Source organism: Dicentrarchus labrax, unplaced genomic scaffold (genome assembly GCF_905237075.1).
Source record: "Dicentrarchus labrax unplaced genomic scaffold, dlabrax2021, whole genome shotgun sequence".
NCBI classification, from domain to species: Eukaryota; Metazoa; Chordata; class Actinopteri; family Moronidae; genus Dicentrarchus; species Dicentrarchus labrax.
Window position 1 is genome coordinate 16582322 of NW_026136720.1, and position 144179 is coordinate 16726500.

The window sequence follows — 144179 nt, forward strand, 5'->3', positions numbered from 1 at the left end:
GGCAGAGATGCTTTATATTCTCAATTTAAGAGGCAAAAATGTTGCCTTAAAAGTCTCTGTTTAGGGTATCAGTCGTGTAGGTGTTTCCCATAAAATGTTATTGATAGGGGAGGGAATAGGAGTTGAGAGTGAGAGTTTGTAAATGGAGGCCTGCTTCCTCTTGAGGGACCACACACTTTATGGATCACTTCCTCCTCTTCGCTGGTCCAAGAACGGCCTGACGTGTGTCGGCGCCATGCTCTGTGATGGCAACCAGGATAAACGGTACAAACAGCGGGGGATACATGGCAGCTTAAAAGCCTCTGTCCCAAATAAAAGTTACAAAAAAACAGAAACAGGCAGAGGGGCTGTCAGAATCTAGAGATGAAGACCAGCCATGTGAGATGCGAGACGATTGGACAGAGCCGAGATGAGGCCTAGTCTGCTGCCGCTGCTTCTTGGGGACAGGAAGTCTGCTGAGGTGTCCTGTCTTCTCTCTCCGTCTCTCCTCTGTTTAGGTGCCAGTTTGCCTGTCTGCTGTCTTTGTCTGTGTGCTTTTTTGAGCGCCAACCCTTCATAGGTCAGCCAACATCAGGCTGAAAATCTCATTCTCTCCTTTTCATCACAGAGCTAAATCGTGTTTTACAGTAAATCACCTGACAAGTGATTCAGAAAAACTGACTTTTATGAAGGTTTGCTGAAGTTTGTAGCATTTGGCCTCAGGAGAGGAAAGTTGACTTGCATGCTTCGCTGAAAGCCCACAGCTGTTGGCTGATTCTGAGTGGTACCCTAAATTGTTCCGTAGCATTTCATCCTTGATGATTGTTTGTGTCTGGCATTTGAAAGACCAATAGCTTCAGATTCCTCTGTGTATGAAGTCCTCCCTAAGCAGCCAGACACATTCTCCAATAGCATATTTACACCCCAGGAGAATAAAGTGGTCTGCCAGCCTGCAGTGTCACTAAATTATTACATACAGCTTGGAATCTGACTTTTTCTCTACTGATACTGATTCTGATACTTAAACTCTGATACAGATACATAGTTCAGATACTAAGATATGGTACCGATACCAGTGCTTACTTTTTCCCTAATTTTGAAATCTGTAAACCTCATTGGCTGGAATTCTTTGGGATCATTTTTATGTAAGATAACATGAGACTTTAACGTTAAAAGACACACAATGTTCACCAACTAGTTGTTAACTGTCTCTGCTTGCTTTAACAATATTGCACTCAACAGTTTATGAGATTGTGTTGTTATAATGCATCAGCCTCAGTCATGTCTCTTTTCTTTTTATACCCTATCCTGATCTTAGGGAAGAAAATGTGTCTATTTTTCTTCATGTTCTTCACCATCAACCAACATATAAAACAATGTAGTTCCTCTGTAGTGTTTTTTTCTCAGGCTGCTACAATTTTGTTGCTTATAAGATAAAACAACGTTATCGCCTCAGGAGGTAGAGCGGGTCGATCCCCAGCTCCTGAGATTAGTTATTTTCTGATGAGCCGTTGGCACCTTGCATGGCAGCCTCTGCTATCTCTGTATGAATATGTGTGAATTTTACATGCAGTGCAAAAGCGCTTTGAGTCCATCCCAAGTGTTTTGAGAACATTGCTAGAAACAAAGATGACAAACTATGAACTGGGAAAAAATTGTCTGATAATTTACATTTGTTTGTTCAACTGGTCTCAGATAATCACATTTTGTTTCTATAAAGTGTGGGAAATTAACATTTTTAGATTTAGTAATCGATGTATTAAAAGTACAAAAGTGAAAACTTGGGCCTCTAAAATGTCAACAGCTTTAAGCCTGAAAAAACAAATGTGTTTTTAGACAGTCGTGCATTTTTTACTTCATCCAGTTGGCTCGGAAAGAGTTTCATCAGTGCGAGTGTCATGGGATTTTGTCATCCCATAAAGGTCCTTGTGATCTTTCAGAACTAGAGTTGCACAGTTTCTCCCAACAGTGGTGATTCCTTTTGAGTGTTGTTCCAGGTAATTCGTTATTTAAACATACAGAACAAGAATTGTTGCAGTCAATAAGAATCTGTTTGATTGTTGTTTGTGATTATGCTTTTGGAAAAGGTTGTCCATTACCCTCATCCTTTTTCCCGACTGGAAAGTTGCCGTGAAGCACTTTACCCATGACCCCCTGTTTCCCTGTCAAGTGAATAGAGCTAAGGATCTGTTTCTGGGCCTGAGCTCCCAACAGCATTCCTCATGTTTAGGAAAACATGTAAACTGACGTCGAAAAAATAAAAGTGAGCAGTCAGCTCCCTTGGCCTTTCTCGCCTGGCCCAGATGCCCATATGAAAGCTGACTTTTGTGTGCTGGACAACTCTCATACAAGGTGGACGGCCGGTGTTTTTCCTGGCGTGTCTTAAACAAACACAGACCAATTACACTAGGCTGCCTGGTGTGTCAAGCCATGATCTACAGTTTTATTTTGCATTATTTGAGAAGGGTTAGGAAGTAAATCTGTACTCTGCAGAACAAGAGAGAGAGAATAGAAGTTCCTGCAGTTTCCCTGGGTTAGCATAAATCCCAGGTTCAAGTGGATAGTGTCTAGTGTCTAAGACAAGCAGCACGTCCCGTGCCAGCTAACTGCCACTTGGTCTGAGCGAGCTGTTGTGGCAGAACAGCTTTGAAAAACTCTGATCTGAAATATTCAAAACTCATACATGCAACTTTCCTGACTCCCCTGAATATATATGCAGTAAAATGTGTGCCTCCATTCCCACTCAAACCTTGGAATTGCATTATTCATCTGAGGCAGTGTTTCAACTTTCTGACTTTCTCTGACTGCAGTGCTCCCACCCCCACTAGTGAATTAAATACCCATCTTCTAAGTACTACTAGTGCTCACATATTCTGTCTGTATGTGCTAATGTACAAGCAACAATTGACTGTTGGTCAAGGTGGAGCTAGTTTAGCTACATCTGCATCATGTATTATGAGCTCATCATGTTTTTTTTAATTTTTTTTTATGTAAAGTCTACTTTGGTCTACAATATTTTCCTCTGCAATGTAATGGCGTAGATGTCAAAAATAGCATGAAATGGAAATTCTCAACTAAACTTCAAATTCCTTAAAATTGTACACAAGTACATTAGATGATTAAATGCACTTACATTCCACCACTGATGATTTGCATGTATTATGATTCGACTGATATGCATCCAATTTGACCGTTTTTATCAAATATCTGTCTTCAATATGATTTTTTTTACGAATACATTTGTAATTTGAAGTCTGTTAAAGATCTAACAGTTTGCTCTTTCTGTTAAACAGATCTAAAGCTGCCAAAGTATTTAATTAGACATTTTTTTCTGCAATAAAAATGTGTAACAATTAAATAAAATATGAAAACAAAAATGCAATTGCAACTGCAATGACAAACTTAGTTGTATGCAACTCAGAAATCCTTCTGCTAAAGCCCTGTGTGTGTGTTTGTCCGTGTTGCATGTACTGTACTGTATATAGACTCTTGTTTTGGTGTGACATTTTATAACCCTTCTTCTATTAACAGTATGTTACAGTCTACCATGTCTGGAGAGTGAGCAGTGTTATTTACCAACAAGCACAGAGGGAAGGTGGCAAACAGAGCTTTTTCCCTTCAACAACAGACTGTAGTGAACTGTAAGCTGTCGATTATCTTCATCGCCGATTCATCTGCAGATTATTTTCTCTATTAATCAAGTCATCATTTGATCTTTTTTAAACATTAGAGAACTGTGAAAATTGCCTGTTTAATACAGCCCAAAAGTCAAAGATATTTAGTTTACCATAATGTAAGACAAGTAAAAGCAAGCTGGTATCATTAAATGTTTGGCAAGTTTGCTTGAAAATTGACAAATCGTCTAACACAATTGTTGCCATAATCTTCTTGATTGAGTAATCACTTAATGGTTGCAGCTATAGACCACATATTTTTATATTTCTCAATAAATCAGAGGGGAACTTCAGTTTGCGTTGATTGTACTGACTTTGTTTCATCATCTTTGTCTTGAGCCTTTGATGTAAGTAGATATATGATTCATAAAATTGTATCTAGACATGTAAATCCTGTGGCCCATGAATCTCTGGATTGTACATGATTTAAATTGGAATATTGATGGGAACAGTTTGGCAGATGTTGAAATCATTGACCCCCACTCATACATAATGCAGTTGGCTCTGCTGTAGGCTCCTGCTCCATTTTTGTCCTGATTGTGTAATACAAAATAGCACGGACTAATTACAGTTTGGGTAATGACATCGGGTCAAATCCATGTTTCAAAAGAGAAATTAAGCTTGTTTGTTTCTCGGGTGCCATCCTAGAAGGCCCCTGTTCTGTGAGTACTTGTGTGCACGTGCATGTCTGTGTATATGATAGTGGTGGCATTTGACTGTATGTGTGTGTGTGTGTGTGTGTGTGTGTATGTGTGAGTGGAGATGGGTGTTCACAGCACCTCAGTGGAAACTTGGCCATTAGCCGACTGTTGCCCATGAGGGCTGGTAAACACGCTGTGATAGATCTCACTCTGCACACAAGTGCCAAACACAATGTAAACTTGTTTTCATCACTCCATTCAGCCTCGCGCACTTCTTTTTTCCTTCTGTTCCTCAGTCTCTCAACTGTGAATCACGCTGTATTGCATGTATAAGGTTAAGAATGATGCATATTATGTATGAATAATCTAACATTTAAAGGTCCAGTGTGTAACATTTAGGAGAACCTGCTGGTAGAAATGGAATATAAGGTTTTCATTAGTGTATAATCACCTGAAGATTAGCATATTTTTTATCTGTTGGTTATCTGCTGGTCACCTGGAGGCTGCCATGTTTCTACAGTAGCCTAGAAAAGAAAACTTTTTTTGTGAGTTTTGCATCCGCTGTAGTTTGGTTGGTCATTGTTGGAAAGAGAGGGTGAAACAAGCGAGCTGCAAGCTGCAACTACATCGCTAGATGTCGCTAAATCCCACACACTGGACTTTTAATAGCTCAATCTGCCTTTTGTTTCTCAATACAATTCCTGCCAAGTGTGATCAAAAAGGCAGCTGGTCTTGATGTATAGTTATATTTAAGATTATCGAAAGCTATTTACAGCTGTATTTGCCTGAAGGTGTAAATCAAGTGTGAAGTATGATATGAGGAGGGCATATCGGGTCTGCAGGGTGGAGTGGCTTAATGGTAAACAACTCTGTATGAAACCAGCCTTTGACATTCACACTTCCTGAGTATACATCAGATCTGTCAGCCGCAGCCCCAGAGGCCAGCGCAGGTCTGAGCGAGGTCACATCAGATGACTGCCCCCCCCCCCATGCAACATCCAAACCAGATGTCTGATGAATTGCTCCTCATAAAAGGATTCTTCTTTTACAATGGACCGTGGCATTGCCAAATAGGGTAAGACGGTTACGTGTGCATTCCCCTAGTCGTTAAAATTCTTACGGGTAATTCAGAATGGCCTCTAGACATGTTTGTAGAGACAACTGAAAGAAAGTTTCACAATGATCTTGTCCTGAGATGATGGGTGTAGTGGCGAGGGCTGAGGACTGTAGTAATTCATCTTCATTTGCTGCAAACTACATCAGCGCCAGAAGGGATGCTTTTAATAGAAGAAAGATGCAGGTTATGATGGCTTTTTATGCTTGTATATCCCTGCTTTCTGGCTGACTTCAACTCCTCTCTCCTTTGTCTTGCTCTTATCTTCTGTTTGTAAAGAGGGAATGTTTCTGTTCCTGTCTCCCATGAAATAAACCAGTCAGATGAAGCAATCAACTCTTCCACAGAAAAGTTACCCATGGGCTCTGATAAGGTGAAAATAACATGTTGTCACAAAAACCCACTCACACTTGAAGCCGGCAGCTGTCCTGTGTGTTACACTGCATTGAAAGGGCTATTTGGCACTCAGCAAGCATGTGCTGAGAGGCGATGGACAAGACCTGGCCTCCTCCTGCTCCTATCGCTCCCTGTTAGCGCTTCGTCTCCTCCCATGCTTCCCACTAATCACAACTGACAAGGGATACACAGGACTATGTCTGCACCAATGGACAGAAAGAGTTCTGCTGCTGATGTGGGGGTATGAACACAGGTAGGAAGAAGACTGAGGGGTGGGGAAAGCCTAAGATTTTAAGAACTTTAGCATCACACGAGTCCTGCTAAATGTGCTGTTTCTCTGATTTGAAAGCTGCAAAACAAGACCATGGCATGCCAGAACATTGTCTATAAGAATACTCCATCTTCATTTAGATGCTGTGAGAAGACCAGATGGGAGGAAGGAGAGTTACAGAGTCGAAAAGGAGCATGCACAGTGTATACGCCAGCTTCTTTGTGTGTGCATCAGCAAACATGAGTGAGATAACATGTGCTTACTTGACTGTAGATGTCTATATATGAGAGGGTGTGATCCCATGAGAGCACAACATGGACATCAGAGGGAACACACGTGTGCCTCCTGAACTGTGGTGCACAAGAGAAGATCTGCATGCTGAAACATTGATGGAAACCTGTGACGCAACACATCATCAGTGACACTTAAAGTGTGATGAATATTTCAATGACCTGGTGGAGTGGGGACATAAGGAGTCAAGCTGGAGGGCAACCACGGGACTATTCTGGGAATTTTACTGCAAAACAGTTGCATGCACAGCTTCCATTTGTCAGCATCTAGACTCTTCTCCCCTGTTAAAAACAATGAATTCATGTCATGGCAGTTCAAAGCCCTCAAGTTGGCTTGGTAACCTTGCAAAAATATTACACCAAAACCGCAAGTCAAGATGCATCCACTGAGATAAAACATGGCCTGAAATGTTTGTTCCTAAATACACCATATTTATTCCATTCAGAGAGGAGCTCTCTTGGAAAATATAGGTCAACCCCATTTCATACAAAAACAGGTTCTGCTACAGTTTATATTTTAAAATAAACCACAAGAATCAATATTATATATATATTAGAAGAAGAACAATCTGGGCCTTTCAGTCTTTATTATCATATTCTCAGTAATTTTACATACATTGAATTATAATGTCTCTTCTGCATTTGACCCATCCTATACACTAGGAGTGGTAGCAGCTTGGAGTTCATTGTCTTGCTCAAGGACACTTTGACACATGGACAGGGGGATCAAACCGTCAGCGACCCGCTATATGTACTGAGCCACTAAACACATTTTCAAGAGACAAAAAAAAAACCAAAAAACATCTAAACATAAGTCAGATCTAGTGAGAACAACGCCTGCTGGGCTGGCTGAGGGAAGATTTGGGGGTTTCACTGCTGCTGCAATATCTTGCTCCCTGTGGAAGTCGGGGGTGTGAATGAGCTGAGACTCGCGGCTGGTTGGAGAGCTGGTGACAAATACTCCGAAATTGCCCCTCAAAACACCGAGCAATAACCTGACGGACGCTCACTCAAACAGCTTAAATTCCTCAGCAGCGTTTATCCTCGATAGTATTAGGGGACACTACCGTTTCAGAAGAGACCGGGAAGTGGCCGAACAACTGACACAGAGAGCTCGTTTTTATCGCTGAATGTTCACGGAACGGGACCCATGTTTTGCAAAGACTGCAGCTGCTGCACGGGCCGGGCCGTGGGGCCACAAAGCGACGAGAAAGACAACAGAAGTCGAGGAGACGGCGCTGAACAAAGGAGGGCAATGCAGGACGTGTGTGTGTGTGTGTGTGTGTGTGTGTGTGTGCAGAGAAGCGATGCCCTAGATCTGTATAACGTCTGAGTTACTCTGTCATTCAGACTCCTTTCATGCTGTCGGGCAGCCGTTTCTCAAACCGCACCTGGAAAACCAAAGAGAATGTGTTCAGTGGCAGCACATCTCCATGCGTAAATGGAGACGCATCGGTGCGTATTTGCTGTACTTTTTCATTATGCGTACAATAAATTATGTTTGTTTTGTCACTAACTCAAGCCCTGTCCCATGACCACACTGATATATATGCATAATAGACTTCCTCATACTTCGTATCTACCATGAGTGATGGCGATGCCCGCAGAATCTGACAGTACCGGTGCGCAAAGCAGCACTCGTGAAAAAAGCTTCAGCGCACCGGATCGCAATGGTTATGTGAAAACATGTGTCATCCCACTGTGCCGTGACCGAGATTACGAGTCGTGGGTGAGGCTAATGTTCACAAAAATATGGAGTTCCCAGAGACTCCGGAGTGCCGTGTGTGCGGGGTCGCTTTCGGTTTTTCTCGCTCTGTTGGTCAAATGTGCAGACTGGAAAGCTGAAGCCAGCAGCAGCGCTGACAACACACTCTTGCATTCATCGTCCCCCCTTCACTTCGTTTCAGGCTGCGCAGCGGAGCTGTTGCAAACTTGCTGGAGTGTGGTTTCGACATTGTTCACCCTCGTATGTGCCTTCTTTTGGGTCGGTGTCTACTTAATCCGCTGCGGGGTTCTAATCCAGACCGCTCTCTCCCTCCTAACCTTGTGCCACCTGGGCGAAGCAGCGGCGTGGTCTCTTCTGGACGGGACAGATGAGCAGCTGTTTTCATTCACGACAGCAGCCGTGGTCGTGCTCATCTGCGTGGCCACCGGCGCACTCATGGTAGCACGGCTGAACCAGGGCATATCTGTGATCCTTTTCATCAGCATAGTCAGGACTATCTCACTCTTCTCGCTACACAAAGTACGGGCCACTTGGAGACCGTACGTAGCGTACCTGGTTGGAGTGCTGGGCATCCTGCTGGCGAGGTATGCTGACAAGCTCCTTCCCAACCAAGGGAGACACAAGGAGGGCTGCACCCCCGTGACTGGAGCCAGGGAAGAGATCCCTGTATTTAAAAGGCGCAGGAGGTCCAGTTCTGTGATAGCCTCAGACATGGCACACAGTCAGTCCAACAGTAAGTCACATCGCCGGACCTCTCTGCCATGCATCCAGAGGGACCAGGTAAGAAGTTTATGTGCCATTCAACTTTTTTATTTCTGGCTTGTTTTCTTCTTCCAATGACGAGTTTTGTGTTTGAGGCAAAGGGAAGAAAGGAGGAAGCAGTAAAATTGCAGTAAAATAAGGGATGTTGGCCTTTTATGAATATCAATATTTTATTTTCATATTTTTAATCAATATTATTTAACTATTATTTTGGCTGTTAACCAATGCATTTAATACCAAGGGTTACAGAAAAAAATATATGTATGTCAAATGTATAGTGTAACACAATAATTAACCATTACAACAATAACAATACACTGTTATTAGCATTATTGTTATTATTATTATTATTATTATTATTATTATTGTTGTTGTTGTTGTTGTTGTTTTTGTTGTTGTTGTTGTTGTTCAGTCCTGTTTGCAGTGTGGATTACAGTTTGTCTGGGTGTGCTTGGATCTTTGATCAGTACTGATTTCTCTCTTCTGACTGATATCTTGTCACAGTGCAGCCATTGGTAGGCAAACATGGAAATATAACAAATAAATTTTTTTCCCTCATTTATCTTAACAGTTACATTATTATATAATGCCTCATACAATCATCTCTTTAAAATATAAATGATCTTCTGCTGTTATCTTCTGCTTAAATCTTTCACACATTTTTCTTCTGAAAACATTGCACCTGTCAGACCAAGGTGCTGATTTAATTCATGTAGACACATACAGTGTAGGTGCAAGTGTAGCTCTCGTCTGCTATTTGGACATAAAGTACCAAATTTGGTATTTTGTTGCTAAAGGGATGCTATTTTAGAAGCAGCTTTCAAGTGCTGATGTGAAAGGGAAGCTGAGGATACGTCGTCAGTGAATCATCTCATCCCTAATTATTTATGTCAAACATTTTCCTCAAGATGATCTCTGAACCACTGCCTCAAAACTGACAAATGCATTTTTGTCTTTCTGTCCTGGACCTTAATAACACTTGCTCCTCATCCCTTATTGGGGCTTGCTGTCCTTAACCCGAGGAATTTATCAGCTCAGGCTTTTAAACCTCTTCTGATACTGATACCCATGCGTAAAATAAAAGGGGGGTGTGGGGGCTCATATCAGCTCCTCAACCATCCTTATGGAAAATCAATGAGCATGCTGAGTATGTGAATGGGAAACAGACTTTTGGAGTGATCAAAGCTCTCGTTGTGACCTGTGAGTGCGGTTAGGTTGGGAGATGAGAGACTTCACTGTCGGTCGTCCACTTGAAAGATGCCCTCAGCTCTCAGGGCTGGTTAGCGTTGTAGTGTGCTTGTTTGTTTTTCTTTGTGGTCACACACATACACACACACATACACATACACAAATCAGATATGAAAAGACTCTTAGATATTTTAGAGTTTTCATTTAATTTTGATTGAGGTTTGATGTCTCAGCTGAAGCTTATTCAAGTGTCAGTCATTATTCATTTGATATGCAGTAGTTGTTTTTTTCCCACAGTAATGGGGAGAGGATGTATCTTTGTTTTCCAATGAGTGATGATCTGGAAAATGGCTGGCTGTATAATTTACATTGAATAGTTACTGTATGGCTATAAAGACACAGATGGCAGATTATTTTACACTCTGCTGTGTTTTAAAGCACAATGCTGCTAATTATGGAAATAGATTTTTTTCAGTCTTAATATTAATTCATTAATTAATTACATATACAAACAAAACAATACATTTAGTATGCATAGTTGTTTTTATATTTATTTGGTGTTGTTGCACTGAATAATGAAGTTGAAATATTGGGAATTTTTTTAAAATAATTTAAATTAAATATTTTATTTCACATCACTATAGTGTTTTCATTATGGTAAGATTGAACATAGGCATTAGTCAACCAAGCTGTAATAAATTCAGTTGCAGTGGACACCAATTGTGTAAAAATAAAAGAGGATGGATACCATTACGTTTGGATTCAGACTCGATTACTTTAAGAGATTCAAGATGCAGTTACTGGGAGAACAATAAAAACAGCCCCCAAATCAAGACATTAGTTGTAAACAGCTCTCATTGATCCAACTGCGACAATTAACACAATTTAGTCCACTTTAGATTTTTTTTTCTTACAGCAATGTCCCAATAAAAGCTGAGCAGGATAAAACTACCAGACAACCAAAGCAGGCAATAACATGCCACGATGTAAACATTTACCACATCTCTGACTCTCCTCTGCTCTGTCACTTCAGTCAGGCTGGAGCCCTCTGCTGAGAGATGTTCTTTATTACATGTTTTTTGTCTTGGAACCCAAAAAGACAACAGTACCCAGACTTTTCTTGATAGTAGGTAAAAGTTAAGCTAAGAATATAATAGATTTTCTGTAATTTCCTGAGTGTTCTTCCATTCACTGTCATCTCTGGCGGCGGTACTAAGCAGCTGACCAGTCATGGCCTGCCTGTAATTGAGACACACATGGCGTACATATGCTGTCTTAACCATGCCTTGTCTGTGTGGTCTGTAATGTGTCAACAAGCCCGTGCTGACCCACGCTAGTCATCACCTTGCTCACACAGGGCTCTGGCCTCCCTAAGGGGGGTCAGAGGCACGTCTGGGGGCCACAATGCAACCACCATATGGTGACGGAAACAGCGGAGATGCCAGACGACAAAAAAGTATCTAACTGACTCTGCCTAGAGGAAAAAATATAAGCAAACTGCATGGCAGCAACGTGGCCATACTTTTCCAGGTACTGCTTCTCAGTTAGATGACCTGAAGGGGCTAAATTATGTTTTAACAGTTCTGCCCTTTTGCTGTGTGCAATAGAGTTATGATGTTTTAAATAAGCAGTAAGAGCTCCATGACAAGGAGTAGATCTGCACTTTGTTGACGTGACGATGTTTGCATTAGTGGTTTGCGTCTGAAGTGTTTGAAGAATAGTGTGAGGTAGGATGAAGGATAACAGTTGATACATAGCTTTGTTTTTCTCAGGAAGGTTCTCCCACAGACGTTAGAGTCTTATATAAAGGCCCTTTAGATTGATAGTCACTGTGTAAAAACTGTTTATTCAGAAAATAAATAGAGCAAATAGGAATCCCTCTGTCTCGTCTTCCTCACAAGCCTTAAATCTGCCATGATGCCCTTCGCCACTCTGCCAAAGCCATGCTCCAAAGCAATGCCCCAGTCTGCACAACTGTAGATTTAATAAACAGCAGTTTTCCCTCTTTTTTGATCACAAATTGGCTGCCAGCATCTATCAGCTCACTAAGTAGGTGCTTTGCGCAACGTTGTCCCATCAGCATGCGTAATAAAAGAAAGTCATTATCAGCTGATCTGATAGTGGTTAGTGGAGGCATCTGCAGGATAGTCATTCTTCTTGGGTTAATAAAAAATGACAGGCTGGTCTTCTTTGTTTCAGCTGGGGATATTGAACTAGAGGAAGAGGTGTGGACTTGGTGTGGATCGCTTTTCACAGTGTGTAAGGAAATTTGAGTCCGAGGCTCTCCTGCTGCAGACATCAGCGCTGTCATAGAACTTTCTTTCCTCTCAAGTGGTACGCCATGTTGCCAGCACACATTGAATGTTTTCACCTAAACCTACCTGAGCTGCAGATCTGGAGCAGAGCTGATTAGGACATTAGCAAGACGCTTCTGCTTTTTAGATGATTCTCTTTATGAGGTGTTGGAAGCCACTCCCTTTTCTGTCAGTAACTCCACCTCTCCTCACAGCGCTTTGCTCTCTGTCCTTTCACTGACACCAGCAAAAATATTATCTCAACCAGAGGAGGAAATTCTTTCTTAACTTGGATGATAAAGATATTCTTGAAATCTATGGTAATGACTTCCTGTGGAATGGGATCCAAACATAATTACTGTTGCTGTTGTAAATGTTTCCTGTTACTCTATTTTTGCTGCACCGTCCATAATTGAATTGTGTTTTGGATGGAGGAGGTTGTTGATAGCCTGTAGGGCAGTGATTTACCACAGGGCCACTGTGCACTCTCATCCCAAACAGCTTGTTTGTATTCTAAACACATTGCCTCGTGGAATATGTTTTTTTACTTCTTTTTTTTTTTTTGACTGGACTGGCCTCTGGGTTCGAAACGGTCTCATTGAATCAGCCTCCCCCCTGCATTTGAAAAGGAAGCTCATACCTGCTTCGGGTTGTGTGTCTTGTGATTTGGCGATCCGCTTCACAGTTTCTTTCCCCATTCAGTCCCAGTGTATTAGCTACACTGTGCATGTGTGAGGAGGCAAAGGGTGGAGGAATTGGGGTAGGAATGAAAGTAGGTCATTCGAGGTTTTGTTTAGTAGCCAGGCAAAACAGCAGGCTTACGCTTACCCCCCTGAATGGTGGAAGAGTCCTGCGTTTGACTGATGCAGTGTTGCAACTTTAAGCGTGCTTTTGCCCCAGATTTGTATGTGTTACCTCTGCCATGTTGGCTACCCAGCGTGAAGCCACATTACACTGGGTTTTGGTCTGTGGTGGCATAAACAAGAGCTTCTTTCTCACATTTTTTTTGTCTCACCAAACAGACCAGTTCTGGACAGAGTTCTGCGATGGTTCCCAGCTGTTTTAAGGATAATTTGTGCTAAAACTTAGGTCTCATTTTCATAGTTTTGGCAATCATTTCAGTTGGTTATGATTACATTGGACTTACCAAAGTAATTGTTAAGATTTGTTAACACAGCGACATCACTTACGCAGTCAAGAAATGAGCAGTTAGACAATTAAAGAGTAAAGAAACCAACAGTTAGCAGATTATCTAAACCCTTGTATTTATTGAGGCCAATTGAATCAGGAGAGACTTCCTTGAGAGTGAACCTTATTTATTGGACAAAAGGATGAGAAATGTAAATCATGACGTGATCATATTCTAAGGGGGTAGTGAAGCGCTGTGTGGTACAGGAAACCCCCCTCTCACGGAGTCTAGTCACTGGCAATGGTGGTAATGAGATGAGGAGAATGGTTGAAAAACCTGGATGTGATGAAGAGTGGATGAGTTCAACCTGGGCACTGGAAGTGATGAAACTTGAGGTTGAGGAGGGTTACGAGGATTCACACTGAAATGATGGCTCACAGCAACGGAGAGGAGAAAATATTTCAAGTTTGACAACAACAATATGATTGGCTGATGGCGATTGTGGCAAAATCTGTTTGGTTAAGAGTAACGCCCATAGTCAGCTGATTACAAAGAAAGGGGGAGGGACAGAGAGAGAAATATGAATGGATGAGTAACATAGTCATCCTGATTGAACTTAGGTTAAGATTCGTAAGTGAACACACCTGAAATTCTGGTAATAATCCCTCATTGCACAGGAAAACCAAGTAGCCGCCTGTAAACTTTACGCTGGACAGTTTGGGTAATAAACTTACCATTAACCTTACTTCTGGACAAGCTTGTTGTTTTTTCCCTGGTTTCAGTCTTTTTGCTAAGCTTATCAGTTGCTCTCGATAAGAAATGGAATAAATGTATTTCCTAAAATGTAGAACTATTCCTTTAAAACCCGTATTATTGTCTGACTGTGTGCATATTGCCCCGTCTGATCTCTCTTTGTACTGATGTTGTCGTGTTCCTGGGAGAGAACAGTGTTATTATTATAGATAGCAAAGATGGCCACAACTACAAAAATAAGACCCAAGTTGTAATAAAGCGGAATTATCCTTTAAACTCCACATTACATGGTTCACCCATCTGTGTCCAATTCTTTCATTACCTTCATTTACAGCAACAAGAGTAGCTCATATCCTGAATCTTGCCCTGGGTCTCTGATCACCTAAGCCAACCAAACTAGAGGTCCAGGACTAAGCTGAGTACCCCTCTTCCCTCCACCCCTGGCACGACCACGATCTTGCTCCCTACTGATTGCCATGGAAATTATGGAAGGACGTCTGTGTGAGCATGTGTGTGCATGTAAGTGTGTGTGTGTGTGTGTGTGTGTGTGTGTGTCTGTGTCTGTGTGTGTGTGTGTGTGTGTGTGTGTGTGTGTGTGTGTGTGTGTGTGTGTGTGTGTGTGTGTGTGTGTGTGTGTTGCCAGCAGCTTGATGGCTGCCAGCTGCTGCAGGCTGAGAGGTTGAATCCGCTCGGAGAAACACGGAGGGCCTCAAACCACAGACACAACCCAACGCAGCTGGAACTGCTAGACAGGCACAGGCCTCCAGGCTTGACACACAGCACACATATTAACACCTCAGGATCCTAATAACTGCCTCACATTTGAATAGAATAGTAGAATCTGAAGCAAATTATGGATTTTTCAATGTGTGTTGAAGGGTAGATTACATGCTGTACTTTCTTCTTCTGCCGTGTGTTCTAGACTAAGGCAATTATGTCACTCAAGTTTTCTGTGTTACCATAAGAGACCAACTATTTCAGTGATGGAGGTGAACAGAATGTTCCTGGCAGAAATGTGTGTAAGCGTACTGTACGTGTGTGTGTGCGTGTGCTTGTGCATGTGTGTGTTTGTGTGCGTGAAGCAAAGATGAAGAAAGAGGAGAGTGTGTGTTTGTAAAGGACTGAATGCACTTGCGTATATGCATATGTTAGGTGTGTGCGTGAACAGAGCTCGTCTGAAGTTTTTCGATACTATAGCCAATATGATACCTGAGTTTGGGTACTGTTACCATGACGATACTTTTGTTGACAGTTTACTTTGAGAAATATAAACATGTTTTTCTACAGAAAGTCTATGTCAAATATGATATGCCTACTACAAACGTCAGGCAAATGCAGAAATAGACGACAGTCAATTTTAGAAAATATTAAATTCTAAATTAAAGTCAGAATAACACAGAAACTATACCTCTCGACAAATAAGTAATACAGACAGGGACAGCCCTAGAAAATTGCAAAGCATCACTTATATTGCTGCCAGGAAGGGGAAGCACTAGAGGAGGTACTGTACAACTCATTTTTTGGCACATTGCTAGTTTACCAAAGCAAACTGAATAACTGTACAGCTTGACTCCTCCAGGTGATTCCAGTGCATGGAGGATTTCCGAGGCAATAGAGATGTTATTGGACCTGATCAAGTAGAGAATGGGAGAAACAGCCTCCAAATAAAGGGAATCAAATTTTGTTTGTCAAAGATCTGGTAATTTCTTGGTGGGGTTATAGCCATCTCGCTTCGCTAATGCCACCTATAAGCCATACAAGAGGCTTGCTACAATACAGTACAGTTTAAAATTGCTAAAATTATGATTTAAATCAGGAGGTGTCTGATCTGATCAAAGCATTCAACTCCAACTCATCCCAAATACTCAGCTTTGGACATATTTTGGTCCTTAACTAAAAATTATTGAGTGGGCGCACCTGGAAGAGCATGCATCCCATATGCCGACTCCTTACGGCAGTGGCCCGGGTTCGATTTCAACCTGGGGCCCTTTGCTGCATGCCGTCCCCCTCTCTCTCCCCCCCTTTCCTGTCTATCTTCACCTGTTCTATCAAATAACGACGTTAAAAAAATATAGGTGAAACAGGCACGTATAGCGCAGGTGTGTGCAATGCTGAAGCAGTGTTTTTGCTCTTTAAAGGACGAGCAGGGTAATAGGTGCCAGTACGGATCCAGAACGACAGCAGCACTTTTGGGTTCGGCTGCTTTCATCTCTACTTATCCTCCACCTTTAAGGCAGATTTTCTGTACTGATATGGATGCTTTTGTTGTTAAATAATGAAGATTGTTTTCTACCAAACTCTTCTTAACACAAGCAGTCATACAAGAGGTTTCCATAAATACAAAACAGTCTAAAATTGTAAAAATTATAATTTAAATCACAAATACCGCTTTCGATTCCCAGCTTTATGTGCGAAACAAGCGTTTGTGTGTGCAATCTGAAGCAATGTTTTCACTCTTTAAAGGATGGGCTGGTTAATAGGTGCCAGTACATATCCGGCACGACATCACTTTAGGGAATTGAACGCAACACGTTTGGCTTTCATCTCTATTTATTCTCCTGAAGGGCCTTTTCAATCACACGAGGAGCCCACCTTTAAGACAGTGATCCCTTACATGAGGGGACATTCCTGTGCTTGCCCCAGCGCTAAATGAACTGGAATGTGCAGGTTGAGCAGACCCTGAAGGACGGGCCTGTGGGCTTATTCACCCAGCCCTCCCCTTCCCAGCCCTCCTCTCCCTGCACACCCTGACCTGAGCCAACACCACCATCCTGGGCTGTCACCAGGTGTGCAGCTGGCCTCTGCCGAATGAATAGACACTCTCACATCGCCCCGGGAAGTGTGTGCTCGGGTGTGCATGTGTGCATGTTTGTGAGAGGAAGGTAGAAGCAGAGAGAGGGGGCAGAGTAGTCCTAGACATAAATAGCCGCAGTCAGTAGAATGTGTGAAAAACAAATGGAAGAAACAACTGTTAATTTCCCCTCTCACAGTGTGCACGTGCACATTTGGGACAGCGGTGTTCGAAGGATTGATCTCATGGCCTTTGATTGGTGTGCGGGTTCAGAGAGGAAGTGCAGCTAGTCCCTCAGGTCCAGTCTGGCCATTGTGTCTCCACTAGAAACAGACCAGGCCACAGTCGCTGCTGCTGCTGCCATGATTCATTTAACAAGCAGGAACATTTTGAACCCCTCTGACTGGGGCTGGCCAATAAATCCAAACATGGTCAGCTATTAATTGATTATATATTTCAGGAGCATGACATGGCTGCTTTCACTGATGGATGGTTGTATTTAGTAATCCACAGCCTGGCTACAATTGAACAGGCTATTGCATTTTTTATTTTTTTATTTTATTCAAACTGTTCATGCAACATACGTTTTGCTCTAAACATTACAGCTTCTCCATTTCACCACAGGACTGTTGCACATTATTTCCAAAATACTAGTGGTAGAAAAAGTGTTCAGATCCTTTACTTAGGTAAAAGTAGCATTACAGCAATTTAAAAACACTCCATTACAAGTAAGTCATGCATTAAAAAAACAGTGCAAAAGTTTTATCTGCCTTACTGTGCTTACAGTATCAAAACCAACAGTATTTGTTTTGTAGCAGATTTGCCTCTGTCAGAGTTATAAACTGCGTGTTATAGTATAGGATGATTGTTACTAATTTTTAAATATTTAAGAAGCATTTTAAATTGTATATCTTTTTGAGGTCAAGCTCATTTTACAACTCATTACATACACTAATGCAGTTAATCTGTCAATACATTATACTTTATAAACTGATCTTATGTTTTGTAAAATCTTAATCGTCAAAGTAACCAGTGGGTGTCCAGTAAATGTCGCGGATTAAAAAATACAATATTTCCCTTTGTCAGCACGCTGCATGTCTGTCTAGCCCGATGGCGTGGTATAAGGAAATGTGTTATTGTAACCTCTGCCTGGTGAGCCCTCCCCGTCCGTCCAGCCCGCTGCCTCACTGGCTCGCCATGAGCCTGTCTGTCCTTGCAGCCAACAAGGCTTCTGCTGTTCCCTGCTCAATGCTATGTTTTACTCTCTAAATATGTTAGAGAGAAAAAATCTGTCTGTACATCTGTCTGTCAGTCGGGTTATTTCACCCCTTGCAGGGGCGAGAGGGTTGGGGTTAAGGGCTGTTTTCGTGCAGTCATTTTCAATTAGACAGATATTAAAAGGGCAATGTATAGCTGGAGTGCTGTGCTAAAATTTGCATGATGGTATACATGTCTGTCTCTATATGTCTGTATGATTTAGATTTTTATGGACACACTGTAGACGAACAAACATCAGTGTTGGAATGCTGGTTATAATGCTCAATTTAACAGTGTGGAGCCATTTATGTACCACTTTGGTCACATTTCTTAATACACTCTGCAAACAGAAACCACCAATGGTCAGCTCAAAGAAATTAGTTATGTTTATTAATAAAAAATAGATATAAATGGGTAAAGAAGTCAAAATTTAGTTCAAATTTCAGCTGTTTTTTTTTTATCACCATTCCTTGTAGAAAGAGGTGTGTGTGTAAAGTGTGTGGAGGTTTGTGCAATATGACTTATTAATGTGGGACGCTAGAAAAGTTTACAGGAACTTTTTTTTCCTTTCAATGTGCTAAGCGCAATAAATATTTAACTTTATTTTTGAAGTGAATGTCGTCTCAAGTTAACATTCACTTGTTAGGTACATGTTGAGGACAAGACATCCAGAGAGCCCCGAGATATTCCCACACTTGCAAGAGTTCAACTACACTCTGTATTATTCAGTTTGAAAGTGTGAGTCTTTTTCTCAGTTGTTACAGAATTGGTGAGGCAAAGACAGGAGCTATGGCTTGTTCTCAGTCCATTTTTCCCAAATCCTTGCTCAGGCCCTCAGATTTCTGTCCATGAGGCGTATGATTAAGTGGTGACCCTCTTTAGTATGTCTTTTCCATACACGGTAGCCACCTGCTAATACACACACACACACACACACACACACACACACACACACACACACACACACACACACACACACACAGTCCAGCAGACTGGCTAGGCAAGGTCTCCTTAATTTTTTGCTGCTATGCTCTGCATTGCCCATAGACACTAAACAATGTCAGGGCTGACATATTCTTGTGTAGGTGACATCCGTTAATACTAAGCCACAATTGATGGCTATGAACACCAGGCTTTTCTGTGCGTGTGTGTGTGTGGTCAGACAAGTCCTGCGTAGTGCAGATAGTGGGATGAGGGTTCCTAGCACCCCTTCCTGCCCAAGATAGCTAAGCTCAAGAGCTAATTGCTTTATGTAGCAAAAGCCAACCCTGATCCACGGAGGCTGGTTCAGCTCACGTCTTCGTCTAGAAAACAAGAAGTGAGAAAAGACATGCCATGACAACATGTGAGCCTTGTTGATAAGACACATAGCATTGTTTCAGAAAACTTCAAATGAATCCCAATCTGCAGCCCTTCGTCCACCCAGATAACACATAGTGACATGCTCTGCGTGAAGAGAAGGTGAAAATCAAAAATGGGGACTCAACAATGTGATTGAGGTTAGGCGTACTGGGCTTTTGTTTTAATGGTTATGTGCCTTGGGCTGCCTCAGGTTTCTCTCTCCACACACTCTCTCTCTCCATAATGTTTTCCATTAGCTGCTGTTCCATTCATACTCTCGCTGATCCCTGCACTGTCTCCTGTGGGACTGGACAGCTTAAATGAAATCTCTATACCTACTGTAGCAGACACCTTACCTCTTCTCTCAGTTTTTTAGTTTTCTCTGATCTGTCCCTCCGTTGACAGTGGAAAGAGTATAGTGTCAGGTCTTCGGGCTTGAGGCAGTTTAGCAGCCTCAGATCCTGGATCACAATGGTGGCTCTGAGACCACATTGCAGATTTGTTCTTTTATAGAGCAGTGCTGCCACCATTGTCTATACTCCTCGCCTTCTTATACCTCTTTCTTATTAGTTTCCTTTTTTCTTTTTGAGCTAATGTGAGAATGTATGTTGACGTTTTTATCATGTTTTTTTCCCTCTGAATAATTAACCCTTGACCTTGTGTCTCGCTATCATGGTCAGACCCACTTCAGTGTTAAGATTTAAGAATTGTGAAAGGTTTGGCAGGTGATTCATCAAGGCTTTTGAGAGAGCGTTTCCATTATAAGGACGAGGAATGGCATGTGGTGGTTTTGGCAAAGCTCCACAAACTGGAGAGGCAGAAGGACTTTTGACGTCATCGAGAAACGTGACCCACTTCTCAAGAGGCGAGGAGCCTTGGGCTGGTTGAGCAGATGTTGCACAGATGAGCCTGCACGCACACACACACACACACACACACACACACACACACACACACAGACACGCACATATGTGCACCTACCCTGTATGCACACTTTTTCTCTGCCTTTATTTTCCATTAAAATACCCACAGAAAAAGAATCACAGGAACTCTGGCCGGGTGTCATTTGGGTTTGTGGTTGAGCACAGGCGTGAACTGATGTGGTCGTCACATTGTGCACTTGCATAAAAGGTACAGCATGACAAAAGGGAGGGTGTTAGTGGGTCATTCAGGTCATCTCTACTGGGTTTTCTCTAAACAGATCTCAGAAGGGTAGAAAGGAACCTGAAGCAGCTTCTACAGTATGCCTTTCAGCTACATTGCTTCTGTTATGTAAGGATGTAGGGAATACGAGGTGATGTTGGGCCCAAGAGAACCACTAGTTCAGTTCTCTGCTGGCTTCATCCTGCCCATCAGCCAAGGGCAATCTCCTCCTCCTCCTCTCTGCCATCACTCTGGTGCTTTCAGACGTTACATAAAACCTTTCTTTCTGGTCTGTCAGTTAGTTAGATGTGTTACAGTGGAATCGGCTCTCTTTATTTCTCTGCACCATTTATTGAAACTGTAAAGGTGCCTGTTGTAGTGCTTGTTCCAAGAGATTGGGTAGATCGCACAGCTCTAGGCTGATGCATTCCCGCTGGAGTGCCACAAAATGCAAACCAAAGTTTTCTGGGCTGTCTCAATTGCTACTTTTGTATTTTCTTACATTTAAAGTGGCTATAAAGTGTTTTACTAACAAGGGATGACGTGTGTGAAAGTTGTCGGTTGTAGTTTTGAAATCACAGAGAATAATCAGCCAACTCTGCAGTTCCCTTCAGTTTCCTTCTGCCGAGGGTTTTAGCATCATTCACAAGGAGGTGAATGATGCTGTTTTGTTTCACTCTCACAGTGTTGTTTTCAGGCACAGCAGGCAGCTGTTTTCAGAGGAAAAGCCTTCAGAAACTCACTGCTTATGAGTAAAGAATGTAAAGTTAGCGACTAGCTGGTGGAGCAAATTAGCAGCTAAGGAGCGAGATATATTTTCCTCAGGAGATGATTGAGACCAAAACAGAGCTGGAATGTTAATACCTTCATTTCATTTAATTTACCAAGAAAACATTAATCAACATTTCTGCAAATGTACCAGTGTTAGACAGCTGGCTAATTTTCACCTGCAGTCTTTTGTCAAGATGTCCTAAAACAAATGATTGAAGTTTACAGACAGAAGACAACAAGACACCATAAAGACAGCAACAACAAAATACAATAAAGCAGACAATTTCCCATACATAGCCAAGTCATTTAAAGCAGGCCATTTGGCAACGGACAAAGGACATGGAGCAAGTTAACAGCAGTTTTTGGAATTACATTCATTAAGTTGACACAAACATGACTCCAAATAAATGCAAATGTTGCTCTGTATCTCTTCAATGTGTAAATGTGCACCGTTTGCTAACAAGTTTGGCATATCAACTTAAATGGTGATAATATGTCAGTGTTTTATTTACGGTGTGTTTCTGTTGCCCCCAAGTGGCCAAACCATCAGTTAATGCAGGGGGAAATGGCTAGTTCATCGGTTTGCCAGCATGTGAATATGAACTCAGTCCCCTGTGGGAGATGATAATGTTTCAACTAATCTGATTTCACCCCCTAAATCTGATACACACATCACGATTTGTGGTGTAACCAATCCTCTACATAATTTGTGGTAATGAGGGTGGAAAAAAAACTTAGGCATTTCACAAATTTCAGTTGATTAAATCAAATCATGGATAGGCTACAGTATGTTCACAATGCTTGCAGCAATTCTTCGGTGGAGAAAGTATGGGCAGAACAGTCCAGCCTGCAATCTGAGAGTTCATGTGATTTGTATATGAAGATCATAGGTTTGATTTGTCTTCCATGTAAACACCTCATTTCAACTCATTCATTTTAATTTTCCCTGGAATCTTTCTTTGCAATCATTTGGGTCACTTTTTGGTAGGTATTTTTGGATTTCATCTACGTTGCATATAAGCTTCTTCATCCATAATGGGGTCAAAGCATTTCTCCATTTCAAAAAATGGCATTGCTGCACTGCGTGCCAAGCCGCAGCTGGCAGTCACTTCCCAATTTCTGAGAAAAATCTGCAGAATAACCCATATCTATGGAAAAGAAAAACATCAATACCTATTGATCTCACTCAAAGGCTTGGCTGTGTGCTATTTATATGTTGATATTGTTTAGTTATTAATCTTGCTCCGTTTTGGCAGCGGTGTCCTCTTCATTTGTTATTTTTCCCCCAGGGACGAGTCAGAGGCTATACTGTGTCAGGCAGATGTTTGGTTGGGCCCTTTTTTCTGTGTGTTCAGAATTCAGACAAACTCCAGAAAACAAAATGGTGTCTCCTCCAGTGAGAGACTGCTCGCACTGTCTATGATGAGCTCATTATTTCTGAAATGTCAGTGGTAATGAAGATTGGTCATCTTCAAGAAGCAACTCAATTTACTGTGACTGAGGTCTTTACATTTCTCGTCACGCCCAGCTCCTCGCGGATGTATACTCTGTTGCTGAGCGAGCTGAGGGCAGACCCAACAAGATTACGCGCTTATAAAGATTATTCCTGCTTCATTTCACATGGGCCAATATTGTTGTTTGACGGCAGGAATGCACTTGGATGTTGAAGGAAGTACAAACAGACAACATTCATGAAACACACTAGCACATGCCCACATAGCACGCACACACCTGCGCAAAAGGGGGCCGGAGTCTGTGATGTTGCCACAGATATAATAAGCACTCATTCATTTCCATGTTGGCAGAATGTTAAGATTGATTCAGGGGCCGGTAGATGAAAAGGTCAGCGGGCTTGTTTTGAGTGAGTGTAAGATTTCCATCATCACGCCGCATGCTCTACAAGGCTCCGTCCAAACTACACAAACAGTGTCTCTGAGGCCCTTGACAGCCTCGATTCTGCCATTAAGTCAGTAATCTGCCTTGCCCTTGCTCACTCTCCCCTTCTCCTCCTCCCCTCACTACTGACCTGCTGTTAGTTTACGTACTTCCCTTTTTACTTACCCTCAACAACGCTTGTCCAAACAGCAGCATAACTTTCCCCCTTATGTGTTTCCCTTTCTCCCACCGTGCCATTTTCCACAATTCTTCCACTTTTTCTCCACTCCCCACTTCCCACCCAGCACCTTTCATTGTTTCCAGACAGTGGTGAAACATACTGAGGGAAATGTGTGGAACGTTAGAGTCTGTTTGCACGGAGAAAGACAGGGACGCGCGCGCGCGCACACACACACACACACACACACACACAGGAAGAATTGTTCCAGGAAAGTGGCATCTGTGCAGCCCATTACACAGGGATTCAGTGGACCTGCGCGGGCCTTTTACATATGGTGGTCAGCTGCTGGAAAGGAACTGGAACCACGGGTCACATTTAGGAGAATACATTAGGGGAGATGGTGCATGTTGCACACAAACACACACACACTCTTCAAAGTCCTGTACTGCCCATTACCACTGCCTTGGTAGTGTTGCTCTGGCCAAGTTGTTCACAGGGCCCGGCTGCAGGTTGCAGCAGACAGCTGCCCTGTGGCCTGCAAATAAACCCTCACTCACACTCATTTGGAGCCTCAACAAATTCTAACACTCATCTCCTCCTGGGTCACTTCTTCACTCATATGCCTTGAAAAGTTTGACATTTGTTCAAAGGAAGGCTTAAGATCATGAGTAAAAGTGGGAGGGAGAGAGTGAACTCTGAAAGGCCTCTCATCAGTAGCAAGACAGTTATTATTGCAGGGAAAGTCCACCCTACTGTGATGATTGCTCAAATGTCTCTCTAGAGTGTAAGTCTATGTACTTGGCTATAGTGAGAGAAGAGGAGCAAGTGAGGAAGAAAAGAGAGGAGTGAGGGAGTGTTTTGCAAAGGTTTTTGGGAGGTAAAGTAAGGAGGAGGAAGCTGCCAATTTGTGTTGCTAGGTAGTTGACTGGACAACGTATGGACCCAGGCCAGGCTGGGATACTTCAACTACTGGGCCAACTTTTCTGCCTTCATATCTTTGAACTTTTCTCAGTGTGTACAGAGACATTCCTTTTAAAATGTGTAATGGCTAAAACATGATTGTATTGCACTGTATTTATGGGTCATACATTTTGGTTTTCCAAAACTAGAGAAAAAGAAAAACTTTATCAGAATTACTTTTGAATATAAAATAAAAGAGAAAAGCACTGCAAAAGATCCTAGTGAAATCCATTTATAGCACAAATGTTGTAGTTTTTGCTTTTTGAAATGATGATACTTTATGGGGCTCTGGTTTATCTATAGTGTAATCAGCTCTTTTCTTCACCGTGACCTTCACCTCCTGAACCCTCTGCCAAGACGAACTTCTTTACCGTAGACTGCAGTGAACTGTCTTGAATGGACATTTATGATGCATGAAAGAAAATGTATGAAAAATAATCTAATCCAGTCAAGTACTTATACTGACAATTCCTTTATAAACAATTTAGGGCAGCAGGGTGCCCCAATAGCTCACCTGATAGAGTGTGTGTGTTATATACAAAGGCTGAGTCCTTACCACGGCGGCCCAGGTTCGATTCTTATTCGTGGCCCTTTGCTGCATGTCATCCCCCCCCTTGCTCTGAGGGAGCCTTTTGTCACTGTGGCTCTGTTTTGTTTCGGTGATCTGATGTGGTGTTGTCTTTTTGATAAGAGAACGTCATGAGCCAATGAGTTAGTCATGGGGATATTAGAGTTTTAGCTGTTTGGTTCTTTGATTAATCATAGAACTAATATTATCATTATAACATCATTGACGAATGTATTTCAGAAAGTAATTTCTCTTGACCGGTATCATGATCTTGTTTGACCCATTACAGGCCTGTGCAATAATATTAAATTTTTTTATGTAACATTTTTTAACCTTTTATTTTAAGGAGAAAATCATTTTGCTATCACTTTAAATCCAGAAACAAAAAATATTTGACATAACTTCACATGTAGTTTGTAAAGTTAACATGGTAGTAGTAGTACCTTAAGTCACTTCACTGCCATGAAATTGGAGTCCATTTAACTTAATATGCCACATTTATAAATGCAATATGATTATATGCAGTGTGGTTATACTTTTTGGAAGTTAGTCAGTAATAAATAACATCTGGAAGGTTACTCAGTCGCCCTGTTTCTTATCATGTTTGGAGAGCTTTCCATGTTTTAAAAAGTTCCTAATTGTCAGGTTGATGTTATTAGAGCCAAGTTTTAAAGAAAACTGTTCCTTCTGGGTGGTATGTTGTTGGTCACGGTGATATTACGAGAAGGCCCTCTAGGAAGATCCCGCTCACGTTGTTTGAATATATGTTGTATCAGAGCACCTGGTCGGAGCCTCAGGCAGCGGATGTGGCTGCACATGCTGCAGGAATACGAGACTCATTAAGTTCAGTGGCCTGCCAGGTGGACTGCAGCTTGCTTCAGCACACACACATGCACATGGCGCGCACACACGCTTGCGCTGTGATGTATGAATGTATACATTTCTGCACAACTAAGACACATTCACACACTTCGCAGGGACAGACAGAAAAGGGAAGGAGGGAGAGCTATTGGGCTTGCAAGCCTCTAATCAGATCAGCTCAGATATGGTATCATTGTAACCAAATTAGTGATGGTGCAGAGTATAGTGTATCAGGTTTTGGCCAGAGCTCAGTCACATTTGTGGCAGAGAAGTGACATGGAGCACTTGTCCCAAATGTAATAACTGAACTTGCGTCATGCACATTAAGGACAGTTGAAAATACAGATACTGCAGAGGACGATAGACTGACATTGGGTGAAGCTCACACATGTAACTTGATGTACGAACAGAGAGAGAGAGAGAGAGAGAGAGAGAGAGAGAGAGAGATACTTCTGACTGGAGCTGCTGAAGTCAATCAGCTACTGTTACAATGTGTCTTTTGATCATTGCTAATCTGTCTCACTCAGAGAAAACACTTTTTGAAGGAAAAACAATGAAGTGTCATTACAAAGAGAGGCATCAGTTTGCCATGTTTGATGTGTATATTTATGTTGTGAAACTCATAGCTAGAATAGTACTGATGTCCTTGGCAAGACATTTACTCATAGCTCATTTCTTTTGTCTTATAGTTAAATAAACTGGGAACATGTCCCTGTTTATTATAACAACTGTATTTAAAAGACAAGTGAAATTTGGCAAACAGTTAACAGCTTATTTGCAATTTCTCCTCATCACTTCACTTTCAATGACCGGAAAATATTCTGAGATGTGCTCATTGCTGAAAGCCGTCATTTACTGTCAACTGTGGCAATCATTGCCTGTGTGGACTGTGGACAAGAAATATTTTTTTAAACCTGTTAGCTGCTTTTAAAATCTTTAAGTTGTTGAGGATCAGTCCAGGACAAAAGAGTTACAAAAAAGTACAACCACAATAATCAACAGTCTCCCTCTCTAAATTTTAAGTTACGAAAGGGAATTCAGTAGTGAGGCACGCGCCCGAGCATCCCACACCACAATAGTCATTTAAGCAGGCTCAATATAAGTTTTAAAATCAGTGATGCAGGATACAAAAGCAGGCTCTCTTTCCTTCCTATCAGTACTACATCAGTACAGTTCAACTCACTGCTGTTCTCCAGCAGTGGCACCACTCCCTCTCACATACCAAATGTCACACAAGTATTGTTTCTCTTAACTGCCCAGTCATGTCTGAATAAACCCTTCACGGAACATTTTCATGAGGTGTACTTTAACAAAGATATGACTTTACATATTTCATGTCCAAAAACATCCTGAGCGTTCATCAAGATATTGTACATTTGCAGTTGTTTTGTCACCAGAGGTACACAGTAGACCACACAGTAAATATGATTACAAACTACTGGAGCCAGTCTTGGCTTTTTTAGTTCTGGTGACTCTCGCCGTCTGTCTGGACTCACCTAATGGTCTATGTGGTGGGAATGTGTACGCTCCCAGTAATGGAGTCTGTATCACATGTTTGTCTCGACATACTCTTTTCTGATAGGCCCGTGGTTCTTAATTACCAGAGTGACTGTTTATCCACACTGTTTGCCTGGATCCTTATCAGCCCTAACAGTGTTTTAACTCCCAGTAGAGAATGTGTGGGAGATGGCGAGAGGAAGTGTGCGTGCGTGTGTGTGTTGTGACGCACAATAGTGTACATGTCAGCGTGCATGTTTGATGTACTTTGTCAGACATGGGTCAGAGTGTGTGGAATGCAGAACACGCAGATTCTGCCTGTGATATCCTGCTTGTGGTTGTACTGATGAGGTAGTATTTGCGCTCCTTGTCGTTGTAAGGATGAAGAGTCACCGAGGGGACACTTGTGTTGAGGTTTTAGCGCTGAGTGTTCAGGTTATTGCCTTATTCCTTAGCACCAAGGTTATCAAGCGAAATGTTGAAACTGTACGTTTTGCATTCCAAATCAGGAGCCCTTGTAAAATTGGATTGTAAAATCTGGATTGAGTCTGGATTGTAAAAATGTTCATGCAGTGTATCATGAGTCTGCTTTTTGTTTTTTAAGGTGGAGCTGCTAGAATGCTGGTAGAACTTTGTGTGTGTTCACAAGTGTGTTTCCTTTATGTTTGTGAGTCTTGTGAGTGCGTATGCGCGTGCGTAAGCAAGCGTGTGTGTAACACAAGCTCTGGCCATCTCTCTGTGTGTGAGTAATGGTCCCTGTTTTATTGGCCCGCTCCTCAACAGACTCTATGAGTAATCACATAATGCCTGCTCTGACGTCAGAGCTGTTTCCATGGTAACACAGTGCTCCCCACTCTGGGGAGGTGCATTAATTTTTTTTCTTTCCCCCTCATCTCGTCCTATGTGAGCTCAAAGCTCCGGCTCCGGATGGGGACGTAACTCTTCAAGTTAACATCACCTCCCCCTAATCTATAGTTTCACTATGTGCTTATATGATTAGAGACCCACACTTTGCTCTCTTTTTACCTTTTTTTCCATTTCATCCCCATCTCTCTGAGCTTCTCCCTCTCTTACTTGACTGTCCCTATTTTAGTCATCCTCTGTCTCTTCTTGCCTCCCAGCTCTGTCTCTTTCATGATTAGCCCCCATTTTACTCCCTGTCCTCTCCTTTCCCCTCTCCTTTCTTCTCTTCTCCAAACTCTGTAATGCCCGACAAACCACCTCTCCTATTTCCACGCCAGATGTATTCATTTTTCTCCCTGCCTTTCATGCACTGTTGAATTCCACTGAACGGCCGACCCCTATCTTTTCTACAGGCTCTTCCTCTTTATAGTTTTGCCTTTTCCTTTCTCTTTCCTTGCTCTGGTGAGAGGACAGGCTCGGATGAAAAAGAAACATACTCGCTTGTGTATCCGCGCCTACATAAGATTAATGCAGCTCCAGCCATCCCCAGGGTGCCAGAGTACAATAAAGGAAGTTCAGGTTTAGTTTATTACTCAATTGAAAAAGGAGTATCATGAAAAATTATTACCTGTCTAATTTATGGCTGCTAGAGTGTACAGCTACTATTGTTAATTCATTTGTTATGAGTTTCACATTAAATCAGATACACTTGGATGTACTTCTCCAATAACCAGTGCATATGCGTAATTCAAAGTACCGCAAAAGCTTTTAAGGGTATGATAGCCAAAATCTATCAGTCTTCCACAGAGTTTGACTTTTTCCAAGCCTGAAAACCATCAAAATGTCAATAATGAGGCCAGCCTCAATCTCTAGCTAGCAGCGGACGGTCTGTCTGGCTAGCCAAACACTCACACAGTGAAGCCGTTAATGGCTCTGTGTTATGTCTGTTGTCATTGCTCAGAGAGGCCGGGGCTGAAACCATTACACTGCCCATTTCCAACCAATTTCCTTCCCCTATTGTAAGTGTTGTATCTCTGCTGAGGAAAGGGGTATTGCTGTCTCCCAAACCAGTGGTGATCTACCACCGCCTCTGTGTCGTGTGGATGCTCGGCTCAGTCACTCATCCAGTCAGGTGTGTGATTGGTGGCTAAATATGAAGACTGACTGGTTGTCTGGGTGATGTGTTTGGGTCGGGTGCAGGACCACTGTAATAGACTCTGTGTCTCTTGCTAATCAACAGGGCTCGCCTTGCACAGGCGTCCGTCTTCATTTTGCAATCAATTAGACCCCGGTGGAAAACAGGCCGTCTGACACAGATGCATGTGTGTGTGTGTGTGTGTGTGTGTGTGTGTGTGTGTGTGTGTGTGTGTGAAGTTTCTCTGTGGATGTGTGGCAAAAGGAAAAAAAGAGGCAGACAGAGGCAGAGGAAACACGAAGGGTAGTTCGTGAGTGTGTGTCATTCTGTGCGATTTGCCAGAAAGGCAGCTATACCAGATGATGGCCACAAAAAAAGGGTCGCCTTACAGCTCAGCCTCGAGTCACGGCTGGGTTTCTGGCTGACTTGGCCTTGACTTGTTTCTAAAGCCGAGGGGAAAACAGAGCCATACCCATTAGTGCGTTGTTGCATGTGACTGGAGTTTTGACCCAAGCCCCTGGGAGCACTATTGAACCATAACCCAATGAGCCACATTTGAAGGCGTTATTGCCCAAGGCGAGGCCCATTTTGCCAGCACAGGTCCACTGGTTGCCCACAGTTTAGTGGGCACTGCCAGCTAAGCACAGGGATCGAATCCAGTCAAGGACAAGGGCAAGGTGATTGTTAGAGCCAGGCGGGGTGGATTCACACACTGTAAAAATGTTTGGAAAGTGGGAGAATCATTTTGAAAGAAATAGTTATACAGTTATTCGCTTGTGAAAGTGAAAACATGGGAAACAGCTAGTCCGACTGTGTTTACCAGTGTCTGTTAAGCTCACTAATTAACATGTTATATCTCAGTTGTTTAATCCACACAAAAACCCAATTTATCCAGTCATTATGTTAAGCTGAGCAGTCGTCTCCTGGCTGTAGCTTTATATTTAACAGTCAGTTATGAGACTAATATTGATCCTCTAGTATAATAAATAGAAAGTATATCTCCCAAAATACTGAACTATTCCTTTACGTGAACCCCTCTCATCAGCATTGCTGTTGTGTTACAGCACATCAGTGTTAATCTACCAGTTGGTATCACAGTGTATAAGCGACTGGAATGAAATGTGACACATGGAAAATGCACTGTTCTACTAAAACAATCTCCCTTTGACCTGACAGACGTCATTTAGCTGTTGGTTCCAACTTCTGACAGCTCATTACTGTTGCTGTGATTGGTTCTGTAATGTTGTAATCCCTGACAGTGAATGTTTTGGATATGGATGCAGGTTGAGTGAGGCCTGTCTGCAGTTTCCTCCTCCCTTCTTGTCTTCTAGGTTTTACAATGTGACAGTGTCAGTGTTGGCCAGATCTGTGAGCCCCCTCCTCTTCATCTCCGCTGGTTGTCTGCACCAGATCCATTTGGTTCATGCTGGTGCAGCCATACTAATCAGGTTATATGGGGAAAACTAATTTGTTTTTGGTTCTGTTTTCCATTACATTAATGTGCACATGCACATAATAAACATGTAGATTTTTCAGATGGAAAAAAAAGACAATTTGCCCAAATTTCCACAGTTTTTAACTCAAGGGTGGCCATTTTGTATTTACAAGTCCTACACAGTACAACCTTATCAACTATGCAGTTGAAGCTGTTTATGGTCCAGTTTTATGATACCTCTCCTCTAGTCTACCTCGCTAATTAATTGAACTACTTCCCATTATACTGGATTATCCTTTCCAATTGGGCATTTTTGGAGCCAGCATTGTGAAAACAATACTGGCTGATGGTCGTCATTTATCCAGAGTTGTAGCAGACGTTATTTGTTTCTGCTTTTCCATGGTCTACGGAAAGTGCAATTATAGCAATTACAGATGAGAAGTCACACTAGCTTCAGGCTACAGACCCACTTTGTCGGACATATACGGGATGTGAATCTCTGCTGAACACAATCTTAAAACCTGGATTAATCTTTCTTTTCATTGTTTGATTAATTATCCTGCCATCGTTACTGATTGGCCAATTAAACCAATAACAAATGAGGATTTGCACAGTGTAATGACTGAGTGAGGTTAAACACAGCCTCCATCACACTCTCCATCATGTTTTCTTTGCTTCTTCAGATGGTAGCAAGCCTGCTGTTCTGTGGTGTATTTGGACCACGTCGTGGGGAGCAGAATGTGAAAGGCAAAGGTTTCAGCTAATTGTTTCCTCAGCTGTGCTGCAGAGTGGACCGTTTAGGATAGGCTAAGCCCTTTTAGAGTTATGTTGTCTTAAATTTTTTCTGTTGTGAAAGTTTTTGTGGCTTTCAGCAACAGAATGCAAAGTATGAAGCTACCATTTTGTCCAGGAGGAGGAGAAAAGACAAAGTTTTTTCCTAACAACAACTCTGGTGTTTCCTGTTTTCATGTTCATGATCAAATTTATTGCACACATATAACATATTAACAAATCAAAGAAACTACCTATATATTTAGCTAGTTTAGCTTAGAACTAGTAAACCACAGATCATGGTTTCTGTCCTGAGTCTGGGTGTAGTTAGGTTTTTGGCAAAAAAAACACTTAAGGTTAAAGTTAAGGTTAGATGTGGTTTTTGTTAAATGTTAACAAAGTAAACATGTGTTTCAACTCACTATTGACTTTTTCAGTATTAAATGAAGACCCAATCCTTCCCTTAGTACTATGACAGTTTACCCATGCTTCTGGAGCTCAGGCAGATGATGTATTGCATGAGTGGATGAGAGCAAATTAAACACATTATCTGGGAACATTTTGCTAATATGTTCACAATCAGCATTTTGTGAGTTTAATAGGTAAAACCTTTTCCTCATTAGGCTGATAAAAAAAGGTCCTGTCAGCATTACATTTGCTCAAAACATATTTACTTGTGCAGATCAGTTGTATACAAGTGTAATTTCTAGGAGACAGGGTTGTTGTGAGCACATGGTGCTAACATAATGTCACACTGTATTGACTAGTACATACCCTACTGTGACTACTAAATTATTTACATGAGGCCTACACATTGAGCAATTAGTGTTTTTGGCAATAGCAAGAAACTATTGTAGTCCAAAAGCAACCAGGAGACTGCCACTCAGTACTTTCCAGCCCACCACACAATGATTCGTTCACATACATATTGTAGGATCCTCAATGCCACTGTTGTCCTCTATAATAAAAGAGAGAAACAGACCCTGATTTAACAGTAAGGTGCAGACACGACAAGCAAAAGCACCAAACAAAACATACTGTACTTTAAAGCTAAGGATTCATGCATATTTATGTAGTGAGTTGTTTGCTCCCGGTATCCATCTCTTGACAGCAGTTTTGCAATTATTTATGGATTCCATGTTTTAAGTGGAACAGGAAGAATATTTCAGGCAATAGCTGTTCATGAGCACAACTGCTTATGAAAACAGATGGCAAACACAAAGTAGTGCTTATTTATTTTATCAGGAAAAGATAAACATAGCAAACACAGGCCCAGTGAATGATTGCTGCTTTTATAATGTATGATCTCTGCTCCCTCTGTTCCGCAGCATCTGAGACAGTATCAGTGAGAACTGAGACTGATGAATGTGTGGAATGTAAGCTGACGTCACTGGATGTACCGTAGCTTCAGTCACATGGCTAGGTAAACACAAGTAGCCGTTTGGCCTGGTGTGTGTGTGGGTGGCACCAGTGGCTCTGATCAAGACGATTCAGGAACTTCAAGAAGGTTTTGCTGTGTGTTGTTGAGCGTGAAAAAAGAAACAAATTCTTTGTGTATTTTTACTAGGATTCCTTCAATGTTGAACCAGCAGACTAACAAAGTGTTTTAACAATGTTTTTCTAGCTTGTGGTTGGCCTTCATCCAGATCCTGGGCATACATGCATACATGGACACTATTATACATCTGTATGCAACGCACACCCAGACATGAGAACAGAGCACATGAAGAATATATATATAGGGATATACTGTATGTATAGTGTATGCCTATACATGGATAAACTCAAAGACATATGGTGTAAACACACACAAGACCAACTTTCTTATATACAGTCATGTACTGTAACAAACAAGTACCTTTACTTGAACATTTCCATTTTATGTTACTTTATATCTCTTCTCCATCCATTTCATACGGAAATATTGTACTTTTTATTCCACTATTTTCTTATTCATACAGTGATTTGGTACGAAGAAGATTTTTTACATACAAAAACTATATTGAGGTTACAAATTAAGATGCAGTACCTTAAAATTCATATCATCATACCAGCACAATATTAGGAAACATTTTACACATTAATGCATCAGTAACTACAAGAGTGTATTCAGTAGTGTGCAGATGTCCACCAGGCAACAGATGATGAAGCACCTACTACAAAGCTACCACAACTGCTAAATGCATCCAGCAGAGATTTGAAAAGTTTTTACTAGTTTTGTGTTGAATAGTTTTATTTAACTTGCATAGAATATTGTAATGGTATTGTAACGTCCTGGGTTAAACTTAATAAGGAAACAAAAAGTTAAAACTTAATATGAATTAATATGAAATATAAATTTAAACATTGTTATTTATTTAGAATATTACAAACAACCAGGTGGCTTTATAGCAATATAGTGGCATAGAATCCTCGCAGAAGCTGAAAATTCTAAATGATTTACACTCCATGTTGTCTGTTATCAGAGCTTGCATGTTCCAGTGCAAAAGGTTAAAGCTAGGGTAGGTACTGCTGGAGGATGAGTCATGAGAGTGTTGGAGATAGGAGCACAGCGCATGATTGTCATTAATAACCTTATCCAACTACTTCATGTCTCATTCATATATAGTTCTAGATACTACATAGTTCAGGAAAATAACAAGATGTCAGGGACCGAGCTGGCAGGCATGTGGAGTCAAGGGTAAAATTTATTTATTAAAGTAATTTTATTCACAAAATAAATTGAAAATAATCAATTTACAAAATATACAAATATGGGCCCATAAAAGAGGTTAGCTAAACAGAACTTAACTCAGGCTACATTAACTGAACGGACTGAACATACTAAGCCAGCCAACCAAACCAACTTAACTAAACTGAGACATTGGGGAAAGTTAAATAGTGGCTGATCAGGCCACTCTGACACACAGGGAGAATAGACTAAAACATAACATTTAAACAAACCATAATAACCTCAAATAATATCCAGATAATGCAGCCAAATATTAACTAAGGAAAATACTGAAATACTAAACATCAAAAAGCATAATAATCAGAAATAACTAAACTCAAACAAGGAGAAATCACTACCTCTCCCCATGATTCCGGCCAACATGGTGTAGCCCAATTATCGGCCCAACCCCTTTTAAGCCTATCTGATTCTGCTGGCACTTTCTTTGTCAGCCATGAGACATCTTCAGCAGCAGCACCCACGAACTGGTAACTTAAAGAAAACTGAATTAATGCAATGAAAAATAACCTGAATGAACCTAATAATACTACCCAAAATTGACAAAGGAAGTTAACCAATTGTGTGCACCACAAAAAGATAACAGCTGTCAAAAATGGATAATAAAACTGTGTATTATGAATCCAAAATCTGTGTCCAGTTATTTATTGTGAATAAATAAGTTCTAAACCTAAAGATAATCAAACAAATGAAAGAGTTGCCACCATGTGCTTTTGCCTCAGTGTGTGGCTGCTAGGGTGGCCATCACACAAGACTACATGCAAGAAGTTAGCTAGGCAGGCAGGTAGGCCGGCCATGATTAGATGGGCTTCTTACAGACCTGTAACAAACACAGAAAGCAGATTTCTTTCCATTCAATCGATTGCTATTGGGATATAAAGAGAATTTCAACACGACATCCTTCTGAAATACAAACATCCTTCTGAAATACATTACAATTTGGTTTAAACGTGGCCTCAGTGCATTGTTCTGGTCAAATTTGCAGCATTTTAGAGCTGCAGTAGTTCATATTTTTATATTAACAATGGATCAAATTACTACATGTAATATGAAAGGTGTTGCTTGTAGTGAAAAACCAACAGAGAATTATGACCTGACTCTGCAGTTCACCTCTGTTTTGGTTTAATCTTACCACTGTCTTCAACTTTGTTTCTAGACATTGCAGGAAGCTGTTTCCATCAAACAAGTTTTGATAAACCCACTGTATGATACCTGCCCAAACACCAAGTTAAAGACAGTTAAAGTTAGCAACAACCTGGAGCACATTTTGAAGCCTGCATGGTGGCCTAGTGGTTAGCACTGTCACTTCACAACAAGAAGGTGGTGGGGCTTTTCTGTGTGGAGTTTGTATGTTCTCCCTGTGTTTGCATGGGGTAGCTCTGGGTGCTCTGGTTTCCCCCACCAGCAAAACATGTACATTCATGTCTCCACTCAGTGACCTTGACTTAGATCTGAAGTTGATCCCCAGGTGCTCTACAGTGGCTAGCCACAGCTCTTAGTACTTCGGCTGAGTGCAATGCAGAGACGTTTCACTATACATTGTACAGTGTGTGATTGTATATGACATACAGTTGCATTCTATATTTAGCAGCTAAAGAGCCAGAAGTTGGTGAAGAACAAAAATAAGGTAAAAAGAGAGTGAATATTGGGCTTAAGTTTCCCTGGTGGCCAGAAACATGGCTCAAAACATGGCTCCATAGATGGATCCCTATTGCTAATGTCTAAATCTGTTTTGCACTTTTACTCAAGTAAAGGAACTCAATTCTTATTCCACCACTGGCTTACACATATATAAACAGATATAAAGCATGTATCCTTTTACAAATTCACAGTTTGAAATAAATGTGTCTCTGCAGTGGGCCTGTGAACAATCACTCTGGGTGGTCTAGTCACAAAGTTGTTGTCACTTTTCAGTAGTGCTCTACTAAAACCATACATCATAATATACCTTTGCCAAAGGCATAACTGCTGCACAACACAGTGACAACATATTATTACTACAGTATCTTTGGTTATTATCACATCATATATCATTCTGGCGAGCAGGACGGAGAGCTTTAAGATAGAAGTAGCTAGATATAAGCTTTAAGTATATATTGTGTAGTGCTTGCTAAGCCTCAGTGAGGGTGTGATGGAAGACGATGGCTTTCTGTCACTCATGGAGCCTTCAGCCTATTTCCCCATAGGACAAACCAGCATCTCCTATATCTAACCCCCCTGTTTACTTTGTTCTAAGCCAGGTTTCCAGGATGGCTATCAGCATGATGGCCCATTCTTAATGGCTCTGTGCTTTGCCTTGTAGAGAGAAGCCCAGAGTGTGTAAGGGAAGGCCATCTCTTGTTCCCCTGTACCGTCATGGTCCCCACAGAACCCTGCATTTCTTCTACATGGGGAACTAGAGCCCTCTGTGAATTTCATTAACAATGCAAGCATTTTAGAAGCTAATGGCCCATGGGGCTGACCCGAGCCTTTCCTAGGGGAACAGGCTCTGTAATGCAAATCCTTCCACCTGCAAAAAGAGGAAGCAGAGATTTATGCCTCCACGCAGGTACACATGCTGTTTATTAGAGGCTGGCATTCACACAGTTTCATGCATGCACACACAAGCCTTGAGTACATCAGTCAGTACATAGGTGCTGTCCTGACTGTACGTTTATGTTTCTACATCAGTGATTTATAAAGGATGTAGGGATGTGATTTAAAGGCATATGCTTGAGCGGGCAATTGCTGTCTGTTTGTTTACTGAGTCCTGTGGGAATCTTGATGGGATTGTAAATGTTCTATGTGCAGCTGAAATAGTGGGGGAGATGTGTGTGTGTGGTCCGCTCTCTGATGAGCACAGACAAAACACAGAACACAGACCTTGCTGAGTCAGGCCTGTGAATAAAAGATTAAATAATGTATGCACTAGAGGCAGCACGCATGCACAAATTCCCATGCTGCTTTCATAACTTTGCCTTTGACTGATGTTCCTCATTCACTGAATTATCTTATAGCAAAGCTTAAGTTGTTACGCCAAAGCTAGAACAGTGTAATATCAAAGAGTAGATGTCCACATCATTATTCAGCCAAAATTAAACGATTCTGAAGCTCAGTGTGTTTGCTTGAGTTCACATGTCAAGGTCATGTCCAAATTGTTTTGTTATTCAACTGTTCATTAACTTTGAAAACCCCTTTTGACGTAGATCGCCTCCTCCAAAAGAAATATTGCCTCCTGTCCCAGTCAGACTTATGGCTTCATAAAAACATTTTACAGTGGAACCGTAACACCCAGCCCTGTTGTCTGGGACCTGCACTGTGCACTAAACTAGCACAAATCTATCCATTTTTCATTGCCTAAATAAGTCCTGTGGGCAACAAAATAGGGAAAAATGTGGCATAACCCTTTTTATCAGCCTACACTCCGCCTGGCTTTTCATAATTTAATTCATAAACACTACAGAAGGTCTTTAAGAAGACACATAAATCAATATTGCCATTTCCATTTTGTGATGAAAGCTCAGCTAGAAAATACTCAAGTGGCTGAAGCAGGCTGAAGGGCTGAATCACCGAGTTGATGGATGATGGGGAAATGCACTCTTTATCTCAATGCTGTCCATCTTATTTGATGAACATGAAGCCAGGCCAATAACACATGAAAAGCACGTAAGAGAGAATTAGTTGTTCTCTCAATGTGTATTTAATTAGCCAATTAACAAGCAGGTGCAGTCACCTTTGGGGAAATGTATCAACCACAGAATGACTGACAGTGCAAACTTAGCGTCTGTATTTCAGAGGAAGAAAAGTTAGCGTAGATTTATTAAATGAGTGGGATGTCATAACCTATTTGTTCTGACATAACTCTTCGAAACAAGTGTGCTGTGGCCATAGAGTAACCACTATTGTTGTCACACTCTACACCGTTTGAATCAACTGTGAATTAAACCACACAAAGCCCACTGGCACCTTGCAGACGAACAGAGCAGAGGCTTGTAAAACAAACAAACAAGTGAGTGCTGTGTTCCCTTCTCAGCTCTCCAGGCCCCAGCAGTAATCCTGACTGGACCATTATACACTAATGGCGTTGGCATGCTGTTTTGAGGCGGGCTGCCAGGTCTACCAAGCCAGATCCCCTCTTTTTCACCCAGCTGAATGCGCGGAGCTGGGAACCTAACTGCTCACGAAGGAGTCGGCCAGAGCTCATAAGCAAGGAAAAACAGTGCGTACACAAATAATATCACATAAAAAATAAGGGGTTATGCTTTTTAATCATGAAACCACAAGGAGGCTGTACAAATATTTTTACACTATCCATATAAGCTTTCATGAAGAGATTTTTGCTTTGTCTGCCACTCATGCCGCTGTGTTTGATATTTTTTGAGGTCAGAATATGGGGTACTCCCATTGAGGTTTTCTCTGGGTCACGGCATCCTTGTGGCGTGTGCTCTCACCCTGGGAGACTGACAGATCTATCTCTGGTAGAGGCTCAAACACTGGGTTTCTTCTAGGATCAGGCTAATTCTCTCCCAGGAAACCTAAAGACGATAAATCCCATTAGTCACACTTCAGAAATTAGAAGACTCTGAGTAAGAAAGTGTGAAGAGTAGTGGAGGAGTAAACATTAGGCAGAGTGCAGATGTAGTGCTGGTGTGTGAAATATATCATGGGATAATATTTCGGCATGTGAGCATTTTTAAAGCACATGCAAGTGTGATTGTGTTCATTAAGTGTGTGAGTGTTTGTTTTGCAGGCATGAGACAGAGAATGTGAGCGGGTGTGGATGCCAAACAGCTTTGAGGTGTGTGTCTGCTAATCTTCGCATACACACAAGTGTGTTCCTCATTCCCTGCACACGGCCCCCTCCGCTTTGGCAGCCCACCTCAATAGTTCCCTTCCCTCCAGCGATGACGCAAATGACCCACAGTGACTGACCCCCATGGTAAAACCTGTAAAACATTAGCCAGCATGAATAGGAATGACTCTCCATACTCTCTCCACAGCAGGCAGACAGGGAAGGATTTATGAGTGTCCTCCCAGCGGACGGCTGCCGTGCTCGGGGTAGTTGTGGCAGAGGGGAAGGTGCGGCGAGGTTTTTGGAGTCACAAGGACAAAAAGCCAGACAGTTTGGGTCAGAACTTTGTGTCTCCCTGGACCCAAGCCTTTCCACACAACTCCTGCTGCTTTACTGTACACAGTACACACCCCTATTAATTCTCAGCACTTTAATATCTATTTTCCTTTGCCTTCTTGCGTTACTATTGCCTTGTGTCCAATTAAATTCAGGACAGTTTATGAAGCTATTTTCCAAGGGGAATGATGAGTTTATTTAATGAAAATGTAAGAGAGTGGAAAATAAAAAAAGTAAGAAAGTACATACATTATGGATAGAAAGAAGATTAAGACTTACACTAATCAACTTGGGTCCCCCCTGTTTGAGCTTCACTGTGCAGAATGATGTATGTGTAGAGTTTTACACTAGAAGTATGTTTTCATATTCATCTGCTGAAAGAGGAAAGTTTATCTGTGCTCATTGAAATTCAGATTTCTAAGGGGTGGGGCCTACGAGCATGATTTGTGACATCACAAATAGTTTGAAGTCAATCCTAGTCCAGTATGCAACTTACAAGTATGATGTAGAAACTTGGCGCCACCAGTGCACATACAGTGAGAAAGGACTTTACAGTGAAGTAGGAGACATCTTGAGTCCAGCAAGCAGGAAAAGAAAATTTGCATATTCATAGATCCTGAAATTGGTAATGGGGTAGAGGGAGTAGATGCTTTTTTAAGGATTTTACTGTGAAATTAATACTCGTTAGCCTAAATATGTAAGGTTGACTATTTTGTATCCGTCTGCACTCCAGAGAAAGAAATAGCTAAGGAGCACCTGGTAGTATTAGTTTCTCCACTTTAGTACGTTAGTTTCTCGAACTGGTGCAGCAACATTTTCCCATTATCCAAAAAGAGAATCCTGTGAATATACATTGTCATGATTCTTTAAAAATTGCATGAAACAAAAAGGACTCTTTTCCAAAGAGGGTCCCTAGAGAAAACAGCATTATGACTCAATCATGAGAATACCTCCACCTGGGGGTGCAAAACAAGATTACACCTCATTTTCAAAGCCGTGATCAGCAATATAGAGTTTACTGTGGCTCTAACGCCCATGAAAATGAGTACAAAGATCTTTGATTGTTGCCTTGATGGTGTCCTTATGACTAAGCCGTTGTCATTTCTGAAACCTATGGAGAGACTTAGTAGAATCTGACCTACTTTCTTTTTTGTCAGCTGAAATGAAATTGAGTGCAGGGATGTCTGAGTCAAGCACTGCAGATGACAGAATATCTTTGACATAGAGCAGTGATAAAAGAACAAAGGAGGAATAAGTAAGAAAATATTCTGAGACCTCGAGGCAGTGGGTGTGAGTCTGAGTGCATGTGTGTGTACACTTAAGTAAGTAGGCATATGTGTGAATTCATGACTTTGCAGACCTAACTGTAAGGGAGAGCATAGTGAGTTTAATTGGACAGAGAGGTGGTGCATAAAACCCTTGGGTCAAGCTGATTGAAAATCCTGCAGACTGATCTCCTGGCCCTTCAGCATTGCCTTAATTAACCCGGCCATATTGTAAAATCAGCAATCTCTCTTTCTCTCCTTTGCTTCTTCTCCAAACAGATGATCTCTAGTCTGCACTTCCTGGTAACTGTGTCCTCAATGGACGCAGAGTTAGAGTCCTACTAAATTGGGTGCACTAACAAGCTAACGCAGCTTCTGAAGCTCTTAGTCAACACACATCAACTCCACTCATTTAAAGCCAGTAATGAGAACAAAATAGGACGCGAGAGGCAGCGAAAGAAGAATGAAGGCCTGATCATGAATGAATGATTAAGAAACACTGCAAGCAGTTAAATTGCACTGAGCTATATTGGGACGAGGCAGTTTCCGGTTCCCTTTCTAGACAGATTTAGAAAAGTACTCTGTAGTTTGTGGATGACAGTGGGGGACTATTACGACGCTTCAGGTTGATCAGTGTGAAAGTTGAGCTTCACTATGGGTGCTGCTGCTGTAGCTCCCACCACTTCACACCCACAGGGAAGTGGTTCTCAACTGGTTATTGGCGGGAGCAAGTCAAACAACAAGCATATTCCAGTAGTTTGTTTGTGCTTTGACACCATGATGTTTACCCAGCACCTCAGAGGCATGGCTGCTTGCTGTGGGCTGTGGCTCAGAGCCATGGTGGTGGACAGGGCATGGCTACATACTGGCATCCACACTGCTGCCCTCTTAACACTCTGGGTGAGAGGAAGGCTGGGAGTTTACTTGGCTGGCAGTATTTTGAGTTGTGAGATTGCAGCGCATTTGCAGAGGGCAGGAGGCATATCTGGCTGCTTTATTTGTATTTCTGACATTTTGAGATCATCTTCTTATGGGTATCTTCCCCATTATTTATAACAAACTGTCATTGAGCTGTATGGTAAAAGACAGGACCCAGGACTTCTTGTACCAAGACACAGGTTCAAATCTAAATCTGTATACATCACTCACTTGCGGAAGCATTTCCATCCATCACCCCACTGTAAGAAATAAGGGACAAGATCTATGTTCCTTGTGTTGCGGGGAAAAGATGAGCTAAAGTTCAGCCAAAGTTAATGTGAGGTTTTGTCATTCTGAGTCCTGCTACTTGTGTGGAGGTAAAAAAACAACCTATATGCAACAACCAGGAAGTATCCATCTGCCACAATTACACAATTAAACACCATCCAAGGTACCATTAAGTAGGAATTGTGTGCTAAAAAAAGTGTTATATTTGGAAAATTCACTCTATTGGCTAACCTTCAAGTGGTCAGATGTTCCAAATTACTAAAATCACGTATCACTTACTTGTTGTGATATTTAGCCATGCAGAACATTCTGGTTTAATTTGACCAAGTTTTGAGATAACCCTCTCTGAGATTTCTGCCTCCAAATCAACAGCAACATCTCTTTCCAGGAACAATGTCTCTGTGATTCTGAATGTTCCACAGATCTCCCTGCGTAAAGGCTTCATAGGTAGAAAATGCTTCCAAAGAAAACTGTTGACAGTGAGGTTTGTGGGTTATCCACAGCAACCGGGACATTGTTCCTGGAAAGACATGTTGCTGTTGAAGTTCTGAAATGTAATTCTCTAATGGTGTGAGTGCCACAAATGAAATTCCATTCATGTCCACAGTTTTGTGGTGGAAGCAGAAATCAAACAGATGTCTCAAAACCAAACCAAAACAAGCTGCATGAATAGAAACAACCTACCTTAGTCAGTTCACCACCTCGACAGCACGTGCTGTTATTGAGAGTGCGTGAAAACTAGTTAGCAATTAGAAATAATAATGGCCACTCCAAGTAGTAGAAGTATGAAGGCAAACTTACTGAAAAAGAAGAAACAACGATACAAATTGTTTCTTGTATCACTCTGGATCTGGAAGTACAGTAAATCTCCAGAATGCGTTTACAATGGAGCCAGAGTCCCATAAAAATGCCTTAGACCTTATTGAGTGTGTCATGTTACTCTGGTAGCTGTAACACAGTGATTGAAAGACATACTTCCACTGTCAAAGACACATTTACCGAGGACTGGTTTCAGTTTCTTAAAAATCTTGAGTATTGCTATAAGTAATGGAAAGCCACTGCTGAACCTGGCTCATTCTGAGTTATAGGGCAGCATAATGAATCTTGCAGAGGGTGAAACAAAGGGCATAACTTCTACAAAGTTGTTATTTTTCCCAGTAGGTGCACTGGAGCTTTAGGACAAAAACAAATCCATTTGGAAATGTTACTGCTTCGGCTGTGTTATGCTGCCTGGAGGGTGTCCATGAAAAACCAGGACATATCTAAGACATCATTCATGTGTGGTTTTGCTTCTTCAGACATAATATTTGCAGTGAACTGTCATATGTTTTAAAGGACCAGTGTGTAGGATTTAGTGGCATCTTGCAGTGAAGTTGCAGATTGCAACCATTTGAATACAGCTCATCCTTCCTTGTAGGAGAAGCTATGGTGGCCGTGAAGCGGTAGAGCAGGTATTCAGAATCAGTGTTTGGTCTCTCTGTTCTGGGCTACTGTAATAACATGGTGGTTCAACATGGTGGACTTTGTGAAAGAGGACCCACTCCCTTTGTCATTCTAAAGTAAGAAAATCACAACTTTTCAGGAGATTATACATAATGAAAACAACAATTTCAGCCAATTGTATTTCCTGACTTTTTGTTTTTCTTGCTTTTTATTGTTATTGTTTGAGAAGGGTTAACTTGCTTGAACAGAAGATGTATAGCATCCTTTTATTGTTGTATTTATTTTTTTGCAGTGATATATACATATTCTAGCGTCTTTGAGGTTATTGTCTGTTTTTCTTTTATTCTCGTGACTTACATTGTAGCTTTTGGTCTTTGAAAAATAGATGATGTTTCTGTTACAGTAATTTCTTGTTTATTCTAACGCTGGTGGTTTGAAATCTGAAAGCAGTAACACTAACATTTTGTTTACTGACTTCCCAGCACTGGTAAAAAAAATTGAAACATAGTGGCACCAGACTGTATCCACTGTTTGGTTTAGTAAGTGAGTAGCACATGATCCTCATGCATTTGTTGATCAAATTGTTTGAGCCAGTGTCAGAGGAAATTAACTCCACTGTGGCCTGTAAAGTCACTCTGTTCAACAGGCTATCTGCAGCGCTCAAATTTTATGCTCAGCTTTGATTTTGTGTGGGTTTTTTGTTTTGGCACATCAAAGGGCGCATGTAGACTTCTGTGTAGTCTGTGTCTGTCTCTCAGAGCATGGAGATAAAAGGTTGGGTTACATAAGACCGAAAGGCTGTTTATGTGTGCGCGCCTGGAAAGCCTCACTGATACTAGGACCTTCTAATGGAGCAGGACTCCACCGTGACCGTGGCGGAGCTGCTGCCAGCTCCTATACTGTAAAAGCAGAACCCCGTCGTCAGAGCAGTAAAGAATAAGACAAACAGCTCAGTGGCTAGTTGAAACTATCATTTACACTCATTCACAAGCCTTTTACACAACTGATTGCTTGTTGACTTCCTTTCCCATCTAGTATGGTTATTTTAATGCATGAGAAGCTTTGTGCACGCTTGATGGAGCTTTAAAGTGGCTCACAGATATTATCGTGCTCATGATCAGAGAATATAGGCTCCTCAGTCCTCAGGCTAGAAAATGGAGGATGAGAAAATGAAGATGTTTGTTGAGAAAAGGGCAAGCCCCTCATATTGTTTTTTGGTTTTTTTTTGAGCTCCTAAATGTCAAACTGTGGAAAAGCGGTTGCACTTTATGAATGGGTGTGCATCCATAGTGATGTGTGCGATTGTTATGTTGGTGACCTTGTCTGCTTACTGTCAGGGTCACCACGTTCTGTGGAGCAGTGCCCATTGTTGCCAGAGCCTTGACCAAAGGGTGAGGTGTACAATAACTATCCCACATAGTAGACAACTGACTAGACCATGTGTCCTGCCCAGCTAACTGTTCTAAAGATACATTTGACGATTAAAATGTAAACTAAGTCATCACTAACATTCAAAACACAGGATTTAAAACTGCTATGACTCCCAACTTGATTTACAGTGCAGGCTATTAAAGGTCCTGAAAACATATTTTTTCAATCTGCTTCTTACTATGAGCGATGGGATCCAGTGAATGCACAACTTTCTTAAAAAGTTGGAACAGTTCCTGCGATTTCACATGAGAGGTTTCTGTCTGTGCTTTTTTTTTCACTGGGAAAAGGGGATTTTCAAGATTTAGCAATATTTGAATCAAAATGTGATGACAGCTGATGTTTTTCTTAAAATCAAATGTGATCAAACGATGCAAACAGTGTTGATGAAGCTGAGATTTTGTTCAACTGTTCATAAGTAATACCTGAAGTTCCGCCCCAAACTTAGATTCTTGCATAAGATTTGACATTTATATTTTCATTATCATTTAATCTGCCGATTATTTCCTTGATTAACTGATTCATAATTTTTTGTATAAAATAAAAGTATCTATTCAAATTCTGTTTTCTGTCCATAACAGTCCAAAACCCATATATTTTTAGTTTATTATCAAATAAAAGTATAAAATCATAACATCTGAGAATTAGAGAGTTTTACAGGATGAGAAGTTAATAAACATATTTTTATTTATTTATTTATTTTACTCATTTTCAATAGTTTTCACTAGCACTACTTCCTACTAAAGAAATAGTCTCTATGAAGTGCTGGCAGCAAGGTCTGTGGACTTTGTTTCTTAGCTTCTGCTAAGACACATTTTTTAATTTCATTTTTAATGCTTTTAATTTTCCATTTACCTACACAAAATTGTAATGGGTATCAGAGCCAGATGTCATAAAACCTCACACAAAAGTAAAGCATCTGCATTGTTAAACACGAGAGTTACAGAGAGAAAACTGGGTACAGTAAACATAATATACCTGTATTTTTTATAGTCAAAAATATACAAAGTAAACAACTCTGTAATAAGACAGAAACAGTAATATTAGTGAACTATTGTATTTGTTTAGAACCAAGCAGCATTGTGGGAAAACAACCCACAGAACAACACTGCTGACCAGACATAACTGGCTACTGAAATCCAGTGTTTTCCCAGTGTTTTCACTCACAGCATGACACAACTCAATGACCTCCACTGACACAGTAAATTACACCTGAATTATCTGTTTGGCTCTTATACTGAGCCCCTTGCCTCAGTATCAGCAGCAGCAATTTGTCACAGCGACATGCTGGGTTTCTCAGGGCTTCTCAGTTCTGGGCCAGAATGCCCTAACAGAGCCGGGGAGGGAGGGGATTGGGGGAGATGTTGACTTGGCTCTCCTGCAACGTGTTCACCAAAAATCGGTGACAGAGCTGTGCTGATGCATTCGGTGACTCCCAAGAAAGTGGAAAACGGGTTTACGAGGCCTGTGGGAGGACACAGTGGCTGGTAATTAGACAGCGTAAAAATCCTCAGCCTCCACTAGCCCCTTAGGCAGTGAATAGGAGCTAAAGTAAACCAAACCTGACTGTGAAATTGCATTAGACGTCTGTGCTTAATGGAAAGTGAAAAAAATAGACAAAACCCATTTTTGCATTTATGAGCGTTTCCATTCCCCCCGCACTTCCTCGACTCTCTGCATCACCACTCCTGCTCCTCCTCTTTTCTGCTACAGCGCAGTATATCTCCATAACGGTGTGGCCTTTGTAAGGAGGCAAGTTGTAGGACGCTAACAGAAACAGGATGTACAGGACTGTGGTTTGAACATGTCTGTGTCTCTGCTTTCCCACAGATGCTCTCCCGCTCGGATTGGGACCACAAGAGAGGCTCCCGAGGATCACAGGTTAGCACTGTCCACAGAAAAAAGAGACACACTAGTAATGACAATAATGATAAACAGCTGACAGGAAAACACACACACACACCCACACACCCACACACACACACAGGAACTAGCTCCCTGATCTCTGTCACTCGCCTTCACACACCTTATAAATGACGCAAATAGCAGAAATCCTACCACTAACAGGCCTGTTCGCCCACTCATTTTAGCCGTGGTTAAACAGCATGTCCAGAGGTGTCACTTCCCACCAGAGTCCTTGTTGTACTCTGTTAGTCTAGAGGACGCAGGTCTGTGATTTGTCTGTAAGGCGCTGCACAAGCCATTAAAGGCCAGGGAATTGAAACTAGAAGGACTCAGTACAGGGGGCACAGCTTGTGGAGGCCAGACACACAGCCACATCCTTGAGATTACCTTTCCCATCTTTGGGGGGTTGGGGGATTGGATGTTTGGGAATTGATGTATTGAGCTGCAACAGAGCCACAGGCCAGGACGCTGGAGTACATAGTGAACAAACAATGCCCTTGACGTTGGCATGGCCATATACAGTATGTGTGTGTTCTCTACTACATGTTCTCCTATCAGGAGGATATCCTTTAAAAATGAATAGACAATGCATCTGTGCTGACAGTGTACACTTGGGGAGCAAAAAAATTGCAAAAAGTTGTGGTTGCAGGAAAATAAGGGGATTTTTTTCATGAATAGCGATCATAACTGTACAGCACAGGATTGGGCTTGAAATCAAATTACACACTGTATAATTTCCTAGAGATGCTAAGTCTCATATAGTGGTATATCTGTTCCCAATATCAGCCTTACAGTGTTATCCCCTCAGAGCGGAGAAACTTTGAAATAGCATGTTACCCTTTTGAAATATTCTCCAAGGCTCATATCAATTTGTTATGTGGGGTTAGTAGGCAAGCACATATTTTTTGATTGATGCATTCCCTAAGCTGCCATTTAGACTCAGTGGTCAGTTCAGTCTTTTTTTTTGGATTGGTGCTATGCGTTCGTCAGTGAAATTCTGTAATAGTCCAGAGACTGACAAGACGTGTAAGAAGTCAAGGCTTATGTTGGCATCCCTTTCCATCTCGTGGCTATTTTCCCTTGGCTCTGCTCTCTTGGACCAGGTTGTTGGTCAGAGAGGCTGGTAGCACTTCACTATGGTGCACAAGGCACCTCGTAGAGTGTGTAAATCACACACTCTGCTCTTTGGTGACCAGAGTGTTTGATTGAACTCTACTATGTCATATTCGCCAACATGCACACATTAGCAGGCTCATTTTCCAAACCACGTCTTTCTTTTTTTTCCTTTTTTTTCCCCGTCCAAAGCTTGCGGTGGATGTTTTAGCTTAGGATTTGACAGTGAAGTTATGTATGGAAAGAACTATTTAAATATTTGTATTCAACTTGAAAACACATTGGTTTTGGAACATTACCCGGGGAGATTATCGGAGAAAAGAGTGTTTGTAGGCCGGGATCTTGTGACTGTTATTCTAAATTACAGAAAGGCTGGAAGAGTGGTCTGTGAGGCAGACAAGCCATGACATTGCAGTCATGTTGAAGATTTCTCAAAATCACTGTGAGCGCTTCAAACACTTGAGATCAGCATTTCTTAAACTGCGGGTCTGGGAGTTGTGAAAGGTCATTGCCCTCTTTCTGGTTGGTCGCATCATGAAGGTCTAGTAGAGCATTTTCTCATTAAATTGGGTCTTGTGGCAAGACTAAATTCAAGGCTGAAAGAGACTGAAAACACACTCTTTGACTGTCCTCTGCCTGGGAAATAATTGGATCTGCCACAAATGATACCGAGGCATTAGCAATTTTCAAGCTTTTACTTTTTGACGTGCAACAGTGAGACACCTCTGAGCTGGTGCCATTTCTCTGAGAGAAACTGAGGAGTAGAATGGCATTTTAACTTGGTTTTATTTATAGTATCCCTATTCAGTTAGCAAGACTTTTTAAAAACTTGTGACTGTGCCCGCTGCAGTGCTGATGATGGATGTTTAACCACTTGTATCGTGTGGTAAATCTTCACTCACTCATCGCCCAGCATAAGCCATCTGTTTTACCTCATGCATCCCTTTTGTTTGCTCTGTCCTTTCTGCTTCTGCCTCTACCAGTCTGTCTCTGTGTCTGTTTCTCTATCTCTGTTTTTTTTTAATCTTAGTTGGCTCCTTTGCTGGAATCAAACACCCTGAAATATGTGGAAGGATAAACAAGCCTCTTCTTGGAGATGAGATGGCTGCATGTTAGGGGTCAATTGGCTTGACCTTTCCCAGTAAATCTTTAATGAGGCAGTTATTCTTTTTTGTTTTGTTTTGATCCCCCCCCACGTCCCCCAACACACCCCCTTTCAATAAAATATGTAATAGCGTGTAATTGTATCCTGGCCGCAGCTGAGGACCTGGCTCAGCACAGCTTCGGTCTGAGCTGACGGAAGGGTTGTGAGGGGAGTTGGGTCGCGGTGGGGGTGAGGGTTGGTTGGGAAGTGGGAAGTGCAGTGCTGCTGGGCGTTGTTTTGGCTGTAGCAGTTGAGGCAGAGAGCGAGGAGTGTCTCAGTGGAGTTTTGTGTTACCGTTTTACTGTGATTCACACTGTATCACTGCTCTGTTATTTTAAGTAGAGAACATCACCATCTCCCAGGCTCCTCTTCAACTAATCCATCTCGACAGATATAATCAGGGCTATTACACTAACTGCACTGCCACTGAAATAGAAAACTGCATGGTAATGATTTTTTCGAGAGTTATGTTTAAATGAAATCAACCTAAGACAAAAAATGGATGCACTTAAGTATTTTTTAATATATTCCCCAGCTTCCTGCTCAGCACATTCCTGCATTTCTCAGAGTGTGAAGATTTGCGCGAGGGGTTAATTGTAAAATAAGCACTGCAGTGCGTGTATCTGTGAGCCTTATGAAGAGCGAGAGTTGCTTACGTTATTGAAATGTCTTTACTAAGGGAATCAAATACCTTTCTTTCTCCAGTAGGCCCCTGAGGCATTTGTCCAGTCTGTAGCTCTCCTGTGGGATTCATTATATTCTCACTATTGCACAATTTTAAGAAGCCCACATATCACTGGTGTTTTACTGGAGGCTTAGAGGACTGTATGTTTAGAAGAGGGAGCCGAGGGGTTAAAAGTGCAGCTAAGTGGACCGTCTCAGAAATTACAAATATGTGACCTTTCTGTCTGTATATCCCATTAATAATCATCATTAGACAGAAGGATCAGTGTTTTGTTTGTTGCATCAAATGCACTTCATCTGTCTTTTGCAGAGCTATTGGCAAAAAAACATGTGGACACAGCAGGAACACTAACAATCATACTTGCATTGCTCAGTGTTTTTGCAGTAGTCGATGGGGTTGTTTGTAATACATGATTCACATGAGAAATGTTTAAGTTTATATACAAGTTGAAATATAGTAGATGCATGTGCACGCCAGTATTTTCAGCCATATTTATTTTATGTGTGTTTTAATATCCTATCATGAATGGGTGTGGTTTTAAACCAGTGTTTCTAGTCAAATCTTCATCGATCTGGTACAATATCTGGATTAAACCAGCGCTAAGAATGATTTGTAAATATTATTTGGTGCATTCTTGATGCACATTACTGAAACTAAAGCTACACACACAGCTGAATAGGACCTTGAGTGCAGAGACACTGTGTGGACAAACAGCATTTCACTTTTCAGGAGTGATTGCTGGTTTGTTTTGACTGGCCCTTAGTTTGGTTTACATGAACTGCTGCGCGGGTGTTAATCTATGGCATGTCTATTGACGTACTGTTCCAAACTCTGTTCACACAGGCAATTAAGACCATTGATCATGTACAACGTTGTTATTCATAGTAAAATGTCATAACAGAATGTTCATGCATGGTTTAGTATATGACATGGCTTGTTGAGGAGTCATAAAAAAACTGTTTATTGATGCTGGTAGTCAGTTCTATCAAATGTAGGATGTCAACAAAAGCTAGAAGCTTGTGACCAAATATCACAGAGATTTGTGGTAATTTTGTGACCAGAGGTGCTGGCAGAGGATCAGTGGGTGTGTCAAGGGCTGGCATCAGTAAACTCAGGAAATGTCCTGCCTTTTAAAAGCAGCGTGCTGCCTGCCAGTTAAGTGCAAAAGATACGCCAGCCACAAAAATACCAAATGGCTGCAAGCAGGAAAGAATCCACATGCTCCAAGCTTCTTGGATATAACACAAGGTCATACAGTTAATCCGCAATGGCACAAAAAATTGGCTCCAAAGTAAATGGAATAAATATTACCCTAAATGACCAAACTGTTAAGGTGCCCTTGAGCAATGTATTTAACTGCTATACAATTGTAATCATCATATACTTGTCCTTCCCTCAGAGCACTGGTCCACAGGCTACAACATATATTGTTTTGTGACTGCTTCATTTATTTAAATCAATAGTTTAATTAATACATTTTTGAAAAAATACTTAGTTTACTGCAGCTCAACTGATTTTGTCAGCTTTAAACGGATAATCACAGTTATGGAGAGTTAACGGTTGCATCTCCTCTCGTTCAATTCCCGAACTCTGCAGATGCCTCCACGACTACTACTGCAGCTTTCAGTTGTGACATCCCACCCTCTTTTTTGTAGAATCAAACTCAATCAATAAAACCAAACTTATTAGAAATATGAACACATACATCAGCATGAACTGCCAAAAATGACAGAAACAAATTTTGGGAGAAAGATGTTTGTCATGTCGTCCGTCTTTAGGTACAGTGTTAATTAGTAAACTTTTAAGTTGCTCGTAGACAGTTTTTTTTACCTTTGGACAAAGCCAGGCTAGCTGTTATCCACTGTACCAGCAGCTGGTTAGCTTAGCTTTATATTTACCATAGAGACTTGAGAGTGGTATCAGTCTTCTCATCTAACTCTCAGCAAGAAAGCAAATAAATGTATTTCCCCAAAATGTCAAACTATACCTTTAACACTGTTAGTGTTGCTGGGACAAGGAGGAGGAGGCCATAGTTGTTTTTACTATCCAAAAGTTTTATCATTGGGCCCAGCATTATCTCTCAGTCATCCAAAATTGTACATCAAACACCTGTGTAAATTCAATAGATTTGTATTAATCTGACCAGATATGGGGCTGTCAGTTTGTCACTTTCCCAACACGAAGGCCTGCTGCTGCCAAGCTGTTTTCATGGTCACTGGCTGTGTGTATGTTAAAAACAGGCTTTAAAAAGCCTGTAAAAGGAAAAATTGATCCATCTCACTTGGGTACACAGGAATGATGAATCATTTTTAAACCGAGGAAGCTGTTGTTTCGATGATCAAAGAGACAACCTTTTTCTTTTTGCTCTATAATTTAAAGTAGTTTCTGCCATATCTCCTCCACACAACTCTCCGAGGTGCTGGATCCCTGACTAACTCTGAAGGGTGTATTTCTCAGAAAAATCTCTACAGAGAGGAGTGTGAGCCAGTGGCAGACGGTTGTTGACAGTTCCCAGATGTGAATGTGTGTTACTATGAATGTGGTGTAGGGCAGCAGTAAAAAGAGCTTGTATGCTTGGGGAACCATTTAGAAATAAGCCATTAAACGCATACAGTCTGACTGGAAGGTTAAAATACACCGATTTTAATCACTGCATTTAATGGAATTTACAAACACTGCAGATGTGTCCAAGATGCGAACATCCGCCATAGTACTTTCAGAAAAATACTACACATTTTTAAATACTCCATCATAACATCTGTCCAATAGCTTTTTTTCTGTGATACTCAGTGCTTTTTCCCAGGCAGGGGTCACTCTGTGGGGTTCTTGTGAGATCTATCCTCTCAGAAAGTGAAACCTGCGGCTACCGAGGTGGCCATAGCTGATGAATGAAACTGATCATCTAACCTGACAGGAAACGATTATATAACCTTATGATATTATGTAACTTACTATTTGATCCGTTACAGGATGTCCACTGATGATTCTGAAGTTTTAGGTTGCAGATTGTTGGAAGATTAGGGACATCAGGATGTATTTTCCAGCCAAGACACAACTTTTAAGGGATATGTAAAAGCTTGAGCCAGAGATGGTCAGGACTTTACATTCTTTATCTTTCTCTGCAGTCAGCTTTGGTTAATAGCTCAAAGCGCCCCTTCTCACAAACATTCTGTAAAGAGGTTCAGAGAGAGGATTAAGGTAGATATATTTTAACATCACATTCTTTCTAATACAGCAAGATAATGGCTTGTATATTGTAGCAGACAGCCATGTTTTCAGGTCAATAAGAATAGTACAAATTGAGTGGAAGCAAGATCCCCACTGTGTCCCAAAGTTCATGTCTCAAATGCTACCCATGCACCTGGAGCCTTTCACTACGCTTTATTTTTCATGTCAGGTTTTGGGCATTAAGTGGCTTGCTCCCAGTGCAAAATCAAACCCAGCACATTCATCATTCCCTCCCCTTTTATGGCCACTCAGGTCCAATTTAGGAGTTAGTCAAGCTTAGTGATGCAACACTCATCCTCCTTGCAGATGTGTATTTATGTGTGTGCACACGTGTTTGTCTCTGTGCTGCATGTTCAGGATGGTGCCCTTTGTATTTGCTTATGTGTTTATTTGTGTGTCACTATTTCTATATGTTACTTATGTTTTCACTCAACATCTGAGCTGGCTGTGGTGTGAGAACCAGGAGTAATGTTTGTAGAAGTTTAGTTTGTGTGTGTGCATGTGCACGCATGCATGTTTGGAGATGTTGAAACCAGCCAGATGTTATCAGCTATATTCTTCTTAACCCCCCTCTTTAGCAAACTCTTAAATCAGCCTGTAAATGAGCTGAGAGACAGGTGTTTACATCTTATCCTCACAGCATGCAATAGAGCAGAGTATAGGAAAGAGGTGAGGGAGGAGAAGATGAAGAGACAATGTAGAGGAGAGGAGGGATGAGAGGAGTACAATAGTCGTCTGTCCAGAAATGTTCCATCAGCCGTCCCCCTGGACGTCTCCTTGTCTGTAAAAGAGATTAGCTCGTTCCCAGTGCTGGTCATGTGTCAGATTTATCAATAAATGCGTGTCATCATGGAGGAATGCCCTCACACCCGGTGAACACACGCCTTTTGTATTTTTGCAGACCAATAGGAAAATTGTATAAACACAGCGACTTATCTGATATGACTAGGAAAATAAAATGCGAGACCTTCACTGTTCCCACCAGTGGAGACGAATGAAAGGTCCTCACACATGTGTTGTTCAGGTCAACCTCTTGCCACTTAGCCAGTGTAAACAGAATAATTCTGGGTGCCTGGCAGCTGGTGTCAAAGTGAATGGGACATTGGGGGAGAAAAATCTGATAACATTCTTTGGGGGGAAAGGGAACTCATGAGCTTATTAGATAAATTTGCTGGCAGCCAAAACTGACCTGTGTTTAGTTGTGGTTATTCAACTGCTCTAGGCACGGCAATTAAGAGTGGGTTGTGAACTTTACTCTGCAAAAACAAGGCCGGCTCACACTACGCTGGTGCATTCAAAGCTGTGGGGTGTGGGGTGTGTGTGATGGTCAGAAACAGACTATGGCTGTTGACCATGTGAGGGGTCCGGAGTGAGGAAGTCAAAGGTCAGATTCTAGCTGAGACGCTGCAAATGTGTCCATTCATTACAAAGCTGCAAGTATGTCAACTCCTACTACTGTGAAGAACCACTCCCTACTCTGCTCCTTGTTTTTGCTTTCTCTGAGCTAAAAAGAGAGTGCGTTGCTTGGTATGATACCACAACTATAATACACTTAACAAAGCTTGGCAGAATCTCAGTCCGACACTATGATTGAATATGTCCCCTATAATAGTGGTCCAAAATCAATTGTCTATTGTTTTCTTATTTTCATATTGTTGTGTTTGGGTATTGTTCATGGGGATCATTTGTTTTATTTTGTGCCATGTTGGATTTTCCCTGAACAAAGTGCACCTTTGAAATGTGATTTGGTTATGGCTGTGTGTTGTCATTGTTCTCATATAATACCTGCTGTATTAACATGGGACAAAGACGAATATTTACGCTGGGCAATTAGCCTCCCACATTATTTTTGCATGCATACTGTGGTAGTTTTAATATCAATATCAATTGTTGTATCATAGTTGTCACTGGGATATAATATTTTATGAGTAAAGAAAGACTAGTAGTGCAAGAAGTATCCAGATCCTTTTGTAAAAGTAGCAATACAGCAGTATAATAATACTCAAGTAAAAGTCCTGCATTCAAAATTCTATTGAAAGAAAAGTATAAATATATGAAAAATGTAAATACTAACGGTATCAAAAGCGAAATTCCTCCACCATTGTTGTATTATCATATATTTGATTATAATGATACATTATTGTGCAATAAACATTTACAGAGTAACTTAATACCAGCCAGAAAAGCAGTGTTCCACTGTCCTCTCAGCTTATTTTGTGTGTATCCGTGTATCAAATCATAGTCAGCATCACCACTGGAGGTAGTTGTGTTCCTGTTCATCTGTAACCACATCTAACAATGACGTCACAGGGCACTGACACACCTTGGAGTACACTTTGACATCACTGTAGCAAGGTGACTGAAGCAGAAGAACTGCCATCTGCTGGACTGTCCCTCGCCCCATGTATTCTAGCATTGTCATCGCATGCCAACTGAAATCCCTTCTTTTATGAGGCTACTTATGAGAAAATAGTGAAAATCACCAGCGGTGCCTGAAAGGCTATCCAAGTAATTTCCTGGGAACTATGTGTGAAAATGGCTTTAGTTTACGCACCTGCTCTTCACGGCTGCCACCAAGAAGCTGCATACGGCAGCTATCAGACCCAGCCATTAATTAGCATCAACTCACATTAGCCACAGCAGCAATGATGTTTATTTCTTGTGTCTCTGTCTCCCTGTCACCCCATAGTCATCAGGCACCACCGTCATGGTGGACATAGCAGTGATGGGAGAAGCCCATGGACTAATCACAGACCTGCTGGCTGACCCCTCTCTGCCCCCCAACACCTGCACTTCACTGCGGGCCGTCAGCAATCTACTAACCACCCAGCTCACCTTCCAGCCGCTGCACCGGCCACGCCCTACTCCCCTGCTTAACACCAGTGATTCCTACACCCTCTCCGACTCAGAGGATGGACCTGAGAAAGGAGAGAAGATATCCATCCACAAGGTAAGGAAATTAATGATGACCAAGTGAGAGGATTTACACTTTACTGGTGAGATATGCAGAACTAGGAAGTCTAGATGAAAGTGAGGATATTTCACCCAAATATCAAATGTCAGAATTGTTAATCAAAAGTAGTATGGGCCAGACAAATAACATTTTGTTTTAGACACGGCTGAAAATAATCCTTAGATGGAAATGCAGTCCAGTTTATTACGGCCAAATGATTTATATACCACACAGCGCTCCACACACGTTAATCTTTCAGCCATGTTTCAGCTAATGAGTGCTTCCTGCTCCCAGAGCTTTTAGCATCAAATGAAGTAGTGTATTTTCATAGAGTTGAGTGAAGAAAAATAGAGAGTGTCTACTGCTCGGAGCACTGTTCTCCCTTTCATAGCCACAGCTGTGTCAACATGACAGATGTGTAGAGCCAGCCAGTCTGTATGTGTGTATGTGAGTCAAGTAGAAGAGGAGAGGCAACATGAAATTGAACGCAACTCTCAAAAGGTAACAAATAGGGACGAGTAAGTGTCAACAAAACATACCCCCACCACAATTACAGATACAGATATTTATTTGAGGAAGATACTTATCCTGGCTGTCTTGGAAACTTGTGTGTAGTCGATGGCTGCCATGCCATCCAGCCAATCACTTGGCTGACAGGTGTATTTTTACATCATATGAACTAACTAAAAGTAGCTAAGGCAAACTGCGCCTGTTAAAGTGGCCAGTGAGGCTGTACTCATTAAGACTCTGCTCCCCAGAGACCCCGTGCGTGGCTCTAACTGCCTGGGAGGAGAATATCAGGAGGAGTGGAGGTGGTTAGTGCAGGAGTGGAAAGCCCTGCACTTGCTTTTCTGCCTCCTGGCAGAGTTTTATGTCCAACGTGGTGCATACTGATGCCTTTCAAGTACTTTTCCAAAACTCATTTTCTGTCCAACACAGAGCTTGTTCTCTGTGCAGCAAAAAAGCCACTGCATTAGAAACACATACTGTACAAACATCAAAAAACATGAATGACAAAACACACAATCTGATCTCACTTTTGTCACTTAAACAGTTATAGAGATAAGTCCAGTTACAGACTCGAATCAACACTGACAGCAGCAGGGATCAGCTGTATTTTATTTTTTATTTTTTTTGTGAAGATGGCCTGGTTTGCCATGCTGTTGCCGATGGTGATCTGTGTGTCTTTCTGTCGTGTGTGTTTCTACTTTTGGTTTGTGTCTGCAGGGCTTTCATTAAAGAATGGACCCTTGGTGCTACAAACTCATGCCATACCACCACTATTCCACGTTTTAGAATCGGGACATATAGTATTTTCATGCAATGTCAGTATACAAAAAAACCTTTTTCTAATCATAGCACCATCAAACACAGGCTATTTTGGGGAGACCCCTGGCCTGTGGATCTGCATAAATGAAATTTTATGTCTGTTTATGTACATATAGTATGCACTGATTGTGCATAGTCCTTTTGTAGGTGTAACCTGTTTGTTAGTACGCATTTGCATTCACAAATCGGTTCATCTGCAGCTGAATTCAGAACATGCTCAAATCAGAACAGTTTAAATTAAGGTTATGGTAAAGCCTCTAAAGTAAGTGTAAGTCAGTTCCTAAAGTTCCTTAGTGACCTAAACCTGTGTATGAGTGTGCGTGTGTGTGTGTGTGCGTGTGTTTGCACTCAGTATATGACGCCTTGCTGTGAATGGGCTCATTCAGCATTCTAAGGCGATCTCTACTAGGTCACCCTGAGAGAGAGAGAGCCTGCCATGTTTAGTGCTGCTGTGCCAAGCTGCTGCATGGCACTGAACAGATGGAGGCATCACAAGGGCACAGACCACTGGGAATCCCAGAGAAAGAGAAATGAAAAGACAGATAAAGAAAGAGACTGAGAGAATGAGACAAAAGAGACGTTGAGAGAGAACGAGAAGCAGAGAGGCAGAATCTCTATGATGAAATGTATCTGTGCAATGCAAGACTGACATTGTATCTAATAATGAACCATGAGGGGCATCACTGGCACATCTGCCTGCCAATATCTTCTAGTCAGTGTCGATTCTCTTCTCTCCAGTGAAGAAAAAAAATAGTGCCTCCACTCATGAATAATGTTCCAGGTTATATCACCTGCACAATTTGTTTCATCTTAGGCAGATTCAGGAAAAACAACTGTCTCATCTAGATGATCCATTTGACTCCAGACAAAGCAAATAAGCATGAACTTTATCTTACAGGTGGGAGTACTTTTAGAGCTTTTATCTTAATGCAAACACAATTACAGCCATGTTTTTATTTCTGCAGTTAGTTTTGTATGATATATTTTTAAATTCTTCTGAAGGGTTTTTCCTGTAGTCTTAACTGTGTCTATGTATGCATGTTCCTGTGTGTGCAGCGTATAAGGCGGAGTCTCCACCCTGGCCTTCTGAGGAGGATCTCTTCCACGTGGACCACCACCACCTCTGCCACAGGCCTGCCCACCATTGAGCCCGGGCCCGTCCGAAGGGACCGCAGCGCCAGCATCAAACCCTACCATGAAACACTTACCTGCAGGTACCTGAGCTACAGCTGAATGATTGTTGCATTCTTAGTTTGTTGTAATCTCTCTCACACCTCTCCTGTCCTCAAAAATTATTTGACTTTTGCTCCAGTTGTAGATTTAGCAAGTACAGTCCCATTTATCTTTACTATTTTGCTTGACTAATAATTTTTTTTCCCACAAAAGGAGTTACATGGAAAAGAGTTTGCTATATTTGTTGTAGAATTTTGGGTTTAAATATATTAATTAGATCCTGCTGTGTGACATTGTACTATAGGTATAAACAACTGTGGTACAGATACTCCTACAATGGCTACCACAGTATGACACATTGTATGACACACTCTGAAGAGTTTTATTCCCTGCAGTGTGGCTGTCGTTATACCAAAGACATCAGCGTGAGTGAACAGTAATGGCGCAGTAGTTCGGAAAAGGAAGTGTGTGCAATGGGAGCCAGAATGGAAATATGCCCCACAGGCGAAGGCATTAACCTGAATAACTAAGACACACATTAACTGTCAGTGCATTAGGGCTGAAGATAGCACGAGACTCGGGCTACACAGAAGCGTCATGGTTCAGAAGTAGATCTGTATGCATGTGATATAATGGACAAGGTGTCCATTATAATTGTATTTTAGTAGTTTTTGAGAGAAAGGTGTTGTGGGACAGAGAATTCTACAGGTTACGTGTGAGTGCTTGAGTCAGTGTTTGTGTACATTCATTGGTGTTTTGTGTGGTGGGGTTTATGCCTGGATGCGTTTTGTTTTGCAAAGGCTGTTGAGGAGATCTGTCCTCACTGTGTTCAGGCAGAACTAATACAATACAGTGAATGTGTTGTTGTTTTTGTAAATTGACTCGAGATGAGGGTCGCCCCTCAGTGATCTCTCGAGTATAAATAAAGGTTTAATGAATGATTGAATGAATTAGTAGATAGTCCCATATTGTTGAAAACAAAGCAAATGTACGTTTCTGCAATTTTTTTCTAGCTAGTAAATTGCATTGATGCACTAAATCTAGAATAAACACAGGGTCTTAATTTATTAGAGTAGTGAAAGTGAAATATTTCAGCATAATTTACTGTGATTATAGTGCAGAGATTACATTCCTTACAATTACTTTGTGATTACTGTGACGTTATGTTTGGATTACCTTAGAAGGTTTTCAAATGCTGCATAAGAGCATTTGTCTGATCTCTAAACTGATGCTCAATCTTACTTAAATTAATATGCAGTTCAGAAAGACATGTCTGATGTCTGACGACACACTGACAACAGCCTGCATGGATTCAAACAATACAGTTTTAACTAAGGACAACCTTTGTATTCTTCAGTTGCATTTGTTTTATAAGGTTTTTTGCAGACATACAGAATGACCAAGGATGTATCTTGTTTCTCCCTTTCTGTATTTAAGGCTACTATCAAGAAATCTCCAATTCTAATACATGTACATTTGGACACAGCTTGTCAATTTCTTTGAACCTCATAAAGACAGAATACATCTGATGAGCTAAGTTTTCACTGCAAGCTTTATGTCTGGAACTGGATTTTCATCAGTTCGCTCACATACTTACTGGACCCGTCAGTGGACTTTTAGATAAAAACAGAATGCTTTTTCAAACCCCCTGAAACGTGTTAACAATTGTTAAAACTAGGTATTGTAGATGTAAAATGAGGCATGACTCCGCAACTGCATGGCCTATTTCTCACCTCCAATTAATTTAGAAACTAATTTTGGGTGGATAGTTTGGGACAAATTTGATGTTTCCAGAAGAATTGCCATGTTTTTTTTTCAGTTTGAAATGGTACTGGTTTATTGTTGGTATAGCTAGTACATATCTTTACTACATGTACTACATGGTACATAGCTGTGTATTTTTTAAGTATTTTTGTTGTGAGGAGATTTGTTTCATGAAGCTATTAACTGATTATGGCATGTGTAGGACTTCCAAGTCTTCTGTCTTCCAAGGTGACTGTTTGAGCCAAGCTGCCTGAAGAAACATGCTAACTAGTCAATGCCTGCAGCTCAAGGTAGATAGATACATCTACAGTATTTGCTCAGTTTATGACAATTCATTTGATACACATGTGCGACATGTGCTAATGATTCAACCATTAGCTGCAGTAATATTTCCGTGGCTGTATTGGCACATAAAGAAGAGGGGCTTCTTTCTAAATATTTTTTAAAAAGGACAGGTCAGTGTGCTGCTGCAACCATATGGGTGGATCATGTGACACATGGGCTAAAGTAACTGCAATACTGCTACCATCAATACACTGTACAGCCAAAAGTATGTGGACACCACTGTCACTTTTGTGTACTTTTAGTTTGGGATCTGGTGAGTTGTTTTTTTTTAATGGTTTGGCCCCTTTGTTCCAGTTATGGGGAATCATAATTTTACAACATACAGTGATATTTTAGACAGTACTTTGCTTCCAGCTTTTTTTGACAACATCTTCGGAAGGCCATTTCCTGTTTCAGCATGACAGTATCCCCATGCACAAACAAGGCCTGGAAAGGAATTGTTTTCGGAGAAGAGTTCTGGGATTCCCCATGCAGAGACCTTAACCCCATCAAACACTGTTTGGATGAATTTTAAATGCCGACTTATCTCCCAGCACAAAGCCCGACCTCACTAATGCTCTTGTGGCTGAATGGGAGAAAATCCCAGTAGCTAGGTCCCAAAATCTTGTGGAAAAAGTGTTGTCAGATATAGGAGCAGATTGAAGCTCATGGTTTTGAATTAGATGTTTAACAATCACATGTGTCATGTTCAGGTATTTGATCAAGTACTTTGTTTGTGTTCGAGTTAAGTGTCTTAGTATTCAAGTTCCCAGAATGTATCCTTTGAAGGGTAGAAATGCTTTTGAAAGAGCTTCTTCTGACTGATATGGTTTAAGACAAGTTAGCACTTCAAGAAAGACTCACCACCTACTCACTTGTACGGCAAATTCTGAGATAAAAGTGCATTTTTAATTATTTATTAAAATCTGCCTCTGAGCTGTTAGAAAATAAGATTTCATCACAGGCTTACAAACTTTTATGTAGCCTTGGCCAGTGAAGAATCTTCAACACATATTATGTATCTGTGGACAACATAACTCTTATATTGTGTATCTGCTAGTTGATGAAATGTAAATGGTTTGGTTCGGTTTGTTTTTATTCTATTAGAAACAATAAATACATTACTCATTTGTCTGAATATTTATACAACAAAAAAGAAGACAACAAATATACAAAAGACACATTTAATCCCACATTGGACGTGGACAAAAATGTCTTGTCCTGCCCCGTATAATGATAAGAAAACAAAGACTTCTGTTCATCTGCTACATTACATACTTACTTACATTTAAACCTCTTTTAATAAGAGATTCTTACAGTTTATCAATATTGTAAAATTGATATAATAAGAAACTTACAGATACAAAAGCATACAACGGATGACTACAGTATATCCAACCTTCAGTTCTAAATTATATTGTTTACTGTTGAGTTAGCAGCACTGTAAAAAAAAAAAAAAAATGTTTTGTGTCTTGAACCCTCTAAAGAACTGTGTGGGCTGTGTCTGTCAGTGGCTTGTTTGGGTCTGTTTGCACAATGGCAGTGTGATACTTGAACAAGTTCTGTAAATGTAAGCACAGTGAGCAGCTTCTGTACACAAAGCCCTGTCGCCTGGTCTTAAAGCTCAGCCCAGCCCAGCAGCAGGCTCCAGCTATGGCCACTTATGGTGGTGTGAGTATAAACAAACACCTGGGCCTCTCCCCAGTCACCAGAACCCCACAATTAACACACACACACACACACACACACACACACACACACACACACACACACACACACACACACACACACACACACACACAGACACACACACACGCTTAGACACACTGTCACAGCTGCTGCTTCTGGCAGGGGTTATACAGACACAATTGGAGAGTACAGAGAGTCCCTGGGTTTAGTTTACTGCAGCTGAGAGGTCTCTCTTCTGAGTAACACTTTATTTAAATTTTGTTTTAGGCATCTGGCTCTTATCCATATGCCTAGAATGAAACAGAGAGCTGGTAAGGCTTCAGTGTTGAGTTAAAAGACACTCAAACAGAGACCATACCTGCTGAAAACTACTTGCTGCTGCTGCTGGGATCAAACCTGTGATGGTCTGCTCGGCAACCTGCCAACACATCGTCTCTCAAGTGGGCTTTAACACAACAATCACAAGTTCGGGGGAGTGAAAGGGAGTGTTTTTGTAATTTATGTACTGTAACCTGTATTTTTCAGTGTTATCCATTTTGAGATCTGGCCAAGACTACAGTAACGTGTAAATTTATGTACAGATCAAACCAAACACCAATAATCATTCCTGATATTTAATGAGTCCTCTCAGAAAAGAGAGAGTCAGAATTGGTTGGGGAAAGGAGAGAGAACACATGGAGTGGAGGTTGGGAGAAAATGAACACATGGCTTCAATTGCCTTCTCTCTGCTCCATCATCAAATCTGTGCAATCTTAATTAGGACATTAGGCTTCTTTTTTTTCTCCCTCCTTTTTCCATCATGTCAGCTTTCAGTGACGTACAGAAGGAATAACACCAACTTCAAAGCTACAATATCGGCTTTTTATCGGACAGGTCCAGTAAAAAAGAGGGCGATTGAATACCTTCCATTTCCCTTAGCCCCCGCCACTGTGCTGTTATCTTCTTCACGTCATCTGGCTCCAGAGTAGGTAGATTACTGGAAGCAGAAATAATGGTTGCTGTGTTTATCGTGGCTTGGACACTGTCCGTTTGGGCTCTGAACCAGAGGTAATCTGTCAACCTGCTGTGAGTGGTTGAGTATAAAATCTGGGAGCAAACTGCAGCTGAGAGGGGAGCGGGCAGAGGCCAGTCAAAGCTTGTTGCATGGCTCCAAACATTAAAGGTCCAGTATGTAACATTTAGGAGGATCTACTCTCAAAAATTGAATATTATATGCATAACGATGTTTTTATTAGAGTACAATCACTTGAATATAGAAATCGTTATGTTTGTGTTACCTTGGAATGAGGCTTTTGTATGTACATATGCCACGGGTCGCATTCTGTGGAGTCCGCCACGTTGAACCGCCAGAAAGGACAAACCAAACAATGGCTGTAGATACAGGCGTTTCGTGGTCACTGCAGTTTCTTCTTTGGAAAGGGAAGTTGCTCTCTGCAACTACACTGTTAGATGTCACTAAATCCTACACACTGGTTCTTTAAGATAAGCAAGCAATCTTTAAAAGAGGCAGCAGGGCTGTTTTTATACAGTAATTTAAATAGTATTTCCTATTGCAGGATAATTAACTTCATTAAGGTTTGTACTGGAATGCTCTCTGCTTTTTCTTTTGTATGAGTGTGGGAGAACAGGAGTCATTTTCTACTTCAGAGAAAGACTCCCAATTGACTGTTGACAATTCACTTTGGCTGTATTTACATTTGTAGAGATTATGTGTAAAGCCAGAAACTAATTTTGACCTTGACCTTTGTTTGATTGGTCCTGTTTATTTTCTACTGATTTACAACTAATTTTACAACATCTTTACATTTTGAAAAAAAAGTCAGTGCTAATACAGACCTTACCTAGAGCTGTAAAGATTAGTTGATTAATCAATTAATCATCAAAGTTAGTTTTTAAGCGAACATGCTAAAAATTCACAGTTTGATGCTTCTCAAATGTGAATATTTGCTTTTTTGTCTTCTATGAAAATGAATAGATTAAGATGCAGAGATTTTTGGTTCTGTTGGTTGCACAAAACAATCAATGTATTGCACTGAATTTCTTAACTATTTTTGACATTTTGTAGACCAAACCAATAATTGATTAAGAAAATGATTATTAATTATATTAATGTATAATGAAAACAGTAGTTGTAGTTGTAGCCCTAAACGTATCTGTAAAACATTGAGTGACAGCTTATTTAACTTTTTTTCCCTGTAATGTTTGCTCCTAAGAAATACAGTATGCATTTGTAACTACAGTATGATTACATTTTTGATGGTTGTGTTTAGGCACTTGCAGCACTTGGTCAAGGTTAGACAAAGATTGTGGTTTTGGTTAAATAATAAAAAAAACTCCACTCTGACACAGGACGTGTTTATTTTTTCAATATTTAACCGAAGCCATGATCTTTTCCTAACCTTAACCAAACTGTTTTTGTTGCCTATAAATCTAACCATACCACAGGATGCAGGATGTTTCTTTGACTGAACAAACATAGTTGAAGGCAGCAGTTACATTCTTCCCAAAGGTTTGGGGCAAAACAAATTATTAGCATCATTTATAGGAGACAGGGTTGAAACAAAAACATACAGGAATGTGTATTTTGTCTTGGTACCTTACAGAATATCTCACTGGGACAGTTAAATTACTGTAACTACAGTGCTAACTACTGTAACTACACTTAAGAGGTTTTTTGTGATAAAAGCGGGGTCACTTGATACGTGACTGACAGATTCCTCGAGTGAAAATGGCCGGCCTTCTTATTTACATTCTGCGCTGAGGGCTCAATGTCAGTAGCTGAGGCTATTCTGCTGCATTAGCAGAATAGGAAGAGTGTCTGCCAGTTCTTCAACTTTCATTAAAAGTAAACCTTTTAAGCCAAGCCCTGCTGCCTGCCCAGACCCCCCTGACAATAATGTACTAACTGTTCGCCCGCCAAACTATCAAACTATTTTATATTCCACACCTGCTAGGCATTACACACAGTGGTCCAACCTGGCCATGCAAACACAACAGAACTCCCTTTGTTGGGGCCTCATGACCATTAGGCGGGGTGGGTACAGCTCAAAAGTGTTCAAGAAACAATTTATCAGAAGGAGATAGACACACTACAGGCCTTTGTGCTCCCTGTGACACCACGCTCTAACGGCAGGCATTTCCTGCCCTGAGAAGGCAGGTTTTACAACATTTAAGGAGAGTTATTTTAATTGGAACCACCTACAGCCTGACAGAGGCCTCACTGGAGAAACATGGAAAAGCTGTTGCGCGCAGCTCGGGAGGCTCCCCATGGTGTCACACAGCTAACTAACCAGTGGAGGCCGGCTCAAGTCTCTTTCTGTAAAAAATACAGTAATATTTGCTGTTTGATTTATAAACCAGTCAATAAACGTGAATATTTTGATCTGTCTGTGACTGTGGCAAGCAGTAAGCTGTTCCTGTAATTTGTCATAAAGCTCAAAGAGGGTGGGCTCAATTTCTAATGAGTCATTTATAATAGCGCCTGTTTCAAATTTGTTTTGTTGTTTATTCTCATTGCATTGTGTTAATTTGTACATCCATTAAGTTCATTAATGAGTATTTTTCTTCAAGCATCTGTACAACGTCTGTTTCATGTGGGGACAGCACAGTAGGAATCCCATTAAGTTTTTTTTCTTGACAACTTCTGCCGACTGGTTAGACATCAAAGACAGATGTAGTGAATGGCATTATTCCCACTTCTTTGGCGCAGCTACAGACATTTTGCTTTCCACAAACAAACTCATATACTATTCTCCAGTGTTTAACATTTTCTGTTGATTTTGGGGTCTGGACTAGTTTTAGTAACATAGAATTCTCAACATTACCAAGAGAAATTGAAATTTCATCTTATCCTACAAAAACAACAAAACAGATTCTTGCATTTGATTTACAGACATTTCAAAACACATTGAGATGTAAATGTTTGAACAAATATAATTGACCCTGCAACATGCTTTCATTGTGTAGTCTAGTACTGAGGTTGAACATGTTTTTCTGATATGTATACTATGCAATAGTTGAAGATGCAACACAACACAAGCTGCAAATATCACAGCATTACAACAGGGAATGTCATTGGCTACACAGTTTAATAAAATATTTCCCTTTTATGCACTTTATCTCTAACCTAGTAAACTGCTCTTGTCTTCAGCTGTGGGAGACCATACATCAAACTGAGCCATGGGGAAGGCTCAATAGACAAGGGAGACAGGATACCACGGTCAGGTATGCTCTTACTTTTCTTTCTCTCTATTAGTACCACCACTCCCTCCAGGCAGCATAGGAGGAGTGTGTGTGGGCATACTGTATACTATATCACAGTGTTTCCAAATCCAGTTTTGAAAATCCAGACCTACCAGTTTTTCTGATAATGTAAACTCAGACTACTGTATAAAGCATTGCCACCACACACACTGTAAAACAAGTTTTGAGTAAGGGGGCAAGGCAGCAATCACGGAGATCACGAACAAAACCACTCACCATCACTTTAGCACTGTAACTCTGAGAAATGCAGCTAATTATAACAAACTGGGATTAAGGGAAGTGGAAACACCAGAGAAGTGAATTCCCCAAAAACCTGACGATATGCATCAGCTTAAGGAGATTAATTGTGGATTTTTCCCATAAACTGCAGTGTGACATCTTTGTTTTTTCTTTTTATAGCAGAGGACCAAGTGGTGGTGTCATCAGACTACGACAGCACCCATGAAGCCAACCACAGTGACAGCAGTGATGTAGCACATACAGAGGAGGGCACAGAGGAAGGAAAAAACCCTGCCCAGAATGTCATCCTCCACCCACTAATACCTCCTGAGGTAACGCAAGACAGAATGGCCGCTGATACAGTATAATTCTGTTAGTAACAAATAACATCATAATATTAGATTGTATCTATCTGTTTTACCACTTTTCATCATGTGTCACTTGTACAGGACAAACCAATTCTGGCTCCAGAGCCGTTAATAATGGAGGACTTGGAGCCTTTGATGAGTCAGCTAAACAATTGGAACTTCCCCATCTTCACTTTGATGGAAAAGACCAATGGGAAATGTGGACGGATCCTCAGTCAGGTGAGCACATCTGAGAGCACCAATGATTGAGCTCAGAGGTCAGCCAGAGTGTCACTAAAATGATTTGTTATTAGCATAATGATACATGGGATTTGGACAATATTTCAGCAATAAAATGCTTGAAAAAAATACAAATTGCTGAGATACTTGGTAAAACTGTTTTTCTTTGGTTTCATATATGAATAGATGTACATATATTTGCAACATTTGATCTACAATGCCATAATCTTAGCATTTATTTATTACAATTTCCATATTTTTTAAATTAATGTTCCCCTCTTACAAGTAATGTGTTGATTATCCAAACCTGGTGATGTTCACAGACACTTTGATATTTTGAGTTTTCTGTTTCAGGTTTCCTACAGGCTCTTTGAAGACACTGGCCTGTTTGAGACCTTCAAGATCCCTGTAAAAGAATTCATGAACTACTTCCATGCCCTTGAGAATGGTTACAGAGACATACCATGTAAGCTTGAACATTTGTCATCTTCTTATGTTTTTGATTTTGCTTTAGTTTACCTATAACCATGTTTGCAGCTGTAACAATTAAAGTAGCCACTAGAGGGAAATGTCATACAGCTTTTCCAGTGTATGACTGTATGCAGCCTTTATGTTGTTACAAGAAACATAAGCAGCCCAGCACTGCACCCTGGTGGAGAAGATTACAAACACTAAATACACTTGTTTTCTTTCCTGACCCAGATCACAACAGGGTCCACGCCACAGATGTGCTTCATGCAGTCTGGTACCTCACCACGCAGGCTGTTCCTGGTCTGCCCAGCCTCATCACTGACCATGGCTCTGCCAGTGACTCAGGTGTGTCCATTAGTACATACTGGCAGACATTTGCATGTCCTGGTGGGGGTGCTGGTGTGTATGTGAATCAATTTATGTTAACCCATTAACATCAAGTTAAGTTGCCAGATAAGAACACATGAGCTCTCAAAACCTTTTTGTTCCATGTTTTACTTTTGTTAAGCCATTTACCACCATAAAGACTGTCTGTATGCACATCCACACTTTATTTAGGTTTTTCCATCTGCCTGTAGCTTTACTGTGAGCTCTCATTACTGTCAGAGCATCAAACCTGCAGGAGTGTGTGTTCTTATCCTACTCACAGTTGGTCTTATCTTACTCAGGCTTTTGGCACTTGCATTTACGTACCAAACACTATTTGAAGTCTGGAACAGCATGAAATTGCAGGCAGATTAGAGTTCCCTCTCACCCATATTTCCATAACCTCATTTGTATGCCTTACTGCGGCCATCCCTTTGATCCACATATAAGTGGATTTGAATGTACAAGTGTGTATTTCTGCGAATGTGAGCACTAGAGTGTGAGTGTGTGTGTGTGTGTGTGTGTGTGTGTGTGTGTGTTTGTGTGTGTGTGTGTGTGTGTTTGTGTTTAGGCATGTACTCATCAAAGTACAGTATGTGTGTGTTTAAATTCTGCCACCCTGCTCTTCAACCTCCTCGCTTTGTCTGTTCCCCTGCGGCCAGACTCCGACAGTGGAATAACACACAGTCATATGGGCTTCCTGGTTTCAAAGACCTACACTGTGTCAGAAGATGGTTATGGCTGTCTGTCAGGCCTCATACCTGCTCTGGAGCTCATGGCCCTTTATGTGGCTGCCGCAATGCACGACTACGACCACCCCGGGCGGACCAATGCTTTCCTCGTGGCCACCAGCGCCCCACAGGTACTCGTGCTACTCAGCCTATAGAAGAGAATAGTATCTGATGAGTAAGTAAGTAATGATAGTGATTATAATAACTTTATTTTCAGTGCTTCAAAAAACAAGAACAAAGACAATCAGGCAGGAAAAAAATGAAATACAAATTCACTATCAGAAAATAAGAATAACAAATAAGACAGCTATAAGTAAAGATAAAATAATTGGTGAAAGTGCACCAGAGGTTATTCCAAAAGGTTGGAGGCCTCACGGCAAAAGGCCTGTTACCCTTGGTCTTCAGTCTCGACTGGGGAATAGCTAACAGAGCTCTATCAGAGGACTGCTGGCTACAGGCTGGAGAGTAATGAGTAAGAAGCTCAGCCAGGTAGCTCAGTCTCATAACATGCAGGGCCTTAAAAGTCAAGACAAAACATTTTAAATCAATGCTAAAATGGACAGGCGGCCAGTGCATGGAAACTAAAATAGGGGACATATGAGCATGCTCTTGTAATCTAGTTAAAAGTTTTAACCTGAAGTTGTGTAATAGCATTACAATAATCCAGAGGAGAAGTGATAATCCCTGAACTCTTTGAACATATTTCAAAATATTAAAATATCTAATTGTAGAGGTATTTCTGAAGTGGAAAAAACACAATTGAGTTAGCTTTTTAACATGGGACTCAAGAATGAGGTTCTGATCTAAAACAGTAGGTGCAACATGTTGAGCTAGAGAGCCAAGAGCGGCAGAAGTTGGTCCTAAGTGTGCTCAGGGCCTATAATAAAGATTTCCTTATTGGAGGAGTTAAGCTGAAGAAAATGTTCTACCATCCATGGGGCAGCTCTGGAGGTAGAATTGGTTGTCCACTAATCAAAAGGTTGGCGGTTCAATCTTCGGCTCCTCCCACTGCATTTCAAAGTGTCCTTAAGCTAGATTCTGAATCCCAAAATTGCTCCTGATAATCATTGTATGAATGTGTTTAAATTGGTGAATGTGACATGTAGTTTAAAAGTGGTTTGAGTGGTCGTAGGACTAGAAAGGCACTATGTAAGTGCAGTCCGTTTGCCATTGAACAGAAGCTAGGCAATTATGCAGGAAAGATAACTTAGTTGATTCAGATGGTTTACAGGACAAGTATAGCTGATTATCATCTGCGTAGCAATGAAATCAAATATAAGGGCTGAGAAGAGAACCGCTGGAATGCCGTCCCTGAGATACCCACCCATGTTCTCAACCTTTCAATAATAATGCAATGATCCACTGTGTCAAAAGCGGCGCTACGATCAAGCAAAACTTGCAATGAGCAGTCACCGACATCAACCTTCATCAGAATGTCATTGGTAACTCTTAACATAACTCTCAAGGACAGCCTCTGAGTTTCTGTCAGTAGGTGGGTGGAAGGTGTATAAAGTGGATGACATGAACATGTTGGTTAAAGGATAGGTACACATTTTTAATCACATGTACTCACATGTACATATGTACATTGAAAAGTTTTTTTGGAACTATAGCCTACTGCATTTTCAGTCTAGGCGTGTCTTCTAATATTAGATAAACAGGCTATGATGATGCTGAAAGATCACTTATCTATGAGAGAGTAGCAATGTTGTAGCTCAGATTTTCTTGACAATACTTTGGAAGCATGATGTTGTTTTCCAATTTCTTCAACATTTGAAATATCTCTCTTATCCAGTCTCAGTTTTTTAGTACTGTATATGCACTATTTCAGGATTCATATATGGGCATTTTCTTACTTATATATCTAAATGTGAAGTGTTTGTGTGTTTGCAGGCAGTGCTCTACAATGATCGATCTGTTCTGGAAAACCACCACGCTGCCTCAGCCTGGAACCTCTTCATGTCGCGGCCAGAGTTCAACTTCCTTGTCAACCTGGACCACGTAGAGTTCAAGCGTTTCCGTTTCTTGGTCATTGAAGCTATACTGGCCACTGACCTGAAGAAGCACTTTGACTTCCTAGCTGAGTTCAATGCCAAGGTAGTTCTAAAAACATGATTGTTTAAAATAAACAATTAAAACATTTGACTTTTAGATCTGAATGTGGGTTTATGGACATGGTTATTAATTTAACAATACTGTGAAATTAAAAACTTTTTAAGTTGTTTATTTATCTTTAACTTAAGCTATTTGGGGGGTTTGGGATTTTAGGTCAATGCCAACACTGAGTTATGAATACTTATCCTTTCATATAAAGTTAAACATTTATGTTTGACTACTTTTATTTTGTTGTCTTTGGAAACTAGATTGGCTGAATAATGAATTGTCTGGTAAACTTGCAGTATTATTTAGTTTCATGAGTCAAGTGATATGTCCAGGGGTTTTTCGAGGAACAGGTCTGTTTGTGCAGAACATTGCAGCACTTGCAGTATGTTCCGCTCAAGTCAACAGCACAAAGCACCCTGAAGTTTTCAAGAACTTGTTTAAGTGCAGACAGAATGTTGGCTTTGGAGTTGAGGGTCTTGAGTTTTTCAATTGTGACTATTAGTACAGTGGTGGTGCTCGATGGCCAGGGCCTGTCAGCTAGCATTGAGCTTGCTTGCTGGCTTTGCAGCAAAAGTAACAGCAATGTCTCTCACTGCAGTGCACCCTGCTCTGCTCTTCCTGGAAGCAAATTAGCTTTCTGTGAAGTACCCATCCAGTTATACACTTGATCTCTTCAGCTTCCTGAGTTATTAGGTTAGAATGATAACACTCCTCCTTCAGTCAATCAGTGGTCCTCCTTCTTCAGATCTGAAACTCATTAAGTATAACTAGAAATAACAAATTCAAACAAATGCATCATTCAACCAGTGTTGAGATTAATGCAGGCTTTAAGTTTATGTAGATTAGATAAGATTTCACTGATTTAATTCAGAGAACTGCATAAGTATAGATAAAACTATATCTTACAGAAACTTTGCTCATAACTTATTCACAGCATAGTAATTGTAACCTCTACATAAGCTCATTTCATCACAGGAAAAAGTCTGTTTGTGTATCTCATAATACAGGTGGAAGCTACAATTAAAACGCCTTATGTCCTCATTGATTTTGTCTCACCAGCAGTGCATTCCAGTGTTGCCGTATGTCTTCACCATGATTTGTAACCCTTCTAGACATTAATAGGAATATACAATCTTTGAACAGTAGATCAATGGGATCACATTTACATAATATCTACATATCACATGCTGTGTCTGCCAACATGTTTGAATATGCTAAATCTCAACATGTCTGTTTGTTGACCCCCCAGGTGGGTGATGATCCATCCACAGGTATTGATTGGTCTAACGAGAATGACAGGTTGCTGGTCTGCCAGATGTGCATTAAACTGGCTGACATCAATGGGCCTCTGAAGTGCAAGGACTTGCATCTGCAGTGGACAGAGGGCATTGTCAACGAGTTTTATGAACAGGTGTGTGAACCGTCTCTGATGGGAACTTGGACCTCATTTGTATATGCTAAACTAAAGATCAATGTACTGTTATGTTTGTGTGCTTGGGGGGAATACAACAACACATACTCCTGCGCAATATAATCCATCACAGTCCAATACAGTAGTTCAGCATTGTAAAATCAAACATTTGTGAGGGTTTGGTTGAGAATGTTTAGGTGTCAGTGTTATGGTATTTGAAGCCATCATTTAGTCATGTAAATATATATATATTAATGCTTCTTGTAGTTAGCTTCATCATTGAAGCTATGGCAAAAAGGTTAAAAACCTACATACCGTAAAACATACAGTTGTCATAGACGAAACACAGACAGACAGACAGACAGACAGACAGACAGACAGACAGACAGACAGACAGACAGACAGACAGACAGAGACAGCACAAGAAAAAAAAAATGGTATCCTGGTATCATGCTGTGTGTTTCAGACAAATTAATTCTTTCTATTTTGTTTGTCTTTAAACCCATAAAAACAAGTAGAGGAACTTAAATACAGTCCTTCCCTCCTTATTTTTCCACCAAAAAGACTTTGGACCCAAAGACTGATTGATTATTCATTTTTGATCCAATCTCTCTGACATATTGAGATAGTAATGGCAGCACTCCCTCTTGGACCGATTATTATATGAGCAGCTGTCATGATTCCATTACAAGATTTATGTTCAGTTACTGTGTTCTACTTTTATATAATACATTTACACAGTATTTACATATAAATCAAGAGTCAAGGGAACAGCAGAGACAGAAAAAGATATGTAGTTAGGTCTAAAATTGTCAGTTTTTGTTCAATTATTCAGTTATATGATTTTTACTGAGCTCATGGGTAAAGGTGGTAAACTGAACTACATGGTATTGAGAGGGGTTTTTGTCAACCATATCTGGTATCATCAAAGTAGACTTTATGGCTAACAGTTGGATATTGGATTGCATTAGGTTGCACAGGTGTACCTAATAAATTGGCCACTGAGTGTACAGTGCTGCTGCAACAAACAGAATCTAGTCATGCCTTCAGCTAATGCCACCCTCAGTGACCTTTGTTACAGTATGTCCCCTTGGCACTAAATGGCTGCTAATCTCTGCTAATTGCCTCTGGGTCAAGCTCAAACTCTTATGTACCCTGCTACTTCAGCTTGGTGACACAACCACCTTGTTATGAGCCACTCTGAGGTCCATGAGGGGAGATGCAGAGTGTGGGAGCCTCGCAGGAGAAATGCTGTTCAGTGACAATAATTTTAGTGCTGCTGGATGTGGTGACGCAAGCGGGGTGCCCAGGCAACTGTCATTCAGGTGGAGCAGCAGCCTCTGATTACACTGACAGCCTTGAGAGACCAATGACCTTGAAAAAAGCAGAAAAGCAATACAACTCCTTCTTTATACGGAATATGTTCAGGCATGTATGCAAAGCACAAACATATCATAGACATACGCGCACACACTTTGTTGTGGTTTATAAGAAAACATGTTGACAGAGCCTTGAGGATAAGATTCATTCACCAGGCTCAAATTGATTATTTTTGTGTAAACTAGGATCTGGGTGTTTTAATACTATATTGTAAGGTTGGATAAATCTCAGAGCTTACAGGTCTTGAATTTATTTGGATAACCCAGTTAGAACACATCTGGCCACTGTATTCATAACAGTGTCTCTTAATACATTCATCGCACATAGACATGAGGCATTAATTTGGGAAAACTAACCTTGCAATGCCTCTGAACACTACCCATCTGTTCAGATTGTAGTCATGGTGACAGCTGGATCCCAGAGCTCCTCTTTCCCTTGTTTTTTCCACCCATTCATGTGCGCTCACCTGTCAAGAAATTCCATCAAGTTGCAGATCCCACTTAAACCACATCTTTTGATGACTCTCTCTGTGCTTTGCATTAGCAGCAAGCTACTCTGCAGGAACAAAGGCATTCTACTGTATAGTGCATGGGATGACACTTGGGGTCAGTTACCTAGGCAACCCGGAAACCTTGCTATAGCTGTTGTTGTTTCACATCCATATAGACGTCATAGACAGCACACATGCTGCTGCCCCTCACACTTCCCATTGTTGCCCTATATTCTTTAGGCCTTTGTGTAAATTACTTTGATTTTCATTATCTTCCTTATTTCTATAGTTTATTATATATATAATTTTCCTGAAAACAACTGATATGTAATTTCATAGGAAGCTTCCTGGTAAGAACTATGTAATTATGTACTAAAAATCTAAGCTTGAGTCATTTAGTCAGTGCACTGCAGGTCAGCTGAACATGCAACAATGTCTGTCTAAAGGTATTAAAATATATAGAGAGAATAAAGTTTCCAATAACAAATAAATGATGAAATAAAATATGGGCCTATGGAAAGTAATAATACCCGAGTTAACATGGGCCAGTTCTTTCGATAAAATTATAACAGCTTATAAACTCAACACAATGTATTAAACTCAAATATCCGTCTCAGCGTATTACATTTACTTGAGAAAAAAATATTTGGCCTGTTCTTCTGAATTAACAAGATTATCTCAGAATTCCAACAACAGTTTTCAGTTACAAGAAAATCAGCAGTCTCCCCATTTCGAAGTCCAGCAGGAGCTCTAGTCTCTCTGTCCCCTAGCCGTGACCCCCTGGTACTCGGAGGGGAGGTTGGCCCGTGCCCACAGCCAAGTGCCTGTTTTCAAAAGACGGGAGTACAGGTACTCAGCTGTGAGTAGTAGTTTATTAGTGAACTGTTGCCTGTGAATTACACTACAGACGGGAGTCTCTGTTAACAGCACCAAACATTCAGATAGATCTATGCTCGCCTCTTATCTTCTCTGCATCCCCACTGCAATGCATTATTGCAAACTATGATAAGTGGTGTTGGTCGCATTTCTCGCCCGCATCCAGGCACAGTACAAAATGTGACTTCCAGTGTCCACGCACCTGCAGGGGTGTGTGGACAAGGGAGGGCAATCAAGGACAGGCTATCAGCCGTGGGCACCGGCCACACTGACCGACTTCCCTCCCTCTGGTTCTCCAGCAGAGTAAAGAGGGGTGAAGGCTAGGGGACACAGAGACCTGCATGGGCCCACTGGAGCTTGCTGGAGGCCTGCCTTGGATTTGCGTTAGGCTTGAGGGGGAGCAGTGTATTCACTGAGCTGAACTGACTCAATTCTCTTGGAATAGCATGTGTGATAAAATGTGAATCATGCCATGTTTTGGCATTCATTCAGCTGGTGATGATTTTGCACTAATGTGGGTCATTCTTTATGTAGGGCGATGAGGAGTCCAGCCTTGGCCTTCCCATCAGTCCCTTCATGGACCGAGCGGCACCACAGTTGGCCAAACTCCAGGAATCATTCATCACACACATTGTGGGACCACTGTGCAACTCCTACGACTCAGCCGGCCTCATACCGGGACGATGGGTGGAGCCCAACCCAGAGGAAGATGAGCCAGAGATCATGGAGAATGAGGAAGAGGATGAGGAGGACACTGCAGAGGAAGACACGTCCACCAGCTCAGAAGCATCACGTAAGCACTGTGGTCTAAAACTATGAAGCTATAAACATGAAGAGGTGATGCAGGAATAAACTGGAAGTGATCAGAAATGTAGCGTTGAATGCCTCCTTTTGTATGAAATTGTTTGTTATTGCCATTTATTCTTTTTATATGGGTTTGATAATACAATGTAATATAATGTTGGACATTTAGAAATGTAATAGCAACATCAAACAGTGGTTTCTTCTCTGAGTGGTGGGAAATAAATTGGTTTAGCAGGTGTTTTGTAGCTTAAAAAACATTGCTGTTCAACATTGGATTACAAAGCCTATGATTAGAATATAATTGCTACTATCTCATTGCAGTGATGGGAATAACGGCGTTATAAATAACTGCGTTACTAACGGCGTTACTTTTTTTCAGTAACGAGTAATCTAATTGATTACTCTTCCCATCTTAATAACGCCATTACCGCTACTGCCAAAACATGCGGCGCGTTACTATAATTAAAGCTGTTTTTTTATCAGACCAACTAGATACCTGAACCGAGAGGCAAAGACTTTTTTTTACTGTTCTTTCTTGGTTAGAGGGCAGTGCACGAGACAAGCGCATAAATGCTGACGATTGGCTGAGGTTGAGTAAAATTTCATGGTAAGCCAATCAGAGGTAGTGTTGGGCGGGTGTTCGAAAGCACGCATAGTCGGACACACAACAAACAACACAAGCGAGTCAGTCAACAAGAGACATCTTATTACATTTGCACTAAAAAGAGTGTATATGTTGTTTGAATACATTTTCGGTACATTGCTTAAAGAGCATAATTTAATTTAGATTTATTTGTTGGCTGGCTGCAGCCTCTTGTAGTGAGATTGTCAATGGCCAGAGAAAGAGATTTATTTTTATGGAGATGTATTTTTTATTTCTTATGTATTACCTATTTATATTTGGATTCCTTAGTTTTGCTATACATTGTACTTTTCAGTTAGATTGAAAGCACCTCATATTGTTAAACTGTTCTACTTTTTCGAGTAGTACTGTATATCTACAATTGTAGACAATTGTCTGAAGTTTTTGTTTTGTTTTATTTGCACTACAAAGAGTGTATATATTTGTAATTTATTTTTTGGTATAGTGCTTTACAAGCATAATTTAATTTTTCCCAGTTGTGGCCTGTTGAGGGGCAATAAATATCAAAAGTTCCAAAACATCTATTGTGTTATTTGTATCGATCCACTATATAAACATAATATCTACATACATGGCATTTGATTGGAGGCTAGTCTCACCTTGTCCCACAGCAACATTAAAATAGTTTAGATTTGTGTACATTGTTTCTGTTAATAATGCATTGTATTAAGTGTCCATTTCATTATAATATTCAGATTAACAAAAATAATCGAACATGCACATGTATTGTAAGTTCTGTTAAAGAGGGGTGGAGGTGGGGTCACATTTTAGCATTTAAAAATTTACTTGAAAGTAACGCAATAGTTACTTTCTTAAGTAACTAGTTACTTTTATAATTTGTAACTGAGTAACTAATTTAGTTACTTTTGGGAAGAAGTAACTAGTAACTGTAACTGATTACTTTTTAAAAGTAACTTGCCCAACACTGCTCATTGGAAAGGTAAAGGGAAGTTTTTAGTAAGCCCCTAGACCAGCCTAAGAGTAATACTGTACATGTGGTAGAGTGTATTTATAATTTATACAACATATCCATCCCCCCCAGCTTTAATATTTATATCAAATCAAAATTCAAGAAATGAGCAGTTCTCTTGAGATAGCTTGTTCTAACACAGATAATGGATAATTAGACAATAATACATTACAGAACTGGTCACTATGAAATCTAAAGCAATACCAGTAACTAACACTAGTGATTCTAAAAAGTTTGGTTGTTGCACCCCACCATTTATGTAAATACTATTTTAGTTTGATGAGCAAAATAAAGAAAAAAAAAACATCTAACTGTAAACGTGGTAATTGACACTGGTGGAAACCTTTGGAACTGCTTTTACGTATTCGTGCAGCACCTGTCAAAAAGATCAAACCACATGGTCTGACAGAGAGACAAGTTATAGTTCAGAGGCTAGAGGCAGTGGGATTGTAGTTAATTGTCAGTTAATATTGTGTAAAATCAGTTATCAAAATGTTTTTGTTTGTTTTTTTTAGAGAAAGCAAGTCCCAAGAAGAGGAGGAAAGTCTTCTGCCAAATAACCCAGCACCTGCTGGAGAACCACGAGATGTGGAAGAAGGTGATCGCAGAGGAGGCCCCGAAACAGGGCCAAGGAGCAGAGTCTGTCCATTTAAACAATGTAGCTGAGCCAATCCTGGCTATTCACGAGGAGGAAGAGGAGCCAGGCAGCAGAGAGGAGCTAGTAGAAGGAGAGGATGCAGAGGAGGGAGTGGAGGAACCAGAGTGGCCTGTGTCTCCGCAGGAAGACTCTAAACCTCTGGAGGAACTAGCGGAGGGGGACCCACAGTGAAACAGCTAATGGAAAATACGGAGTTGGTCAGGGCAAGGATGTGAAGAAGTATTCCTTGTTATCTTATCCTATCAACTGACTCCTGTTTTTTCCAGCACATCACTTAGACACAACACTGTAGATGTTTGGGAAATGTGTGCCTATACAAAAAAAGTGGGAAAATTTGTGCTTTACACATTTGATCTGAATATCTGGTTTCACCAAACATTTAAAGGAGGTTTCCATATTGCAATACAGGATTATTTGTGTACTTTGGGATACAGACTCTTTTGCTACTGTCAAGAGAAGAGGAAGACTGATTGCACAGACCTCAACCCAATGTGGTAACACAGGACTGCAGAAATTTGCTGCCAATTTATACATAATTATTTTCTGAATGCAATATATAGACATCACAGTTACTTGTACTTGTGTTTCAATTTTAGCAAGAGTTTTTAGGTCTCACATGGGCCATAATATGTTTTTTAAAATATATATATATGGATTATAAAGGGAGTCAATCAAATGAGGAACATTGGCGTATCTGTCCTCCTTTCAACGTCTGCCAAAAGTACCCATAGGATTTAGCATACAAAATCAAATAATTATAAATGTTATGTTTTACATTTGTTGCCAAATTAAGTACTTTATACCATTAAGTGTAGCCATATTAGTTTAAGGAAGGAGACCTTAGGCTCCTTATGCTGTGTGTGTGTGTGTGTGTGTGTGTGTGTGTGTGTGTGTGTGTGTGTGTGTGTGTGTGTGTGTGTCTGCGTGTTTAAATTAGTGCACTCCAATGCACAATTCTTCTGCAGAGGACATAGATATATTCAGCAGAATACCTGTTATTTGTGCTATCTCTGGTCTCCAGTCCCAAGTTAAATATAGTGGTCAAATAAAGGCTTCATTCACTGTCCTAAATGTTGTCGACCAGAGGACTGCACTTACAAAGCAGCAGTGGATTGTTTGAAATGGATCTATTCCAAATGCAAGACAAAAAAGGGAATACCAGTACACGGAACAGACACTACCGAAGTGTAAGGAAAATATAAGGGGAAAAGAAAAGGTAACCATGCGTTCATAAAACATTATAAAGAAACAGAAAGCATAATATCTCAAAATCCCCCAGATAAATAAATGTATAATCCTATGAAGTTTTAAAAAAAAAAAAAAAGTAGCATAGGTACACTAACCAATACTTTTTCTTTTGTATTTTCTATCAGTTTATTTGACTCTCTGACTACGTATTTGGAGTCAGTGTGCTGTATTATACTCTATACTTACTGGTCCTCATTATGTAAAAACCTGCTAATGATGCTGACCTTTAACCCTCAGGAAAACCTCAACTGTTGAAATTCAAAGTAAATATCTGTATCACCTGTGAGGATGTTCATAAAAGGCTCAGAGCAAGGCAAGTTTTTGTCACACACCTCCAACTTTTCTGCCTTGACTAATATAACATATTTGCAGATAAACACAGTGAATCTGTCTGAATTCTTCTCCCGGCACCTCAGGAAGACACTCTCTCAGAGTTAAGAGCCTATGGGACTCCAGAGTGCATCAGTTGGATGTTCTTCTTCTTCTTCTGCAAGTGAAAGTCCAACCTGATAGATCACTTACTGTTATGATACACAGGGAAATGATTCTGGCAAAAGAAATCTAGTCACAGTTGATACAAGAGCGAGATATGCGATGGCTGGTTTGCAACATCAGAATGTCTGGTGACCTGTCCTTCACTCCAAATATTCTCACGACAGTGGTGGTGCAAGGTTTCTGTACTACTGTAGCTGTTTGATGCCAGTAGAAAACATTGTTCTTTATTTAATGAAATCAGGGTGCGAAATACCGGGGAGCCAGGGGGAGCTTGGTTCTTTTCATTAAGTCACGAGTTCCCCTGAAAACATGATTTGTGAAATTTGGGGGGTTTATAAAATATTGACAATATGCTAATTTTGCCATGTATTTCTAGTTTTTTGGCTCTTCATCATCGTGGTTCATGCATAACATTAGGCTCCTATTGATGTATGATTCACACATTGTTGCACTGCATTGCTTTCTTATTGCTTCACAATCACTGTGAAAATAAAATAAAAATGGTAGTGAATATGTTAGTTTTAATGCTCGTCACTCCAGACATTTAATTGTTAAAGTCAATGAATGCAAATAGAAAATAGAAACTGCTTTCCAAGAGCTTCCAACAGACATAAAAGGCATTGTCTCTAAAAACGTGACTTGTAAATGGATTTAACATAATAACATTACTGCACATAACATGATCGTAATGTAGAGGTCATTGTACTGTAAGACGTCACATGATAGCCCTTACTTTCTACTGAGAAAAAGCCACAAGGTAAACCAATAACATATTCTCTAACTTTCTGTCACACACGAGTGCAATGAGGAAATATGTAATGAATTATCAACTGCTAATCTTGTCGAGTCCTCATGACCTACATGCACATCTGAATCTCTTGTGCATCGTATCTCATCTTGTGGTGTACCACTGCTCTCTTCTATAATCTCATTTCAATAAAAACTTAACAGCACACGTCAGCCTGTAGATAGGATATAGAGCAATCACATTGATACAGGTGTAGAACATCGTGTCCTTGTTTCGTTGCAGATCTTGTGTTAACATACTCTATCACCACACAATGTTCTTAGCTGTGGTGAATAGCGCACTCCATCCATAATGGCCTGTTTACTGCTGCTCTGGCTGCTACAGTATAGATGGGGGAGGAGGAAGTACAGCAGCATTGGCCACACAAGTTGAGGATAATTGGTTGACCCCCTGTTTAGAAAGGCATTAGACAGAGAATCATTTACCCAACATCTGACCAAACTTGTTAGAAGCCACTGAATCAGAACAAGGTTTTTCTTGGCCCCTAATGACCATGTTTTCACTCACTGTATGTTGTATACAACATGCCTGCTGTATGTTGCCTGCAATTCATCCTTAAAGAGCTATAATCATCATTACAGACACAACGGATGAATTTTATTCAGCTATATAGGCAAATTATTCCATACAACACATACATCTTAACAAGTGGTGCAGAATAAAAAAAACCAACACTTTCTATTGTTCATTGGGATGATGTAACCTCCACTTCTAGTTTTCTATTTCAAGCTTCCAATTCAAATGCTCCAAAGCCCCTGCTTTGTTAATGTATAAATACCGTATACAGTGTGTGCGAGAGAGCAAGAGCGTGTGTGTGTGTCTATTTGACTATTTGAATTCTTCCATTGGCCTCTCTAATGTGACTCCTGTATTTGGCTAGGTTTTACTTTAGTAGGAGTAGAAGAGGATGCTACTTTTACTCACAAGTAGAGGTGGTGAAATGATGAAGGTGATGCAGTAGGTAGTTCTTCAGTTTTTTCTCTGATACTCAGATGAAATTGTTATTCACAGACAGTCCTATAGCATTTTTCTCTTTGATCTTCACTGGCAACAGTAGTAAAGCATTCATCACACAATGTCTATCATCTTTTAAGGTCTGCTGTGTTAGTTAGTTGGTGATATTATTATTTTTTGAGTGGACTATGTATGCATTTTTCCCCCAGTCACATCAGCCTTGAGTCAATATTTGCATTTGAGCTGATACAGTATACACCCAGTATATCAGTTTTGATGGTGTATTTTTCACATCTTAATTGGTTTTATTTGTCATGCTTATTCACACATGTAGCATAATTGTAACCATGGGAAGCTTTACAATTATGTAAAAAAAAAAAAGAGATGTATTTTTATATAGTTGACACATGATTAAATAATTGCTTTCTTCTCACTAGTACCTTGCACTTACCACATGTACTAATATTTACACAAGGAAGAATATGTCCAAATACACAGTATTTGTGAAAGTAAAATAATTACTTTTCTTGCAGGTTGTTGCTCCATTTTGTACAATATACATACGTATATGCTGTACAGTAAAGAAATTTTAAAACTACAAAAACTCTTTTAGATATACATTATTTATTTTTACCATTTTGTAATTTAGACACTATACTGTAGCTTCAATATTGCCAGACTTACTGGAAGTGCCTATATTGGTATTATGTATCATACAGTGAATATATTTGAAGATCATTAGAAGTTGTCACAAACTGAACCATGTGGATGTTGTAATGTGAATACATTGAATTACAAGACTATAATTTCTGTGGTATCCCTGTGTCTGTGTTGTGCTTACTTTTCATCTTTTGATTTATATTTTAGAATCTGCTTTATATTAAAATCTATCATTATGACTAAATATCCTAGAAGTTCTACATGCTGTGCTTCGTCAAGACCATTTTTGCACCTGAACAGAGTTTAAGTCTTGAATCTGGTTCTAGTTCTCCATTTCCTCATCATTTTAAAGTGTTATTTAAATGCAATTCTCAAATATTTGGCTATGATGAATTGGTTAGAAGCGGAAAGCGGCCAACACTCCACGAGTACCCCTCTGAGCACAGATGGAATATGTCTGTCCATTTATTAATATTCACATTTCAATAATATGTTTTGCAGTTGAAGGGAAGTATTTATAACATAAAATGTTATATGACAGTTTGAATAATTTAGATTGAAACTTAAGAAAGTACACACACATCCTTGTATGTTGTTTGATAGACAGCCAATTGTAGCAGATTTGGAGTAACATTGAGACCAATACGTGGAACGATCCCTATCAGAAAGGTAAGGATTATAGACTTATATACTGTACATAAACATGACTATTCAGTGTAAGACAACATCATATTTCTATCCATCCTAATGTAGGTAGATAGATAGATGTATAGTTTAATTGTTGAACTGTCTGCCCTAATGATGAAATATTTTTTTCTGTATTGATCTGTTTTATTTTCATCACTTCACATCATTCAAAATATATCACTGCACAGGCACTGATAAACTACTATCAAGAGTCGATACTGTCAATCATTTTTTAAAGTTTGGCCATTAAAAAGAAATTAGAATACTAGAATACTTAAGATAAAATTGACATATAAACCACTCAGTAGGTTGTAGACAGTTTCCTTGCCAGAAGCTGCTCATACATTGACCATTCTTCAAACAGATCTATCCAAATTCCTCTCTACTTTCTATTTTGTTGAAAGGTTAGAGCAATATCCATTGCTACCCACATATGCAACAACATTTTTGGCAGCCTTCACATAAAAATAATGCACTGCCAACATCCTTTTGAGGCAAAATGTTTTATTTTTTATCATGCTATTGGTGCTTGGTATACCTTGGTAAAAAATTCCTTTTGAGACCCTTTGTCTTCTCCCAACCTGTTTTTGGCAAGTAAAGACTGTAATCATTCAAGAACTTTCTGTCTCTGAGTGGTACTATTGAGTTTGCTTCAGTTCTCCAGTTGTTACAATATGCCATCAAAGGATCATCTACCGTAGGAGATTTTGCCATATCATTGGGACAGTGGTAGCTGTCACTTCGAAATATGTGGTTGTACAGTATTAGACCATTGTGGGCAAAGCTACAGATCAGAAATCATGAGTGCTTTATGGAAATATTTCCCATCTGGTTATTTCATCACAATCACAATTAATACAAATATTCCAATCTAAAATTACATGTATAGTGACAGATGATTTTATATTGCTCACTCTTAATCACAATATAAGAATTTTACCAATGCAGAGTCACTTAAAAGGTAACAACCAGTCGGCCTGCTTCTGTGGCTCCAGCTCCAATTTCACTATCCAGTACAGATGTAGATTCACCTTTATTTTAAAATACAGATTAAAAAATCCCAGTATCATGTTTATTCATCTTGTGTATACCTTTTTTGTAAACTAATTATCAGGCACAAAGTACAGTCATCCCTACATGGCTACAGCTCTAAGCCTTAATAAAATAAATCAACATAGACCTTAACCAACTCTACATCTTACTGTGGGTGCTTAATATGCTTAACAGGTTATGTTAAACTACCCATGAAGCTACATGAAGAGGTGCGGACATGTTCATAACAAGTAGGTCTGCTGTGTATAGACCATTTATCCCCATAGCAACAGAGAAACTTGAGAAATGAGGTCTGACCACCTGGTGTGTCAGTAGGCTCAACAGGGGAAGTATGACCTTATCTAACGATGCATTTTTATTAGGGGGGCGATGCATTAAAGGTGTGTTGGTAGTTGGCAGTTGAGGAAAATGTTAAACAGCAGTAGCCTAAAGTCAAAAGATGATAGAAATAGGAGTAAGCTTGCATCATCAGAACAAAACAAGGGCAGGTGCTGAGCTCAAAGTGAGCAGATGAAGAGAAAAAATCTGCTCGTACACCGAAAAGGCTCCAATGTCCACTTTTAGGGTATTTGATGCACCAGGGGAATATTTTCTTCATCAGACTCAAAGTCTAAAGATTCACATTCAGCTTCAAACTGTAATGCGCAATTTAATTTATTAACTACTCTTACTTACTTACAAGTTTAGTGAAAAGTTCAGTCAAATTAGTTTTCAGGCAGAGAACTGAACTTTATTTTGAAACATGATTCAATCTTCACTCTTTGTGAGCCTATGTTTGGTGATTTGATGACACATTGACACACAACTGTCTGCAGTTAGATGATATTGGTTCAGTCAAACAGCATCTGCATTATTTAGAGTGATCTACTTGCTCTTGCTTCTTGATGCAACACAGCTCAATAAGCTTAACAATTTAATTTCATAGTGAGTGAATAGTTTAAAAGCCCCCTTTGCATTCCACTTAACGGCTGGCAGTGAAGACTAACAATCGGGATATTATTTCCTCAGTTTACATGTGTCCTCTTTGTGTGCCATGATACAGTTTTTTGCTCAGCGTTATTATTATTTTATCTGAGTCATCCTTGAAAGCTGTTAACATCACATACTGTAGTAATACTGGCAGAGGGGAATCATCATTATACAGTACTTTTAGCAAATGAATGCCACAAACACGCTGCAGGGCTAATAGATGAATTCTTAATTGCGGAAATCTGAATCATGACTTCGTGTTGTGGGTTTACCAACACACTGCAGATGTTTGCAATAACACTTCACCCGCTCGCAGCTCCTCGGAGCTCAGTAAAGATGTGATATGGTGTGGCAAGTAGTTTTCGCAGCTTTTGACGCATCACGTGTGCGTCTCTGTGCTCAGTATCCACCCTGTAGCTTTCACCGAAACACACTGCTCTCCGCTGCCGAGGAGCATGTACAGCAGGAGGAGGTGACTTGATTGGAAGAGGGTCATTTTATTTGTGAAACAACAGGATTCTTCTCGCCTTGATTTGTGTTTTAGAATAAGAAGTTCAGAGAGAGACGTCGCGGAGGGGAAAGGGTTGAAGCTCCGAGTTGGGTAAGTAGTCTATCATGATGTTGCATTTAATGTGTCATTGGAAAATCATGGGGGAAATTGTTTCCTAGACATTTTGTTTTGTTGTATCGAGGCGAGAATTTAGTCAAGTTTCGGCGATATGGTTTCAGATTTTAATTGACAGACCGAAAATATATCCCTGTGTCAACTCTGCATCAACAAACACTTAACCGGTACAGTGCACACAGCTGTCCGTAGGAACAGCAGGGACATTTGCAGAATTCAGAGAAAGCTTATCTGGTTACTCTGTAGCCTATGCTTTGATTAATTAACCCGAGTGCATGTGGTGTCACCATTCAAAAGAAATCGTAATGTTGCTGCGTTTATTGTAGGCAGAGAATAAAAGTCCACTGAATATCACTTAAAATTCTCTTTCAACTCAGCACAAGTTTACTCCACATTTCTTGGTGTATGATATTAATCTTGTGTCTTCATCAGTGGGTTGCAAAAACTAAAAAAAACAATGTTGGTTTGTCTTCATGTAGCTGTTATTTTAAGTGTAAAGGTGCACTGCAGCAGTCAAGCACTTGTGGATTACTGTCAAGAATCTTGATGAGGAGGCTCAGCCTCTGCCTTTAAAGGACAATGAATCACTTCTGATAATTACATCAGGGCATGTATTAAGTATATAGGACACAGAATATGGTACCTTATATCAGTTTATCAATCACATGTTTGAAGGCTGTAGATAAAAAGGGCTCATGCTGAGGTAAAAAAAAAAACCCACAACAATTCTTATTGTCAGGTGACTGTAACTAATGAAAACATATCTATGAACATTATATTCAATTTCTCAAAAGAAATCCTCCTAAATGTTACACACTGGACCTTTAAGGTAACAAGCATAAAAAGCTCTTATGTCGTCAGCTACAGCTACATATTTTTCTTGCAGAGTTCAAAGTCATTTGGTGCATGGAGGAGGGATCCATAGGGAGTTGTCATGTCACTGAATAAGCAGGCTGTCTTTTAAATAGTGTCACAGCTCTGCTCTTTGCTCTGCTCTCTCTGTTTCCATCTCTCTCACATCATGTCATCATTCACAAGCACCAGACTAAACAGACTTAAATCATAATGTCATCTTTTGGTTTGCTCTCTACAGTAGGTTGCTTGGTAAAACTGGTTGTTTTTAAGATGAATATATGCCACTGTGTTTTTCAGATAAAACTTTTCAGTTTGCTGTCACGTTACTGGTCAGATCACACTTCCAAAGAAGTTTTTGGAATCCTATATGGACCATTACTAAAGCATAAAAAATCCAATTGCCATGTCTAAAGGAAATCTATACATTTTCTGTCCTTCATCACTGAGTTCTATCATTCCTATTAAAGTTAACCTTCACCATTTCTAAAGACCTCTTAGTATCATCATCACTGCTACTGAAGAGACTATTCTAACAACTGAAAGAATATATTTTTTGTTTTAATTACTAATCTCTTCGAGATAATATGATGCTTCTGGTGTTTTTGTTTTGTTTTTGTTCCAGTCCTGAAGTAAAGAGACAGATTCTTGTACCTTCCTCAGACGTTGATAGTGATGACAGATTATCATAATTTGTCCTGTATGTTAAACACACTGCATGTGCATGCAATGTGTAAACCAGTATTTCTTGTACTTCCATAATACTTCAGGCATATAGTTGGTGCTTTAGTTTTTCTCTAAGCTCTGATCTTCAAAAAGATTCTTCAAACTGTGATAGATTTTCTCTTTCTAGTTGTTTTTTTTTCACTGCTTTCCAGTAGTTTATTCTGAAACTTATTTCCTGTTTTCTGCTAAATTTCTTTCTTTACTGTGTGTTTCATAGCACTACAAGTAATCAGTTTTATCTGAAATATGAACTTGCCCATTTACTGTATTTAATGAGCTACCCATTGGCTTGTTAAGTCAGCTTAAGGCTTGTTTGTATTTCCCATTAGGTTCGTGGGTGTACGGTGTGCTGTTGATCTAAGCGTAACTGACCTATATGTTAAATGTGGTGTAAATACAGTCAAGAGTCATTAATTATATGTCTTGATGTGGAATCATTCATTTACAATCATGTCACAGCTGTTTAAGAAATTGTATGTTTTAGGCTTGGCTTTGCATTAAATAATATTTATAATATTGAAAGCTACAACTGTCAATTGCCTTTACCATGCTTGAATGCGATTTGTCATGTGACTCATTCCTTCATTCATTCATTTCTATTCCGGCTTATCACCAGGGTTACAGGGTTTTCTTCTTTTGAGGGAAAATTACTACTTCTAGTAATTCAAGAAATTTGGATTGTCATGCCTCCAGTAAACAAACCTTATAACCGCAACTGAGAAAACTGTAAACATCTAAATTTATATGTACTGAAATTGTCAGTGGAGTTAATTAGTCGAGGTATCAGTGCACCAGTGGTTCACATGTTACATTTCTGCAGAATCCTTATAGGCCTTTCAGAATATCTCAGATTGAGGAGATGCTGCCCCATAAACTGAATCTTTGCATGATTGCCCAGTGTCTCTTTCCTAAGAGTAAATATACTGTAGTTCAAACAAATCATTAGCACAGGTCAGTGTCTCGTTAACGGAATACTCAGTTTGTGGAAACATGTTGGTGAAGGAACATGTTGGTGAAGGAAGTGTGAAAAAAGAAAATGTGGTGAAGGAACATGTTGGTGAAGGAAGTGTGAAAAAAGAAAATGTGCCCTTGAACTGCTGCAAAATTGTCTTTATTTAGATTTTTCACAAAGCTATCAAGAAGAATCCCCTTTTTCAGAAGTTTAACATTATGTTTGACATTGCAAATCCAAAAGACTTCTTAGATGTGATGTGCTGTCACTGTACTATTGTTGGTCAGTACAGTAAATACCTCCACTTCTCAAGAATGTTTTAACTACACAATATTCAGTGTGCATGTATGACATTGTTGGAGTTTCTGGAAGGCAACTTAATGGATTTAGGCTAACCATTTATCCTTGCTTGCAGTGTTTTAAGCTAAGCTTTAAACATCTTGGGACATATGGTATCTGTTGTTAATGCTTTTATGTTGTTTAACTTTGCTGCATGGAACATGCTATTCCTAGTACATCAGCATATAATGACGTCCTGTCTTAGATGACTACAGTAATTGTTGTTGAGAGAAATGGGTTTGACAGATTTTTTAATTTCTTCCAATAGGTAAGGAAAGCCATAAACCATTTAAAGAGAAACCACAGCTCAGGTACACGGCTACTATGAAGAAGATGAACAACACAGCCACAGGCAGCTGGACTCTAGGCAACAACCCTACCTCCTCTGCAGGAAAGAACTCCTGCCACCCCAATCTGAAGGTACTGTCTTTTGTGGAATAAAGGGAGGAAAACTACACAAGTACAGTTTTATAGACCAGTAAGGACAGTGTTATCTACCAGAGAACAGTTTTAAGAACATGTTTGAAGTGTTTCAGCCTGAGGGCTCATATGTCTGTCATTTCCAAAGTCACCTGACTGGCCTAAAGGGGAAAACAAAAATATCTGTCCAATGACTGTGATCACATGTATCTAAAGAAGAGAAACACAGAGTGCATTGTGTTGGTGAATGCACCCTCTTGTGCATGCGTTTCACGTATGTGGAGAATATCTAAAAGCTGTAGCTGTAGACCTCTCTGCTGTACCGTGATGTCTTCAGGGTGGTGTCTTTATTTTTTTAAGAGTGCCTAGCTGAATAAAACCACTTTAGGTGTCTTCTGTGTATGTTGATGTAAATCCATGAATGTTTGAACACCCACTGAGAGTTGTATGTTGAGCATGCTGCATGTTTCTGGTAGGCCTAGATGATGACTATGCAAGGTGTTGAGTGCAGCAGCTCGGTGTGCCCTTTGGACTGTGTATTAAGTCGTGAAAAATTCCTTAGACAAAGTTTGTGCTTCAGTAAAATAGGTCAGAACAGAGGGTCTGTACCTCTATTGGATTAAGAAGCACATTGGACAATAATTAAAAAGCTGCTTAGTGAAATACTTGGACAACGGCAAGCAAGAATAATAAGGAATTCCAGTCATGCTGCCTTTTTGTCCATACTGTGTGTGTTTTCCTTCTGTGTGTGGTAATTCTACAATGAACTTCTCTGTGTTTTTGATAAAACATTTGCTTGTTAATAGACAAAGGGATTTTGTCTGTTTGTAGCACACACGTGTTCAAATTCAGGATACAATCTTGCACATTTGTTTAGTCCACATTTGGATTATAATACATACTGTACATGTACTCACATAAACATTGTGAGATAAAGGTAGCAACCTACTATTTTGCATTGTATTTGAACAATGTTTCATCCCTCTGGTGTCCAGTGCATTAAGGATTTATATGAAATATTAGGTTCTTATTATCAGAAATATTTATACTTAATATCACAATAAGACCCAATAAATTTCAGAATTAAAGAGGTAAAATATCTATCAAATTCAGTGGAATTCACAAGATGTAATCAAGTAATTTAATCAATTATAACATAAATTTAGCTCCTAAACATATTTGTTCCCTTTACACAAATCATTTTGGAAAACCACATTATGAAAGCTAAAATGAAACTAAGGACACCACTTTTGTAAATCTTAACTTTTTAACAAGAGCTTGTAAGGAATTTATGTTCCTGTAATGTAAGTTGCAAAGTTCCTCATGATTTAAACCAGATTTAAAAACAGAAAGACAATGTAAACAAAAATAATGAAAACAGTAATCACAGATATAGATATAGATAATGGATATGGATTTGGATGGATATTTGGATGCCCTTTGTAGACTCTCACTTGTCAGGAGTTACTGTTACTTTATCAAACTGGTATCTATGTCGAGCTGGGCCAATGATCAGCATCTCAGTTTTATCATAATTCAGTAGCAGGAACATCCAGTTTTACACAGGGCTGCCCCTGAAAAGCTGATGCAGTTTGAATCATCAGTCAAGTAGACCCCTAATCGACTCGCATTTTGTCTGTCAAGTCTTTTCACTTTTGTTTTGTAGCTGTGTCACTGTACACAGCATGGTAGGCTGTAAACTTTACAATCTAATTCTCAAATGAGCACAGACCAGAAATGTGATGGAAGCAGAGAAGAGTGATGGTTAACAAAGAGAAGCGGTACGGTGGGGCAGCGGCTGCCTCGGCACGCTCAGCTCTGGTGACGACTGTCAATAAAGTCGACTAAACCACTTTTGAACCAGACACTGGTACAAGCTCCTCTGACGCAGTACACCGTGACTGACTCTTGGGCTGACAGCGCTGTTAGCAGGAGAGATGCTCTGTGGTGCTTTGAGATTTTATAACTGAACTATAAACAGGACACACGCACACACACACACACACACACACAATGTGAAGTAAGCTACAACATGAGACTCATGTAGCTGCGTTCCCACTGCATGAACTGCTGATATAGAAGTTTAATGTAGCGCCAAACTGAAAAAAAAGGAACAAATAGTCTAATCTTTGTATTAAACAGTCATATCTGATTCAACTGACAAAATTCTGATTCAGCTACAGCCCTAGTTTGACAGGCCTCTAAATTTTTAATTTAAGATTGATCATCTGCCTTTACAGGTACATACAGCTGAGTATTATCAGTGTAACTGTATATTTCACATCTGTAAATATTCATGTACTATAGAGACACTATATACAGAAAGGTAGGACTGGTTGGAGATACCAAATAGGCTTTCAAGCCGATCAATTAGTGTGCTGTGATCTGTGGTATAAAATGTTTCACTGAGATCCACAGTTTGAGTCAGTACTAAGTAAAATGTCATTTACCACTTTGATAAGAGCAATTTCAGTGGAATGTTGGAAGATTGTTGTTAGTTAAATGGGACGAAAACAGCTCTTTCACACTACTTTTGAAAATGATGGAAGTTTAGAGACCAGTCTGTAGTTACTTGGAGACCCTGGATCAAGGTGTCGTTTCTTGAGTAGCGAATTAACCACAGCAGTCTTTAAGCTAGTGGGCATTCAGCGTAGTACGTCCCAGAGTAGCCAAAGAATAAGTTCAACTGGCAGAGGGTCCAGAATGCAGTTTATTTCAAGGCTAGGAAACCAGATTAGACTATGTCTCAACAGAGATAATGTCAAAAGACAATTATTATTGACAATATATATATATATATATATATATATATATATATATATATATATATATATATAATATGCATTGGTATGTTTTCATTAGTGAATAATCACCTGAAAATAAGAATCATTGTCTTTACTTTACCTTAGAATGAGTCGTTTTTATCTACAGAAGGAGTGGGTCTTCTTCTATGGCATCCGCCATATTGAACTGCCATGTTTCTACAGTAGCCGAGAATGGACAAACAAACTGGCTCTAGATTTTTCCAGTTATCATGACCCCCATAGTTTCTGCTACATGCTTGAAAAGGGAAAATGTTATTCGTTTTGGTTACAATGTGAAGTCTCACCACTAGATACCACTAAATCCTACACACTGGACTTGAGTCACATAATAAAATAAAACAGGGTTTGGAACTGTTTCACCATAACTGCATCACATCTTTCTGTGTACTGGTTCACTACCATATGCAACCCCTGCCCCTCAGACAGCCTCATTCTGCCACTGATTAGCTCCTCACAGATTTGAGAATCTTTTGTCTTCTCACTCTGCCAAACTATGTGAAGGGAGACTACTGCTGCAGAGAAAGTGAGACTGAGTGAGAGAAAATGTTGAAGAAAGAAAAAGTTAAATTAATGCTGGAACAGAAAAAGTCTTTATATTAGACTGGTGTTAGATAGTATCTGCTCCTTCTCTGTTTTCTGCTTTTTGTTCAGCTGATAAGGTTTGGAGGTAACAGTTTGCAGTTCACATGATCTAAAGTTTGAATGCAGTGCTGAGATGTAAAATACAAGCTGTATGCAACATCCATGCTAGCGCTGCTGCAATATTTGGTGTCACTGGGATTCCCTTAAGCAGACCCACTCTAACAGACTACTAAGCCCGACACTGTCGAGGCTGGCAAATTCATTACTCGTGTTGTTCCTGATTCTGATTAGGGATTTCTCTGTTTCTCTGGGCTTTGCCCAAAGGCTAAATACTTCACCATCTACTATTTAATTTGTGCTTACACTTGGAGCCATGATCTGAAAAGATATCTGTTTTCAGAGTTCTGTGAATGTTTGTATCTGCAACTGATTTTCACTTATTATAGTTCTTCACCAGAGAAGCCTCAATGACTAATGGATACTTTTTCACTTTCAGGGTTGATTACAGTAAAGATGTAAAAATATCGTAATACTGTAAAAAAAAACAAAAAAACGTATTTCCAGTATTTTAAAGTACCTTTGTTGGTATCTGTTAATACATCTTATAAAGGTTGTGAGACCGAAACATCAAACTTTTGTGCTTTGAACTAAGATCTGAAACAATAAGGGGATTGTAATTATAATATTTAGCAAACATTTGAATAACTGATTAGTTTAGTTAATGAGCAAATATGCTCAAACATCACTGGATACAATTTCTCAGAGGTAATTATATTTACTTTTTTGTATTCTGTGTTAGGAAGTTGTATATCTTTGGGTTTTGGAGTGTTGGTCAGACAAATAAAGATATGTCATATGAAGTGATGGGCATTTTTCACTATTTACACACTATATGAATAACATTTTGTTGACCAAACAATTATTGTGATAATCATTAATTAATTCAGTTTTTGGTCCAGAGAGAGTGCCATAACATTGTCACATCTAGAAGAATTAATTAGTCAGATTTGATTAGGGCGGCACTGTTGGAGCCGCCTCGTGGTACAGTGGTTAGCACTATTGCCTCACAGTAAGAAGGTTCTTGCTGGTTGGGGCATTTTTGTGGCTGGGACTGATATCTTTCTTTGTGGAGTTTGCGTGTTCTCCCTGTGTCAGTGTGGGTTCCCTCTGGGTGCTCCGGCCTATCGGTGTCAATGATTGTTTGTCTCTATGTGTCATCCCTGTGATGAACTGGTGACCTGTCCAGGGCTCCCGCAAACCTGCAAAAGAAAGTGGTTATAGATGATGGATGGATTATTTTATTAGTTTAAAAATATTCATGAATTTGCAGGCTGTGGTTACCTCTCACCTGTTTCCAATTACGCTGCATGTTGGTTGGGCTGTCAGTTCATAGTGCAGTGGATGTGTCTGTGTCCTTGTGGGATTGGCTTCTCTATCAAACTTGCTTCATCTCTAATCCTCCCTTTGTTACTGGATGTCAGTGTCCACAGGTGACATTGCCAGCTTTCCTTTGACAAAGGTGTATCTGCACTGCAAATTCACATCATACACACACGCACTCAGAGAAATGTGCGTACAATGTCTCAAATTAGTGCTCTGTACTTTTCCCTCTCTGTTTTGTTCTTTTCCTTTTCAGCCCAGCCTTTAGAATTCAACTTTCTGGCTTTTCATGTTTACTTTTCACTGTGCCTTCTCTGCATACTGTACTGATTTGTAATTGACTTTGAGTTGTAAAAATGAATGTGAGAACCACACTGCTACTAATGCTCTAGTAATATGAATAATATAATAAAAAAGAATAATAATACAGGTCAATATAATATTTTGAAATTAAATGATAAGAAGCAATTCTGAAGCATTTTGTTTGACACAGTCTTTTTCTATATCTCTGTAGATGTTCCTTGCAGCCTTGTCCTTTGCCTACTTTGCCAAGGCTTTATCTGGCAGCTACATGAAGAGCACAATTACACAACTAGAAAGACGATTTGACATCCCTAGTTATCTGATTGGCATCATTGACGGGAGCTTTGAAATAGGTGAGTTTCTGAATTCTATTTTGTCCGTGTGTCACTCCGTTACTGGCTACTTGTGCACATGTTTTGAAGCTGATGCTAAAAGTAAGCCAAGTATATGTACTCAGCATGTCATCAAGCTTGACACTACAGCATACATGCATACCCTTGGAGCATTAAATAGTTACTGGTGGCATACCTAATTGGCAAGTGAAAAATCCATTGGAGCTACTGCCTGTAGGCTTTGAATAGAGGGATTTTGTAAAGGTTTCTGCAGTTGTAGAAAGACGGACAGACTGGGGACACTGAGTGAAGAATATGTAATATTGCATATGCATGTGTCAGATAAATATGAACATTTACACTGACTTAAGCCTACACATGCTGTCATGAGACCATTGGCCCTTACATTTTGTGAAAACCCAGTTTGCAGTGACCAAGATACTGTATGTGACATTCAGCCATGTAAACCGATATTATAAAGCCCCCCCTTAATCCAGTCAATGTAATTTTTCAAAATGAGTGGACCATATCATGATGGAGGACAAATTAAATTCATGAAAATGCTGTGGGCTGTTCACAGTACTAGTGGATTGTTGGTTAAAGCTGTGTAAATAAAAATATGTATATAAAGAATACTTTCCCCTGTATGTATCTCTTTTTATTATTATTATTATTATTATTATGATTTATTATTATGTCCTACCAGATACTTGGTATTCTGAAAACCTTTTCTTGTTTATATACTACTTAAAAACATTGTAGATTACTTTACTAATTGAAACTCTCTCCGCAGTAGGTCTCATTTAATGCCTTTGATTCATCTCCTATTCTGATCATCTTAACCCTGTAGGGAATTTGTTGGTGATTGCCTTTGTGAGCTATTTTGGTGCCAAACTCCACCGACCCAAGATCATAGCAATCGGATGTATATTGATGTCTTTTGGGACTTTCTTGATCGCCATGCCTCACTTCATCATTGGCCGGTAGGCAAAGTGTCACGTCTGTGTGCATACATTGCAGTTAACTAATTCCATACATGTATTTCTTTGTTTTAAGTCTTCAAGCACCGTAAACACAATGTAGTAACAGTATTTCTTGCAAATGTACTCTGATGTATGTATTTGTGCTTCACATTGTGAGTATCTAACGATACCTGATGCTTTCTCCCTTCCCTTGTTTAACAGTCACATTGGTATTTTGTACGCAGCTATAAGATCGAAACATCAGCTAGATCTTCATTGAATTCAACCAGTAACCTCTCTCCATGTCCAGAAAGCTCACCTGAGTCCACCAGGGCGGGTTACAGACCCTCTGTACTGCCCTCTAGAGGTAAGATTAGGAGTAGGGTCCTTAAGTTTTTTCTGGATTGTTTGTTCCGTACTGGGACTAACGTGTGTGTGTCAGAGGACATTGCCAGACAGCCAGAAATTTTAGACACTCATAGTAAATTTGTCCTTTTTTAATATCTGCGATTTACATGACAATGCTGGAGTTGATAATGTTTTGTCAGTTTTTGAGGGTTTTGATTATAACTTCTCATTCCATTTTTCCTATTTCAATTTCAACTGTAGTCTGTGAGCGGGAATCCAGTGTTTCAATGTGGATCTATGTGTTTCTGGGAAACGTCCTGCGTGGGATTGGAGAGACTCCAGTACAGCCTTTGGGAATCTCCTATATTGATGATTATGCACAATCCGAGAATGCGGCCCTCTATATTGGTAATGTATCTTAATCACTGTCATTAGCAGCTTTACACAGTACCAAGATTAAGGTCACTTAATTTTCAATGCTTGTAGGCCCCGCCCCTAAAATCTGATTTCCAATGAGCACAGAGGAATTTCAACTTCAAATATTCAACTGTAGGAACAAAAAGAAAGAAAATAGTTTGGGCTTCTTTTTTTTTAAATCAACTGTTGAATTGAGCCCAAACATAGGATGTTATGTTTGTATGTTAGTGTTCAATGTGGTTTGATGGAAATAACCTTTCTTTTTGTATATTCTAGGATTTGTCCAAACCATGTCTGTTATTGGTCCTGTCTTTGGGTACCTGTTGGGGTCGCTGTGTGCTAAAATCTACGTTGACATTGGCTATGTGGACATGGGTGAGTGAGCTGCCATCTGAATGATGAATTATGACTTATTAAATAATAATAATGTGCTCAGAAAATTGTTGTTGTGGATTATCTTATGTTCACATTGCAGAAAATGCACTCATACTGCTCTGTGGAGAGTTGGATATAGAAATTGGTTGTTGCACATGACAGTGTTAAAGGTGTGTAAGACATAATACACCTGCCAAACGGATATGAATTAGGGTAGGGTAAATCCTGTGATACAGTATAATCTGACTGGGAAGCAAACACTTGAAAGCTGTTGTAAACCTTTCTGTGAACAAGTCAGGAGACACCTCCTAATGTTAGGAAATGTTGCTTTTGAACTTAACAGCCCTAAATTTTAAGTGTATGTAAAGCACTTTGAAACTGAGTCTATATAAATTGTAGTTTCTAAATAAATGTGCCGTGCCTCAGACAGAAATGACTATAAATAAAACTAAATAAATTAAAACTATAGCAACTATGGCAAATGAATCAAAATGAATCCACATACTGTGCTGATAGGGTTATTATCTCTCCACAGAGACCGTGACTATTACCCCTGGTGATGCCCGCTGGGTGGGGGCATGGTGGCTGGGCTACCTCATCGCTGGTACCATCACCCTCATGTCTGCTGTTCCTTTCTGGTTCCTGCCTAAATCACTGCCCATTCCTGTGGATAAACACGATACCAGGTGCACTCCAGAGCAAACCAGGTTTATCAAAGATTCCCAGACAATGGAGCACAAATTTCGACCCGAAGAGCCAGCTAATTTACATCAGATGGCCAAAGGTATGATTATCGTCACACCAAGTGGTTATCCTCTGTTGAATATTGAATATTTGCATAATAATCTGTATGCAGTCCGTGGAATCTTTAGGGATGTTATAACTTTCACTGCTGAATCTGTCTCCTTTCCTGAAGACACCTTTATTTAAAAAACAGTATTCTCACATTATTACCACAAATGCTAATTTTCTATTATGAATTCTGAATTTAAATAGTTTTCATTCAGCCAAGAGAAACTTTATCTTTGGATGTGTCATTTTAAACATGTTTATGGGTCTAGTTTTGAACATTGTAAGCTTGTTATGATTGATATTATATGTTATATGATATTGAATGTTATTCAATAGTAATCTGTAAATTATGAAAAGCAATGCCTACATTTTAATTGCTATTCATAAACTTCCCCACGCAGATTTTGTGCCCACAGTGAAAAGTCTCCTCGGAAATCCTGTGTACATCATCTACTTATGCGTGACCATCATTCAGTTCAACTCTCTCATCGGGATGGTCACCTACAAACCCAAATACATTGAGCAACACTATGGCCAGTCAGCGTCAAAAGCCAATTTTCTCATGGGTAAGCAGAGTATTTTGATAACAAGCTTGTTCAAAACCTGTGTTGCATCACTGAAAGCAAAGTATTTAAGGATGCAAACTGATGTGAGCTGGACGGTCATCATAAGTGTTTCATGAGCCAGCTTTTGATGAATTTTTTATGCTCCCAACTCCCACATCCCTCTTAAGTAAGCGCTGCAGCTTCAAAATGACAACCAGGTTTACTGCAATCATTGGACATTCTAAAATGACAAACATGGATTAAAAAAGTAACGCACAGATGACTGAGACCAAGCCTGAGCTTAATTGAAGACAGTGTAATAGCGTAGCTCTTTGAATCTACATATCTGAATGAGCGAACAGGGTGTTGGGTGATGAGAAATGCATTACATATCCTCTCAACCATCAAAAGGCATTTTCATCTTTCACAACATGACTTCAGTTCATTTTAGATGAAATATGAATGAGAGACTTCTGACTTTGATCCCTTCTGGGAAGCGATGTTGCTGCCTGATGTTGCCTGTTCACGTTGTTTCCTGATCCCCTATCCCTTTAAGAATCTGTTGTATTCTGCAATTTGGCTAGGCATGATCAACATCCCAGCTGTGGCCCTGGGGATGTTCTCTGGAGGGGTTGTCATGAAGAAGTACAAGCTGGGTATCATGGGAGCAGCTAAATTTGCCTTTGGGACCTCCCTGCTGGGCTACTTCCTGTCGCTCTTTTTCTTAGCCATGAGCTGTGAGAACTCCAAGGTGGCAGGCATTACAGTTTCATATACTGGGTATGTGATGTCTTGATACATTTCTCTCATGTGCTAGTGGAATAGGTAATATTCAGAAGGATTTAGAAATTTCACAATTAATCATTACACACATTTCTTGGCATTTCTTTTGCGTTGCCTTTCTTTGTTTCTGTTTTCATATTCCATGCACAGTAATGGTCGTGGCTTCTTATTTGATTAATATTTCATGAGAGCTGTCAATAATATATGCATTTTCTTCATGTTGTCACATGCAGAGTGGAAGGCTTGTCTTATCAGGAACCGTCTCTCTTCTCTGACTGTAATTCGGGTTGCTTGTGCTCAAGAAGAGAGTGGGATCCAGTGTGTGGAGAGAACGGGATCACCTACGTGTCCCCATGCTTGGCTGGATGCGCCTCCTCCACCGGCTATGGCAGAAATACGGTCAGGCACACACCACTGACTTCATGACACCCTCATATTTCTCAATATACCTTGACTGAAAAACATTTATTTATATTTGGGCTTAATTGCTGTGTTTTATTCGTATCATGCTACAGTTTTTGCTGCTGCCCAATATTACTGATGCCTACAGAATAGCATGTGACATTTCAGTTGTATTTGCATGACTGTTTACCTACAGGACAAGTGTTTCCTGCTGTGCTGTGCTGTAGTGCATCCATCATTGATAAACTTGTTGTTTTCTTCTTTGTTAGGTGTTTGACAATTGCAGGTGTGTAGCACTGGCTGATTCCCAACCTGGCAACCTGACAGCCACTCTGGGCCAGTGTCCACGCAGAGACAGCTGTGACAGAATCTTTCCATACTTCCTGGCTCTTTCAGTCCTCAGTTCCTTCATCATCTCTCTTGGGGGAACACCTGGCTTTATGCTGCTTGTCAGGTCCGTCAACAAGCCCCTTGTGGACTTTACAAAAATTTTGGAATCACTAGACTGTTGTTGAAGCAATACATCATTTTGTCATTCTTTGACAGATTACACTTTCTGCTGTTATGAGAAAAATGTGATCACTTCCATATGATACAGTATCATCAGAGATATTTCAACTAAAACTGCAAAAATTAAAGCACTTTTCTACTTTGTACCTCAAAGCATCAAATCAATGTTAATTTGTAGCATTATCTTTCTACAAGTGTGGTTTAAAACTTGACGTTCCTTTAATGCCTCTGTCTTGGTTCTATAGGTGCATTAAGCCTGAGCTGAAATCTCTTGCTCTTGGAGTCCACACGTTAGCCACTCGCACCCTCGGTGAGAATCACATTTGGTATTCTGTACATTGCTGTCTACCTAGTGTGAATGTCAGGTGCAGGAACATCTCCTAAGAGCTGACATTCAGCATGCTGCATGTTTAGAATGAGCAGAATTACTATAATGAGGTGTCTGTATTAACATTATGTATTATAAAACTGTGGATATAATATGTGACAGTGTTTGTAGGCACCCATCTTGAACCAGTCTTTTTTTTTACTGTTTGTTTGAAGTAACAAGTTAATTTAAATTGCACTGCAGCTGGAATACCTGCCCCTATATACTTTGGAGCCATAATTGACACAACATGCCTCAAATGGGGATACAAGATGTGTGGAGGAAGAGGAGCATGCAGGATATATAACACCTCGGCTTACAGGTAATTAGATCTGTAGGACTTTCGTTATAAAACTGTGTGCAATATCCTCAAGGATGTCTTTAAAACTCTATAGTTCACCTTGAAACAAGACAAACTGTCTAGAACCATGCAAGCTGCCTTTGAATGCTTATTAACAAAACTATTAGATGGATGAAAAATAGAGAGACAATGTTGCTATGGTTAGACCTAACCTATCAGCTAATTTTCGATTTCCAAGGGAAGTTATCAACGGGCGCAGACTAAAAGGCCTCAGGACACATTATAGACCCACAACCAGTCGGAGCAACAAAACGTGTGATGTACCTCTGAGCGACACAAGCAAGTTGAGGCATTGCTTGGTCCGTTTTTAAACAGGAAAAAAACAGTACACAAAAATGTGTTTCTGAAAAAATTTGGAGCGGGAAATACACAATGCAGCAACAGAATCTTGATTCATATTTAATCAGAACTGCCTAGTAAGACAGTTTGATCTGGGTTTGGTGAAGATAGACCTATGTGGCTTATGAAATCTGGACAAGTGATGCTCCTCTGTCAGTCATTGTATAAAACCTCCATATTAAATAAAAAAACGGTTGTGACTGGCCCAACCAGATCAATGGCTGGTGGACTTCTGTTTGAATGGAAAGGTGGCCAGATATACAGTATCAAATGAAACATCATAAGTCTGTAGGCTAAACTAAACCTGATGTGAGGTTTGCCTTTTTATGTAAAAGTTTCAGTAAAATGTATTCAAGCAAAACACTATTTAAACTACTTAAAAACTTGCAATGTGACTTGCCATGACTTGCAATGTCATTATTAAAAACCTGAGACTGGAATTGTAAATTACCCTCCAGGACTTGTAGCTTGACTCTCTCCCAGTTTGTCCCCTAAAAGTATCTGAAAAACAGGGGGAACTGGTTGAGAAATATTTAGGATAGTGCTTGCCCTGGGGTGTCGGTCAGATCACGCTAGACAGGATACAGGATGGAGCTGTAATCGTTTAGTGACTGACCTTAATACTGCACAACAGTGCAGTAGACAGAAGTAAAATATGCATACATCAGATGAGTAATAGCTAAAATTCACTTGCTGATAATGTATACAGGGCTTAACAGTTATGGTAATCTTACAGTATTGCTTTCTTCTTCCTGCAGGATCGTGTACCTGGGTCTGACATTGGGCTTGAGGACAGTCTCCTTCTTCCTTTGTATTTTAGGCTTTGCTGTACTCAAAAGACATATTAAGAGGGAGGAGAAATATGCTCTGACCAATGGGAGTGCAGAGCTGGAGTCACTAAAGAAAGAAGAGAACAGCTCCATCCACTGTGAGCAGTTTATACTGGCCTTGGATTGCAATCCTGACAGAGAGACTCGCTTGTGAGCCTCAGCACAACCTCTTCTCTTCTGACTCAGCCCCATGGAGCACCTCAGATATGAAGAGGAACACACGCTGTGGACACTTTTCATAGCACACAGAGTATATATTTGTACAGGATTTGTGTAGACGTATGATACCTGAAATAAGTCGTTTTAAAAACAAAATATGCTGAAATGTACAAATGTATGTGTTTTTGTTTTTCATGAATGGAAGATTTTTGTAGAAAAAAGAATGTAATTGTGCTGTATTTTCTATGTCGGTCTTCGTTTTTATGATTAAACCTCATAAAATAGATTTTTGGATTCTCCATATGTTAGGGTGCCTGAGGAAGATGGTTAAATGCCATCATGTCTGTCTGTTTGTGGCTTTGCACATTAAAAGGTTCTGTAGACTGTTTCTGTGGCACACGAGGAGCTGTGAATGTGCCTACTCTGAGGCAAAGAAAGTGTTTCAATATGTGAATGAATAAGGTCAACAAGCAGATCAAATATAGAGGCAACAGAGGAACAGCACACCACTAAAATATTGTGCTGTTGGCATTCAGAGAGGAAACTACCACTTCCTGTCTAGACATAATAGAAGTCATTCCTTCAGTAAGATAACTGTTTAATCACACTAGTTAGCTTTGACAATCACACTTTTTTCAACCTTTGTGTACTGTAGCAAGCTGAAACTGCTGTTTCTAAGGTCAAGAGTGAACTGTCAAACTCAGCTTTTAGGTCAACATGGATGGCTCAGAATCATGCATAGTTTTAACATTGCAGCTCCACGGCAACAGAGCAAATATAGTTTGCTAATGAGGACCAAGTGATATGGTTGACATCTCCAGAACAAGTGCGTAACTCAACCTTGAGTTGTGATTGTTTTGTCTATCAATCACTGCTATAAATTTCATAACCTTGGAGTTTTGCAGCATTGGCTTTTCAGTCATGATACATTTAAACAGGAGATATGCAAAATATCACCTTACAATACTAAATGTCTATGTTATAAATGTTCACCAGAATTATTTCTGAGAGAAATGTTATTTTTATAAATAACGGGACACTGTTTGATCTTATAAATACTATATACAGTATATTGTATTTTGGCTTTGATAATGAAGTTTACTTCAAAACCTACCACGTCTACCTGATTGTACACTTTACCTCATTGTGAAGCTCTTTGCATTTTGTTTTCAACATTTAAAACTATTTTGTGTGCGCTGATTGATGTCAGCGTGATAACAAGGAACACGCTATCTGGGGTTTTGTCTTGTTTATTGTACATGTTCATGCTTGTCATGTACCAACTGTCAGCAAAATACAAAAGGTCAAGTTCAGGGGGGCAAAATCAAAATCAGTTTGTAAAGTTATACGTATTAAGGTTTGAAGGTAAATCTACAATAAAAAATAAAAATAACTTAACAGTGTTTGTTAGAATTTGAACATCTATTAAAAACAAACAGCTTCTGTCAAGATTAAAGATTTATAATAAATTCAAACAAATGTGACATGCGTGTGTGACAGAAATTCACTGGTCATTGTCAAATCAGTAAATTACAATTCATACATCTCATCATTCATTCATTCATTTACATCTCATAAAAATGCAATAAATGAATATACAGCATGTATGCATTACTCATTATGTGCTTACAGGAGTGTGGTGCTTTGTTCTGTGCAAATCTTTGAGAAAATCGGTCTCACTAGCAATAAGCATGAGCCCCTGAGACAAAATTTCATTTTTGCACTTTTAATACCACTAACTACTAAGACTAACATGCAAAAAGACATATTTTATTCCGTATGTAAATATATTTTTCCGCATTTTAAAAGCTTGACATGCTACTGTTTGTTTAATCCTTTTCGTTAATTAAAAAAGCTTGAGCTTCAAAATGGTAATAATACAAATGGTGATAATACAAACATGGCCTCTGGTGGCCTACTGCATATTGTACACAATTCTAGTGTAATGAGAAGAAAAAGTGGAACAAACAACACCAACGACATTGTCACTGTATTCCTGTGTCTACTGATCCTTTTTGTCTGCAGCACTCTGGGGATTCTGTGGATCAAGTAAATGAATTAAAAACACAATCACTCCAGTATTAGTAGGTTACAGAGAGTATTTTGTGTTTGTGTGTGTGTGTGTGTGTGTGTGTGTGTGTGTGTGTGTGTGTGTGTGTGTGTTTTACCTGGAGTTGATGGTGTTCTGTCAAGAGTCGGTCATACTCTTGTGCGAGACCTTTGGCCTGTCTCCTCATGGCCTCCACTTCAGCATGAGACTTGCGCACAGCTATACATACACACAAGCAGTACTACATCCATGAATTGCTCTGATATAGCAGCTTCTTTCATAATACCACAGCTAATGTTTGCATGCAAGTAGTCAAGAAGACACCGGTGGCGGTCCATGCTCTGCTAATGGAATTATAGCTTATAATTAGCATCTTTATATAAGCCTGGCACTATGACTGCAGATCATCCTGTATGAAGAAAGTGATGATTACTCACTCTCCTCAGCAGCTTTCACTTGACTTGCCAGCTTCTCAACCTCCAGTTTCAGTTGTTGGTTTTTTGTTGACATGGATTTTTCCTCATCCAGGAGAGCCTGAACACAAAGGATTCTCCTTAATTCCCAACGGCAGACAACCGAACACATTAACCAAATCACAAAAACAATAAAACACAAGTTATGTTATACAGAGAATACACAATAAACTACAGTAAATGCTACACATTGGGGAACAAAAGCAAAGGAACAGGCTTAAGACTATAAGAAAAGATTTAAGTTTTAGTTTTGTCATCAGACTGGTTAAGTCTCACTTGTTTGAGCATCATGTTGTCGTCCTGGTGCTGCTTGGCTGCTTTGACAGCACTGTCCGTCTGTGCCTGAAGTTCTGCACTGTTCTCTAAGGTGACAGCAACCTGGTTTAGCAGGGTGACAATCCGACGCATGATACTGTGATGAGTTCACAGGCCAAGACGAGAAACCGAAAGAAAAAAAGGCAAGACAAGACCTCAGAAAGTGAATTGGAAAGGGTGAGTGAGCAAGTGGACAGTTGTGTGAAACGGGAAGGTAGGGTTTGTCTTTAGATAAGGTCCCAAATGCATTATTCTGTTTTTCTGAATAAATGTTAAAGGAAATGACACTAACAGCCAGAGGAAGAGAGAGAAGCCGGATATGTAGAGGTTCCTCTGGGCTCTGAACAGCTTCATGTGGACATGGTCGTACACATTTGGGTTCACCTGGGCATCGTGCATGGGCTCAGGACCTGAGTACTTGTGCACCTCACGAACAGCATCTGAGAGTGGGCAAGAGGACAGAAACCTGGCTGATGCTGATTCTGACAACATGCTTTCAGTTTACTCAGTATTATTCAATGTCTGTCACTAACAGCATTTTGCTTACCAAGGAAAAGTACAATGAGAACCATGATCATAGTAAAGAAGCATTTGTTCCAATATGGAGATAACCAGCTCCATATTCTCCAACTGAAAACCAAACGCCATCTACAAAGTAGGTTAAAAGGACAGTGTGAGTGTAGATCTGTGCAGAAAGGACATGGATGCACTCTGCTGGTTATTGTGTGAACTGCCTTTGTCAGTTTTCTTATTTATAGTCAAACTCTTGCACAGGTCATCTTTTTTGTGAACAGGAGTTGCTGAATGAACATTTGATTATGTTTTAGGATTGTGTGTTGAATTGCAGTACCTTTTTGCTGATATGAAGGGTATACATAAGATGAGGTTGACTGCTATCTCTGCATAGAGGAATAAAGCCACAGCCGTCCACTGGAGAGTCATTGTGAGTGTGGTTTCCTGGGGAGATTAACAGGTTTAATTAGCTCCATGTATATTATGAGTAAGCAGCAGTGGAAGTCAATGCAAAATATTTAAATTATATTCAGCACATACAACTGTACTCTGCTACCTTTTCATATTGTAGAGTGAGCATGCACACACAAAGGTTTCTGTAGGCCTACTACATACAACAGGCGATCTGCAGCAGGCGTTCATTGCACATTTGCTATTTATAGGAATGTTCCTCTAAGTCTATTCTTACTCTTCAGCATTAGTATTGACGGCTGGTGGTCTCATTTTGTTTAAGAGCGGGAGGTGGTCAATCTATTCCAAGAGATAAATCGCGTTGTTGGCTTACCAGTTACAAGTTGAACGATCAGAAGAATGGGAAAGTCCAGACGCACACACACATGTGCTCACACACATCTCACAACAGCTGCTGGTGGGCATATGAGGACCTACAGCCCTAAATAAAACTCTGCTAGTCAGTTGACATCATTGGTCAGCCCCTTTGGATTTCAAACTGACCAAAAGTTTTGTTTTCATTTTACTGAATGAGTGCAAGATTTGTCTTTTTTTTTCCCTTTCTGGACCTGTTTTGGTTTGTGTGTGTGTGTGTATGTATTAGAGAGAGAGAGAGAGAGAGAGAGAGAGAGAGAGAGAGAGAGAGAGAGAGAGAGAGCATGTTTACTGTTGTCTTATCACATTTCATGTCATGGTACAAAAATAGTCATGTCAGGAGGAATACTCCAAGGTCTCTTTTTTTTAAATATTAATTCTGCCTTGGAGTGTGTTATTCATCCCAAAACTTCTAAAATGTAAAAGCACACTCACAATATCTCTTTGAATATGTTGGCTTTTCTGACATAGCATTTTCTGCATAAAAAAAAGCTCCACAAGGGGGCGATGTTATCTAACAATATAATGTGGCTTTTGCACAGGGGCAGGAAATAGGAAGTCCTTTATGTTCTGCAATGATTGCAGTAAATTCAAAATATTCCCCATGTGTCAAGAAGCTATACAGACAGCCAACAGTTTGGATAACAGGCTCACGTTACACACCCGCTGAATGTAAATATTTGTCAGTGAAATAGCAGAAATAGGCTTATTCCAAAAAGCTCATTCATAACAAAAAGACCGAAAAAGATTGCTCTTTTTATGTCTTTGTGCGCCTTTTAAAAAGGAACACAAAAAGCTTGGCTCGCTCATAAACACATGAATTGCATGAGTGTTGCACATCAACAACAGAGACTGAGGGAATTCTTGAGCGTAGCCTTCAGTACACTCTCTTCTTCCTTTTGAATAATGAGGTTTTTTGACCGAATTCAGCTCCAAGGACTATTCAGTGTATTCTGCCCTCTCCACAGTATTCAGCTTGCAAAGTGTATTCACATGGGCTTCCTCTGTGAAAGAGACTGATAGCTGCTATCCTCTTTGACTGCTTGTCTCAGGAGTGCTGAGGAGCAAAATGTTTACAGCTGCACCCTGTGATAGCTTTTTGTGAGTGGGCAAATGACTGTAGCAGAACTGAATATGCTTTGATTGCTCTCCTCTCCTCACCATCTCAGAGGTCGCAGCTCAGGAGACTGAAGAGCCATTATAGCAAAATGCCTGCAATAAGCAGATGGTCAGGCTACGGAGATAGTGTGCTTGGTGGACTGTTGCAACCTGAGAGCTCCATCCATTTTATTTATTGTCTGTCTATACACCTTTCTGTCCTGACAGGTACAGCAGCTGAGGTGACAATGCTTATGGACTGTTTTCATATACTTTGATTTTTTTTACTCCATATGCTATACTATACAGCAGGCCTGCCGGATGAGTTAATATGCATTTTTGGTTCCCAGAGCATTCCTTGCAAGTGAGGAAATATAGGCCCACAATTGAGAATTATGTGTGTATGATGGGGTCTGCCCCTTACTGTTTGTGTCCAGAATACCTCCACAGAGAGACGTCCATCAGAGCACCTCACCCTGTCCCTACGGGCTAGCACAGACGCTCTGCAAAGGAAACTCATTTCAACTGCTTGTATCCATGATCTTATCCTTCAGTCACAACCCAAACTTGCATAGCTGAAGGTTGCAATTGGAACATAAATGGACTTGTAAACTGAGAGCTTTGCCTTCAGGCTTTTTCCGCCATAATGTCCTGGCATCACAACGCCTATATGCACGCTCCGTGTTATGTTGTGAACATCTCAGTGGGCGCACGAGTTGGGAACATCATGAGCTCCATATTGGTCCCTTATCTGTTTGCCCACATGGGTCATTAATCGTGTGGACTGCCTGTGGGGCCCATATGAGCAATCACTCTCAGGTGCCACAAGGGAATCTTGTTCTGTTCACGTACTTACACTATTCACAGCAAAATTCAGGGCACTGACTCCCCCAACTCCTCTATCTTTGTCCGAGGTTAATGTCGGCCTCTTCTCCTAAGATGTTTAGTCCATGACCTCGCCGAGAGCTTTTGCTTTAACAGCTGCAGAGTTTGTAGGATTTCTGGCATAGTGGCTAAATATCCAGAAGTTTTCCATCTTTAGCCTGTTGGTCTGGAAAAGTGCCGATGAAGATAACTAACTACAATAATGTAGCATATCAGAGGAGCTGGGCCATTCCTCCAAATCATTACCCTCCAAGGTTTTCCAGCATAGACTCACTAAGAGTCAAAGTCTCCAGTGATCCCAAACCTTACCTACAGCCACTACCATGTCTGGATACTCCAGACAGTTTTGTAGATCTGAAGCCTCAACTCAGCAGCATTCAGCTGGAGGGACTGTGAGTACCCATACTCCATACACCCACAACAAGATGGCCCTGTGTCATTAATGTGGGCTCAGGATACCAAGCCTTGCAGCAGCTTGTTTTGTTTGTCGATTTCAAATCAGGTCAGTTTTATTTATATAGCCTAAACTCACAAATTTCTCTCCAATGGTTGCACAACGTATCATCGCTATCCATAGAGCCTAGATTTGGCTATATATGGCTTTTCGAAGGGATTGACTTTTTTAATGATAAAAACATTTAAAAAGCAGCAGTATTCCTACATCTGGAACTCTAAAAATTGCGTTGTAATTTCTTTCCTTGACTATTGGTGGAGCTCGTCTAGAAGCAGAAGTCAGAAACTGCTGCAGGAACTTAGCAGCCACATGTGTGTGAGGATGGATCCAAACACAGCGACCAGGCTTTGGATTCAGGAACCTCGGGAACAATGAATGAAACAGATGAGCTGTTTACCACTCTGGTAGCTAGTGCCGAGGTCACAAATGGGGACATGTCGGATTGAAGCTCATCAAGACTGAAGACCATTGACAGGTGAAGACACATCCACACAGGTCAGTGCTTCCAGGTAGCTGTTTGGATAACTGTAACTTTGTTTGACTGCTTGTTTACTCCACCCAGTGTTTGTCTGCGTATATTTGTTGTTTAAGTAAGTTTATAGAAACGCACAGGGAGTTCTATATTTTAGTGTAGTGTTTGGGAGGTAAAGAAGTTATTAGCTTGAGCTTTTTAGTGGTGAAGTTGCAGATTGCAACCATTTGAATACAGCTCAGCCTCTGTGGAAGAGGACTTGACTTGGATTTGTGCATCTTTGCAAAACTAGAAACCCAACTTTGAAACCCAGACACCCTAGTTATTTGAGATGTCTCCAGATGACAACATTACATTATTTCTTTCAAAAGAAAAAATCATATCAGCAGTTAAACAATGACTGAACCCTTTTAACCATTGTTGCAAACTTATATTACAACAGACTAAGAGGGATGTGTTGTTTGTTTTATTTGTATGCTTGTGTAAAATCTCTTTATATGCAGAGGATATGACTGATTTTGAGTCCACACTCTGAAGCAACCCACTTAGAGTGGGTGTTGCAGTTTCAACACTGTCTATTGTTTGGACCATTGTATAGACATACAGTGTCTGGCATGATAATAACTGGGATGGTTGAATTAGGAAATAAGGTCAAATGATGAATTCCCAGTATATATGTGATTTCCTAACTGTATAGTCCTAGTTTCTCAGCAACGCTATTTCAAGATGCGCATATAGAGGGTAGAAAACAGTTTCACAGAGAGATACAGTAAGAGGAGTTGAGGAGGAGTTGTTCTTTGTGCGTATCACAGAAATTATGGGTGGGAAATGTTGAATATCAAACAGTTACCATTTATTTAAGCATGGTTCTAGGAATATGGTCAGATCCCAGCATCTTTATGTGGAGAAGGTGGCTCAAGAAAAACACCTGGTTTAAGGAAAAGCAGCATACTCTGTTACTGCATATTTATGGCTGGTTTAATTACGAGATCAGAAGTTTGTCCACACTTTGCTGATCCATTTACAGCAAGAGCTATTTCAGGTTTTCTATAGGAAGCAGACTGAGATCTTGGATAGAGGATAAATCCCTTCATGCTGATAGACAGCTGATACTGCAGCAGCAATGTCATGTTGCCTCAGTATCAGCTGTCTATATGTGGGCTGCCAAAAAAAAGCATGAAGATGAATGTCCAATCCCCCACTTGCAATAATATTAGCTAAGGATTAATGAAAAATCTGCTCAATATTTTCTCAGTTAACCATTTGGTCTATGATATATCATAACAAATAACAAATGCCAATTAAACTATTTAGTTAATTGACTATCAAAATACTTGTAATTTCAGCTCAGTTTTAAACTATTAAAAATGTCCATCAATAAGCTGCCGTGATGTACCAGTGCCCTTTTTTTAACCAATAATTAAAATATATTTTAATGATTTGCTCAACGGCCCTACACACAGAAACAAAGGAGTCTCTTGGAGCTTCAGCTTTGTTTCTGACAAATAGCGAATGGCTCTAAATATCACAATAACCATAAATCTCATATGCTGTGTGTGATGCCACAGAGACTATGTCCCTTTTTAATTATACAGTCTATGCATTTACCTCAGTAACTAGTTATTAATGAAACAATATCTCCTTTCTCTGCCTCTTCCAACTGACAACAACATATTCTGCTGAATGTATAATTGGGTATCTACCCAGTGTAATCTTTAGCTTCAGCTCAGAGTTCGCAGCAACTCAAGTGTAGAGGTTGGTTCTTCTGTAAGAAAATGCCGCTTGTTAACACTGCTTAAGTGTTTATATACACAGGCTATGATTATTATATAATATGTATTTATATATATAAGAGGAAGCTACTGCTCATCTTCTGATTTAACCTTAACGAGTTTCAAGTCCTTTCAACTCAGCATTGTCTATGCAGAAAATGATTGGAACCTTTAAATCAGGAGCCCTGAACACTCTTAATGACTTCTATAGGACACCTGGAGGAGAAGTCTAAAAGTCCACTTTGGCTTTAGCAAATACAAATGCTCACCATGCAGTGTCAGACTCAAGCTGCCAGGCCGTGTTGGTGAGCTCTGTTGTGGCGGTTCCATTCATTTCTCCATGTGGAGAGAAGAGTGGCGGTATAATCACCAGACAGTAGTCATCACTGTGAGAAGAGCTGGAGGGCAGCAATCTTCTCTCTGCTGTCTCCCCTCTCACACACAGTGGTTGACACTCTGTCACTGCTTGATAAAACAATTGGACTGACACATTGCTGCATGCACATAACTGTATGGGCATAGCTGCACATGCTGCAGTATACACGCACAAATACAACACACTTTATTTTTACTGAATAGATCCATGTACAAACACACACACACACACACACACACAATCACACAAGGACTGGGCATGCTGCCATGTCGGCACAAAACTTCTGTCCTCTTTTTGTCCTTCACATTTTTGGTTTAGTGCGATAAGAATATGCTAGTCGGCCCCCTTTGTCTGAGCCACATTTCCTAGGATGATTAAGATTTCACAATGTAATGGCACATTTTGTCAAGTGCAAAATTCTTACATAATAATGTCTCTGTAACCATGCTTGACAACATAAGCATGTCTTGTGCTATGGCCAAATCCATGATTACATTATTGCACATTGTCTGCTCTTGCATGCATGTAAAGTTGCTTTTCCCTGTTTACACCCCGGGATGCATTCGTTCTCTGATGTAGACTTGAGTGGATAATATAGGAGAGCACTTGAGGTGTCATTTAACGTCTGCTCTCTACTGATACCAAGAGAGAACAGTAATATGCACAGCACTGATTTAAAGGCCGAATGGTGTGTTATTTTTCTCCATCTCTACAGTGATGCCATTAAGGTCATAGGAGGTAGAGGTCATACGCTATTGTATTTGTCTGCCTTTGATTCCTGGTTTTTATATGAGGATTAGCTTTTCTAGTACAGAGATTATGGGTTGTATATCAGAGTCATATATCTTCCAGCTCTATATAGTGTCCTTCCATCTCTCTAAATGTGGCTTGCTGAGAGTACCATTTGGAAAATGACCACAACCAACAATTTGTCAAGCTGTGCTGACTGGTGTGCTCAATTCACTTTCTTCTTCTCTACGATAGCAAAATTACAGTTGAGTGTTCGCTGACCTAATCCAATAGAGGCTCCATACGGACAGAGTAATGTGATTTCCCAGGCTTTTATTCTGTGTCTGCTGCTGGATAGAGAGGGGCCCTGAAGAGATGGCATCTGAATTGGGGATGGCTGTCTAAGAGAGGCAGCCATTGAGCGAGAGGGGGGAGGACATTATGTATGTGATAGGGACAGCAGCAAGTACCAGCCTTGATATGAGTATAGGGGAGAAGGAAAAGGACACAACAGGGTCAAGTGGTTCTAATAAGGCTCACAGTGAAGTATCATTGAACCTCTGCTATTGACTATGGTAGTGTATTGACCTGTTTTATTCTCTGCAGGTCACTTCAGGTTACAGGTCTATAGGGTGGCCTGCTAATGTATCCAGTATGCTAATAGGCAATGCTAACCTAGAGATTTGTATCCGTGGCAGACGTTTGTAAATGTCAACATCAGTGAAAGTGGTCCCTCGTGGGCCAAAAACATGAAACTACTTGAATCAATCAATTTTTTTTTATTATATACATGACATAAGGGAAAAACAAGACACATGAAACTGACAGTGTAAGTCAATCCCATGATGAACAGATCATGTTTATTTGTGATTCTAAGCTTCATTAATCTATATTTTTAATAGTGTTTTAATGTTATACTGGTAAATAAATAAATGCCTGTAACAAACTTGATTAGCAAGGGTATGTCTAGGCTTGGTTGCTTTTTCTTTGCCTTGGGTGGTCAAACATGTTTTTAATCCACTTCTAAAATGAAATAATATTTCATCATAATAATAAGATTGACCAAAATTAAGGTCACAGGTCATAGACTTATGACCACCAGAACAATTCTTAATTTTTTTTTTTGCCTTTAATTTGGTAGTGCAGCCAAAGATAGACAGGAAGGGGAAAGCGAGAGAGAGGCTAACATGCAGTGAAGGGCTGCAGGCTGGACTTGAACCTGGGTCGCTGCGGCAAGGACTCAGCCTTGGTACACGGGGTACAGGCTTCACCAGGTGCATTACAGAAGTGCCCTGAAATACACACATTTTTTCAATATACACCAAAGCTCTGGATAATATTTTGGTACAGATCAATTATTTAGCCTGAATATTTCAAGAGCATACTGGAGCATAGTTTGCCGCAATTTGACAGAAAAGTGCTATTATAAATAAAAGTGCATCCGCTCTGATCTTGAATCAGTTAGTTGTGGCCTGGGGCTCCAGGTCTCTGAATTCCTGCCTGCATAAAATATTGTTGTGTTTCAGAGCTCTGTTGTTGCTCATATGACTCCCCCCCAGTTGGAGATAGTACTGAGCGAGTCAGTGCTTTTATAGGTGGGACAAAGGTTAGGAAAGTCTATCGAACTGGTGCCAGAATCCAAACAAATATAGCACCAAGCATGGATAGAAAAGGTGCCAATTGAAACTGACCAAAAACAGCTCTTAAATGAGAACACTACCATGTGTTGAAGGCATTTCTTTAAAAGAAATTAGTTTTTGCCCTTTTTCCCCAAGCAATTTAGAAAGGTAAAGTTAAGTTTATAAATTGGCCCTCTGGTACACAGGGAATTATAAGGTGTGATATCAGGAAAAGATTAAATACTTATTGTTTCTCCCTTGATGGCCTTAATGAGGAGCAAGTTAAAGAAGCTGAGAGACTTGGCTTTACAGCCACAAAGCTTGTTGTGCACTGTGACAAGAAAATAATCAGTAGTGAAATGAACATTGCTCTACCTGCTCGAAAAACATCACCTTACATCAATGAATATGATAAACTTGAAGCTTCAATCAAGTACTGGCACAGCTTGAGTGTCAGCTGAAAATGACATCAAGAGAACTGATACATCAGTCTAAGTGATTAGTGAAAGTAAAATACCCCCTCCCAAACAGAAAATGACTAATAAGAAGCGAATGTGAGAATTGATAACAAAATGGCAATTCGGTCAGAACATTAGGCTATGTTGGTTGTGCTTTTTTTTTTGCCTTTGTCATTGTAGCTGCAACTCAGGATGGAAAACATATTGTGACCTCCAATTCTAGTTGGTGTAAATAGTATTGGTCTTTGAGAGGTAATTTTAGAAGGCAATCAATACGAATGATTTTTTCAGTAGCACTGATGAAGTTTGGAATAGTACAGCACCTGACATTTGAGCAGAGGTCTAAATTATGTATTCACCAGGAATGGAACACAGCCGGGAGTTATGTTTCATTGTTATAGTGGGAACAGAAATAAATCTCTGCATTTGTATATTGATACCCCACCTTTGAAGTTTTCCTTCTAAAAGTTGGACCCATGCATATGTGTTAAATTTATCCTCTGAGTCAATGTTTCATCTAATAGGTCATTTTCCCTCCCCTGTCGGGTAATCTGTTGCTGGCTGTGATTCCATCTCTACTCTCAATCACAGACATGCCCTGAAGGCACTGTAACATCCACGCTGCCTGTTTAAAGCAGGGTCATAAAGAACCTTGCCTGCATCAATATTCCCATATCAGCCCTCTCTGTTGTGCTACAAACCACACTCTGGCAGCCAGAGAAGCATCTGATTGAGGTTGTGTAATCGCTCTGCTAGCCAACACCCCTGTGCTTTCAGGATCTAAAGGGCTCTTAATTTTTTTTTTTTTACTGTACCTGAGAAAGCTAAGGCATATTATGCTCATTACTGTGATATGCTGTGGCATACAGTGTGCATATGCATTTGTGTATGTGTACCTTCATGCATGAGGATGCACCACATATTCTAATCTTCGACAGAGTGTAATCCTTGACCCGGGGATTGTAATGAAGTGAGCTGCAAGGCTAGCTGAGCATGGCTTTATATGCTAATGGATATTGTAACTCTGCATCTAGATTCAGTATTAGAGTGCAGACTGAATGAAATAAGCTGACAGGTTTCTTTATGTGTAGATTGTTACTACTGAAATTCATCTGCTGCTGTATGAATAAATTATTCCAATTTATTTAGGGCAAACTTGGTTCATAGACAAGTTGAGCCAAAAATACAAGGTTGGCTGCATAATAATCTACCAGCAGCAGTCACTTGGGAAATACACACTAATGGTAAACATACACAGGTATTAACTTAATTATCTGCATCTTTTATAAACAGAAGCTTTACTTAGACTTTTGCAGTAGTTCTTTATTGCAGTTGTGAATTTGCTTATTTGGTGAGCATTGTTGTTAGGCTAGTGTAATTAGAAACCAAGTGTGGACCTATTGTGACGGCACCCATTGATTTGTGGAGTACTGTTTTGAAGCCTCGAGTCTGGCATTATGTTCGTCGCCATGACAGTTAGACAGAGCCAGCAAGGTGACGTACTGTGAGTTGAGCTGCTGTCATTGCCTGCGCAGTTTCAACTCATTTTTGCAGGAAACAATGGCGGCCAGCCTGGTCACACACGATCTTGTATTACAGCTAAACAGTCCCCTTGAATTATGTTTCTGAAACGATTTTAGGTCAGAAATAGGCAACGCAGTAACAGAATTGTTTACATAGGATGCAGGCTTAAGACTTCAACTTTGGCTTCACTTTACAGACCCAGAAGCTCTGTCCATTATATACACTGTCAATGTTAGAAACAGACAATTTGATAAAACAGCCATTCTCAACATTTTCCTTTAATTTGATTAAATAACTTCTCTATGAAAACATAACATCTGAGCATTCAATTCTCTTAAAACAGCATTTGTTATTATTTTCATTGCACTGAATGTGTGCTCTCCCTGTCACAGTCCCTGTCCCACCATAAAGTCATACTCAATTCATCAAACCAAAATAAGGCAGCTGTAGATTTTCCATTTGGCTCAAAGACGTGACTGTTAAAAAGAAACAGACTAGGCTTTGATTACATCTGGTTCATGTCAAATGAGGTGATGAGAACCACGGTGTTCTGTTGTGTCTGTGGAATGCAAGTGTTCTTCTTAAACTGTAAAAGCAGTGATTGTGAACAGTACCCCCATAGCTTTTTAGCTATAGCAACATAACATACAATACTTTGCTACTTCCTTTCCGTTCCTCTTTCTTCATGTTTGACCTGTCTGTCTTTTGTTTCACCCCCATACCTATAGTCTCATTTCAGTCTGAGGGCCTTCCCTCAGAGGGCTCCCTTGCAATAAGGTCAGTGGTCACAGGGGATTGCAGGGTCTGGTGTCGGAGCAAGTGGCATTGTGATAAATGGGAGTAATCTCACAGCTGTTACAAAATCAGAATCACAAACACTTTACTTGGGGGAAGGGGAAATAGGAAGCCTTTTTCTATGTTGAGTGAACACAAAATTTATTATAAATATACATATACATAACAATTCCTACATCTCTCTATTTATATACCTTGTTTACCCTAAGCTGTACATGTATTATGTATGTACACAATGTACTGTATGTTGCTACTGTTACAAAAAGCCATGCAATATCTACAGTACAGTATATGATGTATCTATGAAACCTACTTTTTTTCTCAATAAATAGTAATAAATTATCCACTTCTTGTTTTTGTACATTCTATTGCACATATTATTTACATTACTGCTTTGGATTAACATTTTCCCTTTTTCATCGTGACCTGATGTCAGTTGTAGCTGCTTTTATTGACTGTATACCCTAAAGATAATGAGTTCCGTCACTCCACATCCTCAGAAGACAGACATTTCTGTTGGGCGTCTTTGTCCTCAAATGTCACCTTTTTGTTCCTCTTTGGGTCGATCCAGGAGTTGTGGATAATGGCATTATTGGGGGTAGGATCTGCCTCAATGATCGACACCACTCGCTTCTTCATCTTGCTTTTCAAGACTTTCTGGAACTTCTGCCTAGTGAAGGCATAGAGTAGAGGATGAAAGATAGTGGTCCCATAAGCCATGACCAGGAAGCCCAGTCTCAACTTGACCATTAGGTCACTGGGGCCCACACTCAGAATGACTGTATTGAGTACTGTGATGGGCGTCCAGCACAGCAGGAAAGTAGACACAATCAGAAGGGACATCCTGAAAACCCTCTTTTGACGCTCTCGCCTTTCTCTGTGGCGTTTAACAGCCCTGCGCAAGGCGATGATGACAGAGACCGAGGTACGCATACCCAATGTCGGGTTGCGGCTGCCACTGCTCTGGGATCCATCTGTGGCTTCTGGTTGCGTTGTCATGGCCGTCATGGATGGGCGCTTTTTCCTGCGAGCCTTCTTCTTTTGTGAAGCATGGAAACGTGTGCCAATGCGAATATTAAGCGCCTGCAGGATCTTTGAGTAGGTTATGAGCATGACAACGGCAGTAAAGAAGAAAATAGGAATCTGAGCAATCAAGTGGTAATAGAGGCCAAGTTCTGTGTAGTACTGGTTAGTGTGGACGACATTCTCTACCAACGTCTGGTTCAGCTCAGCATGGCCCTGGGCGAAGAAGCCTACCTCAATAAAGGGTACGAGGAAACTAACAAAGGATAGCACCCAAATGGCTGCCAGCAGGGCCAGGGCACGGCCCATGGTCAGCACCCGGTTAGCTGGTTTGACTGAGATGTCGTAGCGATCAAGGGTGATGGCCAGCACATTAGCGGCAGTGGCAACACTAGCGAAGGAGACACAGGCTTCATGGAAGCAGCAGACGAGAGCAGTGTCTCCCTCCAGGGAAAGCAGCACCACCACAATGGTGAGAGGGATACAGCACACACAAACCAGGACGTCCAGTACATGGAGGTTCATAGTGACAATGTTACTGACAGAGCTAATGAGGTTCGACTTCATACAGTAGAGGGCAAGAACAGTGAGGTTAGAGCTCATGCCCAGGAGGATTTCCAGCATGAGGAAGCCAGTCAGGGAGACCTGGAAACTAACAGGATAGGGATACGGGCTGGGGGTTGCCGGACTCATGGTGCGGCTGATGGGTTCAGTGTTGTCGGTGACTGTGACGTTGCTCATGGTGGCTTCTTGTTCCAGGGTGGGAAGGATATGCATTATCCTGTGTGTAGGAAGAAGAGAAGAAGAGAATTCATGAAAAGTAAAAGAAGGGTTTGTGCATATCTAGAAGGCTGTTATTAATACACATCTGAGAAATCTTGTCAGACTTAATGTTGCCAGTTATCAAATAACGAGGAAGCCTTTTAAGTTTAAATGAGAAATTCAAAGAACAGACACTTGAATAGTGCTGGAAAGTTTTTCCTGTTATGCTCTGCTGATTAGATTGTCTCACTATATGAATGGCATGAGTAACCACTAACTATTATGATTTTATTTTTTGCATCCACGGTGGAGGCACATAACAGAAACACTTTGGAACAAATTAAGTAGTTCTAGTCGTAGTAGTTATTAGTTCCCCATCCTCCGTTGAACAGAATATTCAAGTAGACTGCAGTACTATGATCAACATTTTTCACCATTTTCTGACATTTTATGAACCAAAAAACTGATTGATTAACCTGAAAGTTATCAACAGATTAATCAGTAATTAAAATAATAATAATAGGTAGGCCTTGGTAACCTAAATTGTAATTTCTAGCAACATTTTAGTCATGTCCAAATTCCAGGAGGTTGTTCGCTGCCAGAATATTCTGCCAGTATGTTTACCTTATCACTTGTTTGTTCAGGACTTAAATAATTGAAGGACTAGCAAGTACACAAAAAAATATGTATTTGGGACTGTAATTAATATTGGGTTAGTGGGAGAAAAATCTAATACTCATGCACTCCAGAATAAATTGAAATACTATTAAAAACTGATTAGCACATGCAATATTAAAGTCATCCAATCTCCTAGGGAAATAAATCCAACCTGAACAGGGTTCTAGACATGGAGAACAATAAACGGTATTTTGTAATATTTACCCTTCCCTCCAGCACTATCTGAATACCAGGGCTGTGTAATCAGGCCATAGAGTCTATGTTACATCCACAGAGACAAGCATCACATCCAAACATAGCCAGTGGAAAAGTGTTTCCGCTCCAGCAGAGCCCCCCAGCGAGGCTTTTCCTTTCACTGCTAGTCCCTCCCAGAGAGGCTGACAGCCAGAAAAGCACCTGTTCGTCTCGCCAAAGACTGTCTATGGGCTGCCAGCTTTTTTTCCTGACCTCAATGGCAAGAAAGCTAAGGAATCAGCCACCTGCACCCAATGGATGTTGGAAAACATAGGCTAATGTCCTCTACAGACTTTTTCTCAGATCTCTGGTCCATTTGCTTTGGTGATGCTGGGAGCACTGATGGATGAGTGGAACAGGGATAAGATGTCAGAGCCACCTCCTGTTTATAATCTCATGATATTCCCAGGCAGGAGAGACACAGCCAACCAAGAAAACAAAGAAACACAGACTCTTTCCCCTGAGCAGGGCTGGAATGTACTGCTCATAGTACGATCCAAATCCTTGCTTTTTGCTTTTTTTGTCCCCGGTGAGAAGAGAGAAGTCAGATCTGTAAATAGAAAAAATAGTTACATCCATTAGCTTGTACTCCAAGAGGCAGAGTCTGTCAGTCAGTCATGTAGATTCCCCAGTTTACACCATAGTAATGTCCAAAATCTGTCCAGGAGAGGTCAGTGCGTCCGGGCAGCATCCAGGCCCATGTCTCCCCTGGGAGCACTAATGGAACAGGCCTTCACTCTGCACCTCTCTCATCAGTCTCTGTACGCCTGGCTCCAGCCGCCATTGACTTGTATATCGAGCACAGGTCTCCAGTTTGCCCCTCGACATGCTGAACCCTCAATCACTGGAGATGGCATGTGTAGAGCAGATTATTAGAGTGCATGTGTGTCCAATCACCATGACATGTGACATTTGTGATCACCAGTATTTATATGTGCATGGGAGGGGGGTTGATTCAGCGAATCAGGAGAAGGTCATCCTCATGAGGTAGTGTAAGTGAGTTCATCAGACAGAGAGCCTGCCGTGTAGATTTGCAAGAAAGATCCTAGACAAGAATTGGACTTTAAGAAGCAGGAACATGGGCATGAGCTGCATCTTTCTGTCCTTTAGTCCCACATCATTCTTTCACAGTGACCTGAAGAGAGAGAAAGGATAGAGTAATGGATAATTGAAAGAGAGAGATTGGGAGAGAGACAGTAGAAGAAATAGGAGAGGGAAGTGTGGGGGATGCGTTAGTGAAAATAAACATATCCTCAGTAGAGAGGCGACGAGGAAACTGTCATTAGCATAGCAACAAGCCTGTGATGTCTTATCATGTTCCTGTGCATCGCCTGATGCACTTTACATCTTTGCTAATGCATAAACATAACAGTAGCACTAATAAAGGACTTGCACAAAAGCAACTGGTATTGCATCTCAGCCTCCTGTTTTCAGATTGAAGATTAACTAAGGTAATATTTTGCCATTGTTGTGTATGATAAAAATGAAAAAATCTTGTGTAAATTATTGTATGTCACTTGTACAGTCACAGCTGTGATTATATTATCATACAATTTTCATGATAGGACAGACTTTCTTGGAGCTTAGCGCAATGTGATTCCTTGGGTAACTTGTCATAAAGACATAAATGCTCCCTCACGTGTCACTATATGTGATCCATGTAATCTCTTCAATGGAAAATGTCGGGCATTCTTCAAGGTTGTTTCAGCGAGGAATGCCATACTTTACTATGCCACAATGTCAGCAGAAATGAGCAATGAGTCCCATGCTCTTACCAGGCAAAAGAAAAGATCATGCATGTTATAAAGATGCACAGTTTTAAAGTGTACAGTTGCTTATCAAGTTTCTTGTTATAGAGCCTGACAGCTTGGAATATGATGTGTGTGTGTTTAGCAGTAAGACCCAAACAAACAGTATGGGAATACAGACTTTCTATTGCATAAACAAATTATGAAAAGCCTTTTAGAGTGTGATGTTTACAGCAGCAGGCAGCTGCTTGGAATTACAAGTTAAAGACTCAATTTACGTAATTTAATAATACGTTATTTAATCAGTTACAAGTAGGTTTCACTTATACCATTTGTTTCTAAATAAAGGTCTTACAATAATACAAGTTATTCAGGAATTTATGTTGCTGATGGTTTCTAATCCCATGCATTTGTTGAGATGTTTGGCATTGAGTATTATTTGTTTTCACATATGCTCTCCTTGGCGGGGTGCTGTAAATCAAACCAATAAGTACAGTGCCCCATAAAAACACAGCAAAGCTCACCATGCAGGATAAACACAGATGCTCCGGAGCTGGTCCATACACCACGCTGTCCCCTCTCCTTACTGCTCTGCAACAATCTACGTAGGTTCGACTGAAAGAAACTGCTGTTTTATCTTCTGTTCCTCCCAGCAGTAATCCAAGTAGTGGGATTGAATATTGATGAACACACAAGGGTCACAGAACTGACAGATGTTCTTTCCTTCCTGAGTCCCAGACAGAGAAAAACAAGTCCACTGAGATTAGTCCTGAGAGGGATGTTGGTGGGATTCTTCTTTGTATCTCTTTGTCCCCCCTTTTTCTTTTATGGACTGATTTGTAAATACTCATCATCTCACTAACTCTCTGTTGCACTCCCTCCCTCTCTAACTGCCTGGATAGGAGTGCAAACCATCACACTCCTGGTATCTATCTCCCACTCTGCTCTCTCTCTCCCGCACTCCCTTGTTCCCTCTCTCTCTCTCTTACTGCGGAGGTTTGCAGTGCTCCCCCAATCCTGATTGGTCCTCTGTAATAGGCTTAACCCATTCCTCTCCAGCAAGGGGAGGTATTTCCTTTTGTTCTGACTATATCCTCTCTTCCCTGACAGTGACTGTAACATCCCGTGTGGGGCTGTAGTGATTTGGAAAAAAGCTTCTACTACGCTTTTGCACAGGGAGTTTAGATGCCACTGCGCTAAACCCACAACCTGCTGCAGAGTCGGCTAGGCAGACAGTTGAAGGAAAAAGCAGCAGAAAATTCTTTGATGATGTGTTAATTAGCTCTGTCACAATGTAATGAACAAGTAATGTTTGTGCACCGTAGGTGGAATGATGGGGATAGAAAGCCAGCAGGGAGAAGCAATATTTTTTGTATTGATCTTGCGCACATATTGTACATGGATCTTAATATGCGAGTGCAAGTGAGCATGAGAGGCAGTGTGTGACAGAGAGGAGATAAATTCTTGCAGCTGTGAGTGGGAGAAATGGATTATGCAGGAAAGAATAAAAGTCAGAAAAGAAGAGATAAAGGATAGTGGCACTGATTGATAGTTTCAATTAAGTTGCTCTGTCAGATCAGTAAGAGGTTGACCACCCTCCATTCTTTTGTCAAGGCTCATTTGTCAGGTGCAATTATTGCCAGAGGGCATCCTGGTACCTGACAGCCTCAAGTAAAGAAAAAGGGGGCATCAGTTGCTATGGCTTGGCTGCCTGATAAACCAACGATTAAAGCCCACAGAAAATACTTCAGGTGTTGTTGTTCCGATGGTGACAGTTTAATAATTGCGCTTCGCCAGGCAGATGTTTTACTTTGTTTTCAAGACATTTAAAGTTGACTTGCTGCACAACAGATAAAATGTCTAGACGGGGTTGTAAGCTATTTCCTTGGTAGTAAGGAAACAATTCGTCAATGAATCAATTCGTTGATAAATTAGATATATCATTGAAGTTATTTTTCAAGTCAAAATGCCACTAGATCTATTTTCTCAAATGTGAGAATATGCTGCTTTTTATTTCATTTTATGTTGTTGTAAATTGAACAGCTCTGATGTTTGGAGTGTTGGTGTCAATCAGGAATTTTCTTGGCTAAACATTCAACTGATTAATCGAACCAAAAATTTAGCACATTAATTAAGCATTGCAGCCCTACACCTTGCATGACAAGCTTTGTAGTCACAACTTGCTGAGTTACTTTCTTGGTACTATACCAATGGCAACCCTTTAATTTGAACAAATTGAAGGTCAAGGCAAAAACAGTCTGGTATTATTGAGGGCATTCAATACCCCTGATCATATAGCGATATGCGTTTCCCTTCCACTTGACATACAAAACTACCACTTATTGGAGGATTAAGATGAGCAAATACTTACATACAAATACATTGCATGATATGGGGCTTGGCACATATCTGAGGGGAAGTGTATGTGTGTGAAAGGAGGAAAGATGTGAAGTTTGACAGATGGAGGGAAGGAAGTGCTTTTATGTGTGGTGTTTGGTGCATAGCTGTTAGGTAGTGTGTGCAGGAACATATATCCCAGTAGGTAATTTCATGTGCATGTGTGTGTTTAGGATGCCATTTTTGTGATCGATTTGTACGGCTCTGGCTGTCAGACTATAATTATACAGCACATCAATGCAAAACAGCTTCTCCATCATTGCTTACAACTCAAGGCACTGTATATTTCATAAGAAGCATCTTAAAGAGAGTGGAAATTGGATGTGTATATGAAAACGCTGGACCGACCACTTGACAGCCCTCTCACGGCCCTTCGGGAATCCTCCTAGTTTAAAGAGTGGTAAACATGCTGCTGCAAAAACACTGCATTCCCAAAACTTTAGAGTTCAATAGAAGAATGACGTTAATATTTCATTCCCATTAATATTTTATCCAGCTTTTCTCTCTGTCCCCAGACTCCGCTGTCTGATATTCACTACAGTTTTTCTCCCCTTTCAATCTGAGTGCCTGTAGACTGCCATGTATAGCTATATGCACGTGCCTGTCGACATGTGTGTTCACACCCTCAGTGTGTACAGTACAGTGTGTGGGGTGTCTGTTAAAAGGATCCTCTCTGGTCTGAGCTAATCAGATAGAGAAGATGCAGATGTGCCGTTAGTGCTAATGGATTACTTCAGGTCTATGCTTTGCATGCTATCGGGCAATAGTAGGATGGAAGCCGGCAGGCCCAGAGGACCCAGCGCACAGACTTTTATCTCCTCCCTGCAGCAGGCATCCTCCACTTCCATTAGGTGCCACTGTGATTTGCTCCAGATTGCTCCAGAACAGAGTTAGGCTGCAGTGGCTGGTTTTAAATGTTGTGGCGGTCTGCTGTCGTCTGATTTATTTAAATTGCCCTTTTTCGCAAACCCTGAGGAGCTCCTAGGCCAACCTAATGTGGTCCTGTGCGGTCATTCAAAAATGGACAAAAACAAATCATGTCTTTTGAGCTTTTGTTCTCCACTTTTTTGAAGAAAATATAGTTTTCTTCTAATATTCAGCAATTTCATCCACAGTTAATTTAAAAGGGTGTTGGCCAAGAAGAAGACTGAGAAGATGGAGAGAAAAAAGAAGACCACATTTCAAAGTTCTCTGATTTTTGCCTGAGGTTTGACCACAGGGCACTCTGCTTTGGCCTCAGTCCCAAGGTCTCTTTGGATTCATGCTCAGTTGGTAAAAGATGAAAGTGCCTGAATCAAGCAAGAAGAAGAAATGAAATGCCTATCATCACCTCCTCCTATGTTAAATACTCGAGATTGATGAGCAGCAGCTGAAGATAAAATTCAACCTCAGTTCTAGAGGAAATGTTAATGTATCCTCTTCCATCCCCGTACCGGTCCATTAGTGCTGAAGTGGCTTAATTTGTACATGACATTTAGTGCAGTATGTTGTGTAAGCGTTTTTGGTACCACTGGTAAAATACAATTAAACACATCAAGTGAATTTGGTTACACAATAGATCACAGGCCTCAAATTATTGTGTAATTATTTTTTAATTATGGAGCACTTGGAGCACAAAACAGGAAAAAAAAGGAATACACGTGTAATGTTGGAACATTGACTCCTCGTGGCATGGAGTCCTCTTCAACACAACTATAAACACAACTGTAAGAGGAATGATGTTGTTAGTTTAGGTGGCACCTCCTTTCCTATCATCTATGTACATCATGCAAAAGAGAGGAAAGATAATGAAACCTATAATGTGCTCTGTGTCCATGTCTGCCATGTCTCTTGGAAACAAAAATATTGTGTTCCTGGAAAATCATTGCTATACTGTTCTTGTAGGGATTTCATTTTGTGGTTGTCAGAAGTGTGTTTGTTGAGGCCTAATGAATTTGTGAAAGTTTAAACAGGGAAATGTTCACCAGAAAATAAGAATACATTGTATTACTAAAGAGGCCTTTACCTCATCTTGCCCTGCCAGCTAATGGTGACAACATGCTTTTTCCACACCCTGTTGTCCAATGATGTGCCATGGCACTATACTACCAAGCTACATTGCAGCTGGGTTGGGTTTCAAGTAGAACAGAGCACATCTGAGCTGTAATATAGGGTGTGGTTAAAGGTGCAACAGACTTGTAGCGTTTTTCCATACATATGTACTAGCTTGGCTCGACTCGGTTTGACTCCACGCACAAGCCCAGCGAGGCAGGGATTTGCCTCTCTATTACAACAGTGCTACACAGGCAGAGAAAGCTGCAATGGTCAAGAGAGCTCAAGATTAAAAGGAAAGAGAAGGCCCAGCACTTTGTTGAAAGGAAAACCTCCAACCAAGCTCTGCGTCACTGATAAACACATTTAGTTTTCTATAAATTCTTCACAATAAAAGTTATATTGTTGTTTAAACACTTTCATTATGAAGCAGCAAAATCCGGAAGTGTTGAGTTTTCATCAGCAGTAACTTAACACGACAACATGAAACAAAAAAATAGCAGATATCTGAAAATACAAACAGAGACACAGGAGAGAAACCTACTTCAAACCACAGAGATTCAGTTAGAAGCCACACAAGTGCTGAGAGCTTAAGACTTTTAAAAACGTTCATCCATCTGGTCTTCTATTCAGACATGAGTTGAGTCTCAGAACACATGTTTTTTGAGGCGGAGATGGAGGGATGCCATCCATGGTCGTCACTGATTGGCCGCGTTGGAGGCAGATTGGGCACACTCTAGGTCTACTCCGGAGAAAGTCCGTCTTGGGTGTGAGATATTTTCTTTTATACTTTTTTAATCAAACTATAGAATCTTTAACTCTAACTTCTTTATTTCTGAGGTAGAGTATAAACTGTGCAAAACACTGCATATTTCCTTTTCTCCGTGAAAGTGAAACTGATGTTTTTGCGCCTTGATACAGCTACTGGCGCAAGTGACGTGACTAGATGCCCCCCTCTGCTGTTTAAAAGGAGTATGACTTCATTCATTTTTTATCTTACCGAGTTTAATCTTCACATATTTTTGTTGCGATGTAACTGTCCCACAATATATCTTTTTATTCCTAACAACTATTACTCAAATGTCGATTATATTGGGTGCCAAAGTTATGTAATCTTTCTCTGCCTCTCTAGCCGGTCTCTGTCTCTCTCGTACTCAATCAGTCTTCCTTCCGTCTGTTCCACCATTAATTTACGGCCATAGTGGTATTGTGGGTCAGTAAGGTTAGAGCCATAAAGCTGGACTAGGTGAAGTCAGCTGTTTAACCCTGACAGTAGGGTTAGAGATTGTCCATGCAGTCTCTTCAACCCCCAACATCCCCTTCACACACGCAGATTCTTTGCTGCTTCCTGCTGTACTGTGACCTCCTCACTGTTCTCTGTCACGGAGACGAACAGCTTCTTTTCCATCAGCCCTTCAGAAGTTGCTCATTTCCTGTCACGATGCAACATCTGTTTACGATAGCCATGTCAAAGAGCGTCGGCCAAGGCGTGGGAACGCAAGGGAGAGCATGGAGGACCCCACACTCACCCACGGGGAGGTTCGAGTGCAGCAGGGGCTGAATCTTAGGGGAAGCACGTAGAGGACCCCCACACACACTCTGCAGATAAACACACAGATGCTCCTCCCTACAGGCACTTAGCCATCAGACCGCTCAGTGTCATCACATTTTGTGTGGTCATGCTGCTACCCCTGGGAGTTCATGTTACTGTTTTCTTACAGCAACTCTCCTTCATCAGTATAGTTAAGGAGATCAGTAACCAGTAACTAACCACTACTAAGGGTAACTGGGTCTGGATTTTCAGTAGCCTGTGTCTTAAATGCAAAACTGATTATTTTCCATGCATGTTTTGTGCAAAGGACGTTTCTGCCCTGAGGCTGTATAACTGTGTATGCATGTGTGTTTGTGTCTATCTTAGTGTTTGTGTTATTAACAGCTGAGTTTGCCATGTTGTCTGTGGTCTAATCCAGTTGGCCCCCTTGGCTTTGCTGACTGACTGTCTACTTATACAATGCCTTATCCTTGTGTTCAGTAGCCACAGGGGGACCCAAAGGAGAGGGAATTCCCCTCTCGAAAAAGAAGTGACTTACAAAGACCGTGCAAAGACCATTAGGCTCTGAAGGCCACGGCAACACAGACAAAGGACTTCTTAATGGAGCACAATGACATTTCATGCTATTGTCACGGAGTAGTTTGCCATTATGGAACGTGACTGGCATTGCCTTCAAGTAATTTGTGCAGGTTGGGTTATTCCACCATTAGAGAGGTGGACATAGAGCTAACTTTGAAGTTTCTGTAGTCTTTCTAGTTAAGGAACACATTGTTACCTCTGCCCAGGTTTTTAGTGCCACTTGTTTGTCTGTCAGCAGGATTACAGAAACACAGACATACAGATGGGTGACAAATTAAAGGAAAAGGGAATACATGAGTGGAGAAACATGATAAATGCAGTTGCTTCCACACATATAAATATGCTAAGCAGGCCCATTTGATTCTGATTTTGTCAGAGTGATGTTATAATAGGGTTGCAGTGCATAAACCCCTCATTACAAAGATGAATGCACATTTGAGAGTTCAGTGGTGCACAAACCATAGGCCCTGGTCTACAGTGATGTGGGGAAAAAAGTTGATATGTTTACTTAACAACTACCATACTCTCCACCACCATCATCAAAACACCAAATGAGGGAACATATTTTAGAAGAATGGTGTTCATCCCTCCAGAAGAGGTCCAGTGACTTGTAGAATCAATGCCAAGGCACATGGTCACTGTTCTGGTGGCATGTGGCAGAACTTAATGTTGTTTTTTTTCTTTATTTTGTCACTCGTCTGTGTATAGTGGTTGCACTGCAGATTTACATATCATAAAAGACTGGACTATTGGGCTTGGCAGAGGTCTGTGCTCTCTGAGTGCCCTTCTAGTTCTGGTATTAATTTTATTCTTGCATCTGTTTTTGAAAAGCACTATATTGTGTTTCCCATGCGTGTGATTTGAAGCAGTGACTTAAAAGTCCTATGAGGCTGTACTGACTGTGATAGAATGTGTGTTTGCAGTGGTGGGAGAAGGTGCTAACAGTATGTACATTATGTACAAAACATGTGCAGATCAGTCCTCAAACTAATGTAAAGAAGGCTTTGTGGTTGGAACACTGTGGCTTTGTAGTTGCTAGCGCCAAACAATGCTTGTTTTTCTCCTCTGGATCTCTTTTGAGTTGTAGTCTTTAGGGGGATGGCGGGATTAACCTCAAATAGATGGGCCTGTGAACACCAACAGGAGGCCCACTAATAAGCAGGGTTACTCTTCCTTGTACACGTACACATGTATTCACACACACGCCCGTTCACTAACAAAGAAAATTAGTATACATTGTACATTTATGGTAATACATAGTCAGAAATTATCCAAGATTTACAGTAATCTATACTTTTTAAGGAAGCTCCTCTATTCCACAAAAGAATTTTAAAAAGCCAACTAGGGGTTTCCTGCTTTGTTATTTTCATTCAACAGCAGCTTCCCTGTACAGTGATTTATTTGTCTCTTGACAACTGTCCTATTTTATTTTTTTTTTAAGTATTGTTTTGGCTTTTCATTGCCTTTATTTGATAGGACAGCTGAAGACAGACAGGAAAGGGGGGCAGAGAGAGAGGGGATGACACGCAGCAAAGGGCCGCAGGTCGGATTCAAACCCTGGGCCGCTGCAGCAAGGACTCAGCCTCGGTACATGGGTTGCCAGCTCTACCCACTGAGCTAACCGGGCGCCCCAACAACTGTCCTGTTTTAAATGAAATGTAATGCCTACAGGGAAGGGTTCCAATATTACACCTTGTAGACATAGACAGCATGACACAAATCTTTTGCTGTTGTTCCCTCCCTCAAATTGCCAATTTTTTCCACTCTGTCTTATGCCTTCACCCCATTCTCTTCCTTTTCACTTTCCTCGCTAGCACCTAACAATAATTAGCCAGTGCTAGCTGTCGTCTTTTGCCTGTCCCTAGTCGCACCTTGTCAGCCAGGCCTCTCTTGTCGGCGGTCCGCCACTAATGGGCCACCGCCTTGGCTCTGACAGCCTTTCTCCCTCAGCTGCTACCTCTTCATTAAGGCCTGCCTGCAGCTACTGTGGCACAAAGATCAGCACCCTTGTCTCTGTGTCTGTCACACCAGCTGGGGATCTTCACAGCACCTCAGCTCCTTCTATCACCCAGGTCAATATCCATGTCTCGATCCACACAACACCTCAGCACTCACGCACCTGGCGGGATGGTAGAGTGTGCATGCCTGTCTCCTCTCCTTTTCAGTTCAAGTGTAAACTGAAAAGATCTAATGCTTATTTTTCTCAGTCATATAAGCTTAATATTGGCCACATGGCAAGATATCATGAGTCTGGATTAGTGCCACAAAATATGAAGACAGTATCTCTTCCTGTTACTTCGCCAGTGTTTGAATGGAAGGAAATAGATGTCAATTATATGTAATTAAGGGTTAAATGCAGCATTAGGCAGCTCAGTCTTGTTCTGTATACTGTAGTGAGGATGTGTAGTAGTGAATGGAGCTCTTTATTACACCTAGACATAGATACTCAACCTTTGACAAGTGTAGAATGAAACATCATTTATCTTGCCATTTTCAAAATTAGACTGAGACCTTAAATCACAGCAGATTATTTAGCTTTTTAGAGCATCAGAGACACCAGGTTCAATTTAGTCCAGTCTCCCATGCGTCAGTGGGATGACTGTTGCTCAGGAGTGTGACAGTCTGTGTGGGTGGTAGCAGTAGGGTGTTGGCCCTGCCTATGGGTGTACCAGGCTGTTGCCCTTGATTGTCTGGCACAGGGTCAAGGTAATACACGGCTGGTCACTACCATCAGCACTTCTCATTGTCAAGGCACATATTGTTACACCACTGGGATCTGTGTGACTGAAAGTGTGTATCTGCGCATGTACAATGGATGATAGTAGTACGTGTTTTTCTGTTTTTTACTATGAGTCATGTTAAACTCGATTGCCAAGCTATTTTCTATATAACCAATGCATCCTTCCTGATGCCATAGTGGCTGACTCATACACCGCACTGTAACATGTACGTCCTGTGGTGTGTGCTTAGTTCTATCTGGTGGTGTCATAAGAAATCAAGCACCAGTTTATTCAGAAGTAGGAGGAACGAAGAATATTATTCAGATCTCTGTGGCATTAAGTTATTTAGTGATAATTTTCTGGAAATGTTTGTCTACTGTGAATTAGTCTCTCTATTAGCATGGAGGATGTAGATGCTCTCAGGCGCTAACTCATCTTTGGAGAATGTGAATTGATCGTACTTTATCCAGGCAGAAATCCAGGCAGGGTAATTTAGGAATTGAATTGAGAGGGGGGCACTGTGAAATAGTGGTGGGTGAAAGGGCTGTCACATTTTATTCAAAATGTAAACTACTGTTCAAATATGGTAAACATTTATTTTTCTATCTGTTTGATCTGTTGGAATTCAAAATCCATAGCGTATAATCACAACAGGCTGTGTCTTGTATCTTCGAACTGGTTGTTCTTAAAATGAACTGTCACTCTTATCTATTGTGTTATCTGTTGCCCTATCAGTAAACTAGGCTATTATTGTTTCCTGTGTAAACGCTAAATGGAAGAAACTCGCAAGGTGCACTGAGCAGATAATAATGACACCCAGTCTATGAGATAAGTAATATATGAAAGATTTTGAATTTGCCACCATAGATAGGAAGATCATGGATAGCGATAAGGCTGTTGGCTTCCATGGTAAAATGCCACTACCTTACAGTAAATGATGATAGGAATTCAGACTCTTTTAGTGAACCAGATCATTTGGCTCTTTCTGCTCCCAAACAGCTCTTCATTTAGTATCACTTTTGGTTTTTGTAATTCAGCCAAATTTAGCAATGTTTTGGCCTATAATTGATATGTGTGCACAAATAATATAAGTTATTAAATGCAATTAGGGTAAACCTTAAAATTCACATAATACAATAATAATAATTATACATGATGTTTGATGTTTTTCCATATTAAAGATTTTTATTCCAAACACATTACACACATGTATATTGATCGTTTTATTTATTTTGAACTATGTTTTGTATGTTGGCGACTGGCACAACATACAAAAGTCTCACCTTGGGTCTTAATGGGAAAGTTACAAGTTTATGGATTGTATGTTATAGGATCATCCTACGATGGGACAATGTTCATTGTACAACATATTTTTGTGTCTTTATTCAATTTTTTTTATTTTACCAATTCAACAAAGCAGTGTTCAGAAATAATTAATATCCTGTTATCATGTTTATTTTTTTATTGTGATACAGAATTTTAGCCATATGGTATTGTCTTTTTTGCCTTATCTTAAAATAACTAAAATACATCCTAACATTGAAGTAAAAAAAATAGTAAATCCAATAAGTATTCCTGTTCATGGATTTGCACCATTTCCCAAAATGGCCAAATACAACCAAAATAAAAAGGTTAATAGAGAAGTCTATGATGGTTGACAAATCATCTCACAGTGTCATATCGCCCTCTCTTAATGTGAAATCATATGGGACGCCTTTAATAAATTCACTGCATTTTTTTTCTGATTGCAATATATAAATAATAAACACAGAAGCTATAACTATGATATGCTAAGACCGTTTTAATGACAGCCCTGAAACTGATTGATATGTTCTTGAGGGTATTTAAATGTTGGTTGTGATAAGCTATGAAGGCGCATGGACTTATAAACAGGCTGCTTAGTGGGCCTTGTAGAAAGGAGCCTCGTATCATTAAACAAACAGATTAGATTTTGGTTCCACTTGACAAATTGACTGTAATTTCTTTTGCTGGCTTGGTGATCGGTAGAGATTGGATTTCTGCTGGGCTCTGTAAGAAATTCACAGCGAGGCAATAGCAAAACAAACATCTAACAACAACTGCTCAGTTTTGATTCAGACACTCTTTTTGCATTACCCAGAGATAATGACTTGCATGAAATACAACAATTTTGGGGAACTCCAAAATGAAACGCTTGAGCAACAAAGTTGTTTTTCTTTGCAATTTGAAATGTCAAGACTGATTTACTGTAGAGGTAAGAATATATAACTAAATGAGATGTGAATAAGTTGTTGAGTGATGATGTGATAAGCTGTCTTAATTTTTTGTCAGAGTGAGTAATCAATGGTATCCCCAACAGGAGAGGTCTCTAACAGGAAACGGATGCTCTGGTGCCAAACATGGCAAGCAGATGGCAAGCAACAGGGCCCTGTCAGTCCAGTGTAGGGTTGTGCGTTTGGAAGAAAATAAGGGAAAAAACAGTCAGGATGGATGATATCAGGCCATCTGTCTGCATTACAACAAGGTGTCATTTTTAAGAGGGTGGAAAATTCACTCTCACTCTTTCTTCAGATCTGGTCTTTACAGCAGACAGCACATAACAACTGTGCCTTTGCCTCCTCTGTCTTTGGCATTTTATGCAAGTCCTGCAGTGCCAGTTGCATAATGATGTTTGTTTTAACATTTCTTTGCCCCCTGCGTAGTGGATTGCTAATGTTCTCTCGCAATCTCCTCACTGTACCTTTACCCTAACCCTCCTTCAGATCTCTGTTTCCCTCTCCCTATCCCCAACTCTGTCTGTTTCCATCCCCACCTGTGAGCTCGCACTGCATCAGGTTGCATTGTGGTTCATGGCAGTGAGGCCTGAAGTGATGCTGATAAATTCCCCTCTCTGTCAAAAGACATAAGACTTACATAGGAAGGAAGCTGCTTGGAGAAGGAGGCACTGAAGTTCACACACATGTAGGGAGACATTCTGGCTGTTACCAAGTGGAAAGGAGTTTGTCCGCCTACACACTCAGAAGACCAGGAGATGTGTGTCTGGGCCTGGCTTAGAGGCTGCTGGCTTGCTCTACTGTAGCAGGTGGTGCACATTTTCCATTTACAAGAAAACGCTAAGTGTGGGCAGCAAAGAGGAGGTGCTGTCATCTATTCCTGCATTGAGCACAGCCGATCTGAACCACTTTGTGGCACCATGGATGGTCACATTGTATGGATGCTGTTTAATCTGGCACAATTTTAACACTTGGTAATATTTAGAGTTGGGAGCGTTCTTATCTAGTATCAGATGCTGATACTGACCTGATTCAAATCGGATATTGGACTGATGTCCCCAATCCAGGTACCAATCCAGATTTATGAATTATAGATATGTAATAATGCAATTTTTAGCCCATAACCAAAATATTGTAGCACAAATTAGTAATCAAACTTTTCTACAAACATATTCAATAGTCCACAGTCCAACAGTTTTCAGTATTTTAGTCTTGAAACACTGAAATAGATACTTTATTAATTTGGTACATATATTAATTGTTTTGGTACAGCATGGTAGTTCTGTTTCAGTGCAAGACAGCAACTTGTAATTTGTGTTAAACCAAAGTTCTGAAGAGTGAAAGTTGATCTGCATCGGACAATACTACCAGTTTGATTAGGCGCTATTGGTATCGGCAGAAATCCAAATTCAGTTATTGGTTAATTGATTAATATAATCCTGATTAATATCTTGTAAGATTCTGAATTTATTCACAAATTTCAAGCAACAATTTTTGTACGTTGTGTAAAAACTGAAAAATTAAACAGACAAATACAACCGTACACCTTCTAAATTGATATAAGTATAAGTTTCTCTCTTATACCGAACTAAGACCTTGTTAAGCAATCTTAAAACACACTTCAGACACGACAGAAACAAAATAAAACTCAGCAAACCGTCTTTATTAGTCTTTCCACTGTTCCAAAAACACCAACTCTGGTGTCTAACTGTCTAACAGAGTTAAATGTGAAAATATTCTGGCTCTATGTGCTGTCGCTGCCTCTCTGATGCCCGACTTCCCTCGCTTCTCTACCTGCTTCATGCCTCTCCTGTCCCAGTCTGTCCCTGCCGTGTTCACATCTTCCCTGGAGTTATAACTGTATTTGTCAAACTAGTAAAAAAAAACCTCTTAATTCACTGCAGTTAGTTGTGAAATTACACTGGCTCTACAGCTGTTTTCCCTGTCTCTTGCTCTTTGGCTCAGTGTGTGTATTGCGCCACTGAACGTCTGTTACTGAGCAGCAGTTCTCATTCTCTGGAGGAAGACCATTAAATTAGCAAAATAAAATCAAGCAAAAAAGAAACGACCAGTGATGGATTTGCCAATATATTCGTCCAATCGCCCAAACCTAGTAGTTTAGCACAAATGAATGGTAACGTCTGTCTATAGAGCTGTATTCCACCTAGAGCCATATGGATCATTATCACATGTAAATGTTTTGGGGCCAATGTAAGATGCCGTTCTTTTTACTTTAGAATTTCTTTTGATCGAGGAACGACTGAGACCTTTAATGCATGTACATCTGCACCTTTTTTACAAGTGACAGTCAATGGAAGCACAAATGTCAGGCACGACATTTTCAAGTCTAGATAAGAAACACAGGCTCAGTGTTAGCTCTTATCATCATGACCCAGAAAAGTCAAGGAGAACTCAGGGGGGCATTGCCCTGATTTAGGTGTATTCCACATGCAGGACTGATGGAAGGAGGAAGGGCAAGTGAAATGAGACAGGAAAAAATGCATGGATATGATCCCTGCATTCATCCAGCAATTGGAGATATGCAAATTATGGAGATTATGCAGCCAACGATTGGTTTCTGCAATTAGGATTAAGGTGTGGCTTCTAGGGATTCATAGTCTCTGAGCTCTGCTCTCACAGGTCCCTGATTGGCTGAACAGTTGACAGGAGTAATTCAAATTCCAAAATTTTTTTTTTGACTGATGCACATTCTTCAGTGGTATTACCAGTGCTCTGAGCCATAAGGCATGTGAAGAACCCCATCCAGCTTGCACTACAAAGTAGAGTATGGGTCTGCGTCACATGGGATTATGCCAATTTGAAGTCTTCTGTCCCTGTGTGCAGCTCAGATAGTAGAATATACTTAATATGCCAGGGGTATACTATATGTTCTATCATATGAGCTGCATGCTTTCTGAACAGAGTGGAAAATAAATATTTGAAAATGTGAGTATTAACCCACCGCTAACAGACAAATGTTTAAATTTATCAGTCTCTCAGTTGTAAATAATTATTCCATGTCTGAAATCGAACAGCCGCTTTAATATTTTACCAGCGTTTGACAGGTGGCTGGTACAAATTTCCACCCTGAAAATAATGTACACAAGTATACTGAGGACTGCACTGCAAGTGAGTGACTTAGCTGCTGGTTAGAATTTCACTTAGTTAAGGTCCAGTGTGTAACATTTAGGAGGATCTATTGGCAGAAATGGAATATCATATTCATAGGTATGTTTTTATTAGTGTTAAATCACCTGAATATAGGAATAGTAGTGGTTTCATTACGTTTATAATGAGCTGTTTTTGTCTACAGATGCAGCGGGTCACCTTCCAGGGAGGCTGCCATGTTGAACCGCCATGTTTCTATAGCAGCCCAGAACGGACAAACCAAACACTGGCTGCATACCCAGGTTGTTAAATACAGACACAAGCGGTGTTGCAATCTGCAACTTTACAGCCAGATGCTTTTAATACAGTTTTTCTTTTTTTGTCTAGGGTTAGGTTGTATGCCTCCCTGGAAACGTACGTAACTCATTCTACAATCAACTTCACCATCATCACGACTGTCACAAAAACATTTCAGTGTTACATTGTATAAATGCAAATGAGGCAGCACTGGAAGGATGGCACAGGCTTTTCTTTGTGCCCCCGCAGTTGATATTTACACTAAACTGAACACTGATGCTGAGTAATGTTTGATGATGGGCCAAGCTTGTCCAATTCCCAAAATGTGATACGCTCCAGTGGCTCAGGTCATTATACTCAGAGCCAGCATGCTTTAGAAAGCACTTTTAATGATAGGAGTTCTGTAATAAACCGCTACAGCTAGACATTGCATTGCGGTCATGTGGAGTTGTTATCACCAGTTGTTTTCTTACTGAAAATATTATTTCGTCGTTAGTATCACTACTGTATAGCTTTGTTGTTTTAAGCCAAAGGCATTTTGCTCATACTGTTATGGGCATAATTTAAATACATCTGCATTTGAAATTGTGGCTGTCTCAGTGTGACGTGAAAGTTATTCAGGGATGAAGGACGAAGGCAATATCTTAGCTGAAACCTCTATTCTGAGGAGCAATTGGATAGTGATTTTCACTTTTCTCTTTCTCTCTTTACAGTGTGAAGCAGGACAGAGAGATACATCTTTGATCCACAAATAATTTCACCTCAGTATATCTTTTGACCCTGAAACTGCTTGATGAAGACATTTGATTTCTTGCTATTTCTGGAGCCTCTCCTTCCTGTTGATGTTGATGTGTTGTGTGGTTAACCGAGGCAGGCACTCACCTCACACATTTCTCAGAATGACAGATTTTTGTGTTTTGCATCTTTTTTATTTATTTTTTTACCTCTAACACCCCCACCCCCTTTCCTTTCACCCCACTCCCACCACCTCCCCTTGGGCAGTGAGAGCTGAGATGGAAAGAGAGATGGATGAGGTTGTTTTGAACTGTGACATGTCTCCATGCAAGTCATTCCATTATTATTCATAAATAATTGGCTATGACCGTCTGTGGGAGCTATTTATAGAGCTGATTGCTGTTTTGCCAAGGCACACCAACACTTAGAGCTTTATTTCATCCCTTTTTTTGTTTAGCCAACTGAAAACCTAACATAAGGTGTAGTTTCATGAAGTACTTGACCTCTGGCTGAGTTTGTTTGCCCCAAAACACTGGGCAGTTGCTACAGTTTGCTAGTGTGGTAAATAGAGATAGATACGTATGGTATTGATTTAAACTCTGTCATCTCACCTCTTTTAGCTTAAGTCACTCCCAACAGTTTAGAGACAGTGTTTTAATATATTGAATTCTCGTTCACTGGAAGCCAGAGATATTAACTCCATCTCTCTTCTAAGGGATCTATCTTCCACTTAAGTTGAAAATCAATATGGACCGGTGAGGCCAGTCAGTTATACTGGATTAGACAGGAGCACTGATCCTGCTCAGACAAATAGCTTGCAAACACATGGACCCCTGTTCATTTGTTCATCCTGACCACAACATTTTAAGCTCCATTAGATATATTGGTGCACATGTGAGTCTGGAGGTCCCTGTAGAGCTTAGTATGCACTGTTAAATCTTGAACAGTGCCCTTGAAAGTTGAAAGCGTGAATGACAAAAAGGGAGAGAGCAGGAAATCTAAGCGGAGAGAAAAAATGAGGAAGTTATCAGATTGGGAACAAAAGAGTGGATTATTTAGCCCTCATGGTTCATCAGGATAAGCCCAGAGCCTTCTGGTGAATATTACATGAGAGTGTTAGATTAGAACAGATGAAAGGGAGAACACTAGCTCAGCGAAGTTGCACATAAATATACTGTAGATTTTATTGCACTTCTTTTGAGAGATGCAGTTTAAATTGCGATGCAGTTTGGAATATAGCAGAAGGTAGAAGATTTTTTTAAAAGCACCTGGTGTTAATGCACCTTGCACAATCATGTGGGATTAAGCAGGTGGAAATGCTGGCAAAGCCAGCGGGCTTTCACAATCATCAGCCTCTGTCACGTCACCGTTTTTGCTGAATCAGATTTTTGAGTTGTGCTATGTTGAACTGGCTAAAAAGAAAAAAAGACAGCATGACGCAGGTTAGATCTAAGCTTATCTGCATGACAATAAAGAATTCAATTTCGAACACAAGTCGGAGCCTCGCACGTGCTGCATCGTCTCATAAAGTGCTCCATCTCCACTGCACCATGACAGCATGAGAACATGGCTGGAATGCAGGATGACAAGGGTGTGTGGTAGAAACAGTCGGCTGTCATTAGTATGCAGCACAGACCCATCTTGTCTAGCTGGACCTTTGCAGAAAGTCTCTCCCCCAGAACAGCAGATAAATTGTCTTTAGTGAATAGAGCAGCTGAGGCAAATCTGTACCCTTTTACACACAAGGAGATTTCTCTTGTGTCGTTGGATTGCTCCACACACAGCAGTCACAACAGTCTAAAATACAGGGGTTGTACACACTCTAATATTGCCATGAGAAAGAGTAGCAGAGAGACAGAGAAAGAACCTTATTAAGACCTGTGCTCCAGCGGCTTAGCTCTCAACTCCTGAGTGAGTTTTATCAGAGAAGGCCCTTCAAGCATGACCACAGTAATGAACCTATTAGCCATGAAATTGACTTTTCTGATAAATAAGGAACAGATGAGAGTTTATGGGACCAATTCCACATTTCAACACTTTTGTTTGAAATTCATAATTACATTTGAGCATTAGTACTTTTTGAACAACTGGATTTGCACATGGTGTGAACGCAAATCTTTTGTCATTGAGTTTTGTACTTAGCTTCATCTTTTAAGTGTCCTGCAGAATATTAATTGGACCAATTTTCTAGCTAAAAGCATTACCCCCACACCATAGCCAGAGTTTAGAAAGTGTCCAAACTGTGTAAATAAGGGAATGCTTATATTCAAGGAAGTGGATCAGCAAATGATTCAATCAGAAAATGTAAACTTCCCGGCTTGAAATAGCATTTTAATCAACTGCTGTGATGACACTCACAACTGACACAACTTTAGGATCTCCTAGTGCAAATATCTTCTGTGTGCATTTAATTACTGCTTGAAGATAAACGTGATTTATCTTCCTGCTGATACAAATAGGTATGTGTTCCTGTAGGGCTTCCAACACATACTCAGGGAAGATACTTAAAATTCAGACTGATAATGGGCTTCTTGTCAGGTTCTCAAATTTTCTTGCACTTGAATTTTCTGGAAGGTGTGAACAAATTCTTGAATGGTCCAAGCTTGTAGTGTTACTTATGTACAGATAGTCTGCCTTTCTGCACAGGGTGAAATATAAGAATTTAACTAAAGAATTATAATGCTTCAATCTGAATAAATTACCAAAATGATGGGAATCAACTAAACTAAATCAAATAAAAATAAATACCTATAACAAACATGGAATTGATTGCTACTATTTGCTGGCCAGTTCCCTGGTTAACAACATTTTACTACCTCAGGGTCAGGCTTTATGCAAGTTGCTGTCCAGGACTGGACATCACCAGCTATGTGTAAATTATCTCCCAAGTTATGGTGTAAAGTCGACACTAGAGGCTTAATAACTACTAGATAGTTTGTAACTTAGTCGTTGCATTAGCTTTCTGGCTGGCATGAGCCACTTGGCATCGTAGCACATCATATTAAGCTAGATCGATATTGAAATACCATATCAATAATTTAGGTCTCTACTAGATTAACGAGTCGCTAAATGGCTGCAATTAATAGAAAATGATTTTATCTGGCAGATAAACTTGTTTTACCATCAGTGAGTTTAATTCTGTGACATTTTATGAATTACACCACCTTAGGGGATATATGATTATTTAGTTGTTAAGTTGTAACTTATCTCTGTGGTGCAACTGCTTTTATTTTAGTATTACATAAATCCCAATTTAGTAATAATTTACATTATAAGTAGGCTGAGTTTGAACTTAAACACAGCTGGTGCAACAGGCTGCTGGGGAACATCCTCTGTTGCAATGTGACCTAGTGTACAATATTTTCTTTCCCATCTTTGTGACTGTCACATCAGCTTGACTTCGTCATATCTAAGATGTGGATTGCTTTGCTTTAGACATTTTTAGCGTCTAACTGCACATGAAATTGTTTCAGGACCCCTAATACGACTTCTGACACTTGTTATGTTTTCATCTTCTCACATCAGGATTTCAAGCTCAGAACAAAGTGGCAACATTTTCTAAGTGAAACTTGGTCAAAATGGAGTGAACGTGTAGCCCGATGTAGAAAGTGGCATCAATTATGCTAATGATCATCTCGTGAACGTGTACCCACCCATGAGCCATGACCAGGTTGAAATAGACAACTTAGGACTTACGAAATTTAAAAAAGTTAAGATACTTTAAATTTGAATTTATTGAAAGGATAACCTCTTGAGATTTAGCATCTCATTTTCAAGGGGGTCCTAAACTTTGATGAATCCCACTTCGACCACTTGTACGAGCATGCCTCACAGAAAAAAGAGAGAGATGTTTAGAATGATAATTGTAAAATGTTCTTGCATTACACCCGTTGATTGTTATTGATTTGCATTTATATCAACATGGTTACTACTGTCAGTTCAATTTGAAATAATGTGCACAGTACAGAGACTATATAGTATAGTAGTATACTAACGCTTTGAGGATCTCACACAGAGACAATATTTTGACCAAATCCATGCCATCACTATGGAGAGCAGTCAGGTCTTTTATGAAACAGGTGGTTTGGGTATTTCATTGGCTAAGGAGTAGAATACCAATGAACCTCAACTGTTGTTGGTGCGAAAAGGATCCAGACAGTGTGTACAGAATGGCCCACAACACTTTTCTATTTGCATAGATATCCTGTGATATCCAATCAACATATCCCATTGTGGTGAGTGTCAGACCCTGGTTGATTGATTGTAGTTCTGCTTTGCACCCCTCTGCTCAGAGCTCAGCTCTGCAATGACAGAAAGGACACACAGATGAATAATGCATGTCTCTATCAACCCATCTTGCAAGCAAAATGCTAGGAGAGAAAGAGATGGATAGATAGAGAGGGGGACAGATGGACAGGGAAAGTGAGATCTGAGATGTTCCAGAGTTGATCAAGATGGGCTCTGTATGTGTACATGAATTTCATGATGACACAATCTCACTTACAGTGTCCAACACAACATGTGCAATAAAATCTTCGCCACCAACGATTTTCATTAAGTTAGCTGCACTAATATGAGATGACTGCTCTTTTTTGAAATTCACTGTGAAGCTTTGAAATTAAAAAAATGTTCAAAGGGTGAAGTCCCCTCACGAACTAATCTGATTAAAGGTCTTCTTATTTCTTTGAAGGTCTTCCTATTGCTCTCAGAATTTATAAATTGTAGGCCAAAGCCATTATGTGGCATTTGCTCAAAGGTGGTTTCATGTGAAGTGGATGAGAGCAAAATAGAAAGAATAATAAGGATAGGGCTGGCACTTGTGATCTGTCTTATGTGAGTGTTCTTAGTAATTAAGACTAATTAAGATGCATGACTAGTAATCTCAAACTGAATATCAAAATAGGTATGAACATTCACAGCCTGACTAGTAATTAACAATGTGGCAATTTTAACATATGTTGGATAAAAATAACTCACATCTACTTATTTATTTATTTTGTCTAAAGAGGCATACAAATGAGGTACAGTCCAAGCCACAGTAGACTGAGGAGAAGCCTTTGAGAACAAGAGCCTCAAAACTCAGCTCCATTTTTCCGCCTGACACAAATGCCGCAAGGCTCATTTTCAACTCTAAAAATGAAATCATAAACTGTGTTTATAATGTTTATCACCATGTTAATGCAGGTTCTTCACAAATATATTAATGGATCAACAACTAGACTTCTTTTAGCCTCGTCATTATCAACAGGCACTCTCTTTGCTGATATATTGCTCATATATATTCCTGTCTAAGAGGAGAAAAGAAGGCAGGCAGGTGTTGGGAAAGGCTTAATGCATAAAAACCATTTAATTTTCAATTCTGTTCTGATTCAGGTTCCTCATGGTGTGTGAGAGGGACAGATTGACAGGGCTATGTGCAGATAGAGACATCTATGAGACAACATTATTAGCATTATTAACCCCTACACCATTTATTGTGTTTTTGCTGCTTTACACAGTTACACAGGCTTTAGATACAGTAAGAGTTAAATATATTTCCATACTCCAGAGGAATAATTGATCACTAGAATAATTTTGACTGTTATGTATCTGCTTCTTTAACATAAGAAAACAAAAATATCAGTTATGAAATCTCCAGGAGACAGCTATGATTATCATGTAAGCAAAAATACAAAATGCATATAAATACCATCTACACAGACAGCCAACCTACTCACACATGGTGTCATGTGGTGTCTCGTGTGGGTGCACATTGTCGGTAAGCCAACAACAGAGAGTCGGACTAACTTTCCTGTTTGTATTGTACCTCAGTTTGAAAAGGGGAAAAATTGTGAAGCTACAAAACCGCATGACAGACTTTTCCATAAAACTATATTACTCAATTGACTGCATTGACTATTCCAACAACCTCCACTTTTCTAAGTAGACTAGTAAGTTGTGGCTTGTTGATTTGATCAAAATTTGGCATTTTATCTTTGGCAACATGTTGGATTTGAAGTTAAAATTGAAAACTGTTTTATATTGGATTTAAAATTAATACATCCAGTTTCACTAATGTACATACAAGGAAGAATAATAAGTGCCAAGTATGAACACATTTTTTTATTCAGTTTTATTGGCATTCAGTTTGAAGAGGAAGCTGCTGCTTTTGAGATACATTTTGAAACTTGCTTGATTATAGCTTATTTGTATTTGCTTTTAAAGAGTTTATATTGTCAGTAAGCTTTGATGATCATCTGAGTTCCATAGTGTATTTTCCTCTAGTGCTAACAAACACTATCAGCATGAAACAAAATCCTTAAAATAAATTCAGAAATCCTTTATAGTGACTGTATGACTCTCATATTTAGCTGGAAAAGATTGACCACTACGTGAAAAGCCCAGAAAATAATTACTTTTAATCCAGCAATTGTTGCTAATCGCAGTGAAAGATTTAAATATGACCCAGTTTCAGAAGATTACTTGCGTTTTGCTGACATCACTGTGGCTGGAGGCCTGACAACTTCAGCATGAAGGGAAGACGTCTGTTAAAATTTTAGGCGCCCTATGCAGAATGCAGAAATGTGAGAAGATGCTGTTTGAAGTCTAAATCCCCCTCACCATCAACAGCATCATACATTTAAAGTTGCTGATTTCAATAGAGTCTGAATTTTGTTAAAGTTTTCCAAAGTCCTTCATTCCAAATATCTTGAACATCATGTGTTAATGGATCAGTGATTGAGAGTTAGTTTGCTCTATCATATGTAATCTGAGTCTTCCAGTGTTGACAAGATGGTTACGGTGTCCTTCACTGCTTGCAAGCACCTGCAGTTTTATATAGTGTGTAACAAGGAGTGTGTAATGAGGATACAAAAATCAGGCCATCATGATCAGCCAATTAACTAAATAGGTCATAGAAATGTCAACTGATCTACCAACAACTGTTTCAGCAATACAGTAACATACTGTAAAAGACCTCATTTTCCAATTAATGTTAACAAGCCATTAACCAGGTTTCTTTGTTTTATTATAATGTGGAGATTACTGTTTACACACCTAATTTAATAACCTTTTATTCTAATTATTGTGGCCCACAATGGCTGAATTTGCAGCTGGCTTTCCAAAACAAGCCACAGAGCTTGTTGGTATGATTTATAGCCTCGAGGCAAACGCTGCCATAGAAGACTTTTTCTTGGGGAAAGAAAGTCCTCCCAAATGCAGTTACAAGAAGGAAGTTGGTTTGTTGAAATTGAGGCTTAAGTTTTATTTGGCTTTTTCAAATTGGATGTGAATGTAATCATTTTTTGGTAAAATTAGCAAACATTCTTTCGGCAGGGATGCACATACCTCTACAGTACCATCAGCTCAGTTCCATTTTCCGCCTGACACAACAGCCACAGGGCTCATTTTTAACTGTAAAAATGAAATTGTGTGTTTTATAATGTTTTTATCACCAAGTAAATGCTGGTTCTTCACAAATATTGTAATGGATTCAAAACTAGACTCTTTTTAGTCTTGTCATTATTAACAGGCACTCTCTTTGTTGATATATTGCTCATATATATTCCTGTCTAAGAGGAGAAAAGAAGGCAGGCAGGTGTTGGGAAAGGCTTAATGCATAAAAAACATTTCATTTTCAATTCTGTTCTGATTCAGGTTCCTCATGGTGTGTGAGAGGGACAGAATGGCATGGCTAAGGGCAGATAGACACAACATTATTAGCATAATCAACCCTTCACCATTTACTGTGTTTTTGCTTCATTACAGAGTTACACAGGCTTTAGATACAATAAGAATAAAATATATTTCCATATCCCCAAGTAGAGAGGAATTATTGATCAGTAGAATAAGTTTGACTGTTATGTATCTCTTTCTTTAACGGTTGTTTTTTCTCTACATTCACTTTAAATATATATATTTATGAAAATGTAAAAGGAAAAAAGAGAATACAAATATCAATAATGAAATCTCCAGGAAACAACCTATGAATGTAATAATTTGGGGATAAAATTAGCAAGCATTCTTTCACCAGGGATGCACATACCTATACAGTACTATCAGTGCAGATAATGGCCTTATGGGACAGATGGGGTATTGGCCATGAGGTGACAGTACAGTGTCATGAAAATGAAAAAAAAAAATTCTGTGCTTCATGGTGGGCTGC

At 40.2% G+C, this 144179-nt stretch overlaps 4 protein-coding genes across 9 annotated transcripts; 2 read left to right on the plus strand and 2 right to left on the minus strand.

The window, feature by feature from the left end:
- The first annotated feature begins 7275 nt into the window (after nucleotides 1-7275).
- Nucleotides 7276-82484, plus strand: LOC127353271 (cGMP-inhibited 3',5'-cyclic phosphodiesterase 3A-like). 3 transcript variants are annotated; one of them, XM_051382385.1, is made up of 14 exons: nucleotides 7276-8871; nucleotides 46714-46764; nucleotides 55648-55908; nucleotides 58297-58454; nucleotides 66341-66414; nucleotides 66853-67004; nucleotides 67122-67259; nucleotides 67614-67725; nucleotides 67962-68075; nucleotides 68759-68958; nucleotides 70721-70924; nucleotides 72180-72341; nucleotides 75622-75880; nucleotides 78020-82484. In XM_051382385.1, exons 1-14 carry the CDS (start codon nucleotides 7957-7959, stop codon nucleotides 78331-78333), a joined length of 3114 nt encoding a protein of 1037 aa, XP_051238345.1. In that variant the 5' UTR covers nucleotides 7276-7956; the 3' UTR covers nucleotides 78334-82484. The 3 variants fall into 3 exon arrangements, with proteins under 3 accessions (XP_051238345.1, XP_051238346.1, XP_051238347.1); XM_051382386.1 differs by having other exon boundaries at nucleotides 66856-67004; XM_051382387.1 differs by having other exon boundaries at nucleotides 7276-7820.
- A 2917-nt stretch (nucleotides 82485-85401) lies between these two features.
- LOC127353536 (solute carrier organic anion transporter family member 1C1-like) lies at nucleotides 85402-101848 on the plus strand. Of its 2 annotated transcripts, XM_051382819.1 has the most exons (15): nucleotides 85402-85637; nucleotides 88799-88950; nucleotides 94252-94393; nucleotides 95223-95355; nucleotides 95580-95701; nucleotides 95944-96090; nucleotides 96376-96474; nucleotides 97010-97258; nucleotides 97668-97832; nucleotides 98396-98591; nucleotides 98828-98993; nucleotides 99266-99450; nucleotides 99752-99816; nucleotides 100078-100195; nucleotides 101332-101848. In XM_051382819.1, exons 2-15 carry the CDS (start codon nucleotides 88855-88857, stop codon nucleotides 101555-101557), a joined length of 2109 nt encoding a protein of 702 aa, XP_051238779.1. In that variant the 5' UTR covers nucleotides 85402-85637; nucleotides 88799-88854; the 3' UTR covers nucleotides 101558-101848. The 2 variants fall into 2 exon arrangements, with proteins under 2 accessions (XP_051238779.1, XP_051238780.1); XM_051382820.1 differs by lacking the exons at nucleotides 85402-85637; nucleotides 88799-88950 and having other exon boundaries at nucleotides 94267-94393; nucleotides 95557-95701.
- A 948-nt stretch (nucleotides 101849-102796) lies between these two features.
- bcap29 (B cell receptor associated protein 29) lies at nucleotides 102797-105943 on the minus strand. 3 transcript variants are annotated; one of them, XM_051382822.1, is made up of 8 exons: nucleotides 105698-105943; nucleotides 105251-105357; nucleotides 104948-105048; nucleotides 104693-104840; nucleotides 104362-104497; nucleotides 104050-104146; nucleotides 103731-103831; nucleotides 102797-103600 (listed from the first exon to the last, which is right to left on the minus strand). In XM_051382822.1, the coding sequence occupies exons 2-8, from the start codon at nucleotides 105340-105342 to the stop codon at nucleotides 103565-103567; spliced, it is 711 nt and encodes a 236-aa protein (XP_051238782.1). In that variant the 5' UTR covers nucleotides 105343-105357; nucleotides 105698-105943; the 3' UTR covers nucleotides 102797-103564. The 3 variants fall into 3 exon arrangements, with proteins under 3 accessions (XP_051238782.1, XP_051238783.1, XP_051238781.1); XM_051382823.1 differs by lacking the exon at nucleotides 105698-105943 and adding an exon at nucleotides 105602-105675; XM_051382821.1 differs by lacking the exon at nucleotides 105698-105943 and adding an exon at nucleotides 105470-105557.
- A 9440-nt stretch (nucleotides 105944-115383) lies between these two features.
- LOC127353541 (G-protein coupled receptor 22-like) lies at nucleotides 115384-121326 on the minus strand. The gene is made up of 3 exons (XM_051382827.1): nucleotides 120890-121326; nucleotides 118588-119752; nucleotides 115384-117724 (listed from the first exon to the last, which is right to left on the minus strand). The coding sequence occupies exon 3, from the start codon at nucleotides 117718-117720 to the stop codon at nucleotides 116404-116406; it is 1317 nt and encodes a 438-aa protein (XP_051238787.1). The 5' UTR covers nucleotides 117721-117724; nucleotides 118588-119752; nucleotides 120890-121326; the 3' UTR covers nucleotides 115384-116403.
- Between the last annotated feature and the right edge of the window lie 22853 nt (nucleotides 121327-144179).

What these genes read in the sequence shown, in the direction of transcription:
- LOC127353541 (XM_051382827.1), bottom strand. Translation starts at nt 117,720, where the DNA reads ATGCATATCCTTCCCACCCTGGAACAAGAAGCCACCATGAGCAACGTC.
- LOC127353536 (XM_051382819.1), top strand. Translation starts at nt 88,855, where the DNA reads ATGAAGAAGATGAACAACACAGCCACAGGCAGCTGGACTCTAGGCAAC. An exon ending in ATTACAGTTTCATATACTGG is followed by an intron (nt 98,592 to 98,827) that starts GTATGTGATGTC and finishes TGTCACATGCAG; the next exon opens with AGTGGAAGGCTTGTCTTATC. An exon ending in GGCTTTATGCTGCTTGTCAG is followed by an intron (nt 99,451 to 99,751) that starts GTCCGTCAACAA and finishes TTGGTTCTATAG; the next exon opens with GTGCATTAAGCCTGAGCTGA.
- bcap29 (XM_051382821.1), bottom strand. Translation starts at nt 105,493, where the DNA reads ATGCTCACTCTACAATATGAAAAG. An exon ending in CCCTTCATATCAGCAAAAAG is followed by an intron (nt 105,049 to 105,250) that starts GTACTGCAATTC and finishes CCTACTTTGTAG; the next exon opens with ATGGCGTTTGGTTTTCAGTT. An exon ending in TCTCATTGTACTTTTCCTTG is followed by an intron (nt 104,841 to 104,947) that starts GTAAGCAAAATG and finishes GCCCACTCTCAG; the next exon opens with ATGCTGTTCGTGAGGTGCAC.
- LOC127353271 (XM_051382385.1), top strand. Translation starts at nt 7,957, where the DNA reads ATGGCGATGCCCGCAGAATCTGACAGTACCGGTGCGCAAAGCAGCACT. An exon ending in GTGGACGGATCCTCAGTCAG is followed by an intron (nt 67,260 to 67,613) that starts GTGAGCACATCT and finishes TTTCTGTTTCAG; the next exon opens with GTTTCCTACAGGCTCTTTGA. An exon ending in TGGTTACAGAGACATACCAT is followed by an intron (nt 67,726 to 67,961) that starts GTAAGCTTGAAC and finishes TTCCTGACCCAG; the next exon opens with ATCACAACAGGGTCCACGCC.